Source organism: Macaca fascicularis, chromosome 20, assembly GCF_037993035.2.
Source record: "Macaca fascicularis isolate 582-1 chromosome 20, T2T-MFA8v1.1".
Taxonomy (NCBI): Eukaryota; Metazoa; Chordata; class Mammalia; order Primates; family Cercopithecidae; genus Macaca; species Macaca fascicularis.
The window spans coordinates 10,282,098-10,412,613 of NC_088394.1; the positions used below are offsets into that span (position 1 = coordinate 10,282,098).

Below are 130,516 nucleotides of genomic sequence, written 5' to 3' on the forward strand. Positions count from 1 at the left end.
AACTGGAAAAAGATCTCTAGGGTGGGGATCTTGGAAACCCCTCTCCCTTCCTCTCTCCTGTTCTTTCTCTCTCTTTCTGTGCACTTCCCAGGTGATTCCACAGTCTCTGTGAAGGTGATATTATCCCTATTGGTCCTTCTCAGACTTTCTAAGATATGGAGAGCTTTGGGCCAATGTCCTACAGTCACGGGTCATGCACAGCCAGTTGGCCACATCGTTTAGGGTGAGCGATGCCTAGAAGCTAATTATAATTCCAAAAGGTCTCCACTGAATTCTAAGAACTGCCCATCTGTACTCTCTTTCCTGGACTTTATTTCTTTGAAGACATCAACTTGCCTTAAGCCACTGTAAAATTTACATTGTAACCTTCAGTGTAATACTCTTCCCAGACTCATTTGTGGCTTCTTCAGCCATTTCGAGTCAAAAGTGTTCACCAGAGGAGCGATAATGGCAGAAGTTACATTTATAGTGAAATGAACAAATAGACTGAGCTGTACTCAAATTGAGGTTTGCCAAAGCTTGTTGGCCAAAGGAGAACCAGCTCTCTCTGGAAGGGAGTGACAGATAGTCACTCTGCCATTCTCTGGTTGAACATAGAGAGAAGAAAAAAAATCACATGTGCACACTTTCTGTTCAGGACCATAGTGGGTGTGAAAATATATTCTTTTTTTAATACTGAAATATTTCTGGCATAAGAAGTTTTGTAATCAATCAGTATTGTCTAAGATAGTTCTAAATGAGGCAAGTCAGTCCATAAAAATAAATTGCATTTTCTTAAAAATGATCTTAGCTCCCCTGTCAGTTTAGATAAAACTCTGCTCAAAAAGTTGAAGTTGAGAAAATTTTCGTATTATTTTACCAGCTTTGTGATTGTAGATACTGTAGTGGGCTTCTGGGGTTCCCCTGCTCCTCTTCCAAATATATCCATGACCTAATTCCTTGAACCTGGAACCCGTGAATAGGACTTTATTTGAAAAAAAGTGTCTTTGCAGATGTCATGCAATTCAGGATTGTGAGAGGGAGTTTATTCTGCTTCCTAGACCATTTTGTGATGCTATAGTAGAATACTTGAGACTGGGTAATTTACAAGGAATAGAGGTTTATTTCTTACAGTTCTTGGACTTCTCTAAGTCCAGGGTTGAGAGGCCCACATCTGCTGAGGTTATTTTTGCTGTGTTATCCCATGGTAAAAAGAAGGAGAGCAAGAGACTATGAGAGACAGAGAAAGAAGGAGAGAGAGAGAGAAAGAGAGAGAGAGAGAGGAAAGAGAACTGAACTCATCCTTTATTAGGAACCCACTTTCTTGATAATAACTAACTCACTCCTGTGATAATTGCATTAATTCATCCATGAGGACAGAGCCCTCATAAACTTATAGTCTCTTAAACGTCCTCTTTCTCCACACTGTGGCATTGGGGGTTGAGTTTCCAACACATGAACTTTGGGGGACATGTTCAAACCATAGTATCCTGAATTTTCTGGGTGTTTCCTAAATCTAATAATCGGTGTCCTTATAAGAGTGAGGCAGAGGGAGATTAGACAGACAGAAAGAGACCATGTGACCATGCAGGCAGAGACTGGAGTGATGCAGCCACAAGCCAAGGAACTCTGACGGCTTCCAGAAGCCAGAAAAGGTAAAGAATGGATTCTTCCCTAGAGCCCCTGGAGGAAGTGTGGTCTTGCTGGCACCTTAATTCTGGTTTCCAGAACTAGGAGGAGACAAATGTCCTGTTGTTTTAAGCCACCCAGGTTGTGGTAATGTGTTACTGTTGTCACAAAAAACAAATAGAGGAACTAAAGGTTTTCTCTCAAGTATATACCAGAAAGGGCTAATTTTAGACAAATAAAGGATGTTTGGGAAAACTTGGCAGGGAGTGGGGACCCACCTGTGGGGGTGATCATTACTTGTTGGCTAGGGTTCTGAGCCTCAATGGGTGGGGTGTGCCCCCACGTGGAGTGCAGGCTCAGTAGCTCTTCTGGGCTCCCCCTTTTTTATAGCCATCAATTTTGGAGCCTGGGGAGCATTTTTGCTGCTTTCTCAAATAGGAATGCAAGTAAGGCAATCTGATTTTGCCTTGATATTTACATCCACAGTTAGGCCTGATTTCCGCTGATGCAATGAAAAACCTCTGAAGGAACTCACATCTGTATCCATGGGAGGACAGTTTTAGCTCAGGTCCAAGTGTGTGGGCCTGTACTCAGTAAAGTTTAACACAACTTTGCTGAATGTCTATTCTATTCCAGTCCCTGTACTGAGCCCTGGGGCTACCAAGGTGAGTAAGACACTGTTTCCCAACCTCAAGAACTCACCATCCAGTGACTGAGATAATAATTCAGTGCAATACGTTTCATTTTAAGCAATTTTGTACATATATGGTATATAGGAAATTGCACTTGTGATTGTGCATGTGTGTCTGTGTGTGCAGATGTGTGTGTGTACTTCTTAATGTGGCAGTACATATCTGCTTGTAAGTGTATGAATGTGTGCCCACTTGGTGTGCAGATGTATGTTTGCTTTTGTCCACACAAGTGTGTCTATATCTATGTACAATTTGCATGTGCATTTTCAAGGATGAATGTTTTATTTATCTTTAAGGAAGGTTTTGCAGTCCACACAAAAGTGACTGCATTTCTTTTTTTTTTTTTTTTTTTCCATAGCCAAATTTGGTCCTAACAAGCAAGGGCTTAGCACAGTAAGTGCTAACCAGTCCATTTTCAGTTAATATTTCATGCATAGGATGTTTCATGAAGTAACTGAATGGGCTAATGGGCCGTTCACTGGATAAGCCTCCCAGATACTCCCTTTTGTCCCATTCCCCAGAATTCCTTCACCTCCTAGTGTTGTCTGTAAGGGTGAAGACACTCCATTTTGCCCCATGCTCTTTGCTGTGCCCCAGATAGGCTCAAACATTTTTCCCTTTTGGGGATTTTGCAGGTAGGAATTGATGAGCATCTTACCACTGAATCCAGAAGTCATGTCCTTTAAGGAACCGACTCTGAGCCTGTGAGTTTTATTGTGGCTTGGGGGTGGAGTGGACCTTGAAGCATTCAAGGTCATCCAAGGTCATTCAATTAAGGCCCCTAAGGTCACTGGGGGGAAAAGCCTGGTGAGGGAAGAGAAAGTAGTAGGGGCAGCTGCACCTTGCTGAGAAATAACACCACACAGAAGTCTGTGTTCTAATCTCAGCTCTGCTTCGCATTACTGTGTGACCTGGAGCTGATCACAGCCCTCGGAGTCTTAAAGGGGTTGGACAAGGCCAACTAAACATTAGAAACACCTGAAAGTGCTGGTTAAAAAGAAAAATGCATGAGCTCCACTCCAGATTTACTATATCAGGATTTCCAGGGTCAGGGTCCAAGAATCTGCATGTTTCATATGCTTTCAACATGATTTTTTCCCCTGCTCTGGACTTTAGAAACCAATGGGCAAGTCAGCTTATGAAGAACTTTTCAGATATTCAGACTATTATTCTGGGAGAGAAAATATTGGCAGAGAACAGATGGGATTTTCTCAAGGAAAAGAAAATCCTACATCTTGCAAGAAATAGAAAAAAATAAATAAACTGTTTGAAGAAGAAGCACACCAGGCTGGCAGGAGAGAGCCTGCGGCTGGGTGTCTGACCCGGAATGTTAAAGCCAGCCTGGCTGGACTCCAGGACGAAGGACACTCTGCCAGCCTCTCCACATCGATTCATCTCCCCAGTCCCAAGATCAGGGGAGCATTCTGTTCCTTGAAGCATTTTGTGACTATAAGTCAGAAGTGCTGCAGTTTTAATAAAGAGCTTTATTGTCCTGATCTTGTGCAATATACTGAACTATCATTTTCCAACTGTTGGCTTGCAGACTGGTTTGTGTGGGTGAGCCCGTCCATGCACATCACTAAAAGATAGTAGTAGTAACAACAATGACATTTATTGAGCATTTATCATATGCCAGATGCTAGGTCTAGCCTTTTATAGGAATTAACCCTCTTAATCCTTGCAACAACTATTTGAGATAGATGTGACTGTTATCCCCATTTCAAGGATAAGAAAGCTAAGGCCCAGAGAGGTTAAGCAACCTGATCAAGGTGACACAGCATAGGGCCCCTGCTAGCCGGTAAGAGCCTGTGTGCAAATTGAAACTGGTATTCCCTTTTGAATTAGAACAAGATGCCCTTTCTGGCAGGTACAGCTATACCAGTGTACAGCTTGGCAAGTGGTTTTCATAGTTACACAAGGAAGCAGCAGCCCCTTCCTCCAGACTGGCTTGCATAGCTTAGCAAACGCAAAGCAATCTGTATTTCAGCTCCAACTCATCTCCCTAAATCGTGGGAGGGAAATGTATGCAGTGCACAACCTGCAAAACCATACCAAGTAGCCCTACTATCACTACTAGGTGATGTGGCTGGGATTTTATCCTGAGCTGTCTGACTCCAGAACCTACACTTCTGCCCATAACACATTTCATTTCTTGGCAATATGTAAAAATCATATATGCGTTTCTTTCTTTTTATAAAAGAAAGATGTATGAGAGCCCACTAAGGGATCAGATGTGACTACTCATGGCTCAGTGCCGGGTGATGGGTCACTCAGGAGTACACTGCGGGCTGCTAGAGAATTTTGATTATTGTCATTTAAAATTATTTTTTTCTCCATCACACATTTTCAAAGTCCACAATGGACTGTTGGTTTAAAATTGGATAGAAAGGAATCCTGAAGTGGAACTACACATCACAGAGAAGCATGATAATTGTTTAAATGAGGCTCAGGATAGTCCTTGCCCATTTCCATAGGCAGTATCCTTCTGATCAGAATTCTTATTCAGCACATCTGCCATTCCAAAATGAAAGTTAAAAAGAGAAATTTTGTTAAGACCTCTTGAAACTCAACAGTAAAGAAACAAAAACTCCAATTAAAAAATAGGCAAAAGACATGCAGAGATATTTCACCTAAGAGGATATACAGATGGCATATAGGCAGATGAAAAAATGTTTAACATCATAAGAGAGTAGGAAAATGCAAATTAAAACCATAATGACATTTCACTACACACCTGTCAGAATGGCTAAAATAAAAAATAGTGATAACATCAAATGCTGCTGAGGATGCAGAGAAACTGGATCGCTCATATGTTGCTGATGGGAATGCAAAATGGATGGGAAAATAGTTTGGCAGTTTCTTGCAAATGAAACATGCTCACCGTAGAACCCTGCCAGTGTCAGATAAGCAATTCTTTCATAGAAATAAGAACTTAGGTGTGTAGAAAAGCCTGTCCACCAGTGTTCCTAGAGGCTTTATTTACGATAGTCCCAAACCAGAAACAACCCAAGTGTTCGTCAATGAATGAATAAGTGGCTAACGGACTGTGGTACATCCATAGCTGGAATATTACTCCACAATAAAAAGGAAGGAACTATGGAAATACTTGACAAATTAAATGGATCACTGGAGGATAATGTTGAGTGAAAAAAGCCAGTCTCAAAAGGTTCCATATTGTATGGCTCCATTTATATTATGTTATTGAAATAAAATTATAGAGGTGGAAAACAGATTGGGGATTGGCAGGGGGCGGGAGTCACAGGCAGCTATAAAGGGAGAACACTACGGAGCCTTGTGGTGAAGAAGCAATGCTGGGTGTTGATTGTGGTCATCATTAAGCAAATCTACACATGTGATGAAATTACACAGAAACATAGGCACACATGTAAATGAGTGCATATAAAACAGGAGAGATGTGTATAGGCTCTGTGGATTGCATCAATGTCAGTTTCCTGGCTAAGAATTGTGCTAAGGTTATGCAAAATGCCTGTGGGAGAAATTTGGTAAAGGGTATCTGGATATCTATTATCTATCTATCTATCTATCGATCAATCATCTATCTATCTGTTTTTCTATTTTTTTTTTTTTTTGAGATGGAGTCTTGCTCTGTTGCCCAGGATGGAGGGCAGTGGCATGATCTCGGCTCACTGCAACCTCTGCCTCCCAGGTTCAAGCAATTCCCTGCCTCAGCCTCCTGAATAGCTGGGATTACAGGTGCCCGCCACCATGCCTGGCTCATTTTTGTATTTTTAGTAGAGATGGGGTTTCACCATCTTGGCCAGGTTGGTCTTGAACTCCTGACCTTGTGATCCACTGGCCTCAGCCTCCCAAAGTGCTGGGATTACAGGCGTGAGCCACTGCACCTATCTATCTATCTATCTATCTATCTATCTATCTATCTATCTATCATCTATCTATCTAACTGTTTATCTGTTAACATCTATCTGTATTTAGTTATTTCCCATTAACCTAGAATTATGTCAAAATACAAAAATTTAAAAACAATTATTTTAAAATAAATGTTTATATATTATTAGGCTAGAAGGAATTTGTAATGCAATATACAAATTATGCAAATACTGTAATAATAATAAATAATGTTCGGAAGTAAGAAAAAGGGAAATTGTAATCACAATTTAATCTGATTCAGTTTTCCTTATGCTAAGAACAAATATGGTCCACATCCAAATGTGGGAAGAGGGATCCAAGTCCTTGATTTGTGTCTCGTTGTTTAGAAATGACACCTGTGCTGGAGAAATCCTCACACATATGCATAAGAAAAGATGTATGAAGATGCTAGTAGCTACACAGTTCACAATAGTGAAAAATAGGGAGCAAAACTAAATGTCCATCAACCTTTTATGGTGTTCCACTTTGTGGACTACTAGGTAGCAGTTAGAAAGGATAAAGAAGATGTTTATATATGTGTGTAAGCTTATATATGAGCTTATGTGTGAGCATGTGGAAGATCTCCTTGAGTGGAATAGAAGCGTTATATTTTTGAGTAAACAACAGTAATTTACAAAATAATACATTCTTCTTTGCCACTGTATAATGAAAGAAAAAAACCCGAATACATTCTACATGTAATAAATATGCATATATAATTGTATATTTGCATATAACATAGCATTATATATACATAGTTTTTGTATAAGAAAAAGAGGAAAAACACACAAATATGTATATGTTTTTGTAGATGAAGAGGAAAATGATGTAGAAGGATGTACTCCAAACTGACAGTAGATGTGCAATGATTTGGTTAACCGTTTGCCAAGTACTGAGCTACCCACCTTACCAACTATGTTATTCAGTCCTTAGAACAACCCAGGTGGTAAGCACTGCTACTGTAAAATTCCATTTTCTAATATGGCACCATAAGTTGGGAAGTAGCTTCTGTAAAATTCCATTTTCCAATATGGCACCATAAGTTGGGAAGCAGCTACTGTAAAATTCCATTTTCCAATATGGCATCGTAAGTTGGGAAGTAGCTTCTGTAAAATTCCATTTTCCAATATGGCGCCATAAGTTGGGAAGCAGCTTGCCCAAGGCCACAGGTCTGAGCTGGGAGTTTACTCCATCTGTCTGATTTCCAAGCTAGTGCAAGGATCTGTCCATGCTGACCTTGGATTCTTCTGTTGAATCCACCAGGAATAATCAGTCCAGGCATCTGAGAGAAAATGACTCATTGCTGGAGACCATGGCTAACAGTAAAGCAGAGCTGAAAGAATGGCCCCGAGGGAGGAGCTAAGTGGGAGTCCAGCCCTGCAAGCCTCCAAGGCCTTCCTTTCACTATGAACTTAGCTCAAGGCTATCGTACATCAGGCCACTGTCTGCTCTGTGAAAGCAAATGACAGCACAGAGCTATCACTGTCTAGTTTCCCTGCTGTGGCTGTGACACTGATGATAATCCCTTAGGGGGAGAGGGAACCCCATTCATCTCCTCTCTGAAGCATGGCTCTCCCGATGGAAGGGAAGTGTCTGGGGATGGGAAGAAGGCAGTTTGGAGGGAGGCAAAAAGGGAGAGGTCTCTGCTGAATGCTGCAGTGGAAGTGGCTCCCACTCCTGACCTGGGAATTAGGTGAGAACGTGAGCGTGGGAGAGGAAAGGAGACTAACACTGGCTGGGTACCCCTCCCATATTGGGAGCACAAACTCAGCCATTATTTTTCTCTACGGTTGAGGAGCCAGAACATCAAAGAGCTTAGGTGATTTTGATTTTTAAATTAAAAAACAAAAAACAACCTTGCACTTTTCCTTTTTATCTCATTGTCACTGTCTCCTCACATGGAAGCCTTCCCAGATATCTTTGCACCGGGACATCTTTCTCTGTGATAGGCTTTCTAAGCATTGCAGACTTTCCCTTTGTTGTACTTTCCCCACCTGGAATGATAATTGAATAATTAGCAACGCAGTTTGTGATTTGATCTCTTTTTCCCTCTCTGGAATGTGAGTTTCTCGAAGGCAGAGGCCAAGTTTGTGCTAATTAGCAAGTCTGTATTATCCAATACACTGCAGATAGCAGGTGCCCAAAAAACATGGATACATGCATCGCATATTAAAAATAAAACAAAGTTTTCACAGTATTACAACTATAATGAATATAACAGAATATTTAGTGATTCAGGATCTTGCTGCATTTATTCACTTAACTACTTTTTATCTTATTTATCTCCTAAGATATACAGGGCTCTTGGGAATACGGCATGACAAAGCACACATCATTCTTCAAAGATAAAGTCTTCAAAGATAAAGCTCTCTGTCCAGGGTGGAAAGGCCTCACAATGGAGCTTTGTGAGTCAAAACCTTATACAAATGTTGTACAAGATGTTGGTCGCAGTGACTCGTGCCTGTAATCCCAGCACTTTGGGAGGCTGAGGCGGGCAGATTGCCTGAGCTCAGGAGTTCGAGACCAGCCTGGCGAACAGGGCGAAACCCCGTCTCTACTGAAAATACAAAAAACTAGATGGGCATGCTGGTTGGTGCATAGTGCATACAGCTGTAGTCCCAGCTACTGAGGCAGGAGAATCGCTTGAACCCTGGAGGCGGAGGTTGCAGTGAGCTGAGAGATCGCACCATTGCACTCCAGCCTTGGACAACAGAGGGAGACTCCACCTCAAAAAAAAAAAAAAAAAATGTCGTACAAAGTAGGTCTATTGGTCCCTGAAGCTGGCACCGGGATCAGCATCCATTTGTAGCCATTCTAAAGGCTTCCAGGGGAGCCAAGTGTATATTCTACCACTCTCTCGATACCGAATTATTCAGGATATTTCACTAGCACCTCAAAGTCCCCTTCAAGGGATCCTATCTGGCACCATGAAAAAATCCTCAAGTTGAACTCAGAAAAGAATTGGGTTTCTGTCCAGCCTCCCCATCATAGAGCTACGTGACCTTGGGGAAGTCACTCAGAACCTCTAGGCCTTACTTTCTTCATTAGCAAGGAGTTGATTCCCACTTCACAGAGTTATTGTGATGATTAACTAAGATGATACCCATTATGCACTGTATGGTGAGCCCATGAGACCTGCTCTGTAGAACTGGGGTTGCCTTCTCTTTTCTCGTTGTGTTCTCCCATTAAGGGCCTTTGTGCACTTTCGGGCCTCAGGGAGAACTCTGGGCATTCTGTTGCCTCCAAGGCAGGTAAGTAAACTCAACTCTAACGAAGCTTCTGGGATTTCTAATAGAGTTCATTCCTTGATCAGCACTCACTTTGGAGAAACAGACAAACCCACTACATTAATCTGGCTGTTATTCTACTTTCTCCACCACAAGGAGGCCACTTTTTCCTTAAAGAATCGCTTTGCCACTTGAATACTTGAATGCCTAAAAATGGTGTTTGCCTCTCTCCCTCCCCCACCCTCCCTCCCTCCCTTCCTTCCTTCCTCTCCTCTCCTCTCTTTTATTGTCTCTCTCTGAGCTCGTTCCTTATATTCTCTTTCCATTATCTTCATCAAAATCATCATTACCATTGTCATCATCATCATTTGCCTTTCCATTAGATATATTTTTCAGGGAGTTACATGACCTGACTTAATACTCTTTACAAAAGGCTCATCCAAATGAACCTGCTGGTGCATTTTAAATTTCCTCCCTTTGTATTCCTAAGTGTTTATAAGAAGAAAACAAATTACCACTAAGAACAAAAAGAAAAGAATTGAAGAATATGCCTTTTCCAGACTCATGGACAGAAAAGCCTACTTGGCCTCTCCCCTGGGATGTCTGACAGGCATCTCAAGACCAGAGGGCCCCAAACTAGACCACTGTATACCTGCTCTCCTGTATCCTTTCCATCTTTGATGGTAAGCTGTCATTCTAGTTGCTTCATTCTCGATTTCACGGTTTCTTTCTACCCATATCCAGTCTCTCAACTGTTGGCTCTATTTGAAACATATCCAGAATCCAACCAGTTTTCACTATTTCCACCACTCCTGCTGTGTTTTCGCCCACCATTATCTGCCATCCATTCCCACAAATTCTCCCAAATGGTTTCCCTCTTTCTTTCTCAGCCTTCCCCTTCGTGGTCTATTTTCAACACAGCCACTTGAGCATAAGTCAAATCATATCTTCCTTAATATCTTTCCTTTGCATAAAACCTTTTAATGGTGCCCCAATTCACTCAGTGTAAATATCTAATTTCTTACAACATCTGGTGCCTCATTCTCACCCTGACCCCATTTCCCAGTCTCTCCCACTCATTTTCTCTGCTCCAACCATACTGGCTTCCTTGTTATTCCTTGAACATACCAGACATGCTTTCACTGTAAGACCTTGGCCAGACTGTCTGGAATGCTCTTCCTCCAAGTACCACTTGGCTCACTCCTTCCTCCCTCAAGTTGTTGTGCAAATGTCATCTTCTCAATGAAATCCACTCTCACTACCCTCTTTCATATTGCAAACTGCCTCTGTGACTGGCATTGCTTATCGCCCTCATCCTGCTGCACTTCTTGCTTCTACAGCACTCTTCCCACTACTAAGTGATTGATATTTGCCTGTGATATTTGTCAACTGTCTGTCTCCCCTGCTGGAATGTAAGCTTTCCAAGGGCAGGGATCTTTGTTTTGCTTTCCATGTACACAAAGCACTTTAGGACAACGTCTGGCACATAGTAGGTACTCAATACACATTTTTTTAAATGAATGAATGAAAAAATCATGTCTTATCAGATGCAGGAGTTGGGAGACTAGAAATGCATCATTCATTCATTCATTTATTCAGTACATATCTATGAATCTCTACTGTGTGTCAGACACTGTGACAGTTGCTGGGATTTTAATGGTTGGCAACATCAGGTGTATTTCACGTTCTCATGGAAACAGAAGTAATAAAATACTCCCTGGGGAATTTTAATTGTGACCAGTGCTATTAAGGAGAGGCCCATGTGTTGGAGGCCATCACAGGGGATTTGGACTTGTTATAAAGAGTCAGAAGTTTTCACTAAGGAAAGGATACTTGAGCTGAGTTATAAAGGGTGAAGAGAGCTTAACTAGAGGATGGGTGGGGATTGGGGGCAAGGAGACCTTCCATGCAGAGGGAATGGCAGTGACCATGCAGTGCAAAGGAACATGCAGGTTGGAAGAAGTAAGAGAAGATCAGAGTGACTGGAGTGGAATGAGGTGTCTAAAGTAAGGCTGGACATGTGGGTAGGGTCCAAATTGTGCAGTCTTCCAAGCCATAATCACAAATATGGCCTTTATTATAGAAACAATGGAAATAATGGAAGGGTTTAAAGAAACTTGGATGGAATGATGAAAATTGTGTTTTCAAAGACCCCGTGGTTGCGGTGGAGAAGGGATTGGGCATGGATACAAGTGGGTGCAGAGTCCAGTTAGGAGACTTTTGGAACCACCTAAATGAGAGATGTTGGAGGCCTGGGCTGTTTGTGATGGGGATGGGGATGAAGAGATGTAGATGGTTTTGCTTGAAAAATGGCTTAGAGAAGTCAGATAGCTCATTCTGTGCTGTACAGCTAAGCCTTCTTCAAAAAACAGGCAAAAGCCAAAAGGTAACCTCAAGACTCTTGGGGAGACTCTGATGTTGCTGCATTGGCAGGGTGCAGAGGGGTATTGGTGGAGAGCAGGGGAGGTGTGTTGCATCTGCGTCAGCTACAGAGACCTTCACCTTTACTACCTCCCTGCTCCCTGATCAGCAGTGTAATCTCTGCTCCCACTATGCTAAAATTCCTGCTCTTCCCAGGGCACAGCCTCAGGCTTTTGTGTAGGCTGTAACCCCCACCTGGCATGCCTTTCCCCCTTTCTCCACTTGACAAACTCTTAGTTATCAAAACCCTTTAAAATCAACACTGTTATCAAGCATTTCTGATATCCCTGGGAAGAATTTCTGTTTGTTCTTTGTGTTCCTGCAAGTTTTGGTAAATTTAAAATTATCATTACCCTGTAGTATAATAATTCATTTATATGTCAGACTGTTTGATGTCTAACTCAGTGTCTTGCACAAAGTAGTCATAATAATAATATCTAGTTTATCACATGCTCATTATGTGACAGATGCTAAGGTGTTTTGTTTGTTTCTTTGTTTTGTTTTTTGACAGGGTCTCACTCTGTCACCCAGACTGGAGTGCAGTGGCACAATCATAGCTCACTGCAGCCTCGACCTCCCAGGCTCAGGTGATCCTCCCACCTCAGCCTCCCAAATAGCTGGGACTACAGGTGCATCGCCACCATGCCCAGGTAGTTTTGTTTATCTGTTTGTAGAGACAGGGTTTCACCATGTTACCCAGGCTGGTCTCAAACTCCTGGGCTCAAATGATCTACCTGCACTGGCCTCCCAAAGTGCTGGGATTCCAGGTGTGAGCCACCGTGCCCAGCCTAAGGTTTTATATGTTATCACTCATGAGGTAGGTACCATCATCATCTCAATTTTACAGATGAGGAAGCTGAGTCACAGAGTGATTATGTGGCTTGCTTACAATCTCCTTCTCTGAATGATGGGCCAGGATTCACATCCACACACTCTTTTGTCACCCACTACTTGTAGCATTCATTAATGAACCTTGCCCGCAGCAATTATTGCTGTGGTATAAAAAGAATAGGTTTAAAACTTCAGCTTTTTTATTCACTCATTGTGTGACCTTGGAAATGTCACTTTACCTTTCTGCATCCTAGTTCTTCAAGCATAAAATAGGATTCATAATAGGTTTGATATTGTCATGAGGGTTAAATGAAATTAGCATGGAAAAATACTTGCCCAATCACATATTAGGTACTCCACTAATATTAGATCTCTCTTAACCTCATCTTCTCCTCCAAAGAAATGGTATGTTCATCCAAAAGGCAAGATACTGAAAACAACATTCTTTTGATACCAACTGCCAGAATACAGAGATTTCAAGAATTTCAGCAATGCCGAGCACTCCAAAGTTGCCAGTAGCTGCAGGATTCTTCTTACATCTTCGACAGAAGGACATTTGGAGTTTTCTGTACATGCACTGTAATACATATTTTCTATGGGGCATATCAATTATGCATTCACTTGCCTCCATTAATATTTTAGGCTTCATAAGCATAAATAAAACATACATTAATTAGAAGTTTGCAATCAGATTTCTTTCTAGATCTTCTCTCCCCAGCAGTCTTGTTTCTAAAGACAAGCATTAGGGTATATGTCCCACAGCCATAAATCATTTAGGACCATCCTTCTGGGACAGAGGCATGCTCCCCTGCCAGGCTGGAACGATTGGTTCAAACAGCCTTGGCATGCAGTCATGGATGCAACAAGCGATGAAGTTCTATTGTTTTTTCCTTTTTAGAAGAAATTGAAATTATTCATGAGGCGCCGCTCAGCTGAACACTTGGATCCTTTTCCCCCACTTCAGGGACAGATTTCCTGGCCAGAACTTGCTGCCGAAGAATTTAACATTGGTTAAAAGTGAACATCTTCTCCAAAGGGGGACATTAATATACTTAATGTTCAAGGAGTCTTGGCATCCCCTGTTGAGAGGCTGCCAAACAAATTGCATTAGGTAGGTACTTTTGCTCTTGACGAGATGAACAGGTGGCCCAAGTACATCACGCATCATTATTTGCTTGGTGCAAACAGGTGTGCGCCATTCATATCTCCAAAACATGGATTGACCACCACCTTCAATAGGTCCTTTGACAGTACACTTGCAAGTCACCCAGGTGCAGTAGAATTGGGACATTGTTGGCCAGGCACGGTGGCTCACACCTGTAATCCCAGCACTTTGGGAGGCCGAAGCGAGCAGATCATCTGAGGTCAGGAATTCGTGACCAGCCTGGCCAACATGGCGAAACCCCATCTCTACTAAAAATACAAAAATTAGCCAGGCTTGGTGATGAGCATCTGTAATCCCAGCTACTCAGGAGGCTGAGGCAGGAGAATGGCTCGAGCCTGGGAGTCAGAGGCTGCAGTGAGCCCGTATCGTGCCACTGCACTCCAGCCTGGGCAACAGAGTGAGACTTGGTCTCAAAAAAGAGAAAAAAGAATTGGGACATTGTTCTTGTTTATACCAACAAGCTGGGGATCTGGGGGTCTATAATAGTTTTCTCCCAACTGGTGGACTTGGCAGAGGACAGAAAGGAGCCTGATTCTCAAATTGCTCTCAGAGTACTCTGATGCAAGAGTCACTAACTCAATCTTAACAGGCACACAATGTAAACAGGCAAAGCAGGCTAATGGGAAATCTGAGAATGAGAAATCCGACTAAGGCAGAGTAGCCAGGATGCACAGATAGTACATGGTAAAGCTAGAATTAGGACACAGTTCTCTGTGACTTCAAAGTTTTTTAAAGCCCTTTTGTGAATGACCCAGATCATGAGAAAAAGCCAGAAGAACTTCACAAATCAACACATGGCTGGAGGTTTCTGCTGCGAATGATTTCATGTTTTCAACTTGCAATGGGTAGATGAAGGGTCGTCCTCTCTACTCTAGCAGGAAAAGTCAGGATTTCTGTGGCTGCAGAATTCATCCCATGTTCTTTAATTTATATTTTTCTTGTTTCTCTAAAGCGTTTTGTTCTGGGAATTCACACAAAGGCAACTTCACCACCTGCCATGTAATCTCCCTAATGACACTGTCTTGCAAATACTCGGATTCCTTGGCTTCAGTAATCCCTACACTAAGGGAATGTTGGATCAGCCTGCCAGGTCCCTTGCAACTTTAAGAGTTATGATCTATTAGTCAGGCATGGTGGTGCATGCCTGTAGTCCCAGCTACTTGGGAGGCTGAGGCTGGAAGACTGCTTGAGCTCAGGAGTTTGAGGATGCAGTGAGGATTGCACCACTGCACTTCAGCATAGGCAACAGAGTGAGACCCTGTCTCTTTTTTTTTTTTTTTTTTTTTTAAAGTTACGATCTAAGCTCAGATGCACAATAATGTGGATGCTACTTTTGCTCCAAATACACTCCTTTTGCATACCATTGAAGGCAGAGTCTTTCGACAATTGCCCTATGGTTGGCAGGGCAACTCTGGTTGAAACCGATCTATATGTGAACCCTTTACCCATTCGGAAACCACTCAAGTTCATTTGCCACACCATTCACGTTTCTGGTTACTGTTGCTTAGCATCCCTCATCAATTGGCAAAGATCTGGTTAAAATCTTTTACAAAATAGGTGCTTTTATAAATTGTCAGTGGCCGTGAAAATTGGTACAACCCTCTAGGAAAAAAAAGTGGGAATCTAAATGAAGAACGCTGAAGACTGTTCCATGCAGTTTTACTCACTCATTTGACTTCTGGGAATCTGTCCTAAGGGTGTTCTTCTTATACTACTTACCCAGCACCTTCTCTCTGCCAGACCATGTGCTAGTTTACATAAATATCTCATGTGTCCCCACAACATTGCCATGAAGCAGATATAAATATACCCATTTAAAGACAAGGAAACTATAGTTCAGAAAGGTTGAATCACTTGCCCAAGTCCTCAGCCACTGGGCAAGAAAGGATTCAGGTTTCAGACCAATGTATTTTTTCTTTAGACAAATTACCCATGCAATTGGCCACACTCCATAGCAATGCTATTTTGGAAGCTCCATTTAATAAGTTAAAATGAATTTTATGGGCAGCTGAGTAATTATCTGACTTGAACCCAATTAAAAATTGAGTCAGTTCTGCCTGAGTTTGAAGGCTTCTTTTGATTAATGCTGGACAAATGGATTTCTCCTTTTAACCAGAACCCTGAGTCCCAGATGGCCAGGCTGGCCTCTGTACAGAGTATCCCCAAAAAAGCTTGTGTGATGCACCCATACGTGCCCACTGGTCCAGATCTCTACGTGACATGTATGTGCACCAACCGGGGGAAAGATGATTGACTCAAACCAGACATTCAATTAGCATCTTCTGCAGCCACATGGTTTAATGACAGACTATTTCTTTTTAGAAGCTCAGTGAAGATGGGCGTGGCCTTTAGAATCTCTAGACCTAGGATTGTTAACTGGCTCTGCCACTTAGTAGCTGTGACCTTGGGGAAGCGACAGAATGAATGGTTGGGGACATTGGTTGTAGGCGACAAGCTAAGCCTGAGTGTTTGTAAGGAAGCTCTCCATTAGAGGGTCAAGGAGTAGGCTCAGAGCTATGCAAGCAGCGTCAGCTCCCAGAATCTCCCAGCAGAACTGGCTGCCGTCTCTCCCAGCCTTACTTGTACCGTTAGCCCAGCAGCCCTTTGTGTCCGGGGAAATCAGAAAAGTCGCCACCACCACCAGCATCTGTTTTAAAAATGGATTGCTCTTGTCCCTCATTTTTTGGTGCCCATAGCTCCAATATCACTCTGGAGCAGGCACAGCTGATTGTCAGAGCCTGGTGGTTGCTAAGGCCCGAGAAAGTGGGTATTTGGCATCTTTACCTTCTACAGTGGGAATTGAGCTCTGCCCGGAATGCCCCAGGCAAAGGAGGGAACATTTTTCAGGTGCCAGGTAGCCAAAAAGAAAAGTACTGAGATTATAGATGTGAGCCACTGTGCCCAGCTAAAGGCAGTCTTTTGACAGTTGCCCTGTGCTTGGCACTCTGGTTGAAAGTGATCTATATGCGAACCCTTTATCCATTCATGAAGCACTCAGGTTCATTTGCCACACCATCCACGTTTCTGGTTCCTGACGTGCTGTTGCAAACACACTACACACTACAATTGACAAACACTGCAAACAGGAATTATAATACTCATCTGCTTGCTTTTATTCATTCATCATTCATTCATTCCATCTACAGGTATTTATTGAACATCTATTATGTACCAGGCACTGTGCTAAGTCTAGGGATACAGCAGTAAAACAAGGGTTTATTGAAAAGGTTTACATTATTGCTTGTAACAACAATACAATTGACAGAGTCTCTCATGTTTTGAGTTGAGTTCTGTGCCAGAAACTGCACTAGGTACTTAATGCCTGTCTTTCTCACCCCGCCAGTGAATGAAACTTTCTCTCCAAAAAATCATTGCAGAGTGCTATTGTGCAATAATCCCCAATAGCAGGTGGCCAATAAAACTAAACACTCTTTCTGCTCAACAGAAACTTTGATCCCGAGAGATTCGATTTTCTTGCTTTTCTTTTAGACATCAATAAGCTTAAAAATCAAAACATAGGAGCCTGATGATTTTGGCTAAATGCATGATGTCAGCTCATCCAGCTCAATCAAGGGGTTGACGGCTGTCAAACAGGTGACAAATGGAATTAAGTGCACCCGCCGCATTGATGCACAGCTTGAAAAGCCTTGCTTGTTTGGAGACTCCGATCATCTGTCTCCAGACCCCCTCCCTGTGCTGAGCTAACTGATATAATTAAAGACATGTTTCTGTTTGTGAAGTGATAGACTGAGCTGGCTTTCGGGGCTGCAACATCCGTCATTCCAGCCTGTTGCTGTCTTGTGGCTCCTTCTGAGTTCAGGGTTCCTCGGGGTTGCTGTCACTAGCCTTGAGAGCAGAGCGGGTGCCCATGTTTCACAACTGAATTCCAACTCTCGTATAAGGTGAGACACGGGAAAGGTGTATTTATCAAAGTGGACAGGAAAATAAAAGCCATGTGTGTCCCAGTGAAATGCCTGGGTAGAAGAGAGACACGGGCAGGCCCATAGGCAGGATGGCCTAGTGACAAAGGATGTGGGTTTGGGACCTGGGTTCTGAGCATGGTCCTCCCCAACTCCTTAATATTCCAGAGAGCCAACTTGTTTACACAATCATCACACAAATGATACCCAATCCTAGGGCTGATGAAAAATTTAAATGAGAGAATGGTAACAAAGAGCCTGGCTGATAACATTGTTGGTAATAAGTAGTGTCTGCTGATGATTAGTGTTATTAAGACAATTTCCCCAGCGTGGCCAGTTGCTGTAGATTCTTAAGAAAGTTGCTTATCCCTTCTGTGCCTCGGTTTCTTCATCATTAAGCATCTCTCCCAGTCCATTTCGTGGGAACACAAAGGAGAGAAGTAGGGAAGGTAAATATGTCAACATTTAAAAAATGACTTGATGCCAGGCGTGGTGGTTCATGCCTGGAATCCCAGCACTTTGGGAGATGGGTGGATCACTTGAGGTTAGGAGTTCAAGACCAGTCTGGCCAACATGGTGAAACCCCATCTCTAGTAAAAACACACAAAATTAGCCAGGTATGGTGGCACGCACCTGTAGTCCCAGCTACTCAGGAGATTGAGGCAGGGGACTTGCTGGAACCTGGAGGTTGCAGTGAGCCGAGATTGTGCCACTGCACTCCAGTCTGGGCGACAGAGCAAGACCCCACCTCAAAAATACGTAAATAAATGAAAATATGTAACATTTAAAAATGTAAAATAAATAAAAAATTAAAAATGACCTGACAATTATGGAGCAACTCCTCTGCTTGATCAGATATGAAGGAAAATGCCTTTTTTTTTTCACTTTGTATCCACTCTAAAGCCTGCCACATGGTAACTTGGGTCACTCACTTTCTTTGCACTCCTTGCTAGTCTGTACAACAGGGCTCCGTGCTTGCCTCTTAGGGTCACATGAAGATCACTTCAGGGAATGCATGAGAAAGTTCTGTAACTGTTGAGTATTATCCCCATGAGAGGCAGGGGGAGGTCTGTAGGCTTTGTCCTAGAGCAGCAGCTCCCTGCAGCAAAAGTGAGCATCTTTGTCATCTCTGCAGGCTGCTGAGCACCGGGCTTGCTGACCTTCTCAATCTGGCCACTGGCCACTTGAAGAGCTTCATTCACTCCTTCCCACTGCTCCTGCTCAGCTGTTCTCCCAAACTTTGTGAGCCCTATTCCAGGCTATGTGCACTTGCCTGAACACATTGCGTTTATCTCCTTGTACTAGAAAGTATTTGCTCTTGGTGAATCCTAGGCCTTGGTGAGTATGGCGTTGCCATAGCACCCCCACCTGTCGTCACAGCATCTAGCTTTCTGCATCAACATTTCCTGTTTGTTTCTCTCTCTCCACCGTGAGGCTGTGCATAATTTGAGGGTCAAGGTCCTTGCCTGCTTATCTCAGTAAGGCACCTCACGCTTGCCAGTCCACACAATAGAGGGACCAACCTCTCAGTCTGCAATCAGACGGCATGAGTTCAAACCTCACCTTGTTCCTTTATTAGCCATGTTCTTAGGCAGTTCCATAACAGGCCTCGGCCTCAGAGCAGAGATGTCTGATTGGCCTAGACTTGGGGCTCCTTACACTTTAGTAAACCCTTGAAACGCCTAGGAGTCTTGTATAAGAATTAAGATTTTGGTTCAGGAGGTTGGGAATGGGACCTGAGATTCTGCATTTCTGACAAGTTCCAGGGTGTTGCCACTGCTGTGGGTCTCTGGACCATATTGTGAGTAGTCGGGTGCAGGCTACGATTGGTTCAAACACTGGATCATGGGGAAGATTTGGTTTTCAAGAACAAGTTGACAAATAGGCTGACATGAGAGTCAAAGGACATCATGCATTTAAAGCCCTGAATCCACAAATCTTGGCTAATCAAGGCATGCCTCATATCAGCTGTCATTTACTGAGCTCCTCCTATGAGAGCAAATAGCAAACGTTGAGTGAGCACTTTTTATACGTCATTCAATGTGCCAAGTACTTTGACACACAGGGTCTCGATTCTCACATCAACCCTATGAAGTGGGAATAACTATATTCTCTGTTTTGCAAGTGGGGAAACTGAGGCTCAGATAAGTTAAATGTGTTGAATTATTACCAGCCTGATAATACTTTTGATTGACTTGCCTTTCCCACCCTCTTCTCTTTTAATAAAATCACCAAGGATCTGAGAAGATCAAATCTGCCTCCAGCCCCTGCCACCTAGGAGCAGATGTAACGATACCAGCAGTATTTTCCCTACTTTTTGTTCATTCCTGCAGCCATTGTTTATTGAGCCTCTACTATGTGAAAGGCACTGTGGATATACTAATGGAGACAAGCATAGCCCTTATGGAGCTTCCAGTCCAGGGAGAGACACAGATATTAGTTGAGGAATTCCATAGATAAATATGATTCCAATCTGTTGAAAGGAGCTATAAGGAGAAAAGGATTTGAGAGCTACAGAAATGAGGAATTTGATCAACGGACTCTGCAAAGGCTTCCATGTGTGGAGATGACCTTGAAATGACAGAGAAAGGTGGGTAGGAGTTGGCTAGAGAACATCTTGTGCAAAGGCCCTGGGGTAGGTTGGTGGGGGAGAGCACAGAACACTCACGAGACAAAAGAAGACAAGTGTGGCTGGGGGTGGGGAGGTGTGAGCTGAAACTGGAGAGGCAGGCAGGGACAAATCACAGAGGGCTTTCTAGTGCACATCAAGGATTCTGGGCTTTATCCTAAGAGCAGGGGAAAGTCACTGAACAGTTTTAAGCAAGGGAGGAGTGATAATATCAGGCATTAATTTTGAGATCCCTCAAAGAGATGAATCAAACAGAGTTGGTGGGAGTTGCTTGAGTGAAAATGAAAAGAGGAATAAGAAAGGCCAAGCAAGAAATGACAGTGACCAAGGCTGGGTGTTGGGGTGGCAGTGGCAATGGGGAGAAGGGGACCTCTGTAGAACGTATGTGAGAAATTAAAAAAACCCCATATATTAGGGCTTGGTGATGAGGTCACTGTAAGGGGTGCAGCAAAGTGAGGGTGAGGGAGGCTTCCTGAGTATTCTCCAATGTTAGGACCCTAATAATTCAGTCATCCTCTTCGTCCATATCTTCTATTTATACCTGGGCAAATAGTCCCAGAGAGAAAGGAGAAAAGGATTTGGGAGCTACAAAAATGGGGAATTCGATCAATGCAGAGGCTTCCATGTGTGGATATGACCCTGAAATGACAAGCAAAAGGTGAGTAGGAGTTGGCTAGTTAAAGAAAACAGTTTGTGCAAAGGTCCTGGGGCAGGGTTGGTGGGGGAGAGCTTGAAACACTCAGGAGTGCCTTTCACATGGTAGATACTCAATAAACAATGGCTGCAGGAATGAATAAAAAGAAGGGAAAATACTGCTGGAATCGTTATGTTGGTTCCCAGGTGGCAGGGGCTGGAGGCAGATTTGATCTCAGATCCTTGGTGATTTTATTAAAGGAGGAGAGGATGGGAAAGGCAAGTCAATCAAAAGCATTATCAGGCTTATCCAAGGTCACACAGCTGGATGAGCAGAGGCTGGGCCAGTGTGGACCAGTTTTGAGACTCTAGTGGCCAGTCCTGTGTAGTCCTAAGGAAGGGACCCTCTACCTTCTGCCTCTTGTATTGCTAAACAACAAAGTAGCAAGTGAGAAGAGGATATAACAGTGAAAAGATGAATGAGCTGAAACTGTTTCTCCCTTTAATGATTCTGTTAGGCCTGTCAGATTCTCTGTCTTCAGGATTCCCGGTGATTCGTCTGCCTTCAAAAGTGGAACAAACCCAGTCCTGCTTGACCCTTCCAGGACTCTCAACTGTGATTTTTGGCTAGAATAACAAGCAGAAGCTTGACATTATAGAAAGACTTTTCAATCAGGAAGGCCTGGGTTCAAATCCCCTCGGTACTTCTAAGTATCTACTCAGGAGAAGCACTTATCTGCATGCAGTATGGGTCGTGCATGGAAATTGTCACTGCAAAACTGCCTTTTGTAATGAAAGACGATTAAAATCAACCTGAGAGTGTATCAATAGGGGAAAGAATAAATAGGATATAGTTTATTTACATGATGGAGTACAACACAGCCCTCAAAGGAATGAACTGACGTCAGTTGGAGAGGTGGATCTCAAAGACACATATTGTTGAATAAAAAATATGAGTTGTTGAGAAATCCATTTAAAAGGATACTATTTCTGTAAAAAACATCACAGCAAATGCCATGTATTTTATGGATACATTTATGTGCGTGTAAAGTAATAAAAAGAGGTCTGGAAGAACAGGAATGACATTCATAATGCTATTTGAGGTGGAAGTCAAAGGGACTTTATCTGCACTGTTCTAATTTTCTAAAAGGCGAATGAACTGATTTATTATAAGAAGAAAAACTCTGCTAGCATGACCTTTGAAAAATAATATAAACTTTTCTGGCTAGGCGCAGTGGCTCATGCCTCTAATCCTAGTACTTTGGGCGGCTGAGGTGGGTGGATCACGAGGTCAAGAGATCAAGACTATCCCGGCCAACATGGTGAAACCCCATCTCTACTAAAAATACAAAAATTAGCTGGGAGTGGTGGCAGGTGCCTGTAATCCCAGCTACTCGGGAGGCTGAGGCAGGAGAATGGCTGGAACCCGGGATGTGGAGGTTGCATTGAGTGGGGATTGGGCCACTGCACTCCAGTCTGGCAACAGAGCAAGACTCCATCTCAATAAATACATAAATAAATACGATAATATAAACTTTTCTGAGTCTCAATCTCATCACTGTATCCATTCCATAGTTATTAACTACCGTGCTTTACCCGTGCAAGTTGTTGGGGACGCAAAGTCGAGATAGGTTCCCTGACCTTAGAGAAGCTATGTGGTCTTTTGGGACAGAGAGGAAGCAACACAGTGATCAGAGAGCACAGAATAAGCCAGGGCCCCCGAAGAAAGGTCACTGCCTAGCCTGGGGTGCAGGAAAGCATCCCACGGATATTGGCACTGAGCTGAGGTTTTGAAAGACAGGAAGGTGTTAGACAGTTGCAGGACGAGGGTATAGGTGATGCAGTTAAAAAACAGCCTGTGCTCCGTGTTGGGCTGATTAATTACCATTTAATCTACAATCAAAAACAAAAACAAACGTGGCTGCTGTTCTCCGCCTCTTTTATTTTTTAAAAACATTATCACCATCCATAGGATGGAAATTATGATATTTAGCACACAAACTTGTTTTGAGGAAGGGATCTAGCACACAGCAGGTATTCGACAGACATGACTTCCCATCTCACTTGTTGCTTCATTGAACCCACCTTAGGGGGCTGAATAATGGCCCCCTAAAATATCAGATCCTAATCCCTGGATCCTGTAAATGTGACTTTATTTGGGGAAAGGGTCTTTGCAGAGGCGATTAAGGTAGGGATCTTGTGACAGGGAGATTACAGGATGTTTTGTCCTAAATATAATCACAAGTGTCCTTAAAAGAGAGAGCCAATGGGAGCTAACACAGACACACAGGAGAGAAGGAGGCAATGGAGAGAGATCTGAAGACAATGATATTGAAGATTTGATTGATGCAGCCACAAGCCAAGGAATGCCAGTGCCTCTAGAAGCTGGGAGAGGCAAGAAAGGCTCTCCCTTGGAGCCTCTGGAGGGAGTGGCCCTGCTCAGCCCCGTGAGGGTGGTTTTGCATTTCTGGCCACCTGAATTGTGAAAGATTGTATTTCTGTTGTTTTAAGCCACTCAGTTTGTAGTAATTTGTTATAGCAAATGCATAAAATGAATATACCCAAGTCCATTACCCATAGCCCTCTTCAATCTTTACTGCATTGCAGCAAAAGGTATCTGATAAACGCACTTGCAACAGGAATGAGAATTCATGGCTTCCTAGGAGCATATGCATGGGGAGAAAGGGCAACGCTTACTCCAAAGAGGGAAGACTTTCTAACTGAACCTTTCGGACATCAGAGGGCTGTGGGTTGTGGCCAGAAGGCCAGTTTGAAACAAGACTTGCATGCTAGAGGGAGCTGGCAGCCATGGGAAGTTTCCCGGGGTCTTATCCAGGAGACACAATCATCTGAGCTGGGATGCAGAGGCCAAGGCATAACCAAGAGGAAGCTAAAATAGTCTGGAATCTAGCAGCAAGTGGCAAATCTGAGCTGTAAAGCTCGGATGGAAGAGAACAAGTCACAACGGAAAAGTGACTGCCCGCCCATGTGGGCTATTCAGTTACCAGGTGCGGGCACCTTACTAAGAAGTGTTGTACACCAGATCACCTCATTCTTAAAATTCTAAGGGAAGCCTGTTCTACAGTTTTGGAGTCTTAGGCTTAGTGAATCTACCCAGGGTCACAGTGCTGGGAGGAACAGGTCTGCAATTTATACCCAAGTCTTTTGGATTTCATCCAGTTCTCTCAAAGTTGGCTGAAGACTGGGGAAGGTGTTCCAGGTGTACCTGTCTTGTGTCCTCTCACTTTATACCTTGAGGACCTGTTTGCTGCAAACAAGGCTGAGGCTAAGACTAATGTCTTCCGGAGTTTTTTCTCATGGACTCTTGCCAACCTAGAGACCTGCTTTTTTTTTTTTTTTTTTTCTGGATGCCCATTTGGGTTAATTGACTAGACTTTGAGCTGAGGAGGGTGAGCGAGTGTGTGTGTGTGTGTGTGTGTTTGTGTGTAGTGTGTGTGTGTGCACATGCACACATACATCTGGTCTTATCTGCTCACTTAGACTGTGCTAAAATAATGTGTTTTGGTAAAAAAGCAACATTGCCACTTGGTATCAAGCTGATTAATTCCTACAGAAGCTGTAATGAAAACCAAACCACATTTGTGTCTCAACCTTGCTACCATTCAGCATCTTCTGTGATTTTGTTTTTCTTAAGCTAGTTTCAGAATCTTAACAGCTTCTGTAATCTTCCAAAGATCTCACAGGACTTTCTTATATGACTTGCTCAGAGCAAATGAAAATAAAATTATATTTGTGCTTCTCACAAATTCTTGGAGGTTGTGCATATTTCCTCAAATGATGGGCCACTGCAAAGGTAATCTCATGTTATCATGATTTACTTAATTATTTTGTAATTAATTAATTTATTTATTGAGATGTAGTCTCACTCTGTCACCCAGGCTGGAGTGCAGTGGTGCAGTCTCGGCTCACTGCAACCTCTGCCTCTCGGGTTCAAGAGATTCTCTTGCCTCAGCCTCCTGAGTAGCTGGGATTACAGTTGCGTGCCACCACACCTGGCTATTTTTTTTTTTTTTAATATTTTTGGTAGAGATGGGGTTGTACCATGTTGGCCAGGCTGGTCTTGAACTCATGACCTCAAGTGGTCCGCCTGCTCCAGCCTCCCAAAGTGCTGAGATTGCAGGCATGAGCCACCAAGCCCGGCCAGAATCCTGAATCTAATTCTGGCAACTCCCAGTGCATTTCATGGAAGGGATCATTAGAGCTAACACAGAATTTTCCCTGTGTCACTTGCTAGTTACTGTTTGTATACATTTTTACACATACTAATTCTTTTAAACTATACAATAGCTCTACGAGATAGGTACTATTATTACCCTCATATTAAAGGTTTGTAGAGGTTAAAAAAAAACCTTCCCCAAACCACACAGCTATTAATGCTAGCCTTTGAATTCAGGGGGCCTGGCCCAAGAGTCCACTCTTTTAAGCACTCCACTAGTGTCCTTTATGTATCCCGAGGCTATTTCATGAAATCATAAAGCAGCTAACATTATTGAGCCCATATTGTGTGCCGAATATTTTGTAGGGTGTTTTACATGCATTTTCACATGTTCCCAAACAAGCTGATTGCCACAATTACTAGGGAACTTAAAAAATGTTTGTTTTCTCTAGGAGCCACCACCTGCAACCTCCTCAATCCATTATTAGGAGTAGAAGTGAAAACAGGGATTAGCATTTGAGTCATAGTTTGACCCATGCGCTAGAGGGGTCCCAGGAAACTTGGGAAGGGGCAGGAGATATTCCCTCCTTCTGTTCTCAGGACGCATGATCACATTTTTCTGGCTTATCAGAAATTCTTGGAGGTTGTGCATATCTCCTCAAATCATGGGCCACTGGAAAGGTAATCTCCCATTATCATGATTTACTGAATGTTGAGTCTAATTCTGGCAACTCCCAATGCATTTCACGGAAAGAATCATTACCGTAAACACAGAATGTGTCACATATTTTGCACAATATTTTCCCCAGTAGCCCTCAATTGGCTCAATTTGGAGAGGTCGTTCTCCAGTGGGGAAGAAGGAACAACAAAAGGAACATTTTTGGAGTATTTATTAACCGTATAGGCTAGGCATTTTTTCTGTGTATTTTATATGTATCCATTCATTTAATACCATTGGTAATCCACTGAAAGAGATGTCATTATTAGCATCCCATTTTACAGAAGAAGAAACTGAAACATTTCAGTTACACTGCAGGGAAGAGAAACAGGGGAAGGGAGAGACAGGATAGCAGCTGCCTGAGTTAGGCGTAAATGTCCTTCACAGAGATGCAGAAACCTTCCCAAGACCACACAGCTATGAACGCCAGGATTTGGACTTAGGCAGTCTGGCTCAAGAGTCCATCCGCTTACACACTCTGCTGGTGTTTGGTGTGTACGCCTGGGCTGTTTTGTTCAAACACAAATCGGATAACATTATTGAGCCCTTATGACATGAGAAATGTTGTGTTGGGCAGACTCGAGCCCCAAGGCCTGCAGTATTTCACTCAGTCCATTTTCCCACATTACCATAGCAAGGCTGTTTACTCATTAACCTTCCATCCCCATTGAGAATGGAGGGGGAGGACGTGCAGAGGATTCATGTTTACGGAATACACTGCACCAGGGTCTGGGACACGGTGCTAGATAGTTATATACGTCACTTTATTTCATCTTCACTGTCCCATGAAACTGTTGATGCACATAAGGAGGCCAGATACTGAAACAAAGTGGAAATGAACTGCCCAGAAAACTGAGATGTGTCTATTTTTCTTCATATTCATTTTTCTTTTTTGCTTGGATAATTGCAGTACCCTGCTACACCCTGTATCTGCAGTTCAAGCCTGCCATGAATCCGTTCTCCATGGAGTGGCCAGAGTGATTACAAATATAAATGAACTCAAGCTCTGTAGTCTAGTTAATAGTATCACGCCAATGTCAATTTTCCACTTCTATAAGTTATACCTTGTCACCATTGGGGAAAATGAGTGAAGGGCTGGTGGGACTCTATGTACTATTTTGTGACTTGCTGTGAATCTATAATTATTTCAAAATTAAAAGTAAATCAGGCCAGGTGCGGTGGCTCATGCCTGTAATCCCAGCACTTTGGGAGGCTGAGGCAGGCAGATCACTTGAGGTCAGGAGTTTGGGACCAGCCTGACCAACATGGTGAAACCCTGTCTCTACTAAAAATACAAAGAATTAGCTGGGTGTGTGGCACGTACCTATAATTCCAGTTACTTGGGAGGCTGGGGCACGAGAATCACTTCAACCTGGGAGGCAGAGGTTGCAGTGAGCCAAGATCGCACCACTGCACTCCAGCCAGCGACAGAGAAAGACTCTGAGTCAACAACAACAACAGCAAAAAGTAAATCAATTTATCTATCATCTACCTAAATATTGTGTCACTGCAGTGAGAGATATGTTTAGATAGATGGCTATAGATGGAGAGACAGACACACAGGCAGACATCTCCAGAGTTCAGAGCTCACTGCTTCCTACTGCTACTCGCCCCAGCCTGCATGCTCTGGCCCCTGGTTGCTCCCCTGGTTCCCTGCACCTTACACCAACCATCTCTTTTACTATAATGCTCCAACCACACTTGCCTCCTCCCTGCCTCAAGACTTTTGCACTTGATGACTCACTTTCTGGACCACACGGGCTATTCTCATGACTGGGTCCTGCTTGGTCAGGTTTCAGCTTGTGTTGCATCTTCAGAGAGGCTCCTCTGACCTCTCTGCCTTTACATGTCCTCTCCCTATGTCCTTTTTGATTTTTCCAAGCATCAGCAAGCTTTCTGCAAAGGGCCAGAGTAAATATTTTAGGCTTTATGAGGCACCGAAAGTCCCTATTACATATGATTCTGTTTGTTTACAACCCTTTTAAAATGTAAAAAAATAAATCATTATTAGGATTTACTGACTCTTGATTTAGACTGTCTCAGCATCTGATTTATATTCTACTCAGCACAGCCTGTCTAAGGTTAGTTTTGTAAAGCCTTACTCTACGTTTACTGCCCGGCTTCCCCTCTAGACTGTGGGATCCATGAGGACAGGTGTTTTTTCTGGATCACATCCAAGCCTTGATCTAGTGTCTGCCCTGCAGTAGATGCCTAACATGTACTAATTAATAAAGGAATGAATGAGGGAAATTCATCAGCCTTTTTCCTGGACACCACCAGGAAGTTTCAGCCTGGCATGGCTTGGAGTGACCAGAAATCTCTGTGCCCTCTCTTTTGCCCACTTGCCTCCCTGCTAAGGGGGTTAGAATACTTCTGTTCAACAAACAGACTCCCAGCATTTGGACCCCCATCAAGCTGCTGACTTCCACAAATACAGGTAGAAGTGGGAAAGATGAGCATCAACACTGCCCCGCCTGGCACATCAGTTTAGGACTTTTAGATGCCATTGACAAATGCCCAAATAACCTGCAACCTCCATTCATTAGGAAACCAAACAGCCAACTCATTGGCTTCCCAGTTGGCCTTCTTTTTTTCTTTTTGAGATGGAGTCTCGCTCTGTCGCCAGGCTGGAGTGCAGTGGCACGATCTTGGCTCACTGCAACCTCCGCCTCCAGGGGTTCAAGTGATTCTCCTGTCTCAGCCTCCTGAGTAGCTGGGACTATAGGCACACGCCATCACACCCAGCTAATTTTTGTATTTTTAGTAGAGACGGGGTTTCACCATGTTGGCCAGTATGGTCTTGATCTCTTGACCTTGTGATCCACCCGCCTCGGCCTCCCAAAGTACTGGGATTACAAGCACAAGCCATCATGCCCAGTCCCCATTTGGCCTTCTTAGAGTGGGCACCACTAGGTACCCGACCCCAGTGCTGCCACAAATGTGGGAAAATTCAAGTATGGTAACTGGCCACGGTCCAATGTTGTTTGTGATGATGATGATGATGATGATGATGATGATGATAATGATGATGATGACTTTTTTCCTTTGGAAACGAACACAGCTTTATTGTTTCTTTTGTATTACACAGATAATTTGCAGGAATTTTAGAAACCTCAAATAATACAAGGAAGATTAAAACAACAAAAAAACCCCTCAACTCATCCAAATTCCCATCAGCCCTAAATAGCCAGTTAACCACGTTCTATTTTAAAGTGCATCTTTCCAGATATCTTTCCAGTGCTTAAAGAAATACACATCAATATAATTTACATAAGTGGGATTACAAGATACTGAATGTTCCACAGTTTGCCTTTTTGCTCAGATGATGGTGATTTTAATGAACAAGTAAAACAGAATCAGCATAGGAGAAATATGTCCTCTATCACAGTGACACATGCAAACTCGGGCTCTCTGCCTAAATGTAAAAGCTAATCCCAGAGAGAAGTAAGTGATCTGTGCTAATTCTCAGGACCTTACTCATAGGACTATTGGACCAGAATTCTGCCAACCAAATACCTGTACCTCAAACAAACATGCTCCCTGCTGCCTTCTTTCTGTGACCATTCAAGCCCTAATACTACTTATAAACAGCGTACATGCTGATCATTTTCTTATCCGGGAAAATAGCTTCCAGAATTCCTGCAGACCATCAAAGTCTGGAATCAGAGATTAAAATGTGAAGGTAACTGGTGTCCGAGTATCTCAGGTGGAGCGTCCGTGTATTGCATCATTTCAAAGTTTAAATAGCAAAGGTCAAAAATGATATGAGGGAGGAATATTTATTTAGGTCAGTTCTTGGATTCTTCTATCTAGTGGAATTCCTCTCTGCACTCTGATTACCTCACATCTGAAAAAAAATAAATTTGAAAGTCCTGATTGTACTTCAGGAAAGAGGCACTTTTACTGTCCCAGGGAGGTCAGCTGGTATAAAAATTTGAATAGCTAATATTTATTGCCACTTCTCAGGCGTCAGGCACTTGGAATGCACTTTGTATCTCCTACCTAGGACATCCTTGATGGTAGGTGATCTCAGTGTCCACATTGCGTAGGTGAGGGAGCTGAGCTTAGAGCAGACAGGTAATTTTCCTAGGTCATCCAGCTAGCAAGAGGCGAAGCCAGGAATTTAGATCTAGCTCTGTCTGAGTTGGAGCTGCCCTCCTAACTGCCATGTTGACAAACAGTAGGTACACTATAAACACATTTTCCTTTCTTTTACCCTTACAATAGGGGGCCTTTGATAAGGGGAAGCCTCATGTCCTCATATCTGATTTTTTTTTCTATCCTGAGCATTCATTTATTCATGCATTCATTTAAAAAGATTTCTTGCCCTCCTTCTCTGTGCCAGGCATTGTCCTAGCTACTGTGGATACAGCAGAAGACCTAACAAAGCCACTTCACTCTCTCGCTTCATGGAGCTTACTTTGCAGTGTGGAAGGTAGGTTATTTGAAAAAGCAAACAAACAAACAAACAAAAAACAGAGATAAATATGTGCTATGTCAGGGGTTACAGGGGCAAAGTAAAGCAGAGTATGGAAGATAGAGAGACACGGGTATATCCTAAACGGTGGTCAGGGAAGAATTTTGGATGAGATGGTAGTTGAGTAGAAGCCTGAAAGAGATGTGAAGGTGAAGCCTGCAGTTATTTGAAGAAAGAGCATTCCAAGGAAGGGCATGTGCAAAGGCCCTGCAGCGAGGGCCACAGAGAGTGCAGAGGGAAAAGAGAGGATTAGAGAGAGAAGATGAGCTGGAAGAGAAAATAGGAGGTGTTGATCAGATCAGATGAGGCTTTGTGGGCCATTGTGAAGGATGTGGGATTTACCTTGAGTGAGCTGAGGTTTGAGCAGATGAGTGCTCTGACCTGATTACATTTTAACAGAACCATTCTGACACTCATGTGAGGGGGTAGATAGGTGGGGAGTGAGGATGGGGTAGATAGGTGGGGAGCAACGATGGATGCAGACAGGCTGACCAGGAGGCCATTGTGATAATCCAGGTGAGAGATCACGGGGTCTTGGGGCAAAGTATGAGCACTGAAGGTGGCTAGAAGTAATTGGATCCTCTGTGCTTTGAAAAAAGAGTCAATGGTCTTTTTTTGTTTTGTTTTGATAAATTGGATGTGCTGAGAGAAAGAAACAAGAACAATACATTCCATAGCAGTTATGCTACTCTTCAGTATCAATGTGAAAATAATAAAAGAGCAGCTTGATGTCTTCAATTATGCTGCCTATGCCCTATGCCCTGTCCTCTCCCGGACAGAACAAATAGTGCTGATTCAAATCCACCCAACTATCTGTGTTCCCTGGACAAGTAACTTTACCTCTCAGAACCATTTATTCATCTACTGAATAGGAGTATTGATATCAACAGTGCCTCCGTCAGAGCGTCTTAGGTGGATTAAATGGCATGACTCATGTACGTGGCTTGGAGACATGCATATGGAGAGTGGGGGCTAGGTGTTAGTCCTTATTTCTCTTAGGAGTCACATAGGCCTTTGTTTTAGTCATGAGATTAGGGCCCTTCTTTTGAGGTCGCTGCAACCCTGGGGAGAGTGATTATCTAGCACTGTGGCTAAGATCAGAAACTCAGGAATCAGTTGCAAGGAAACCATGGTCAAGATGGTTCCATCACTTGGTCAAGGCATTCAGGCTCTTCGTGGAGCATGGTGACTCACATCTGTAGTCCCAGCTACTCAGGAGGCTGAGGTGGGAGAATTGCTTGAGCCCAGGGGTTCCAGGCTTCAGTGAGCTAGGATGGTGCCACTGTACTCCAGCCTGGGCAATAGAGCAAGACCCTGTCTATAAATCAAAAAGGCATTCAGACCCTCTATGCCTCAGTTTGCTCACCTAGGAAATGGGGAGAGTAAACTCTCCCTTGCAGGGTGGCTGGGAGGATTAAATGAGAGGACGAAGGAACAATGACCAAAGAACAGCTCCTCAGTCACTCCTGCTTCCCTTCTTTCTTCCAAGTCTCTGTTCTCAGTCGCCAAATACCTGCATTGGGATTTGCCTTCACATTTCACGTCCGCTCTGGGTTATGGAAAATTATGCTTCTGTCCTCTAGCATACAGACCTGCTGCTATGTCTGGGGCTGGGGATTTAACGTCTTTGCAAATTGTCTGATTCTGACATTTACTGTTCTCTGCTTGTCCTGGGCTGGAATCTGCACGATGAGGCAGCTCTAGGCTTTGTTCTGAGCAGAGGCAGTACACACCATGGTCTGTTTGTGGGGCATAAATTAGAGGTGGGACTAGACTTTATTGCTATTATTAAATCAGATAAGTATCAGTAGTGATTTCCATCACTACCTCTCATCTGGGATGCTGCCCCTGCTGTCCCAGATCCATGCTCACTCCTTTCAATCTTTTCTCCATATGGCTCCCAGAGGCCAGAGGGATCATTTAAAATGCCCGATCACATCATAGTTGTCTTAAAACATTCTCCTTCTGCCTCCCACTAGTCTAGCCACACTGGCCTGCCATTTGCAACTTGACTTTGCATCCTTTCTTCTACCAAAGTTCCTTTCCACATGCTATTCTCTTTCCTAGTGGGAGGTGCATTGGTGCATCTAGGGTTATATAACAAGATAAAATCAATAAGGTACAGTTGGAGCATTTAGAGGCCCAGCACCCTGAAAATATCAATCACACTGCTGCCATATGCAATTTAGAACAAAATAACAGTAAGCAGTGGCATATAATTTTGTTTTTCAAAATACACACATTTATATAGTTGTGCCGAAATACATTTGTTCTCTTGTTTGCTTGCTCTTGCTTTCTCCTTTCAGATGTTCTTATTCATTCTCTTTTAAGCTCAGTATCTCTGGGGCTCTGCTTTACTGATACCCTAAACTGTACTTAATTTCCCAACTGGGAATTCCAGAAACTGGAGTCAAGAATGGGATTTTTTTGTTTGTTTTTTTGAGATGGAGTTTCACTCTTGTTACAGCCCAGGCTGGAGTGCAGTGGCACAATCTTGGCTCACTGCAACCTCTGCCTCCTGGGTTCAAGAGATTCTCCTGCCTCAGCCTCCCAAGTAGCTGGGATTACAGGCGCCCACCACCATGCCTGGCTAATTTTTTTTTTTTTTTTGTATTTTTGGTAGAGATGGGGTTTTACCATGTTGGCCAGGTTGGTCTCGAACTCCTGATCTCAGATAATCCACCACACCTGGCCAAGAATGGGATTTTTAGAAAATAAATAATTAAAAGAGGGCAGAGTAAGGAGTATTCAAAGAAGGCACTCTCCCGAACCACAGAATCGTCATTATCCTCATTATTGGTTTTTTTGTTTTGTTTTGTTTTTTTGAGAAGGAGTCTCGCTCTGTCGCCAGGCTGGAGTGCAGTGGCGGGATCTCAGCTCAGTGCAACATCCGTCTCCTGGGATCAAGCAATTCTCCTGCTTCATCCTCCCAAATAGCTGGAACTACAGGCACACACCACCATGCACAGTTAATTGTTTTGTATTTTTAGTAGGGACGGGGTTTCACCATGTTGGCCAGGATGGTCTCGATCTCCTGACCTTGTGATTCACCCACCTTGGCCTCTCAAAGTGCTGGGATTACAGGCATGAGCCACCATGCCTGGCCCTCATTATTGTTTTTTAAATAATAATGACAATAATGGTAAAAATTTGCCAAAAAATTGTCCTTCACAATGAAGGAGGGACTTCACTGAATCCTTCCCAGAATCCTTTAAGGAAGTATTATGAACCTCATTTTACAAGAAAAGCTAAGGCCCTGAGAAGTTGTGTTCCTGCCTGTTATGGACTGAATTCCCTGTCCCTTCCCTCCCCGATTCCTGTGTTGAAGCCCTAACCCCTCATGGGATTGTATTTGGAGACAGGACCTGCAAGGAGGTGATAAAGGTTAAACGAGGTCAGAGGGGTAAGGTTCTGATCTGATAGGACTGATGCCCTTATAAGAAAAGGAAGAGACGCCAGGGCACTTTCTCTCTCTATACCGTATGAGGACAAAGTGAGAAGGTGAACGTCTGCAAGACAGAAAAAGAGCCCTCACCAGGAACTCAATCAGCCAGTGCTTTGATTTTGGACTTCTCAGTTTCTAAAATTATGAGAAAACGGATTTCTATTGTTTAAGCTACCCAGTTTATAGTATTTCGTTATGGCAGCCCAGGTGGACTAATACACTCCCCAAGCTGCTCTAACCACTGACAGCTGAAGACAGAATTCAGTCAGATCACCTGACCCCAAAGCCTGGGCTTTCAACCCAAAGCCTGACTCATCACGAACAATTGGGGTCCTAAGTCCAGAGGGTTCCTGTAATATCACACTATACAGAAAGACCCCAAGTAGAAGCCAGTCAAATGAGACCTGATAATGCCCAGGCATGATAATTTTATTCCGTATACCCCAAAGGCAGGAGAGATTCTCTGACCTGCAGCCACAGTTTGCAAGACTAGGAGAATCCTGGCCACCATGTTTGAGTTGATGGCCTGGCATATGGCTATGAGGCATGTGGAAGAGCCCAGGACAAGGCCAGCATCCACAGAGATGTGTGTTTCCTAGGGATACCATTACTACAAACTGAGTGGCTTACAACAACAGAAATCGATTCTCTCACAGTTCTGGAGATTAGAAGTCTAAAATCTAGGTGTTGGCAGGATTGGTCCTTCTAGAGGCACTGAGAGAGAATCTGTTCCATGCCTCTCTGTTAGATTTTGGTGACCCCTAACAATTCTTCGTATTCCTTCGCTTGTAGATGCTTCACTTTAATCTTTGCCTCTGTCATCCCAGGACATTCTCCAGTGTGTCTCTGCATCCAAATGTCTTCTTCTTATAAGGATACCAGTCACTGGGTTAGGACGAGTAGGCTTTCTTCTTGATTACTTCTGCAAAGACCCTATTTCTAAATAAGGTCATATTTGCAAATATTGGGGATCAAGACTGCAATATTATCTTTTTGGGAAACACAATTCAACAGAAAACATGGGGTGGTTTTAGTGTCCACCCTAAGCCATGTGGAGAGACCATGCACCCCATGTAAAATAGCAGCCATGACTGCTATGCAAATGCAGCTTCAAAACAATGCCCCACCTCTTTGCAGTAAGATGACCAACTGAAGCCCTCCTACACAGAACTTCCAGAGACTCAGGATTTCACATAGTTTTGGTATCATAAAGGATGAGGTAAGTGAAGGTATAGGAGGAGGACTAAAATTGCAGCCACGGAGGTCCCTTGCTTATATATCCCTTTGAGGAAACCTGCTGTAATTAGGGTGATTGGCTGATCATCTCTAGCTGCTGCATGGTTAAATCCACTACAGCGTTTATTATGAGGCCATATTCTCCTGGCTGCACTGAGCCAGTAACTAAGTAGGGTGAGGGTGCCAGTGCCATCCCATCCTGCCTGATGAAGATTCTTCTAGTAGACAATGCATGCTTGGACACTCCTCAGGCAGCCTGAGCATCTCCCTACCACATCCTCCTTCCTTTTCTCTTTTCCCAGGTGTCAGACCTGCATCATGGTCTAAAGGCTCTCCCCACCTGCTCCTCTTCACTTCTCCTTTATCCTTCATAGGCATTTCCCCCAATAAATCTCTTGCATGTCAATTTCCGTCTTGGCATCCACTTCTGAGAGAACCCAGAAGAAGAAATGACAATACAGACATACAAATCCAGCCACCTTGGAAGCTCTGACATTCTGAAACTCAAGAACTCCAGCCTTCATGCTCACCATATTCACATGGATAGTCAGATTTCACCCATGTGGAAGGTTATGTCAAAGACGGCCTGGAGGTTAGCTAGCCGAGTGGACACTCCGTAACTATTCCCACCCCACGCCCTGGCTTCTTTCCACTACAGTGCCTGGAAAGCCAAATATTTATTTTCCAGCCTCTTTGCATTGAAGATTGCTTTCTTGATTGAAAAAAGGACAAGATTAAGCCGGCACCACCCTTCCCTCCCTTTGTTCTGCCTTGAACATGAACATCACGCTTAGATCCTGAGTAGCTAATTGAGAACACGAGATAACAATCATGAAGGAAAGATTCAGAGAAACACACAGGCACCCCCCTGACATCACCAAGCTTCTGAATGAGCACAGCAGCTGTTTACCTCTAGACATATTGTTACGTAAGAAAAATAGACCCTTATCTGTGTAAAGTACCATGTGCCACTTGCAGGTAAAAACACACCTAGATGATACAGAAGACTTGATTTTGAATACATGCTCTGTGGATTTTGAGCAAAGAGCTCAGGAAATACTAGCACCGTCTTTGGGTGCAGGCAGAACATCACAGGCAGAGGGTCAGAGAGTAGTACCCACATCCCCCTCCACTTGGCATCCCATGCAGAGGTGGACCTGGGCTAGGAGCTTCTGGATTAACTGTGGGGCTGAGAAATGCCCCTCCTCCCTGTTGCTCTCTGTTTTGCTTTGATGGGGTAGGCAAGAGAGATATGGGCTTTGTCTTCTCCCTAGTTTATTTGATTAACAGAAATAGGTTACAACAATGAGAGTTTGTGGAAGAGAACATCAAACTTTTTTTTTTAGTGAAATCTTTTTTTTAACTTTTAAGTTCACGGGCACATGTGAAGATTTCTTACATAGGTAAACTTGTGTCATTGGGGTTTGTTGTAAAGATTATTTCATCACCCAGGTATTAAGCCTAGTACCCATTAGTTACTTTTCCTGATCCTCTGCCTCCTCCCACTCTCTGCCCTCTAATAGGCCCCAGTGTGTGTTGTTCCCCTATCTGTGTCCATGTACTCTCTTCATTTAGCTCCCAGTTATAAGCGAGAAGATGTGGTATTTGAATTTTTGTTTCTGTATTAGTTTACTAAGGATAATGGTCTTCAGCTCCATCCTGGTCTCTGCAAAGGACATGATCTCATTCTCTTTCATGACCGCATAGTGTTCCATGGTGTGTAAGTGCCACGTTTTCTTTATCCGTTATATTGCTGATGGACATTTAGGTTGAGTCCATGTCTTTGCTATTGTGAACAGCTGCAATGAACATATATATACATGTGTCTTTATAATAGAGAGTCTTTATAAAGGATTTATACTTTTGCTTATCCAAGTGACAATGAGTAGAACACAGAGGAAAGTGGTCTTGGGAAGACTTCCACAATGGAAGACTTCAGAAAAAATTGCAACCACTCACTCATGTGTTTTTCAGGACTTAATCTTTTTTATTCTATTAAAAAAAAATCAAGTCCACTTTCCACATCCCCCCAAAGCCCAGATCTCCACCAGCTGAAAGTGAATCAACCCCGCACTCACAGCACGATCGGGTGTCACATTCTTTACTTAATATCAGCAGCAGTAACACTCAAGCACCAAAAAAGCCCAACTAATTATATGTCTGTTTTTCCGCTGTTGTTATTTGCTTGTAACAAAAGGCACCTGCCATGTTAATTATGCCCTTTTCATAAACAGCTTCTCCAACCAACCAACCAAAAATGAGTTTTGGAGTAAAGCGTTTTGAGTTAGAAAGGGAGGTCTTTAAATCAGATCTTTACATTGTTCCTTGAGTCCACCCAGTGACATTCTCATTCATATGAGGCCTCCATAACCTTCACTCTGGCCATCAGGGAAGATGATTCACTGAAATTTTTTTTTAAAAAAGATAAAAATGATAAAATAAAAAATCTTGGAGAAGGGGAATCTAGAGGGAAGTCAGTCAAACCTCCCTGCTTTGAAAGTCACAACCTCACTTTGAGGATGAGATTTCCTGGAGAAAAGTACACATCACAGCTGTATCATGTACATATTGTAAAATATTCTCCGACAGTTTTCTTTTTCTATTTGTATCCAGAGGCATAACATACAGGAGAGGGCACACATCAGAAGCATATGCCTTTGTTGCTTTTTTTTTATTTTGAACATTTTTTATTGTGGTAATAGATATACAACCTCAAATTTGCCATTTGAACCTTTGTGTGTGTGTGTGTATGTGTGTGAGTGACAGGGTCTCACTCTGTCAACCAGGCTGGAGTGCAGCAGTGCAATCTTGGCTCACTGCAACCTCTGCCTCCCAGGCTCAGGTGATCCTTCCACCTTAGCCTCCCAAGCAGCTGGGACCACAGGCATGCTTCACCATGTCTGGGTAATTTTCGTATCTTTTGTAGAGACGAGGTTTTGCCATGTTGCCTGGGCTGGTCTCAAACTCCTGAGTTCAAGCGATCTACTGGCCTCAGCCTCCCAAAGTGCTGGGATTAGAGGCATGAGCCACTGCCCCCAGCCCATTTGAACCATTTTTAAGTATAATATTCAGTGGCATGAACTGCAGTCACAGTTTTGTACAACTATTACTACTACTTCCAAATTTTTTATCATCCCACACAGAGACTCTGCAACCATTACAGCTTGATTGATTTTACACGTCTACAATGTGTAGCCAAACCCCAGATCAAGATATAGAACATTTCTAGCTTGCTCTCTTATACTTCTTTCTAGTTAATAACCTCCCAGAGGCAACCACTGTTCTGACTTCTAGCACTATATGTTAGTTTTGCCTAAACATCCACATAAATGGAACCAAACAATATGTACTCTTTTGTGTCTGGCTTCTTTTACTCAACAATGCCTGTGAGATTCACCCATATGGTTGCCTGTATCCAGTTTGTTCTTTCTTTATTGCTACATCATATACTATCATATGAACACATCACAAGTCTTTCAGTGAACAGGAGCACTTCTTTCTCTTGGCCACTGTGCTAGTTTCTAGGACTACCATAACAAAGAACCACAGATTGGGTGCCTTAAAAAACAGAAATTTGTTTTCTTACAGTTGTGGAGGCTAGAAGTCCAAGATCAAGGTGTTGGTAGGTTGGGTTTCTTCTGTGGTCTCTCTCTTTAGCTTATAAATGGCCCTGTGCCTTCACATAATTTTCCCCCTCTGTAGATGTCTGTGTCCTGATTTCCTCTACTTATAGGAACACCAGTCATATGGGATTAGGGCTCACTCCAATAACCTCATTAATCTTTGATCACCTCTTTAAATACCCTACTAATAGGACTTGAACATATAAATTTTGGGTGGGACACAATTCAGTACAAAACAGCCATGTACGTAGGAGTGACATTCCTCAGTCATAGGATGGGCAGGTGTTTAGTGTTAATGATTATATTGCTGGTTTTCCAAAGTGACTGTACTAATGGAGAGTCCCACCAGCACTGCAAGAGTTCCTGTTCCTCCACATCTTTGACAACACTTGATGTTGTCAGTTTTATTTTCATTTTAGTCATTCTGGTGAGTCACTGGCAGTATTTATTGGCATTTTCCCAGGCACTTCTTGAACAACAACTCAGTGTCTGATTTGACATTTGCCCTCTAGCCCATATGTTGTCAGAATATATTTTGTGGTCATACCTGGGAAGTTATTTAGCTCACAAAGTTTCCTGTGGTATGTTTGTCTCCACAAGTCTGGGAAGTGGTCTGTACTCCTACGTGAGTAGAGAAATTGTGGGTAATCCGCAGTTACATATTTATTTATATATGAAATTTATCAAATACTCTTCTATTAGTGTGTACTACTTTTCTAAAACAAACAAACAAACAAACATGAATTTGAGAAAGGAGGCTGGGCATGGTGGCTCACACCTGTAATCCCAGCACTTTGGGAGGCCGAGGCAGACGGATCACCTGAGGTCAGGAATTTGAGACCAGTCTAGCCAACATGGCAAAACCTCATCTCTACTAAAAATACAAAAATTAGCCAGGTGTGGTGGTGCGTGCCTGTATTCCCAGCTACTCCGGAGACTGAGGCAGGAGAATTGCTTGAAACCAGGAGGCTGAGGTTGCAGTGAGCTGAGATCACACCACTGTACTCCAGGCTGGGCAACAGAGTGAGACTTTGTCTCAAAAAAAGATGAATATTCATTGTGCGAGCGCTAGAGAGATGATTCTGGGGCACAGTTGTAAGTGTGCTTTTTGATTGGTTTCCATTTTCAAAGAGCTCACTCATCGGCAGGCACTGGGATCACCCACTTGCTGTTGGGAAGGCTTCTAGAGAAGACGGAAGGCTAGTCCTGATTACAATACAAATGTGTAAAAATATGTGCTTGCCTGTTTGTATAAATACATACATGTCATTATTTTTTTAATGACTCTGCGCCAGATACTGTGCTAAGGGTGCTTAGCAATCTTTGAAGCATCTTTATTAGATTTATAGTGACATAATAACAACACTAATAACAATAATAATAATAATGATTATTATTTTTTGATGTTCAGAGAGGTTCAATGACTCACCCAAGGCCACATAAATAGCTTGTAAATGGCAGACCTAGGACTGTGAACTCTGTTCTACCTGACTCCTTTTTTTGAGATGGAGTCTTACTCTGTTGCCCTGGCAGGAGTGCAGTGGCACCAGCTCAGCTCCTTACAACCTCTGCCTCCCAGGTTCAAGTAATTCTCCTGCCTCAGCCACTCGAGTAGCTGGGTTTACAGGCACACTCCACCATGCCCAGGTAATTTTTGTATTTTTAGTGGAGACAGGGTTTTCCAGGTTGGCCAGGCTGGTCTCAAACTCCTGACCTCAAGTGATCTGACTGCCTCGGTCTCCCAAAGTGCTTGGAGTACAGGCATAAGCCACCACACCCTGTCCACCTGACTCTTACCTTTTGACATTTTGCTGCTTTTGTTATGAGTTTGGGTCTTTCACAAACCTTACCTGCAGGATTTCCAAAGCTCATGATGCTGCAAGGTGGGAGTTATTTAGACCCACTTTATAGATGAAGAAATAAAGGCATTTGGCCATAGTCACGTGGTTAGTTGACAGAGCCAGTACTGAAACCCATTTGGTATGATTCCCAGCTCCATGATTACTATCATTATTCTTATTATTCCAAATCTGTATCAAGCTCTGGTAAGATGGAAACTGGGTTTGTACTACCCTTGAGTGACAGGTTCATCCACCGGAAAGTTCTGCCTTGCATTGAGCTGAAATTGGCCTCCTTGCAACTTCACCCAATTGCTTCCAGTTTGCAGCCCAGTATTTAGCACTTAATTACATCTTGTCTTCTATTATGCACTAATTGTGTCTTGTGGTTCCTCCCTTCTCCCTGGCTCACTTGCCAGCTCCTCGAGGGCAGAGACCAAGTCTTGTAGGCTGTACACCTTTCAGAGAGGCAGAGCAGGAGCTTATTAAATAAATACCTGTTGAGTGAAAATTCCCACCAGGGTTTCCCCCTGGGGCCTCATACCAGGTGTGTAGAACACAGTGTAGGAAGGTCACAAGGGATTTGCAATTTAAATATGCATACAGTTCGTATATAATTTGCATACCCTCTTAACAAACTGTGCAGTCAACACTCAGCAACTTTAAATTTTAAATGATATTGCTCCCTGAAGGCTGTCATTTCTTCATCTCTTCTTTCTTTCCTTCTTCAATATTGTGCATGTCCAATCAGGAACTAGGGCATTTGCACCTTAACTATAAAATGAATAGAGCCTAGCTTGTGGCAAAAGAGGGTCAGGGTAAGGCTGCCTAGTTAAAATTTTATTTGCCCTTGCAAGGGTTGCCTGTGTTTGCCAGTGTTCTCAGACACAATTACTAAGTCCTGCGTTACTTAGTTCATGCCACCAACTGTGTCCTTTACCACTGTATTTTAGCTAGAAATTACTCAGCATTCTTTCATTGCAAGTGATAGGAACCTCACTCAAAACAGTGTAAGCAAAGAGAGAGAACTTGAATTCATTGGCTTCTGTAACCGAACAGTCTGAGATCTGGACTCAAAATATAGTGACATATTAATAACAATGACACTAATTGTTGTTGGCTGGATCTAGAGATTGAAATGATGTCATCAAGAGTTAATCTGACTGTGTCTTCTTGTTTTCCTACTCTGCTTACAGCCCCAGTAGAAAGAACCTTCCTGGCCCCATAGATGCAGTAAAAATCCCAAGACTGTGTCTCATTGGTCTGATATGGGTCACATGGCAATCCCTAAAACAATCACTGTGGTTGGAAGAAAAATATGCTGATTAGCTAGTTCTTGGATGAGCCTCACCAAGTCATGTGGTACCAGAAAGAGGAGAGGGAGTTTCCTAAAGAGAAGTCAGGTTGGGGGGCGATGAAGGGAGAGAGTTTGGGGATCCTGTCATTAGAGAATGGGAAGACACAAACCACAGATGTTCATGAGATGTCCATCACCAGCCCTGTACCTGAATAGTAAGTCAGTCCATCTTCCTAGCCTGGAATTCCTTGAAGGCAAAGAGTTGGGTGACTCCTCATGGAATGGAACATCTAAAGGAGTATGAAAAAGAAACTGCCAAGGCACAAGGCAGTCCTTCATTTCCCAGCTGTTCCCTGAGTGCCAAGTGTTAAAATGACAGCAATGAGCAAATGCAGACAGAGTCTCTGCCCACCACAAGACTCACATATTTTTGGTGGGCAGACTACACACAATTGGCTGTGATAGAGAATGATGCCCATTATACAGAAGTATGAACAAAGATTTCTGCTCTCAGCCTAGAACACTCGAGGCAATAGAAGGGTGATAACAGGCCGGGCATGATGGCTCACACCTGTAATCCTAGCATTTTGGGAGGTCAAAGTGGGAGGATCACTTGAGCTCAGGAGTTCAAGACCAGCCTGGTTAACAGTGAGACCTTGTCTCTACAAAAAGTAAAAAAAAAAAAAAAAAAAAAAAAAAAAAAAAGCCAAATTTGGTGGTATGAACCTAGAGTCCCAGCTACTCGGGAAGCTGAGGCAGGAGGATCACTTGAGCCCAGGAAGTTGAGGCTGCAGTGAGCTGTGATCCTGCCACTGCACTCCAGCCTGGGCAACAGAGTAAGACCCTGTCTCAAAAAAGAAAAAGAAGGATGATAATAACAGCTTACATCCTCTTAGACACATTCATAGCAACTTCTAGGATAACAGATGTGATGGTGCCCCCATTTTGTAGATAAGGGAGTGGAGGCTTTGAAAGGGAAACACCCCACCTGCCAGTCACCCATGCGCTTTCACATAATAAACCACTTTCACTAATCTTTCCAGTAGCCCTGAGATGTATTAAGTTGGTGCAAAAGTAATTGCGGTTTTGCCATTGAAGTAATTGCAAAGACTGCAATTACTTTTGCACCAACCTAATACTTACCTTCTTTTGTAGATGAGCATCTCAGCATCTCAGAGGCAAAGAAACTGGCCTAGCCACCACGTGGTGGCACTTGCAGCCTGAGTCAGCAGATCCCCAGGTAAATGACTGAATGTCATAGAAAACCTGAGGCTGGGACAGGACTCCATGCTCAAGCTCATGGCTGCAAGCCCAGTGCCAGTTCCTCAGCCCCACTGATGCCACCCTCTGCCCTCAAGCCATGCCCCCATCCGGGCATCACTCTGATGGGTCATTAGGCGGTGACTCTTGCAACTGGGCAAACAGCTATGAGCAGCCCAGGCCCAGAAAGAAGAACAAGGTGCCCTTGCTATTCTCCTTGCCAGAGCTTTGAAGCCCTGCCCCAGAAATGTCAACCTCCTGTTCCGAGAGGTATTTCTGTCCTCTCCATCACTCATCACTAACCCCGTTCCAGACGCTGGGTGGTGATGGTGGCAGTGGTATGCAGCCAGCCCCACTGGGGCTTGGCTGGGTGTGGGTGGCAGCCGAGATCTGGCCTATTTTGCTCACAGGATGAGCAAAGACCTGCTTGCTATTCTGCAGGTAACATCCAGGCCATTCTCATAAAAGTAAAGGATTCTCTTGTGGTTCCAACTGTACAAAATGTCAGACCCAGAGAGAAGCATGGTGCCCAGTGCCTGATGGATGTACAACAACGGTTTCCTAAATTTATTAAATAACTGAAGGGCCAAATTGGATCAGCTGAGATTTCTTCAGTGCCACAGGAAGTTTTGGGGACACAGCTCTCCCTGTCGCCCTCGTGATAAAGGGTAATGAATAATTGAATCCCAGCATCCAAACCCATGGTGAATTTCTTCTCTGTCATTAATGACAGCAAAACCATAATAGTACCTACTTTTTTTTAGTGCTTTTGTTGCCCATATTACTCTGGCCTTACTCTGACACTTACATATATTGTTGATAAACTTTATGACAGTCCTCTAAGGTAGATGCCCTCATCTCCATTTCACAGTTTAAAAAACTGAGGCTCAGAAAAGAAGATACACTTGACCAAGTGCACGTGATCAAGGTCACACAGGTATTACATGCCACAGTCAGAACTGAAACTCCATCTGACTTTCATTCACTTATTCAAAAATATTTAATTAAGTGCTTACTGCATGCATTCACTGTGTTGGGCTCTGGGGATACTGCAGTGAACAAAATAGAAAAAAATCCTGTTCTCCTGAAGCTTCACATTCTAGAAGGGGTGAATCACAATATGCAAACAAATATATACATACAGAATATGTCAGATGGTGGTAGGTGCTTTAAAAAATCAAGCAGACTTGAGGCGCCTAATGGGGGCCGATTTGATTTATGGTGATTGGAGAAGACCTCTCTTACGAGGTGACATTTGAGCAGAGACCTGGAGGGAACTAGGGAGTGGACAGTCATGAAAATACCTGGAGGAACCACATTCCAGGCAGAGGGAACAGCCTAATATGAAGGCTTTGCAGTGGGAAGTCTTCACCAAGGAGGGAAAGTAACATCAGAGGGTGAAGAGGGGCCATATCACGTGTTGTTTTATAGCTACTACACAGATTTTGGATTATGTATTTGGAGGGAGATGGGGAGTTGCAGGCATGTTTTGAGGAGAGTTATGCCTTATCTGACTTAGATTTTGGATTACTTAGGTTTTTTGCAGAGAACAAACTGTAGGGGGACAAAGGTAGGACCCAGTGCCCACTTAGGAAGCCACTGCAGCGAACCAGGGAAAGAAGGTGGAGTCTTGGTCTAGAGTGGAAGACGTGGATTGATTTTGAATGCATTTTGAGGGAAGTGGTGTGGGACTTGCTGATGGCTTAGATGTGTGTGGTGAGTGGGGGCAGAACAAAAATGACTTCGACATTTTTTTTTTGTCCGTGCAACCAGAAGTTGCCATTTACTAAGATGGGGAGATACTGGTCAAAGCTGATTTGAGCAGAGTGGGGTCAAAAGTTTGGTTTTGTACCTGTTACGTCCAAGATACTTTTTGGATAGTCAAGGGGAGATATTAAGAGGCAGTTGTATATGGAAAGGATGGAGCTGGAGATGAAAATGAAGGATTTGTCGCCACAGAGGCAGTATTAAATGCTATGGGATGGTTAAAACTGCTAGGGAATGCAGCCCTGGAGCACTCCAATCTCAGAGGCCAGGAAGATAAGACCCAGCAAAGAACACTGAGAAGGCACAGTTAGTGGGACGGACGATACAAAAATTAGATTGCGGAGGCCAAGGGAAAAGGGTATCTCAAGAAGACAGAAGCAATTAATTGCATCAAATGCTGCTGCTCAGTTGAGTTAGATGAGGACTGAGGATTCATTATTTGTTGTAGGACATTAGATATCATTGTTGACTGTGACACAAATCTCTTTCTGGGGTAGAAAGCAAGAGAGAGTGGGAAGAACACAAGTGGAGACAATTATTTTTCAGCATGTGCACAATAAAGGAAAGCAAAGAAACAGAACAGTAGCCAAACAGATCGGGGATGATTTTTCTTAAGATGAGAAATATTGCAGCATGTTTGTGTTCTGATAGGAATGATACAGCAGAGAGGGAAAATTTTATGATACAAGAAAACAATGGGTGATTGCAAGAATAGTACCCCTGTACTGGCTAAAGGAGAGGGGCTTCAGTGGACAACTGGAGTATTTGGCTTTAGACCCTGCATCTATGCTCTCTCTGCTGTGCCAGGGAGCCTCTACAGCATGATGCATTCATTCTTCACTTCTTTCCTCCTGTTCGCAAGAACAAAGCCTAGGACAGACGCTTGCTATTTCTGCTACCTATAACCATGAATTAGAGAGAAAAGAGAAATAGGAGGTGACAGAAGACTTTGTCTGAGCTGCTGAATTTAGGTGTATGAACTGTGAGCTTGCAAAATCACCTTGATGGGGATGTTTTCAAGGTTGGGAGGCAGTTTCAAGTGGAAGCTGACACAAAATTAACACACACTACTAAAATACAAGTGGGGAAGTGATCTAAGATGTTTACCAAGGAGGTAGCAGTTGCCATTGTCTCTCCAATTTCCACAGTTGGTATTTAATAGCTTCCTTTTAAGGCCATTCATACAACAAATGAAGATCCTGGGAGAGGTTTTGGAGATAGAACAAAGATAGGGCTTTTGTCCTCGGGGAGCTGGAGGTCCAGGAAGGTTTTTGTGAACACTGGATGTTCACACAGTACACCATCCCATGTTATGTGTTTGGAGAGAGTTACACATGAAGCACGCACAGAGCAGGGTTGGATAAACCAGGTAAGTTTGAAGAAGACAAGGCTTGGGCTTGTCTTCAAGGAGTGGACTCTGTTCAAGGAGATGTAAAGAGACGTGGTTCTGAGACAAGGAACAAAATCTCAGTGGTATGAAATACACTCAGGAAACACCAAATATGGAGTTGGCTGGAGTTGAGACTATCCAGAGCACTACGAAGATCCAGTGAAAGATTTCAGTAGAGGGACAATTGGGATGGGCAAGTTTCAAATTCAGAGCACGAAAGAAATATAAAAGAAGTGGCCAGGTTGAAAGGCATTTCATTAATACATAAACAGGCTCATCTATTTATCTTGTAGTATAGTTGAATTACATGCACTCTCTAGGGTTTGGGGGGTCTGGAGGCAGGCATGGAAAGAAGATTAGGAGTTTCCTGCTTCGTGACTACTTACCAAGCCAGGGTCTTGTGCATAATTATTGAATGACTGTTCTCTAAGATGTAGAGTTGAGAACTAAAGTTTTCTAAGCATACAGCTCTAATTCCAGTGACACCCATTTAAGCTCCTACTAATAGCAAAGCAAATACCTACACAGGGCCGATGGGAGCATCCCCTAAACATGTGGGAGGCGTACCTCTGACGACATCTAAATTTATTTTAAGTGGGACATAGACGAGCACAAAATAATAGAATCACTGAATGAGGGAGTTATTTTATTTTATTTGTAATTATTTTCCAATCCTTTTGAACACTTCAGTGTTCAGTTTGGTGCTGAGCATTTAGTGCTAAGTTTGGTCTTTAACACTTCTTTATTTTTATAAATTCAGGGGGTGTGTGTTCAGCTTTGCTACATATATATATTGCATAGTGATGAGGTTTGGGCTTCCAGAGTACCTATCACCAGAATAGTGAACATTGTACCCCATAGTTAAGTTTTTAACCCTCACCCGCTTTGACACTTACTAATCTCTCCTTTTCACATGTTGAAAGCAAGTCAACTATGCTACAGGATAAATAGGTGAGCCTATTTTGACGGAATGCCTCTCAACCAGGCCACTTCTATTTCATTTGTGCTCTGAATTCTAAATGTGCCCAAAGTTGCCCAGATGTCAGTAACTAACTAGCTAAATAACAGTTTTATTTATTTATCTTTTTATGGAGACACAATTCATGACAGTATTTTATTTTGTTTCTATTTATTTTGCAGTTACCTTCCATTACACTGTAAGTAACATTGGTTTTCCCTTGGTAGTCCCAATGTTTTTAGCACAGCTTTTAAAAAAGTAAATGACTTTAGATAGTTATACTATTCTAAGAAAGGAATAATATATGTGGCACTTGAATATGACAAAAATTGTGAGGGCAGCCAATATAAAGGAATGAAGCAGTGATGCATGCTACAATATGGTTAAACCTTAAAAACAGCATGTTAGCGGAAGGCCACCACTTACAAAATGCCATTCTATGAGTCCATTTATATGACATGACCAGAAATGACCAATCTATGAAATAGATTAGTAATTGCCTGGGGCTGGGGGTGGGAAAGGGGAGAGAACAAATAGGGTATGAGGGATTTTTAGGGGTGATGAAAATGTTCTAAAATTAGTTTGGGCTGATGGTTGCACAACTCTGCAAATCTACTAAAAATCACTACATCGTACACTTAAAATGATAATATGGCATGTACATTATAGCTCAATAAAGCTGTTTAAAAACTATGAGGGTGGTCGGTGCTCACACTTATAATCCCAGCATTTTGGGAGGCCGAGGCGGGAGGATTGCTTGAGCTCAGGAGTTCGAGAGCAGCCTGGGCAAAAAGGTGAAACCTTGTTTCTACAAAAAACACGAGAATTAGCCAGGCATGGTGGTGCATGCCCATGGTCTCAGCTACTTGGGAGGCTGAGGTGGGAGGATCACTTGAGCCTGGGAGGTGGAGGTTGCAGTGAACTGAGATTACACCACTGCACTCCAGCCTGGGTGACAGCATGAGACCCGACCTCAAAAAAGAAAACAAAAACTGTGAGAGTAGTGTGCGAATGCCTGAAGTTTTGAAACCATCGGGCAGTAACAGTAGGATGGGTTTCGATTGTGTTTGTCAGAGCTGGCTCAGGGGCTACTTTGAAGGAAAAGATAGAAGGACACCCAATCAGCGCTAGTTCAAAACCACTCTAATCTGTCCTTAATTGTATATAGAGAGTTCAACTTAGAAACACTGCTAGAGACAAATGAAGCTACCGCCAGAGCAAAAGTAGGTCCACTCTGCCCAGCACCAGCTGATGGCATAAGCATTGTGTAGGGCCACTTAACGTCTAGATGTCATGATTTATTTATAAAGGTGACTCATGCCTTATTTATGATATAAAGAAGGTCACCATGTAAACATCTTTGAATAAAACTTCTATGAGCACGAAACAGAACAAGAGGTGTCAGCATACAGAACCTGGCTTTATTTAGATGGGTGTGCATCTGTCACATGTCCAGAGTCTTGGGATCTGGGTACAGAGAGCTTGACGAAACCTAACCCATCTGCAGGTTGAGGCGTGTCACATGCCTGGGACTTCCACAGACAATTTCAGTGGAGGACAAGATTCCTCCCATCCAAGTACTAACCACGCCCTAGGACAAGATTCCTCCCATCCAAGTACTAATCAGGCCCGACCCTGCTTAGCTTCTGAGATCAGATGAGATCGGGAGCGTTCAGGTTGTATGGCCATAGACTGGAGGACAAGATTCCTAAGCTAAAAATGCCAGTCAGTGCTGTCCAGGGAGGACAGTACCATCACAGAGTTCGGTCTGGTTTTGTATGCTTTGCACAAATTGAAGTAATTACCACTTGTGATTTCCTTTATGGGTAGGCAAATGAAGACTCTCAGATGAAGATAGCTGAGCACATGATGGGGTAGGTCAGCCTTCCTCATGGAAATTCTGTGTGCATGAGGCCCACCCTGCCAGTGCAGATGGAGGGATGGGATGGAAATGAATCCAGGGGAACGCATCCTAGCTGGGATCCAGCCACCTCTGCGTTTGAGGGCTGGGGGTTATTCCCTCCCCCTGGTTGCAATGTAAATGTAGCCTTTTAAACTAGTCTCTCTACGTCCAACCCGATGCTCGCAGAAGAAAATCTCCCCTCAAAGCCAGCACAATCCTTTTTAGAACAAATTCAGTAAAGTCATATTCCCACTCAAACTCTCCAGTGGCTTCCCATTTTACTGAGAACAAAGCCCAGGCAGGGCGCGGTGGCTCACTCCTGTAATCCCAGCACTTTGGGGGCCGAAGTGGGTGGATCATCTGAGGTCAGGAGTTCGAGACCAGCCTGGCCAACATGGCGAAACTCTGTCTCTACTAAAAATACAAAAATTAGCCAGGTGTGGTGGCGGGTGCCTGTAATCCCAGCTATTTGGAAAGCTGCAGCACGAGAATCGCTTGAACCCAGGAGGCGGAGGGTTGCAGTGAGCCGAGATCACGCCATTGCACTCCAGCCTGGGTGACAGAGCGAGACTCCATCTCAAAAAAACAAAAAAACAAAAGCCCAAAGAATAGAAACCTGACAGCCAAGTTCAGCTATCTCAGTCTGCGCTGTCCATATGTGGTTACTGAGTCCTTAAAATATGGCTACCTGGAACTCAGATACACTGTGGGTGGGAAACCCACAATTGTGGACATTCTCGTGTTTGCTCTATTTTAAGGGAATATGAAAAAGTAATGAGAACTATCTCTTTATAACTTTTAATATTATCACTATTAAAATAATATTTTGATTCTATTGGCTTACTAAAATAAGTTTCACCTGATTAAAAAAAAAAATGTGTCTAAGAAGAGAAAAAAATTACGTTACATTGAGGACCACACACTGTTGCTATTAGATAGCACTCAACTCATCCCTGCTTATTTCCTACACTGGCTTTCCCATTTGTCCTTGAACTAGGCAATCATGCCCTTGGTTTATGCACTTAGCATAGCATGTGGCTTCTTCCTTTGTCGACCCCAGACCTCTGTTCAAATGTAACTTTATCAGAGAGGCCTTCCCTGACCAGACTGTAGTCTAAAGATGCACCCTAATCGCCCCTAATCACCTTCTCTTGCTTTATTTCTGTTCATAGGACTCGCCACCACTGATGTTATACTATACATTGGTTTTGTCTGTTTATTGTCTCTTCTACCAGAATGTAAACTTCAAAGGGTGGGGGCTTTGTTTTATTCATCATCTGCTCTCCCAGTGCCTAGAACGGCGCCTGGCATTAGGTAGGAAAAGTCCCTCCTTGCATAAAGCTCTGTCTCATGAGGGAGACTGAGGAGGAAGCAGATTTCTTTACTGCATTATAATAGGTGCTCTTATGGGGAGTACGGCCTGCTAGGGATGCAGAGAAAGAAGGTGATGCTGTTCTTGGTGATCTTCCTTCCATTCATTCACCCTCTTCTTTACTAACATAATCCCAATGTTATTCAGGTATCCATACCTTCCCTTAGCTAAGTTCCTCACAGGAAGAAGACCCCATCCCCACGTGGGCCTTATTCTCTTAGCCAGTGATTGGTTTAGAAAATGGTCATGTGACCCAACTCTGGCCAATGAGGTTATGAGGGTTTACGAGGGGATTCTGGGAAAATTATGTGCTTTCCTGTAAGAAGAGATAGTCTCTCTTTTTCTTCTAGGCATTCCCATGTTTGCATGTGATGCCTTGAACTGCTGCAGCCACTTCGTGACAGCCCGAGAATGAATCCAGCGCTAAAATCATTCTAGCAAAGGGAGGAGAAACACCTGGGTCTCTACGATGTGACTGAGCAAGTGAATTGACCAGCTGTGAGGTCTGTACTATGTTTTAGGAATCTTCATGGGAGATAATGCATATCTTTATTTTTAAGTAATATAGAGTTAGGGCTTTGGTGATTTTCAACTGAAAGTTTCCTGGAACTGGTATCTGACCTAACCTTATGAAGTGTTGAGGCTAGCATCTGTCTTAAATCAGGTTCCTCAGGACATAGGCTCTGAGATGGAGAGTTTCATGCAAGGCATTCCTCAGGGAGTAGCCTTGAGATCAACACTTGTTGGGGAGTGAAGGAAATGGGATCCAGCAAGAGAGAAGCTGAATGTGATGCATTTGCAACGAAGGCCTCCACTCATGCCTCAGCAAGCTCTGAAGCTGGGATGGCCCTAAGCCTTGTACTTCTTTGAGACAGCCACATGGGACAGTCACGGGATGTGACTTGGCCCCAAGTAGGTAGAGTGACTTTCGGAGGGGCAGTTCTTTTTGAATGAAGGCATTTTTTGGAGAGAGATCGTTAGGTGGGAGCTGTTAGCCACTGACTTCCCAGTAGTTGGAGGTGAATATTGGTGGCTCACCTCAGCAGTGACTACAGCCTTATGAAGCAGGTGATAGCTAAGCTATGATTTGAAAAGATAAGGGGAGGATTGGGAAAATGGAGACCATTTCAAGGATAGGAAATAGTACTTGAAAAGCCTAAAATTAACAAAGAGCATGAACTCAGAACTGAGAGGTGACAGAAAAATGGTGATCCTTTTTCTCCCCACCCTAAGTCACTTTCAGTTGGGTTTTCTGTCGCTTGCACCCAACAAGTCCTGATTGGTACATATAGGTTCTAGATGTCAGAGCCAAGATTTGAAGTCTATTCTCTGTAACTCAAGAGTCCATGACCTTAATTGACATACATATTGTCTCTTGAGCTAAACAATATAACCCTGTATCTGAGTCACTTAAAGTGTTCTAGGCAAGATCTTCAGATGACTACACATTTGAAAATGAGGTTGTGTGAGTCAAAAGAGTTGAATCCCATATATTTTTGTGCCCATATGTTTGCAAATAAACTTTCCTTTTACCTCTTCTAAATTCAATTTGTTTATGAACCCTCCTTTGTCTCTCCCCTGTGTGATGGGAGTCACAGGAAGGAGGAAAGGCGGGGCCATGGAAACAGAAATAACAGGCACTCAGTCATAGCAGGAGTCCCATAAACTAAGTCCTAAAGATGGAAAGAGATTATTTCATTCACTGTAAATCAGTCACTGGCAGGCAGGGCTTTTGTCACCGTGGAAGGCCAAATGTGCTTCTGAAGTGAGTTCATCACATAAAAGTAGCATCTGGAGGGCCATTGACATAATGTTGAGGGAAGCAAACAGCCTGGCTCCTGGGGCCCTGTCTCTGCAGCGAGTGTGTCACCAAGAGCTGCAGCATTTCCTGTAGGCTTATGAGCTAAGCGCCTCTCAAAGCAGCCATGCTCCCAGGTCAAAACAAATCAAGTTTTAACTGGGGAAAGAAAAAGCTGCTATCTTCAAGGTATACCATGCTCTAATATTTCCCCACCCCTGGGATTTTGCACAGGCTATGTTATCCACTTAGGCTGCTTTTCCCTCTCTTATGCCTGGAAAACTCCCGGTCATCCTTTAAGACCCAGCTCAAATATCACGTGCTTGTGAAGCATTCCCCAAGGATAATGCAGCTGCCCCCTCCTCAGGGCCTTCTCAGCAATTTGCACCGACCCTTCCTACATCATGTTTCTGCCGTAGGTAAGACAATGTATTGTAGTTTTTAGTCTTAGCATCAGATTCCCCTTTAGACTAAAGTTCTCCTTTAGGGGAGGAACGTGGGCCATTTCTGCCTACAGTCTCCTGGTGTCAGACATGTGATATGTACCCAGTAAGGGTTTGAAGGGTGAATACATGATTGCATGAGTGTGTGACAGAGAGAATGAGTGTGTGTTGCCTGAATGGTGAGTGAATGAGACAGTGAGTAAATGATGTGTGTGTAAATGAGAGTGTGGGTCATTGGAGAGAGAAGTGATGACTGAGTAAATGAAAGGATGTCTAGAAGTCACATCAGACTTTGGAAGTCTGTCTTTTGAACTTTGAAGGGTTTAATTCGTTTGCAGCCAAACTTGGGCATCTCCCGTACCCACCATTCACTGTGCTGCTTAGCATAAGAAAGACAAAACTGATTGCTTTCTCCAAGGGCAGGATGAGTTTGTTTCCAGGGGTAAAGCAGTAGGCAGGAGGTGCTGTAGTTGAAGAAAACCAAGAGGCTTGCAGATGTTGAGATACTAAAAATCCTGAAAATGGTCCCGAAGTCCTCAAAGTGATGGAAGATACACCATTACTCCTGGACTTATCAATTCTTAAGCCTTTTTTTGTGTTTTTTTTTTTTTTTTTTTTCTTTTTCTTTTTTGGTGGTGGCGGGGGGGCGACAAAAGGGGTGGAATCTTTTACAGTAGGATAAACTCTGTGGGTCTTCTCTCCAGAAAATATGTACAATCCCACACAAAGATGCACACATACATGCACAGTTGTGTGTATAATTTTAGGGATTAATGGAACCTCTTGAATCCAACTACAAGATATGCAGACTCCAGGTTTCGAACCCTTTGAGATTTCATGTGTCTATTTTAGCTTACCACTGTATTCACTGGATGCATCAGAGAGCTTAACATACAATATTAGGGCTTCACACATTTCTATTGGATTGAGTTGCATTTCTGTTGAATTGGTTTCAACTGAAATTGCCCAACTTGAGAAACAGGGGCATGTACCTGCTGACTTTCTCAAAATCTCATATATCTTGAGAATGTTCAACTATACACAAGGTGGCTCCAGAAATTGATTCTATGCTGATAAAATGATTTTTCCAGCACTTTCCATCTTTAGCCCTCACCAGGACATGTGCGTCTTTCCTTCCAAAAAGAATCATGGTGGAAAATATGAGAGTGTGAAGTATGATTCACATCTGGATGAGCAAACAGAGCTCTGTGTTGAAACAACTTAATTAATGGTGATGCCAAGCCCTTGGCCTTGTTTCCTCAGTGCCATATGCTGTGCAAATGACACCCAAGTCTCCACTCTGAGTGGAACACGTGAAACTCCAGTCTGGAAAGGGCAGCCTAGATCGGTGAAAAAAATTAACAGTCGAGGTGGAACAGAATTAAAATTTAATTTATCTTGAACCTAGCATTTAAGGAAGGGTGTTTAATTTCATTAATAGAGCTTAGAGAATCTCTCCTGTTGAGAAGGACTTATATAAGGGTAAAATGAATAACTGTCCAACCACTAGGGAGGCAGAATGGTAAAAATGGAAAATGTCAGTAATAGGAGGTTTGGCCAGGGTGTGAGAAAATCAGTATTTTTATATACTGCTGGAAGGAGGGTGAAATGTGTAAATATTTTGGAGAGCTATTTGGTAATAATGATCAAAACAAGCATAAAAAGCATGTAGTCTTTGACCCAAGTGTTCCAGTATTGAGATGTTTTCCTACAAATGTTCTCATTCCTATGCACAATGAAGATGTTCATTGTTTATAATAGCGTGGACTGGAAACAACCTAAGTGTCCAAGAATAGGGAATTGACTAATTAATTAATCCATTCACACAAAGGCACCCATTGTGACATTTGGGAAGGAGAAAATAGCTTAATATGCCCTGATAAGGAGTCATAGCCATGATATATTTTTTCAGTGGAAAAAAAGCATGGGGCTTAAAGAATATTTCTAATGATAAGAACAAGGATGTGGAAAAGCTTGGAATATCTGTGGAAGGCTGGGCATACACACATACACACTTTATAATAATAGATACTTGTAAAGAGAAGTTGGGGATGGTATCAGGGATGGGATTAATACTTAATTTTCATTGTATATACTTTGGAGTTTTTCTATATGCATATATTAATTTTTTAAATTAAAAAAATTTTAAATACAAGAAATCCATTTTAAAAACAAGTAATCATTTCTTAGGTTCATTTGTTCATTTATTCACTTAAATACTCACTGAGCACATGTAAAGAGCTGACATTTGATGACCCAGTCTTCAAAAATGTGACAAATAAAAAGAAACAGCTGAGAAATGGGGCTGTCAGTTTCTGCTTTAGCTATCAGGATGCAGCCAAAAATGAAGATATGGACAGACTAAGCCCTCATCCCAAAGGGAAGAGCAGCAATGTCCATGTGGGTATCCCAGGATGCCCCACGCACAATCTCATTTAATCCTTCCCCTTAACATTTCTGGCAGGTACTTCTATGATTCCTCCACCTCACAGGTGAGAAAACTGTAGTTTGAAATGGCTAAGTCATTTGGACGAAGTTACATGGCCTATTAGATGTGCGACCAAGGTTTGGCTCTTGTTCTTGGCTTAGCTCTGGCTCTGCCTGGATTTTTGGCCCTGGATAAGGTATTCTCCTAGTCAGGGCCTCAGTTTTCCCATCTGCAAATGTAAAGTGTGGATGGAATGACTCAGAATCTTCTGCTCCTTAAGTTTAGTGGTTTTCACATTGTGGGAAGTGTAGCTGACTGTTATAGACTGAATTCTGTCCCCCCAAAATTCATGTTGAACATAATCCCTTATGAACTATATTTGGAGATAGGGCCTTTAAGGAGATAATTAAGGTTAAAGGAGATTATAAGGGTGGGAAGTACAGTTGACTGTTACAGACTGAATTCTGTTCCCTCCAAATTCATGTTGAACGTAATCCCTTATGGACTGTATTTGGAAATAGGGCCTTTAAGAAGATAATCAAGGTTAAAGGAGGTTATAATGGTGGGGTCCTAATCCATAGGACTGGTGTCCTTATAATGAAAGGAAGAGACACCGAGTTCTGTCTCTCAGCCTTTTGAGGACACGCTGAGAAGATGATTGCAAGCTGGGAAGAGAGCCTTCACCAGGAGCTGAATTTGTTGGTACTTTGATCTTGAACTTCCAGCCTCCAGAATTGTGACAAAATACATTTCTGCTGTTGAAGCCACTCAGTCTGGTATGTTGTTATGGCAGCCCAAGCTGAGCAATATACTGACCATCACTTGACTTTATGGATTCATGTATTGGAAGCAGAGTCTAAAGGTGGATTGCAGAGGACTATTTGGATCAGATTCTGGATATGGGCCAGGGCAAGGTATTCTGGGTGGCCAAAGGATGGGGGTCATGATAGGCCAAATGAGGGGACACAAGGCACAACAGCCATAAATAGCAATGCCCTTGACATTTTTATCCAAGGGCTTTCCATGCCAGAGGGAGTCCCAGCACAAAAGGTTAAAATCTCCAAGGACTGGGATGGTGTCTGTTGTGTTTCTCATTGCCTAGCTCAGAGCCTGCCACGGAGCAGAATTTCAACAAAATTTATTGACTGACTGGCTGGGCAAGCACTTACTGAACTGGTTTGAACTCTGGTTCTGCCTCTTAGGCAAGAGACTTTTTGGTGCAAATGACACATCTATAAAATAGGTACCATGATGGCAAGACTGTTTAAGCCTCACACGTCAATTTCGGTGGTTGAGAGTTTCGGTTCTGAGGTTGGATGGTATGAGTGTAAATCTCACCTCAGACTTCTGAGCCATTAGATTTCAAGCAACATCCCTGAACTCTCTGTGCCTCAGTTTCCTTATCTCTAAAAAGGAGATAATAATACCACCCCATGAGGTGCAGGGAGGGTAAAGTGAGATGCAAGTGTAATGTGCTTGGTGGGGGGTCTGGCACAGAGTAAATTCTCAGTCATCAGTAAATGCCTTCTACTCCTTAATATTCCTTCAAAGCTGCAGAGTGTGGGAGTGAGGGGCTTCCCTGCCAGTCCTACGTTTAACTGAATCAGACGGAATATTGCCCTCTTTCAGTCCCCAGATCCCTGCAGACTCAGGATTCCCCACTGCAGCCTGTAACCAACCTGCTGGATTGGGGCTGCTGGGTAACACCTTTTTTTTTTTTTCCTTAAAAACAGAAAAGAAAGGTTTTTCTTAGATGGGCTCACTTGCTGAAGAACTCTCAGAAATCCATTAACTCTAGTATTACTAAACATCTGAATGCAATTTGCGGGCTATAATAACATCTCTCTAGTTAGCAAATGTTTATGCCTCTCTATAATTTTCTTTTCCATATGAAAATAGACCTGTCATACTAACGCGGTAGGCCAGCTGCCTCTGTAATATCGTTAAAAGGCGGGAAGGGCTGTAGGTCCTACAGTCTGATGGGCTTGAGATGCATTTCTGTTCCAGAGTGGGCTCAAGGACGGGTGGGGTTTCAGCTCTGGGGTCTACTTCACATGTGGTGCTTAACAGGTAGAAAATATATGACGCTAGAATAAAGGAATTAGGAGACACCAGGCCTGCTCTCATCTGTCAGGGAAATGAGTGAGTAGAACAAACATTTTTAGAGTCCCTGCTTTGTGCCAAGCAATAGGCTGGGCTTTATATATATTTCAGTGGTATTCTAACTTGTCAAGGTCCCCCATGGAGATTATCATAAAAACAGATTCCTGGGCCTCACCCCATACTTGGTGAATTAGAATCCCAGTGGGTAGTGCCTGAACATCGAATTTTTAATGTGTTTCTTTGACCACCTAGTGGTTTCCATGCATTTCAGGACTTGGAGGGCGGGGGGCTAAATCCTTACAGCACAGAGGAAAATAAAACTATATTTCAGGGAAAATATTCCTTTTACATGGCAGATATGGATCATTTAAGCTTCCCCTAAAGGTTTATTTCCTTTTCAAATAATTGGATAATTTAGATCCTCCACCCAAACCAGCCTCCTAATTGAGTTATCTGGTACGTCAATTCAGCAAACATTTTCCGAGTGCCTACTATGTGCACAGGTGTTTGTGAATGAAACATTAGAAAAACAGAGACACCACACTGTTCCTATAGAGGTTAGTCTCTAGCGGAAGAGCTGGGCGTGAGCACAGATGACTATAAGAGTATAAATATCACAGCAAATGGAGAAATGGGAACCCTGAGAAGAGCTACTGACTTAATATTGAGGGTCCAGGAAAGACCGTCAAGAGGTAATGATAGCTCAGCTGAGATGAGAGGAACAGCAGAAGCCAGCCATGGGAAGCAAGCAGAGTGTGTGCTGCACAGAGGGAACACCACACGGCTTGAGTCCTGGGGCTAGAAGGGACTTGGAGAGGCAGAAGGACTCCAGAAGTTTCTGCCTGGCTGCAATGTAGAATGAGAGGTAGAAAATTTGGAAAAATGAGATGAGGCTGGAGACGGCAGTTGCATGCCAGGCTGTAGAGTAGAGACTTTATCCTGAGGGCAGTGGGGAGCCGTCGGAGGGCGCAATGCAAGGGCATAACACAGTCATATTCACGTTATAAAGATCACTCTGGCTGCTACGTGAGATGCAAAGTAGAGGCGGGGAGTGGACCTCAGGGCTGGAAGACCAGTTGGGAGAATGTTGCTGTTGTTCGGGTGAATGGGGATGGTCATTTAGACCAAGAGATTGGCAGTAGAGATGGGGTCCAGTTGACAGGCTCAAGACTCTGTCCAGTGAGTGAATGGATACCAGACAATCTAGAGAGTTATTAAGGTGCAGAATAAACAATTCGTCCTGAAGTCCAGCCCCAAGGAAATTATTATTATTACTACTGATTTGAATTATTTATAGTTTACTTTATGTTCTGGGATACATGTGCAGAATGTGCAGGTTTGTTACATATGTATACGTGTGCCATGGTGGTTTGCTGCACCTATCAACCCATCATCTAGGTTTTAAGGCCCGCATGCATTAGGTATTTGTCCTAATGCTCTCCCTCTCCTTGACCCCCACCTCCTGACAGGCCCCGGTATGTGATGTTCCCCTCTCTGCATCCGTGTGTTCTCATTGTTCACCTGCCAGTTATGAGTGAGAACATACGGTGTTCGGTTTTCTGTTCTTGTGTTAGTTTGCTGAGAATGACGGCTTCCAGCTTCATCCATGTCTCTGCAAAGGACATTAACTCATTCTTTTTTTATGGCTGCATAGTATTCCAGTAGTTCTTCTTACTATTACTTTTTTTTTCAGATAGAGTCTTGCTCTGTCACACAGGCTGGAGTGCAGTGGTGCGATCTTGGCTCACTGCAACCTCCACCTTCCAGGTTCAAACGATTCACCTGCCTCAGCCTCCTGAGTAGCTGGGATTACAGGCATGCACCACCATGCCTGGCTAATTTTTGTATTTTTAGTAGAGAGAGGGTTTTACCATTTGGCCATGATGGTCTCTAACTCTTGCCCTCAAGCAGTCCACCTACTTGGCCTCCCAAAGTGAGCCACTGCTCCCGACCCCTGATTTTTTTTTTTTTCATTTAACATTGTATCACACACATTTCCTATACCATGACTAACTTTTCATAAACCTTATTGAGTGAGACTGGCTACACAATATGCTACTGTCTGGATGCACCATAATTTATTGAAACAATCCTTATTGCTGGACACTGAAGTTGTTCACATAAGTTTTTACCATTATTAAAAATGCTAGTTATAATACTTTGACTTAAAGCTTTTCCGATATTTTAGACTTTTTTGAGAATAATTATTAGAGTATACTAGAGGATTTTCTAAAGAGAGGTAGCCCCAAAGGAAGACTCAGCACTGATTTCACTGGACAGGTGCCTTCTCCTTTCTGGTCAGTTTCCTTATCTGTGAAATGGGCTCTAGGTGTGATGATCTCTATCACTATCATCCTCTGAGTCTGCTCTGACTTTGAGCAGAGGGTAACTGCCCACCCTGACCCTGAGTTGAGCCTCTTGGGTGGTCATCCCAGCTAATCCTGTACTGCTTTGGAGGGAGCACCAACGGAGGAGAGCCTTTCTAGGATTCAAAATAGCAGAATGGTTGCTAGCATGAGCTCTGAACTCAGACAGGCATGGATCTGAACCCACTTACTAGCTGTAAACCTGGGTCAGGCTATTTATCCTCTGTATGCCTCTGTTTTCTCGTCTGTAAATGGTGATAATGATAGGGTGTAGCTTATTGGGTTATAATAAGGACTGATGAGGTAGAACATGTAAGGCATTTGGCTGAACTTAAGCAGCAAGAGAATATTCAGCCTTCTTACTACTTTTCTATTCTTAGAGAACCTATGATTTTAAGTAGGAGAGTTAGTATGGTGTTGTATTGAAGAGTGTATGCCCTGGGGCCTGATTGTCTGGGTCCCATCTACCATCGTTCTACAACTGCTAGCTCTGTGACCTTGGACAACTTCTCTGAGCCTCAGTTTCCTCATTTGTAAAATGAAGATAATACTATGCCCATATCAAAGGGTTGCCGTGAGTATGCACATGAATTAATCTACGTGAAGGAATGAGAACAGTGCCTGGCACATGGTGAATGCTGGAGGAGTGTCAAAAAAGAACGTGCATTTTCTCCAGCTAATACGGAAGTCACCTTGGTACCGGCTAGTCTTTGTTGAGTGCCCACCACGTGTCAGGCGTATCTCAGGACACCTCACATGTGCGGTACTCACACCTCCCACAGCAATGAGTCAAGGCAGAAATGATGATTCATCCTACTTTACAGACTGGGAAGGTGAAGGTTCAGGGTGGCTCCCTGACATGCCTGAGATGCTGGTTTCCGCAGGAAGAGTTCTGTCTCCTTGCACACTCCGTGCCCTGCCCATGACATCGTGCGGTATGCTCTTGATGATTTTGGACCATTGACTATGAAGGCGATTGGAAAGCTGCAAGAAAAATGGTGTCCTTGAAGCTGTGATGAAAAATGATCACTTTTCACAGTCCAAAGAGCTTCTAATTAAATTACCAGCTCCCTTTGCCCAAGGCTGGCCCAAAGAATATTGACTTGATAGGGTACCCTCTCTAAAGGAGGGTCAATTTTAGGCTTGGAATCTGTTATATTTTTTTGAATCAGATCCAATGGTCTGATTTGCTGTCATGACCCTCCTAATAAATGAACTGGTTTGCTCAATTTCCCTTGAGGTTGCCAGGATTGGGATAAGGGAGGAAAGAAAAATCATGGGAGGCCGAGGCAGTGGGTCACTTGAGGTCAGGAGTTTGAGACCAACCTGGTCAACATGGTGAAACCCTGTCTCTACTAAAAATACGAAAATTAGCCAGGCCTGGTGATGGGTGCCTGTAGTCACGAGAATCACTTGAATGGGAGGTGGAGTTTGCAGTGAGCCGAGATCAAGCCACTGCGTGGCAGAGCAAGATTCTGTCTCAAAAAGAAAGAGAGGAAGAGAGGAAGAGAGGAAGGAAGGAAGGAAGAAAGGAAGGAAGGAAGGAAGGAAGGAAGGAAGGAAGGAAGGAAGGAAGGAAGAAGTGATGAGTTGAAAAAGTGCCAGGTGACCAGTCACACTCCTTCTCTACTGATTCTGATTCATTTGCTCTGAAAAGGTGCCTAAATGTTGGTTATTTTTAAAAGCCCCTTAGAGGGGTTATAGTGGACTGGCAAGGTTGAGAACTATAGGCTTAAAGAAATGTGTTGTGATGGACAGGGAGTGGCTTCAAAGTCCAGCTGACCTGGGTCTGGGTCCTGTCTCGACTTCCAGATTGCTAATTCCCTGAACCTGTTTCGTCTGCAAAGATGCAAGTTATAGTATCTACCACATCAGGGCTATTGTTAAAAAATCACATTAGGTCACATTAGTGATGCACGTGGGCTTGAGATTTATTAGGTGCTAAATAAACTACTATTATTATTATAAAGAGTAGATGCCAAAATTAACTGTAAATGATTAAAAGAGCCATTAAATTATAAGGTAATGAGATTTTTCTGCCATTATTCTCAGACACTGGACTTTGTGGGGGTAGGAAGGGGAAAGAGGAAGGATGCAATGTTACCTAGATAATTATTTTCTCTACTTATCAATGTGTTTATATCATCAAGTCTAAAATAAAATTGATTGAGATCACAGTAGGTGGTAATTCCTCTCAATTACAAACCAAAAAAAAAAAAAAACTGCTTCTCTCATAAAGGCCCTCAAAGTGTCTTTGGGAAACAAACAAACAAACAACAACAAACAAGCAAAGTGGTCTAGGACGCCTTGGCACGTGCAGTTGGGTTGTATTTTATGGCATTGAGATCTGGCTGCTGTTGTTGTTGCTTTGGTCCACTCTGGCCTCTAAGGAGCTGAATTTAATTCATGGCCTTTCTCAAATCATTATATCCCATAGTCAGTGGCAATAAATCTGACAAATTAAGTTTACCCAATGGCTTTCAATTATTTTTTGTCTTTATTTTTCCTCCACCTCCATTTTCTCATCAATCCATGCATTCATTTGCATGTATTCATGTGTGCATTCTCTTCTTTCATTGCATGATTTCCTGTAAGCTGCTTCGAGGTAAAGTTGCTGCTATTACCTGGGGCTCTGGGGTCAGACCCTGTGGATTTGTCCCCAGTTCTGTCTTTTTCTGGATGTGTAGCATCAATTTTTTTTTTTTTTTTAAATCTCTCTGTGCCTTGATTTCTTAATCTCTACAATGAGGATTTTAACAGTGTCTGCCTTGTGGGCTAGTTGGAGGATTCAATGAGATAGTACATTTATGAAGACTTTAGCATAGTCATGAAGTTAATCCTGAGAAATGATAGCACCTCATCCTCAGATCGGATAGAATCCTTTGGGCTCTGAGACTCTGTGATCACCTTTCCTGGGCATGCTTCTTCTTCTTAGCCATTTGGGGACAACACCTCTTTGGACAGTTGCCCTACAAAGCATCATTTCTTCCTCTGAGAAACTGGGTTTGGTGTCCTGAATTATTTGGCTGCTTTCAATCTCTCTCACCCAGTGGAGCACAGCAGTGTCTACACCAGAGACCCTGTCCATGCCGCCTGGGTGGGTAGTGCTGCAACTGGGAACCTCTCGCCCTGACCTTTTGAATGTCACTCTCCCAATTTTAATTTTTTAAAGATCTCCTTTTCCTTTTGTTTGAGTGGCAAATGCATTTCTCATACCACTTACTGCAAGTGCTCAGAATTTTCTCCAAGTGGTGGCCAAGGCAGTCTCATTTGAGATTCATCTTCATGTAAAGTCAGTACACAGACACACACCCAGCACCTGCATTGTCAGGAATGTCAGTGCTTTACACTTAGCATCTCACTTAAATCTTAAAACAACCCGCATGAAATGGGCATTTTATTAATCCTGTTTTTAAAGGTAAGAAAACAGGCATAAGAAGTCAATAAACTTTTCCAAAAGCCACAGAGCTAATATGTTTTAGATCAGATTTGAACTAGGCATCTCACCCCAGAACTGAGGTTCTTAACTATTGTGTTGAACTGCCTCTTTATAACAATTATCTTTTTTTCAAACCTCCTAGTTTAACAAAGGAGGCAATAACTTTTCAGAGAGGGGCTGTGTCCTGCCCAAGTCCCAGAGAGAGAGAGGTGGATACAGAACCAAGACTACAATCCAGGTCTCACAGTCTTGCATTTTCGCCCCCCGTGACACAATTTTGTAGTTAAGTTCCAAAGCGATGCACCTTCTGCTTGCAGTCAACATCTTCCGGAAGTTTCCTAGATTACTCCAGACCACAGTAGGCCCCCTTCCTCCTGTGATCTATTCTCTGTATGCCATAATAGGGCCAACCTCAGATCCATAACCTTATCTTTGGGATTCTAGCTCATCTTTCTAGAACTCTTTCTACATTGGAGTCAACCTCCACATGTATTGAGCACCTGTGGGATACAGGGCTCTAACCAGATGTCATTTGAGAGTTCTCTCTTCTGTGAGGCTTTCTCTTGGTTCCTCAGGTACAGAGTAGTATTCAGGGCAATGCTAGCTGTGATAACAAATAGATCTGAAGTATATGTTAGTTGCAACTCAATAGAAGTTTGTTCTTCTCATTTAATAGTCCAAAGAGACTCCAGGTCAGTGAGGGAGGCTCTATTTCATGCTGTCACTCAGAGACTCAGGTCAATGGAAGTTCTGCTATCTTCGACATGGTATTCCGAAGTCATTATTGATAATAAAATTCAGCTGGTGGAAGGAAAAAGACTACAGGGAATTATGCATGACCACTTTTGAAATAGGTAGGAAAAAAGGGCATACATTCATCACTCCTGCTCACATTCCATAGATCAAAACTCGGCCCCACAGCCACATGCATCTTCCAGAGAGGCTGGGAGACATAATCTGTATACCTAGAAAGAAGACAACATAGGTTTTGATGGACAGGACTCTGTCTCTGCTGTAGAGAACTAACATATTTCTTCTCTTCTGAATCCTAACTCCCTTCCTGATCTCTGAACATTCCCCTGTTTTAATATCCCCTGTTCCCAACCCCAGGATCCTAGGTGGGTTTTCAGAATCAGGATCTTCTGCCTCATCTTTGCTGATTTTCTTCTTCTCATGAGTATTTCATTCTCTAGAAATTGACAGAGGCAAGATTCTGGCTTCAGGTTTTCAGAATCAGGATCTTCTGCCTCATCTTTGCTGATTTTCTTCTTCTCATGAGTATTTCATTCTCTAGAAATTGCCAGAGGCAAGATTCTGGCTTCAGGGTGGTGGTGGCCGGGAGAGCCTCAAAAGCTTTTGGGCTAAGTCATGTGCTCTGGCTGTAATCACCAGAGGGAAACTACTGAGTACCTAAGAGAATCACCAGGGGCTCAGTGTTTTGGAGCAGGATTTGGGTATTCCATTGGGTATTCCATGTTCCCACCACTCACCACATCCTAGATAGTAATTACTAGAGTGATTAGCAGCCTATACTCATGGATTCACATGCCACCCCCATTGTTTGAGAGATGTGAGAACTTGGGTAAGACACTCACCTGTGTTACACCTTGGTTTCCCTGTGTACACATGGAGATAATAACAGTACCAACCTTTTAGGCCTATGTTGAGGATTCAGTAAGAATATGCTTAGTAGGGAGATTGGACTGTAGTAAGTAATAAAAGCTGGCTATTTATTTTTAGCAATAACATGAACAGTTTGCAGGCTTTGAAGGATATAGACAGAAAAGCTCCTTGGAGGGCTGGGCTTGTGTCTTCCCTTGTATCATTCCAGCACCCAGGCCTTGACAGCATGCTGTCACGGAAAAATATGATCATTCTTTCCTGTACTTAAAAAATAAATTTGTCTGAAGAGCAACTTTATGAGAAGTATGTGCATCTTTGCATTTTATGACTTGGATTTTCTTCTCCTGTCTGTTGCCTGAGTTTCATAAAAGCACAACTATAATAGGACAGCATCTGGACAAGCTGAGGAGGGGTTTAACTTTTAAGAATAAACCTAGCATCTTTGAGCATCAGCCTTGGAGTACAAATGGGCAGCAATCTGCCACAGCCGCTGTAACTGTGCCTCTGCTTCCTACCAGACCCGCTCTTCTCCCTGGCTTTGAGGGGAGGAACACTCAGATGTAGCACAACTTTCTAGGTACTCAAAGCTCCAGGGGAGAGAAACAGTAATACAAATTCAAAGGATAGCTAAACACACAGAGACCTGTCATTAAAGCAGAATTAGACATGAACTCAGATTAAAACCTCAACTCCCCCAGCGTCCCCCAGTCTCTGGCAAGCCTGATAGACTGAATGTCTGTGCCTTCCTGTAGTAGATTTCTTTTGTTCTTCCTACTGCCCAAATTAATTGTTTTAGAGACCCCTGCTATGACAGGTATTCTGAGAAGACCCAATCCACTGATTTGTAAATTTTAGCTAAGGTACCTCTTCAAAGACTATTCCAATCTTAAAAAATTTCATAGGATGAGAAAAAGCCATTGGGCAAGACGTTATCAGAAATTTGTCCTCTGTGTTCTATGGTGACAGAAGGGGATGGAGTGAAGAAGTTACATAATTTTTGTGCTTATTCAACTTTGTTAAAGCTTTTCTATCTCAGTTTAGAACATCTCATCCCTGCAGCATGGGAGATACGCTATAGCCTCCTAAACCTGGCAAGTGTGCTTTGTATAATTTGAAGCTACCCTAGGGCAGCAATAGGAGGGGGGTGTTCTGGCCACTGTAACATCCAGAAGCAAAGGCCACAGCATCGAAGGTCATGGACTACAATCTCTGTCATTCACAAAAATTATTTCCACAGGATTTTCGCATTTAAGGATGTCAGGTGCAAACCCCAGCCTCAACTTCCAATAGATAAGGCATTCAGGGTTTCATTAAACCCAAAGTACATTGTATCCAGAGCCTTAAACACTGTCTTATGTGCAGGAAATTGTATTGCTAGGAACAGGAGTGTCCATCTCCTCTTCTTCTAACTGGAACATTCCCGATTCTTCACGATTGAGCTCAGGCCAAGAACATTATCTGAAATCCACAAATCATCCTCTAGTCTTATTAGATCATTCCATTTACATCTTCCCATTGCCCAGAGACTGATTATTACACAGAATTACATAAATCATAATAAAATGAAATTCTACATAGTCATGCCTAGAAAAGTTTCCTTTGAAGTTATTTTATGTTTACTCATTTTTATTTATTGAAACACTTTGTGAAGAAGTAAAAATAGAGACAGCTTAAGTTTCAGGGCTTCATAAAGGATCTCCTGATTCCCACTCTGGGGCATTTCACACAGGCTTCTCCTTATAGCATATATCATGTTATGTTTGTATTTTTCCACTTTCATCTCCTCTACTGTTTGTGAACTTTAGTGCAGACCCTGAACTAATTGCTTTTCAAAGAGCAATTTGTCTTAGCTACTCTCATGAATAATTAGAGTACTCACATAAGAATCTTACTGATATCTGAGCTTCAACAGAGGAGGAAACTGGGAGTGGTATAGCTTAGTATCCTTCCAACAAAAGCTACAGTTGGACTGCCTGATTCAAATCCTAGGGCCATCACTTACCAGCTGTATGATCTTGGGCAAGCTACCTTGCCTCTCTGAGCCTCAGTTCTTTCACTTGTAAAATAGGGATAATAATAGATACACAATTTTGGTCTAGGAAATGTATGAGAAGATACAAGAAGTATGTTAGCTAAAATGTACATCTTTCTCATGGTAAGTATTTATCTGCAAAATGTTAGCTGTTATTGAAACACTTTGTTAAGAAGTAAAAATAGAGACAGCTTAGGTTTCAGGGCTTCATAAAGTATCCCCCGATTCCCACTCTGGGGCATTTCACGCAATTGTCCCCATCAACCTTGGTGCATGTTAATACTGAATGACACTCAACAGACATGAAAGAAAATCATGGAACCATCTTTACATGGGACTCTAAAGGTCACTTGTTCCCGGTTCCTAACCTCTTTCCACATAACCTTGTTGTCTGCCCTCATTTTAACGATAGAAGCATCAAATGACTACATTTTACTGGATGAGAACTAAAATTTCCTGAGTATCTGCTCTGTGATAGGCACCCTACTGGGCAATTTTAAATTCACTATCTCATTAAATATCCCCCAATGCCATGAATGGTAGGTGTTATTATTATATTTGCCAACAAGGAGACTGAGGCACACAGCTTTCCAAAGGTCACACAGCTTGTAAGCAGCACATCTGAGACCAAATCCCAGGCCTCTCTGCCTTCAAAGCCCTTGTGTCTTTCATTATATCCCATTGCGTTCAGAAAAATAAAATGAGTTTTCCAAGCTGAATAATAGCCTTTCTTCCTTCTAGAAAGGCAGGTACAGTAGTCAGAGCTTGGATTTCAGTAGAATGTTGTTTTTAATGCCCTCTTCTGACCCCATTTAAAACCTCTCTCCTACACTCTCTACTTCCCCAAAGGCCAAAGGAGTAGTTCATAAAGCAGCATTATCGTGTGTGACACCTTCCTCAATATAAGGATCAAAATCCTTCGTCCCTAGAAAATAACCTTATAAAGCAAGTCTCCCTCTGAAACCCAGTGGATAATAAATGACCTTTCATCCATTCTTTTCAGCTCCTGCCTCAGTTTCAGTCAAATGGCAACTGCTCCTGGCCAAGGTCTTCTGGAACCTGCTCTGAGTCTACCCATTTCTTTCGGTAGGAGATAAGGATGCCCGGAGAAGAGAATGTAGACATTTGAGTCAAGAGGACTTCAGTTCCGGCTTTATTGCTTTTGGTCTATGCAACCTTGGAAAAGTCACTTGTGTTCTGTGAGCTTTATCTGCAGCTTTAGGGATCACTTTATTTCCAGCATAGGCTTATTAAAACCTACCAGGTGTCAGTGCTCTGCTTGGAGGTGAGTGAATACTGTCCTTGTCCTATTTGAAAGATCCCCTTTGCTCATTATAGTAGAGTTAGGAAGAAGAGGAGGAAGAATCACATTATTGAGCAACTAAAATTACAACTGAGTTAAGTCCCTCAGATAGAAGTCACATCATGCCTTGCGAATGCATAATAGGAAGAGCTGATTAGGTCTGGAGGATTAGTTAAGATCCTAAGGATGATTGAGAGTTAGCCAGAACAAGGTAGAAAGCATTCCAGGTCAAGGAAATGGCATGTGGAAAGGCCCTTTCTTGAAGGGTCATCTGTGAAAGAGATGAAATGACACATAGAGCACCTAGTACAGATTTTGAGAATAACAGGCTTTTATTTGTCTTATTTCCCTTGGTCCACGGCCTTCCCTTCCTCCATATCAGAACAGACATAAGTCCTCCTGATGCTCTGCCATTGGGATGAAGTCATTCCAGCATGGGATGCCATATACCTTTAAGGAAATTAAGGTTTTGTTTTGCTTCTCTTTACTGTTATCCTCTTATCACACAAACGTGGAGACATACTTTTTTAAAATGTGATTTTGGAGGGTATATTTGGAACGGATTTTACTTACAGTAGGTGATGTGGCATATAGGGAATTTTCTGTGGAGGATATGATATGGGGGGACATCTCAAAGGGTTAGTCAACCATCAGATAAACGGAGACTGACACATAACCAGAGGACATGTCTGTTGATTAGGGGAGATACATCATATGTACTAAAATGCCAGGGACCAAGGTCGCAACTGTGGTTTCCAATATGAACATCCAATTGTAAGTATCTCAGAAGGGCAGGCGTCTACAATTGCAGGGGCTCATTTGTGATTTAGCTGCTTCTCACTAGGGCAACTCTACACAGCAAATTTCAAGACATGGAGCAGTAGGTGTTTATTTTTTTCATAATCATTTGCCGTAGGCATTGTAGCTAATTATGAATGTGTCATAGCCAAAAATATATTAACTCATTTATTCAACAAATATTTGACTATCTAATATGGGCCAATTCCTGTGTTGAATGTGAAGGATGCAGAGATAAAAAGATACTGTCCCTATCTCCCAGGAGAAAACAGTCTAGTAGATAATGAAGGCATTTATCACCTATAAAAAGTGGATGCCAGGCTGGAAAAAAATGCCTTTTCCACAATGGAAAAAAGGGATTTCACAGACAAGTGTGGTTCCCTGTGTCTGTGAATTGGTGCCAGGTTAGGTCCAGTAGAGTCAACCTGAGACTTTGCTAAACACACACAGTAGAGATTCCTTGACATTACCTCCTAGAAATTCTCATTCAGTAGTACTGAGATGGGTTCCAGCCATCCATATATTTGACAACTTTTTTACACGTAGCTAGGTTTGGGAATCATAGTTGAGCCTTGCTCTTGTAGACTATTATGTTGAAAGACCAATGGATTTATGGTCAGATTGACTGGAATTCAAATCTCACTCTATTCACATGTGCAGTTAGAAAACAGTCCACAAGACTGCCCTCACTGTGATGCCAACTACAGTGTTTAGGAGTCCCTGAGACCAACCTTCCTTCTGATACCAATTGCAGTTTCCGAGATCTGCAAGACTACTGTCAGGATAATTTGCCAGGAAGACTCAAAGGACTCTGAACGTTGTTATGCTCACAATTTTGAGTTGTCATCGTGAAAGGATACAGATCAAAACTAGACAAAGGAGGAAATGCAGAGCCCATAGCACAGGCAAGTTCCAAATATGGAGTTTCCAGTTGTCCTCTCTCTGTAAGATCATGGACAGAATGACTTTTCCCGGCAACAATGCTTGACCATACACATGGAGTATTACCAGCCAGGGAAACTCTCTCAAGCTGCCATGTCCAGAGTTTTTACTGAAGCTCAATAGCATAGGCCTGGTTGACTGCCCATGTGACTGATCTCAGTCCCTAGCCACATCTGGAGGTTGAACTGATACTGTGTGACTCAAAGCCTCCACACTAAATTACATTATTAGAATAGTGGCTAGTTTCCACCCTAAAGCACATTGTGTGACTGAGGTCCCCAGGCAAAGAAAGATACTCCTGTCATGCATGACATTCCAAGGGCCTAGAGGTCCTCTCCCAGAAGAAAAGGGAAAAGGCCATATCTCTTTTCAGGCAACGGTAAATTCTATTTATTTTTAATTAATTAATCAATTTTTTTTGAGACAGGTTACACAGCTTTCCAAAGGCCACATAGCTTATAAACAGCACATCTGAGACCAAATCCCAGGCCTCTCTGCCTTCAAAGCCCTTGTGTCTTTCATTATATCCCATTGCCTTCAGGCTGGGGTGCAGTGGCACTATCTTGGCTCACTGTAACCTCTTCCTCCTGGGCTCAAGCAATCCTCCCACCTCAGCCTTCTGAGTAGTTGGGACTACAGACCTGTGTCACCATGACCTGCTAATTTTTGTATTTTTTTTTGTAGAGATGGGGTGTCTCCAGGCTGCCCAGGCTGGTCTTGAACTCCTAGACTCAAGTAATCCACCCACCTTGGCCTCCAAAATTTTAATTAAAAAAAAAAAAAAAAGAGACGGCTAGGCATGGTGGCTCATGCCTATAATCCCAGCACTTTGGGAGGCCAAGGCAGGCGGATCACCTGAGGTCAGGAGTTTGAGACAAGCCTGACCAATACGGTGAAACCCCGACTCTGCCAAAAATACAAAAATTATCTGGTCATGGTGACGGGTGCCTGTAATCCCAGCTACTCAGGAGGCTGAGGCAGGAGAATCAATTGAACCTGAGAGGAAGAGGCAGTGAGCCAAAATCATACCACGGCACTCCAGCACATGTGACAGAGTGAGACCTCATCTCAAAAAAAAAAAAAAAAAAAAAAAAAAAATAGAGACAAGGTCTTGCTATATTGCCCCTGGGTGGTCTCAAACTCCTGGGCTCAAGCAATCCACCCTCCTCGGCCTCCCAAAGTGCTGGGATTACAGGTGAGAGCCACCACGACCAGCCCAGGTAAGATGAAATTCTTTATAACATACCATATGACTAATGATAATTTCCTTAGCTCCTTGGAGCTTCAGTTTACCTACCTATAAAATAAACATAGCACCTCACCTGACTCAGAGTAATAACATGAGATAGTGGATGCTTAGTCCCAGCACATGATAATTGCTTCAAATGGTATCCATGACCATGAGGCTGATGACAATGATGAGGAGGAAGAAATGATGGAGGTGCTAATGATGTTGCTTAGAAAGTTTTAGAGTGAGGAAGGATACTGGGTAGAAGGCACATTTTCACCACTCCATCTCTATCCTTCTTTGTACAACATTCTAAAAATCCTTCTCGTAGCCACTGCCAGGAGGCTGTTCAGAAAGCTTCCCTCTTTATCTTCACTTTACATAACTCTGTCCCCAGAAACCATTTGCTTATCATGTTTCCCCTCCTCATATTTCAATGACGGCTCATGCAACAAAGGCTGTCTCAGAGAAACATCATCTTGCACTTCTCATAGAAATTTTGTTCCCTTTCACCAGCCTAGGCTATCAAACCCCATTATTCAGGCCTACACAAAGGAAGCCTTAATGGGACGCACTTGGCAGAGGGATTTTTTGTCTGAATAGTGTCTTTCTGTTGTTTTAAATGGGCCTCAGGAACAGTTTCAAAGCTTCTCATTCACTGACATGAACAGGCTCGAAGACAGTCTCTGTCTCAGCTGTTTCAGTCTTCTCTCCAATGAGAGTAAAACCCTATCAACTTCTAACACACCTTCCTTGTGGCCCACAGCAGGCCCAGAACTCTGACCAGAGAGTAGAGCCCCAGCTGAGACAAATGAACCCCACACACACAATGCCCTTACACTGCAGAGAACAGCTCCACAAACAAGAAGAAGCCCTCCAGAGAAAGGAGAAGGGCATAGAGGAGACACGACCAGCTTTGGAGTTCAGGCAGGGCTGGCTTCCTAACCAAGTTCTCCAAATAACTCACTGTGTGTTATGGCCAGATCCCTTCAGCTTTCTGAGACTCAGTTTCTGCATCTGTCATATAGCATAGTTCATAGCATTGTGCTAAATGCTTTCCATGGATGATCTCATTTGATCCTCACACCAGATCTATGATGAGGCAGGTAATATCACCACCTTCGTTTTATAGATGAAGACTTTGGGGCTGAGAAGTTAAATGATTTTCCCAAAGTCACAACTCGTTACTGGTGGAATCAAAATTTGAACCCAGGACTGTGAGATTCAATACTCTTTAGTTCCCACCTTCACCCATTTTTTTTTCATAATCTATGACTTTTGTCAGTTCTTAGAGATTATATAGTAATATTGGGCCTGGTCATCAACTGGAATATACTACCCAAACCCCATTTTAGGCTCTGAACCTACAGGGCTTTTGATCAAGGCCAATAGGAACACCAAAAAGAAGTCAAAGAAAAATTTTGATGTTAACCAGCATGTCCAAACAGAAGATTCTCAAACTGACTTTATGTTTCTATATTAATCAGCATAATTAAAGTTAGCTGTTACATCAGATCAAACCTGAGATCTCAGTGGCTTAACACAATAAAATTTTATTTCTTATTGACAAAACAAGATGTTCCATGATCCACAGCCTCCGTGGTTGCTGTGGCAGAGCAAGGAAGTGTTATGAAGGTCACCTTGCTCTTAAATGCTGTAACCCAGAAGTGATGGACGTCAGAACTGCAACCTAGCAATATTCTCACATTTCACTGGCCAACACAAGTCACACGGCCCACCCTGGCCACATGGGAGGATAGGAAATGCAGAAGGAGGCACAGATATTCGTGGTCACTAACAGATTTGGTCCTGAGCTCCAAGGAAGTCCTTTGATTCTGTCATAACCTGGCTTGTCTTGAGCCTTCAACTCAGCTAGCATTTTTATTCTCTGTATTATTTGGAACCTGGTGGAGGGAGCCCTTGGTGCTGAGATGTCCTTCAAAAGAGTTAAACTGCACATAAGAATGTCACAGTAGGTTATACAAGGCCTCTAGCTCAGGAGGGATGTTCAGTCCAGAGCAGCCTAACTCAGCCGCTGGGATTTCTGGAAGACTGGTTCCTCTTGGAGCAAGTCCCAGCAGCGTGTGCTCCCATCCATATCCTTAGATATGTGCCTGCCTGTCATCTGGCCCCTATATGCTCTCTAGGTGGTGGTAGCAGAATGGGAATCAGAATTGGGAAACAGGAAGAGAGGTGGACACTTTTATTAGAAATGAATTGCATGGCTCCACCTCCCTACCACCCCGAACACCTGAACACACCCAATCTCGTCTGATCTCAGAAGCTAAGCAGGGTCGGGCCTGGTTAGTACTTGGATTGGAGATATGAGTTGCACGCATCTTTACTCACTGTTAGAGTTGGAAGAGTCTTGTTTTTTTCAGAGGCCCCCAGGAAGAGGAGATTCTCATGCCCACAAAACCCTGGCCCTCTGTGGTTGATTGCGTGGCTTGCCCTAGTACTCACATATCATTCTGAAAGAAGCAGCCCAAAGCTGACAGCATTTCTTAAGGAAACAACAAGACCAAGGTGACAGCTGGATAACTGCACCCCAAGTCCACCTTCAGAGTTCTTCCCTTCTACAAGCAAAGACAGACAGAAGGTCAAGCGAGGGCTGAAAAAAGCACTTGGAGACCCCGTTTGGGAACCTTGGTCTTGTTCTTTTGGATATAAAAATCCAAGGAAAGAGGGGCATAAAAGCATGCCAGCTGGGCTTCTGTTGTCAGGAGACTGACAATTGGGAAGTCTTTTTGATTTCCCAAATTTTTAGGATTCTTTCTTTTAGCCAAGGGCAAACGATTTGCATTAAAAGAAGAAAAAATAAGAAAATACAATTTATAGCAACTATCAGACTCTCCATAGGGACATACATTTTTATAAACTTTCTGGAAAGCCGTTTGAAATACATATCCAGAGCTCTAGAAATGTTCTCACCTGTTGATGTAGTAGTTTTACTTCCAAATATTTATCATAAGGCAATCATCACAAATGAAAACAAATTAGGCCTATATAAGCATGTTCAAGAAATAATTGTTTGTATTAATAAGACTTTGGAAATAATCTACATGTCCAATAGGAGAATAAAATGCTAATTATGGCATATCCATATGACAGTATTATGTAGCTGTTGGAAATAATGTTTTGGATCCTTTTTATGATGTCGGCAATGCTCACCCGAGCCTTGCAACTTATGAGCTGTGTAAAAAGCACATGAGAATGAAACAGGATGGCAATAACAGCATTCAAATGGTAACAATAGTACATGGAAAGATTGTGGTTTATGTTTTATTTCATTCCTTCTGTTTGTCCTTATCTTCCAAGTTTTTTTCCAATAAAGATACATTGCTTTTATAATATTAAGAAAGAACCAATAAAACCCACACTTTTTTGGATTGGATGAACCTCCTTAACTGGAAAAGACAAATTCTTATTTTGGATCTTTAAGTTTCAAAAGTAATGGATGCTTCTGCAACCAAGGGACTGATTGCACAAAAGAAGCTTCCCTTTGAAAGTGACGCTGAGATGTTTTGGCAAGAATGGCTGGGAGCAGAGAATGGGCATAGGATTTTTCTCTTCTCTTCTAAGTAACAGACTAACCTAGCTGGGCTGAAGGACTGACATTGTGGCTCAGGTTTTCTTATATCCACTTACAAACTCAACAATGTGTATTTAGCATCTGCTATGTGCCAGATTTTGCCTAAGCCCCTGAATTTCAAGTAAGCCATAGACAGGTTGCCTTTGTCCCTAATAATAAAGTGACTTGTGCATTCCCCATGAGGTTACTTAATCAATTATACGGCCCAGTACAATTATTTTTGTGCACTTCACTTAGTCAATTAATGTTCATTTTGGGGGTCACTGTAGCACAGTGTTCTCAAACATTAGAGTACATAGTGCTCACTTAGTAAATGCTAAAAATCTGTATTGCTGGGCTAGGTTTTTTGAGATCTGGATTTAGGGGCTGTGGGTAGCTTGGAAAGCCCCTTTTAGACGAGCACCCCAGGTGAGTGATGTGAGTTGTCCTGAACCATAGCTGAGAAACTCTACACTGAATAGGCTGAAAAAACAGAAACAAATAGAACCTTCCCTATAGAAGCTTGTAGTCTAGAGGAGCATATGAGCTACTGCTGATGTGTTAGAAAAATTTTAATAATATGGAAATAACCACAGCACAAAAACAATAAAATGACAGCTATCTTGAAGACTTACTATGAACCAGGGATTACATGAAACTCTTTAATTATTCCATTTAATCCTGGTAACTGCTCTGTAAGTTAGGTGTTATGACTCCCATTTTAAAAATGAAGAATAAATTAACTTACCCAGGGTACACTGTCGATATATGGTGTATCCAAGATACAACCTCAAGGTTTTAATGCAAAAGCTTGTGTTCCTGCCTGCACTGCAGATGCACTATGGTGATGAATGATTCTTATTAGCCATTCCAAGAGCATGGGAGAATCTGAGGGCCCTGGGGGAGACTTTAGGAGAATGTGTCAAATACCTGGGCTGAGACTTGAAGATGTATTAAGGCCTAGAAGGGAGAGCCCGGGTGTGAAACAGTCACAGAGCCTGGCCTATGTTTGGGAGGCTGCCAGAACTTGGAGCTGGCTGTACAGCAATGAATGCAGTGTGGATGCAGAAAACGGAACCTGGAAGACGTGGCAGGATCACAAAGGGTTTTCTATTCCTCCTTAGAAGGTTTCGATTTTGTACTACAGACAATGGGAGCAGGAGAGTGGAAATCAGTAGTTTTGCGTTTTTGAAGGATCACTTTATTTGGAAAGAAGGCACAGAATCATCATTGTTTATAGGCAATATGATTATCTAGCCCATGAAAGGCACCTGAAGAAATCTTAGAACTAATGAAAAAGGGCACCAAAATAGCTACACAAAAAATAAATAGAAAAAATCAATGTATTTCTTATATGCCAGCAATAAGCAGTTACAAAATATAGTGGAAAAATAATCCTCTTCTCCCATAGTAGCAAAATAGTTTTTTAAACCCTTAGGGAATAAACTTAACTGCCTGAAGAAAAAAAAAAAAAATCTACAAAATTTTACTGCAGAACATTAAAAAATACCTTGGTTTAATGTAGAAACATATCATGTCCTTAAAAGGCAAGACGCAATATTATAAATAGGTTCTCTCTCAATTAATTTACTGGTTTAATGCAATTGCAATATCAATCCTAGTAGGACATTTTTGGGAAACTTGACAAAGCGATTCTAAAACGCATTTGGACAAATAAATAGGTGAAAAAAAAAAAGCCAAGAAAAGAAAATTTAAGAACGTTAACAAAGTGAGATTATAATATGTTTAATATCTGAGAGTGCTAGGGGAGCAATTCATTTAAAAGTGTGGCACTATTTCAAAAAGAGACAGATTAATGGAATAGAAGAGAGACTAGCAACAGATGCAATATCACACCCACACACACACAAAGGTAGCAAATGCATGATAAAGGTGCCTTTTTAACTGGTGTGGAGCATAAGCGTTCTTTAATCTATACTGCTTGGACAACTAGTTAAGTATTGGGAGAAAAAACCAGATAGCTCCCTACTTTCAGCAAAACACCAAGCAAAATCACTAGGGACTGAACTTGCTGTCCTCTCTTATAACTCACTTCCTCCAGCCATCTGTGTTTAGTGCAACTGTCAACAGCATTCATTAAGTGATGTAATTTCCTATTTATCTGTCTTCACAATCAGACCATGAACTCTTCCGAGACCAGCAACTTTGCTTATTCTATATGCATCCCCTAAGATATAGTAAGTGCTCAAGAAATGTTGTCGTTTGAAAGGGCAAATGGACCTTTGTACATTTGCCTCTTTCTGCTTCAGAAAGTCTATGAGGCCAGGATGGCTTATGATCACCATTCTCAAATCCTGGGAATCATGCTTCAAATGTAACCCTCAACAAATATTAGCGGAGTGCAATAATTACTATCACAGTAACAGTTGTTTCCATTTTCCCCAACTTAAGCTTTTCTGTGTTTTTAAAAAAATCTCAGCTCTTGCTCTTTTGTTTCTTGGGTGCACTTTAATTACATCCAGGAGGCACTGGAGGAGAAACCATTTCAGCATCTCAGAAACATTCATTTATTCTTTTATTCAGCAAATATACATGGAGCACCTGTATGTGCTAAGCAGTGTTGCAAAGCCCAATGTGTGGCCTACGTTTGGGCAGCTTTCCGTGTATTATTTCAGGTCTTTCTCTGTTTTCTGACTTCAGACAGTTGCTAGTATTCTTGAGTCATCTCTATGTCGTTGTTGTTGTTTCTTCTTCTTGGAGCCATGAGAAAGAAGGCGATCACTAGAGAACTTCTCCACGCAACAGTAATCTCCACTCGAAATGGCCTTGTCTAGAAATTGCCTTGGTGAGTCTGAAGAGATTTTTCTCCTTCAGCTGGACAAATGCTATTGATCAAAGCCGAAGACTCAGGTGGGAAATGACAGTCCAGACAAAGTGAGATTGGTTCCTACTCTCTCCTTTTTCTCACTCTGTCACCCAGGCTGGCGTGCAGTGGCGCAACCTCAGCTCACTGTAACCTCCGCTCTTGGGTTCAAGCTATTCTTTTGCCTCAGTCTCCCGAGTAGCTGGGATTACAGCTGCTCGACACTATGCCTGGCTAATTTTTGTGTTTTTAGTAGAGACAGGCTTTTACCATGTTAGCCAGGCTGTCTCAAACTCCTGACCTCAGGTGATCCACCCACCTCAGCCTCCCAAAGTGTTGGGATTATAAGTGTGAGCCACCACACTCAGCGATGCTACCTTTTAATCTGGTGAATATTTAACCTTCTTCTCCCCATTCCCACCTGTAAATATTTAAAAATTTTTTGCTTTCTGTGATACTTGACTCTGCATTTTAAATATAGACCTTTAATTATAATTATTCACCCATGATATATTTATATTGATATAGTATTTCTGATATGAATTCTATCAAATCAATTTATGTCATCAATTTCCTATATATTGCAGTTCTTTTTCTCTCCTTTATTGATTGATTGATTGATTGGCACAAGTTGTTGCTCTGTCATGCAGACTGGAGTGCAGTGGCGAAATCACAGCTCACTGCAGCCTCGACCTTCTGGGCTCAAGTGATCCTCCAGCCTCAGCCTCTCAAGTAGCTGGGACAACAGACATACACTACCAAATTTGGCTGATTTTTTATTTTTTATTTTTTTGTAGAGATAGGGTCTTGCTGTGTTCCCCAGACTGGTCTCAAACTCCTGGCCTGAAGCAATCTTCCTTCCTCAGCCTCCCAAAGCTCTGAGATTACAGGCAGAAGCCATTGCTCTGGCCTTTTTTTCTCTTAAAATTAGTTTGCCTCCCTTTCCTTCCCTACTTTTTCTTTCTCCTTCTTCTCCCTTTCTCCCTCTCTCCCTCCTTTCCTTCCTTCCTTTCCCCTTCCTTCCTTCTCTCTTTCCCTTACTCTATCTCTGCCTCTTTTCCTCCTCCCCTGCCTCTCATACTCCCTCTCTTCCTCAAGACATTAGTTTGGACAAGCTGAGCAGGCAAGTGGTGAGGGGACAGCAGCCCTTGTGTCGGTAGAGCCCAGAGAGCGTGGGAGACAGTAATGGCAGGAGATTGGTGATGGGACATGGTTAGGACAACTGGCAATATTTGAATGGGATCCATGGATTAGACAGCAGAAATGCATCAGTGTTAATTTCCTGATTTTGATAGTTGTACTACAGTTATTTAGGAGAATATATTTGTTGTGGAAAATACCAAAATATTTGGGAATAATGGGGCATCGTGTCTTCAGTTCATTCACAAATGATTCAAAAAGTTTTATCAAACTATTTCTTCATTTTTCCTGTGTTAAAAATTATTTTGGCCAGGTGCAGTGGTTCATGCCGACAATCCCAGAACTTTGGGAAGCTGAGGCGAGAGGATCACTTGAGGCCAGGAGTTTGAGACTGGTTGGGCAATATAGGGAGATTCCATCTGTACAAAAAATTTAAAGAGAAAATTATTTCGAAATATAAGGTACAAAAATATTTTATTTTTCTAGAGACTGAGGCAGGAATCGCTTGAACCTGGGAGGTGGAGGTTGCGGTGAGCTGAGATCGTGCCACTGCACTCCAGCCTGGGCAACAGAGTGAGACTCTGTCTCAAAAATATATATATTTTATTTTAATTGTTAAATTAAGGTGCATGGTAAAAATAAACATTGAAAAGCACAAACACTGTAACCAAATTTCCTGGGTTCAGTTTAACCATCTTTTTTTTTTTTTTTTTTTTTTGAAACAGAGTCTCACACTGTTGCCAGGGCTGGAGTGCAATGGCACAATCTGGGCTCATAGCAACCTCTGTCTCCTGAGTTCAAGCAATTCTCTTGCCTCAGCCTCCCAAATATCTGGGATTACAGGTGCCCACCACCAGGCCCAGGTAATTTTTTGTGTTTTTTTAGTAGAGACAGGGTTTCACTATGTTGGCCAGGCTGGTCTCAAACTCCTGACCTCGTGATCCACCCACCTTGGCCTCCCAAAGTGCTGGGATTACAGTCATGAGCTAATGCACCGGGCTTTAACCATCATTTTTATTTGCTGTCTGATCCATGTGGGCAACTTCCATACCTTTCTTTACTTCAGTTTTTTTCAACTATAAAGTGAGAGTAACATTAATGTCAATCTCCAAATCTTTCTTAAGTATTAATAAAATAAACCATAGGAAGCATTTATCATACTGGCTGATGCAGAGAAAGCTCTGATTAGTGGTAGCCAGTTAAAAGCTGTCATTACTAATGTTTTCTACCAAATCAAATTTTTCCAGGTAGAATTTTGCATGTCTAAACTTTGTCAAGAATATTTTATTCTTCCCACAATTTTTAGTCATCAATAGGCTTTACCATGTACCGTTTTAGCAGCTGTCAGTTTTATTTTCTGTTAAGCATTATACCAAGTCTAATTTTTTCTTTGGATGATTTTTTTCTTTTTGTAGATTTCAGTATTGTCAAAATGCTGTGACTTTTTTCAGTCAGTTTTCCTGCTATAACAAATTTTACTCTGTGCACATTTAACAGTTGTCAGTCTCAGTTTGTGGCTGTGTATTTCTATGAGTAATAAGTATTATGAATTAGGACAAAGACTAATGGTGTCTTAGCCATCGCTCTTGCATTGGAAAACACTCAGCTGAAAGCCAGATGTGTAGACAAGGGTTTACATAAGACTCACAGTGGGCCAGGTGCGGTGGCTCACGCCTGTAATCCCAGCACTTTGGGAGGCCGAGGTGGGTGGATCACCTGAGGTCAGGAGTTCGAGACCAGCCTGGCCAACATAGTGAAACCCCCATCTCTACTAAAAGTACAAAAATTAGCCAAGCATAGTGGTGTGCACCTGTAATCCCAGCTACTCGGGAGACTGAGGCAGGAGAACCACTTGAACCCCGGAGGCGGAGGTTGCAGTGAGCCAGGATTGTGCCACTGCACCTCAGCCTGTTCTACAGAGCAAAACTGTGTCTTAAAAAAAATAAAAATAAAAAAAGAAAGACAGAAAGAGAGAAAAAAAGAAGGAAAAAAAAAAAAAGAATCACATTGATAAGGCATGAAACTTGCCCTGAATCCAACTATTCACCTGTGATGTAGAGTAGAGAGCTTCAGTACTGGGTGAGTTACTTACCTTCAAGGCTCCTTCAATCCAAATACTTTAGATGCCTATAGTAAAGTCCATGCAAATGTAGCAACACTTCAGTGAGAGGAAATTGATTACTATGGAAAGAGCCCTGGCTTAGAATCCAATAGCCTTGGTCTTAGATCCCAGCTCTGTCTACCAAGCCCAAGCAAAATGGCAATGGGTAAGTTACTTGATCCTTCAAAGATCTAATACCCTCAGTTGCAAAATGGGAGCATTGACGAAGATAATACGTGAAATGTGTCCTTTCTGGTACTGGGCAATAAGTGTTCAACAACTGAAAAGTCCTTGAATAAGAAAACATCCTGAACAGTCACAGTGATGGGGCTGAGTGACGTAATACTGATGACTAAAAGCCCTGGACCCACTGTCTTCAATAGCACTTTCTGTGATGATAGAAATGCTCTGTCTTGCCATTGTCTAATACTGTTTCCACCAGTCACGTAAGGCTATTAAGCACTTGAAATGTGGCTAGTGTGAATGAGGAATTAACATTTTAATTTAAATTAAATTAATTGAAATTTAAGTAGCACAATAGGTTTTGGCTTCAGCATTAAACCACACAGTCAAAGCTATTTATTTCCAAATCTCCCTCCAATACACTTATATCAATACCCCCATATTTACTCATGCTGAACCACATGGACCCTGCTGGTTTGAATCAAAAGTGCTGGCCAGACGCCAAAACTCAGGACTCAAATGCTTTCATGAAATACCTACAATCTTACTTTTCTGTTTTCCATAAATGACAATATTTTGTGTTCTAGGCTTGCCAGGCCTGGCACAACAGCCAGAGGATGGTAAAAATCAACTCCTAAATGGATGCTCTCCAGGGTATTACAGTAGATATCCCAGTTCCCAAGTCTTTGCAATCCCTAACAACTGTCTTTCTCTGATTTCAGACAACACCCTTTTGCATTCCTAGTCTCAAGTATTATGCACTGATTGACTGACTGATTGATTTAGTCATTTATTGGTCAAACATTTATCGAGAGTCTACTATGTCTCAGGCAGAGCAAGTGAGCATTGGAAATAAATCAGAAAAATCACTAAAAGACAGCCCCTCCATCATTAAACTTACAGTCTACTGGGGAACTTGGCTTTTACCAAGTGCCACTGATGCCTCAATTCCATGTGTAGTCATGGTTTAATTACTATGGCTGACAAGCAAATCACCCCAAAACTTAGCGGCTTAAGGTTCTAATCTATGAGCTTTCTTGGTTACTCTAGATCAGGAATTAGAGAGAAGCTTGGTTGGGCCATCTGGCTTGGGCTCCCTCATGAAGTTACAGTCAGGTGGTGACTGGGGTGGGGCTCATTCTGAAGAGTCCTTCACTATCTATCTCTCTCTAGAGATTATTCCATATGATGAGTCGGGGGAGAGAAAGAGAGAGAGAGAAAGAGACCCAGTTGGAATCCATTTTGCTTTTTATGATCTTGCTTTGGAAATTTTGGCCAGGCGTGGTGGCTCATACCTGTAATCCCAGCACTTTGGGAGGCCGAGGCGGGCGGATCACAAGGTCAGGAGATCGAGACCACGGTGAAACCCCGTCTCTGCTAAAAAAACAAAAAATTAGCTGGGCGCAGTGATGGGCACTACTCGGGAGGCTGAGGCAGGAGAATGGCGTGAACCCAGGAGGCGGAGCTTGCAGTGAGCCGAGATCATGCCACTGCACTCTAGCCTGGGCGACAGAGCGACACTCGGTCTCAAAAAAAGAAAAAAAAAAGGAAAAAAAGAAAAAAAGAAAAGGAAATTTCAAGGAAGGGAATATAGACCCCATTGCTTGAGGCAGGAATATCAACGTCACATCATAAGAAGAACATGTAGGATTGGACCTATATTGGTGTGGCCATCTTTAGAAAATACAGTCTGCCATGGCTCCTTATTTCAGCTACAGCTATGATGGACAGCTCTCTGTGACCCTGGACTCTCCTTGTGTTGAAGGCATCCCACCTCAAGAGTTCACCATGTGTTTTTCTGATTTCTGATTTCCAGATCCTTCTCTGATGCTGTACGAAACTGCCTGGCCCATGTACAAGGAGAGTCTGGAAGTACAGGGAGTTAACACTTCTAGGTGAAACCCTCAACCATTGCAGTGTTGAATGAAGGGAGGTGGATAAATGTCCCAATCTTTCTTTCTGAGAAGCATTCTCTAGAGTCCTCAGAAAGTCTTGGTGGAACCATGACCCTCTGCTCTCAGTGGTGACTCAATGACACAATTCACTTTTTTTAAACCACCTTATTAAGCTATGGTTGACAAACAAAAAGCTGAAGATGTTTACTGTATACAGTTGATGTTTTTGAAAATAAGTAAATATCCATGAAACCATCATCACAATCAATGCCATAAACATCTCCATCAACTCCAAAAGTTTCCTCCTGCTCCCCTTCTTTGTGTAGTGTTTTCTTTTTGTGGTGACATCACTTGACAGAAGATCTGCCCTCTTAGCAAATAATTCAGTATACAATTCAGCATTGTTAACCATATGCCCCATGTTATACAGTAAATATCTAGAACTTATTTACGTTGTATAACATTCTTATATTTTACTCTTTTGCCATCCCAAATAAGCCAGCTGTATTCAGGCTCCGATTTTAAGGGAACCCATACAAAGACACAGCCATTGAACGAATAATTGCTGAAATAATAATTAACTAAAACTGTGGGATGAACTCACGAGAAAATGTGCATGGCCCTCTGAAAATGTATGACATGAGTCTGAGAAGTGGGGAAAACTGAAACCTGAAGGATGAGGAGGCAGGGAAGCATGTTCCAGGATGAGGACACAGCATGGGCAAAGGCCCTGGGGTCAGGTCAGGAAGAACTTGCTGTTTTCTAGAGCTAGGGAATGTGATGGAGCCCTTTATGATGGAAGAGAGTGGCCAAGGTAAGAATGGAAAGGATGGTAGGGCCAAGGTTTGTCCTTCACTGAATGGGCCATGGGAAGCCATGGATACGCAGAAAAATGACATGAATGTATTTTTATATTAAAACATGATCTCAAAGACAGATCTAGACTTGACCCTGGGATATCATGCAGAATTGTTCCCCAAATGGGCCAATTTTTAACTAATGAAGCTATGACAAGTTTCGCATACACACACAAAAAAAGTTTGTTGAATGAATGGATGGATGACTTATGGTCAAAGCCACCCTATCGCAGTGAGCAGACAGTGTCATGGGAGCCAAGTAAACCTCCAAAGTTCTTCCTGTTGAATCCAGAATGGATCCCATTCAAATGGTGTCCAGTGGGCAAAGATGTGGGTGAAGAACAAGGCACACATGACAAAAGTCACTTTCTCCATAATGCTTGCAACAGCAGGCAGACCATGCCAGGGGTCGGGGGGATTCCTGTCACTTCCAGGGCCCTGAAGTGGAGGTCAGACATGAAAGGGAAGCATAGCCACTGACCCACTCCGTCTGGGTGTTGGGAAGCCCATGGACATCATCAGGCTGCCCAGAAGTGTTTAGGAGCTATTCAGCTCACTGTCATTCCAGAAGGCCAGCAGCAGGAGCCTCAATAGAGCACTTGAAAAGAAATCCCACTCATCTTATCAAAACATTACATCAGCAGACCCCTTACGGTGGCAGGATGCAGTCTCTGTAGTTTATAATAATAATAGTTCGTACTTATTGAGCACTTATTATACACTCAACACTGTGCTGAGCACGATACGTAGACTAATTTAATCATCAAAACAAACCTGTAAGTGAGCTAATTTTCTTGCCCTCATTTTACAAATAAGACAGGCTCAGAGCCTTGAAGCAGCTTGCCCAAGGCCACACAGCTGGTCAGAGTAGAGCTGGAATTAAAAGTAGGGTCTTGGGAGTTTGGCAGACATGGGTTCGGACTCCAGTTTTGTCATTTTCTAGCTGGGTAACCATCACCAAGCCATGTTACCTCTTTAAGCCTTAGCCTCCTCATCGGTTAAATGGAGATGGTAAGATTATCTACTTCATTGGGTTGCTGGCAGATCAAATGGGATGCTGCTTGAAAAGTCCTTTGCACAATTCTTGGCCCGTAATAGTTTTACAAATGACTGCTGCTGTGATATGCAGCATCCCTGCCATTGTCTCTTGCAGTAAGTCAAGGTCAGCATCCATGACCACTAGAAAAAAGCAAACTCTCCTTTCTGACTCCCAGAGCTCAGAGAAGCAGGAAGGGGGTGGCTAGCTCACAGGAATGACCTCTAAATCAAATTGGAAACTTGAGGTGGCAACATCAGCCCTCCCACCCTAGTGCCCTTCTGCTTGCTGAGAAGGAAAAACATTTCTGTAAAGATAAGAGAAAGAGAATTTAGTATCCACTCTGATATGCTCACTCTCATGGTTTTATAAATACATTCTTTTATGGTAAGCAGTAGTTTATCACAGTGCCTGGATTTGACAAACTCTAAGTAGCTGATTTATCAGATGATGCCTTCTGCATGAGCAACATTTAATATTCTGCTATAAGAATGGCGAGTCTTCCTTTCAAGCATTCATATAACTTGAGCAGATTTTAAAACCCCATATTTTAAAAGGCCTTGCTATCGGCCAAACTGAAGTGGGTTGGGGGCTGGTGGCCAGTGTTGCATCCAAATCCCAGACGTTCTCTGTGAGATCGGTGACCTCGGGTAAATCACATGGCAACTAAGTCACATGATTTAGTGAAATGACCAATATACGCTTTGGAAACAGGAAGGGCCAGTTCAAATCTTGAATTTACCACATTCCAACTGTATGACCCTGGGCAAATTATACAGCTCTTTGAACCTCACATTTGTCATTGGTAAGTGGAGAATTAAGAAAACCAGCCTAGTAATTAATAATTTAGTTAAAAGTGCTATAGCTTCAATTACCTTTCCCTTTCTCCTTGTCTCTCAGTTTCTTCATCTTAAAAGTGTGGTCATTGAATTTAATGGTTTCCAAGTTTCCTTTCAGCCCAAAATCATTCTGGTTAATGCCTGGGGCTAAGCACTAGGGCTTGAGTCCTGTAGATGGAAAGCCACTAGAAACCTGTTCACCTGAACAGGCATCAGGTGTGAAGGTGAAAGATGGCAGCGAAATCAGAAGAATGGCTTATAAGTGAATAGGATTTAAGATATGCTAGAGTAGTGACCATTCTTTTATGGGATAAAATGAGTTCCTTAGCTGAGGAATTTCAGAGCTAGAGAAATCAGGTAAAATAGTGAGTCCAGTGGATTCATAACTAATGTGCTAAACACAGGCAGAGTTGGGCAACATCTACATCCTTCCTCTGTAGAGTGTTGCAAAGGGAGACTTGTTCACACAAGGACTACAAGGGTAGGGAGGCATAAGAACAGATGGCTTTCTTGTGTGCTTGTGTGAGGCCATGTTCTAAGCACATTATATGTGTTAACTCATTCCTGAAAGTCACCTTATGATGCAAGCACCAGTATTATCTCGGGTATAGGAAACTAATTGGCCCAATGTCACCGAGCTAATAAAACGGTGGGGACTCAGATGGTTTGCCTCCAAGGACCTAGCTCTTAGTCCATGCTTCTGCAAGGCATGGGAAGGACTTGTGTGACTCGTGTAGGTACCCAGCGATATTCAGTAAATGGCTCAGGAAAGATGTTGCTGACTGCACAAAGATCTGAGCAGTGACCCTCTTGCTTAAGTTGGCCTGGGAGGCCAACGAACTGGAAATCTGTAAATGTATCTTGCCTCTGACTACATTCTATGGAGGGGGAAGCTATTCATGGTACCCAGTTCATAGTAGTTAGTTCTAGGTAGGGGGTAATCTCGAACAGAATCAGAGATAGCAATCTGCTCCCCATGTGAGTCCAGTTTCCAAAGAAACAGTCATTACTGTGACAGCATAAATTATACCAATATCTATTATACCAATAGATGTGAATCCTACTCTCAATAAAACTCAAAATTCCCACCAGTGACTAAAGAGGATGATCTTCCTATAAATTTTACATCCTTTCTGAGAAAGATTTTATGGGATTAGAGGCAAAACGAAAAATGCAATTTCAAAAAGCTAAAATAATTTGAGTCCTAAGCAGTGGGTTTGAGTTCTGGTTTCATTTTTTTCTTTTAGCCCCATGACCTTGCTTACACAACAGGAGCAGTTCGTGACTCAACTGATCACACACACAAGTTGTTATAGAACTCAGCAGGTACTGCAGGGGCTGAGGTCAGCAGCAAGAAGCCACGCCAGCCACCCTAAGCCTCTCCCATCAACCCCCTGACTCTAGCAGAGCTAAATCACTTCCCTCAGTTTAGATTTCCTTTGAAAACAAAGTCTTAAGCTAAACCCTTAAAACAGATTGGAAAAGTGATAGATTTCAACACAGATTGTAAATGCTCCCGCAGTGCTTCCTAAAGTTTAGTATGCATTTGGATCACCTGGGGATTTGTTAAAATGCAGATTCTGATTCAGCAAGTGTATTAATTTCCTAGGGCTGCCATAACAAATTGCCACAAATGAGGTGGCTTAAAAAAACAAAAATGTATTCTCTTGCAGTTCTGGAGGTCAGGAGTCTAAAATCGAAGTGTCTACCAATTGGTTCCTTCTGCAGGTTCCACCGGAGAATCTATTCTATGCCTTTCTCCTGGCTTCTGGTAGATGTCAGCCTCTGCTTGTAGACACCTTACTCCCACCCCTGCCTCTATCTTCACTTGTGTCTCTTCCCCCTGTGTGTCTCTGCGTCCTCTTCTCTGCTATAAGGACGGCAGCATGCATGAATTCACCCCTAGATCCTTACATTATTTACATCTGCAAAGGTTCTTTTTCCAAATAAAGTCACCTTCTAAAGTACTAAGTGGATGTATCTTTTGGGAGACACAGTTCTACCCAGTAGAGCAAGCCTAGGGTAGGGCCTGAGACTGCATTTCTAATAAACCCTCAGGTGCTGCTGGGCCACAGACCACACTTTAAGAATCAAGGCTCTAAAAGGCCCACAGGATTAATTATTTGCAGCATTTCAGGTAGATTATATACGATACTGATGCATGCCAAGACTTACTATAGATGGCACGTATTATTAGCCAGAAATCTGAAACTTTATTTTATTTTTTAAACAGGGTCTTTCTCTGTCACCCACGCTGGAGTGCAGTAGTGTGAACACGGCTCACTGCAATCGCTTGAGACTGCATGAGTCCCAGTCTCAAGCGATTCTCCCACCTCAGCCTCTTGAGTAGCTGGGACTACAGGCTTGTACCACCACACATGGCTAATTTTTTATTTTTATTTTTTGAAAAACAGGGTCTCAATATGTTGCCCAGGCTGGTCTCAAACTCCTGAGCTCAAGTGGTTCTCCCACCTTGGTCTTCCACATTGCTGGAATTACAGGTGTGAGCCACTGTGCCCGGCCTGAAACTTTTCAAGAGTGCAACGTGACCACATAAGCAGGAACAGTCATAATATGGCCCAGACAGAAATTTACTGGGTCCCTGATCCCCTAACATGACATTTGTCTATTAATGACAATGTCTGGACGGGTAGGTCACTGCCAGAATATGAAAACAGCACGGTCATTTCTGTGCTATTGTCTTGTTATTTTTGGGTCTTACAGAACTACCCCCGCTTCCCAGAATAACTTGCACTAATAATGCATGTGCTTCTATTTTAGGGAACGTTTATAAACATCTGAGTCTCCTTGTTCCTTAAACTCTTCTCAGCAAGGCTGGGTTTTCGACCGAGAGAGAGGTCAGAATCAGTGCGCCACTGTCTCTACACTAGCGTTCACTGCCTGGCTCTGAATCCTAGCTCTGCTACTTATTAGCTGTGTGACCTTGGGCACGTTTTTTGCCTTCTCTATTTTGGTTTCCTCATCTGGAAAAACATCTAGAAAATAATAGTACTTATTTCACAGAATTGTTTTGAAGATTTAAGAGCTCATATAGAGAAAGCACTTGGAGTCATATCTAGTGCAGAGTAAACCTTCAAAAACCATAGCCATTGTTAATATTATATTTACTAATATTATGATGTCCCTGTAGTCCACTCATGATTCTGATTTAATACCACCTTCTTATCTGGCTGTTTTTTAATAGAGAGTTTGGTCAAGGGAGCATGATAATAGAATCCATTTCCTCATACGCTTTAAGATTTCATTTTACTTTTCATCCGTTGATTTAATTTTATCCCTCAATTTAGCCTCAGAAGGATAGGAGACAAACAAGACTGACTATTTAGGGCCTTCTCTTGATTGTTTTCTGACCTTATCTCTTTGCATGTGTGAAATGCCCATAGACGTTTCATCTTGGAAAGTGCTACACAGACAAGATTATAATGTCTCCGAGTCCTCGGGCTGACAGTGAGAAATGGAAGAAAAATGACCGCTGATCTCCCGAGAGCTGGTAGAGATGAGGATGCAATGACAGGCCTTGCCTGGAAATCTGTCTTCAGAGGAGTATGTTGTTAAGTGACAATGAGGAGGAAATCTTTCTGCAACCAGAAGTATCTAGAAGACATCCCCAGGTCTCACCAAAATCTCTCCTTCCCTCTTTGGTAAAGGCTATCTTAAAAGTGTAAAGTTTTCTGTTTACTTCAAATTCTTGCTTCCAGATACAACTCTTCGTGGGGGATAAAGCAATGACCCATTTATTAAACATTAACAACTTATAAACAGAAACATTTTTATCATAATAAAATCCCACTTTAGGAGGCTGAGGTGGGTGGATCACATGAGGCCAGGAGTTCAAGAACAGCCTGGCCAACCTGAAACCTGTATGTACTAAAAACACAAAAATTAGCTGGGCGTGCTGGCTGGCGCCTGTAGTCCCAGCTACTCAGGAGGCTGAGACAAGAGAGTTGCTTGAACCCAGGAGGCGGAGGTTGCAGCGAGCCGAGATTGTGCCACTGCACTCCAGCCTGGGCAACAGAGTGAGACTCTGTCTAAAATAATAATAATAATAATAGTATCCTATATTTATGGAGCACACATTGTTTACTAGGCACAACACCAGGCATCTTATATGTAGTTTCACATTTAATCCTCACAATAACCCTGTGAATTTGGCATCATTGTCCTCATTTTACAAGATAAATACATTTGAGAGAGGATACATAAATTTTCCAAAGTCACAGAATTAGCATACAGCCAAACTTGTTTTAACCTATGCTGTCTGACTCAAAAAACTTTATATGGCAATACATAATAAAATATATAATTTTCAATATTTACTGTATAATATATACAATGCAGCATTTATATAGTGTTTTTGAGGATAGAGGAACTACAGGTAATTTTATACACTTTATATGATTGTGAATATTTCACATTTACAATAATGTATATTTTCTGATTAAACTGTATATTACTACATATTCATAGGTATGATTACTTTTTAAAATACTTTAAAGCAACTAACACAAGGCCAACTTGACAGGAGATGATGATAAAAGATCTAGTTTTTCATAAAATTCAGAGCAAATGAATCTGAACTCATTTATGGATTCTAGAAATAATCTGAACAGACCATTGAGTTTCATGGTCTGCTTAAAGTCAGCCTCACGATGTATGATGGATGCTTTTAGATATTTCTTGCATATGAGAAATCTGTACCTAACTGGTAAGAAAATTACCTGTCAGTTTCCTGAAAGAACAGACATCGATAAGCAAATCATACTGTTAAACAAATTGTACCAACTAGAACTTACTGGACATATTTTGGGCAGTTACCTTCCCTTGGAGCTAGAAGTTTTTATTTAAGCAATTTTTGATTCGCTTAATTAGGTGAACAAGAAAGAAGGAAAGAAACATAGTAACTACTTTTTACTGAGTTTTTATGCTGGACACTGCATTTACTTCCCACAAAAGACCCATTAGTGAGGGTATCATTCTAATCTGTGTTTTAGATATGAGAACACTGAGGCATAGTGAGTATACTGAATATTCCCTTTTTGTCCCTCCAGATTTATTTCCACACTTCTCCACTCTGCTCTGTGACCTGGAGACTGGACTCTATGGCTGTTTCAATCAGGTTTCCTGGCCACCTGGTTTCTGGATGGGTTCAGCCAATGAGAGGACCAGCAAGAAACTGGGTTATGGGAGGGAAGAACGATTTAGGTACTTCTTCTGCCTCCATCACTGGTGGGTTGTGAGTTGCAGGGACTGGGTTCCGCTACTTAAACCCATTTATGCCTACTGTTCCATTAGTGGAACACTAAGCATGTGGGTGTTATTTATGCCCTACTGCTCAAGGTCATTGCCAAGGTCTGATTGCAAAAATTCAATGCTGGAAGTTGCAAAAATTGCAACTTCCAGCATAAATGAGTTAAGGCTATACTGTCTATTAGGTGGTTCGCTCTCATAGCTCTTGCTGAAGTCTGGTAAATTCTCCCTCTTCCTGCACTTGGGAGTTATGTTAACTCTGTAGTTCCTAGCCCAGGGTGCTTCAACCTTCTCATCAGTTTTCCTAAGCCTGCCCATACGTTTGCACAGAATTCCATCAAAAAACTCTTTGCAAAGGCTATCTTTTTCTGGCCGTGACCCTGACAGGTAATGTTGGCTTCAGAAACCTTCTGAACCTGACAGGTAATGTTGGCTTCAGAGCCTTGGAAAGGATATTAAAATGATGGGCTCCAACAGGGTCCTGAAAGCCTTGAGAAGAGAAGATGTAAAAGAAGGAGTGAGTGATTGAGTATAATTGCCCTAAGAAGTTAAGTACAATAGAGATTGAAAAGTTGTATTAGATTTTCTTTTTATTGTGGTAAAATCACATAGCATGACACTAATCATTTTGGCCATTTTAAAGAGTACAATTCAGTGGCATTTAAGTATATTCATGATGTTGTGCAGCCCTCACTACTATCATGTTTCAGAACATTTTTATCACCCTAAGCAGAATTCTGTACCCATTAGGCAGTTACTCCCAATTCTCCTCTCTCACTCATCTGGCCTTCCAACCACTCATCTGCTTTCTGTCTCTACAAATTCACCTGTTCTGGAAAATTCGTATGAGTGAAATTATGCAATATGTGGTTTTCCATTATATTTCATAACAAGGAAAATTAAATCTAATTCTAAATAACTTGACTCGTTACTATATTTGTGAAGTCAAGAACTTCCATTGGGGAAAACAATGTGATGTCTTGGGCTAGTCTCAGAGGAACTATTTTGACCCAAGCTTATATTGATCATGGAAATAACAAGGAGTCTGTCAGTGGGGAATGTTAACAAATCTTAAGTTTAGTTACAGATAGCAAAAAAAAAAAAAAAAAAAAATTAATCCTAGGGGATTAGCAGTTGACTTAAGGCAGAAGCATTTAAATGCCCAAATATCTCAATACACCTTCTTTTGGTTCCTTCCATTCATGAAGCTAGTTGCTTCAGGACATCTTCATATGGGTCCTTCTTGTCTCCAACCTCTTAATTCGCTGCAGGAATCTAGAATACCCTCAGGTCTGAAAGAGCTAGAAAATTTAAGATCTTTAAAGTCAGAGATGCGGGTGTTGGACCAGGAAAGAAGAAAAATTGAGTGACCCATGGAGATTCTGAGCTCCAAACAAATGTGTCCCAAAACAGTGTTTCCTAAGCTATCTTTGGAAAAGGAGTATTTTCCTCTAATACTTCACAGGCCAATGCTTGCAAAAAAAATTACAATAACAGTGAATTACTAGAAAAATGGAATCAAAACAAGTCCTTTTATTAGATTTATTAGACTCAAAATTATTTTGCAAATTGCCATAAAAGCTTTTAAGCACTGACTCTCAATACCTGCAGTCACCTCATTGTGGTGCAATGTTTTATGTTTAATGCCTTAATGACTTCAACATTCTAGGACTGTATGAAATACAGTTATCTAAGCCTACCTTCTTGATATAACCTGGATTTCCATGATCAATACAAACTTGGGTCAAAATAGTTCTTCTGAGACTAGCCCAAGACATCACATTGCTTTCCCTGATGGAAGTTCTTGACTTCACAAATATAGTTACAAGTCAAGTTATTTAGAAGTAGATTTAATTTTCTCCGTTTAAGGTCGCAACAGGACCAGAAAAGTTTTTCTTGGGAAGGATCCCTGAACTATAGAAAATGACAGAATTTAACGGAAGTAATGGAGCAGAAGCCAGATTACCAGGAGTAGGTGGGTGAACAGGTGTGGGGAATCAGAGACCCTGAGATTGTTACAGGCTACCATTGGGCAATAAGAGAAGAGACAAATGTGACATTCAGGGAATTTGACATTTTATTTTGTTTGCTTACTTGTTTTGTTTATTTTGTTACTCCTGTTTTAAGATGGGAGAGACTTGAACTTGCTTTTAAAATGATACAATGGACCAGAAAAGAGAGAGAGAGAGAGGCTTAAGGGAAAGAAGGAAGGGTTACTAGTGGATGTAGGTGGGAGATAATGAGATTCTGAGCACAGGGATGTGTGTTAGTCCGTTTTCACACTGCTGTAAAGAACTACCCGAGACTGGGTAATTTATGAAGAAAAGAGGTTTAATTGCCTCACAGTTCTGCAGGCTTAACAGAAAACATGACTGGGAGGCCTCAGGAAACTTTCAACCACGGTGGAACGCAAAGCGGAAGCAAGGACCTTCTTCACATGGTGGCAGGGAGAGAGAGACAGGGGAAGTGCCACACACTTTTAAACCATTAAATCTCGTGAGGACTCACTCACTATCACGAGAATAGCAAGGGGAAAATATGCCCCCATGATCCCATCACCTCCCTGCAAGCCCCTCCTCCAATTTGACATGAGATTTGGGTAGGGACACAAATCCAAACCATATCATATATTGGAAGATAGATAAGATAGGAGGAGGAAGGGATGCAGAAGTGCACCAGTCGGGAGCTGTGCACTTTATGTTGGAACCTGAATTTCATAGAAGAAGTAGGGAAGGGAAGATGAATGTAAAATAGAGGAAATAAAAAACAAGCTGGAACCCAAAGGCATGAGTGGAGCCCCACAAGGACAGACTGGAGACTTGCATCAGGGTTTTTGTTTTTTGTTTGTTTGTTTGTTTTTGTCTCTGATATTAATGATATGAGTGTCCTGCAAAAGCCAGGGGCCCTTAGGCAAACATAGGTACTGACCCATGAGCCAAAGGCAATGAAAGAGGATTCAGGGAAAGGAACTGTTGCAATTCCAGCTGCTGCCACTTGCCAGGATGAGTCAACAGATCAACAGCAACATGTGTGAGCCACACAATGACCCGTGCTCCAGCTCTTCCTTCAGATCTCTCCTGAGGCCCAACTGGGAGCAGCTAGGGAAGGGGATTCTACACTTAGCTTAATTACAAAGCCACCATAGTGTGAATACCAGTCAGTTTTAGAAAAAAAAAAATCTTGAGGTTTTTCTCACCTGCGTCTAATTTCTTTTTAGGGGATGAAGTAATGTGCTGGGAGTGAGGAGGCTACGGGTGGTGATGGTGATGTCATTACTGGTTGAAATAGCAATAGTGAATAATGGACCTAGCTCTATTCACTCCTATTCAACCTTGTGCTGGAATTTCTGGCCAGTGCAATAAGACAAATAAAATAAATGAAATGCATAAGTTCAGAAGGGAAGAAGTAAAACTGTATCTATTTTCAGATGGTATGATTAGTTAAGAGAAAAATCCGATGGCATCAATAAAACAACTAGTGGAACTAATAAATGAATTTAGCATGATCATATGATCAATGTCAGTACACAAAATAATTATAATTTTACATTCTTGCAGCAATTAGAAATTGAAATAAGAATCTTCCACTTACAGTGACACCTAAAATGTAAAATATCTCAGGCTAAATTTAATGAAAACAATGTATAAGACCTCTACTGAAAACCATAAGCTATTGCTGATTAAAATTAAAAATCACCTAAATAAATGTGGAAATATATCATGTTCATAGATTTACATTTTTAAAATGTCGGTGATTCCTAATTTGATCTATAGATTCAATTCACTTCCAATCATAATTCCAGTAGCCTTTATTAAACAAATAAATTGATAAAATCTGCTTTTAATATGTAAATGGGTGCCAGGTGTGGTGGCTCACATCTGTAATCTCAGCAATATGGTAGGCTGAGGCAGGTAGATTGCTTGAGCCCAGGAGTTGGAGACCAGCTTGGGCAACGTGTTGAAACTTCATCTCTACAAAAAATATCTTAAATTTTAGCCAGGTATGGTGGCGTAAACCTGTAGTCCTAGCTACTCAGGAGACTGAAGTGGGAGGATCACCTGGGCCTGGGAAGTTGAAGCTGAAGTGAGCCAAGATCACCCTACTGCACTCCAAACTGGGCAACAGAGAGAGACCCTGAAAAAAAATAAAGAAAGAGAGATAGAGAGAGAGAGGAGAGAGAGAGAGAGAGAGAGAGGAGAGAGAGAGGAGAGAGAGAGGAGAGAGACAGAGTGACAGAGGAGAGGAGAGAGGAAGAAAGAAAGAAAGAAAGAAAGAAAGAAAGAAAGAAAGAAAGAAAGAAAGAAAGAAAGAAAGAAAGAAAGAAAGAAAGAAAGAAAGAAGGAAAGAAAGAAAGAAAGAAAGAAAGAAAGAGAGAGAAAGAAAGAAAGAAAGAAAGAGAAAAAGAAAGAAAAAGAAAGAAAGAAGAAAGAAAGAAAGAAAGAAAGAAAGAAAGAAAAGAAAAGAAAAGAAAAGAAAGAAAAGAAAGGAAGGAAGGAAGGAAGAGAAGGAAGGAAGGGTGGAAGGAAGGAAGGAGGGAAGGAAGGAAGGGAGGAAAAGAAAGAAAGAAAGAAAAGAAAGAAAGGAAAGAAAGAAAGAGAGAAGGAAGGAAGGAAGGAAATTAAAAGTGGCAGTGCAAAGAAGATAGAATATGTAAGCAATTTTGATGAAGTGAACAGCTTTGGAGAACTAATGCTACCTTACTGATCTGACTTCTCATAAAGCTACTTTATCAAGAAAGTGTGACGTGTGCACAGTGAAGGACAACTGAATCAGTGGAAAAGCCTAGGGCAGTGGTCCCCAAACTTTCTGACACCAGGGGCCAGTTTCATGAAAGACAATTCTTCCACAGATCACAACGGGGTGGGGAATGGTTTCAGGATGATTCAAATGCATTACATTTATTGTGCACTTGATTTCAATTATTATTACATTGTAATATCCAGTGAAATAATTATACAACTCACCATAATGTAGAATCAGTGGGAGCCCTGAGCTTGTTTCCGTGCACCTAGATGGTCCCATCCAGGGGTGATGGGAGGCAGTGTCAGATCACCAGGCATTAGATTCTCATAAGGAGCACACAACCTAGATCCCTTGCATAGGGTTCATGCTCCTATGAGAATCTAATGCCACTGGTGATCTGACAGGAGGCAGAGTCCAGCGGGAATGTAAACGATGAGGTGTGGCTGTAAATACAGATGAAGCTTCACTTACTCACCTGCCACTCACCTCCTGCTGTGTGGCCCAGTTCCTAACAGGCCACAGATAGGTACCCATCTGTGGCCCCCGAGTTGGGCACCCCTCGGCATAGAGAGTCCAGCAGTAGACTCAAGCTTACATAGCCAAATGATTTTAGACAAAGATACCGAAAGCAGTTCACTGGGGAAAGAAAAATGAACTCGGTATCTTTCTTACGGCATACACAAAAATCATTTTGAGGTGGAGCATAAACCTAAGCATAAAAGTCAAAAATATAAAGTTTCAGAAGAAAATATCAGTGAATATCCACACAACCTGAGAGTAGTTAAACATTTCTTAGGTAAGACACAAAAACAGAAAGAAAAAAAATAATAAATTAGATTTTGTCACAATTAAGCATTTTTCCTCATCAAAAGTCATCAGTAAGAAAATATACCAAGAAGCCACAGATTATTTTAAAAAATGAGAAAGATGTAGCTGACAAATGACTTCATGACAATACATAGAGCGAGAACTCCTATAAATCAATATTAAAAAGATGAGAAATCCAATTAAAAATAAAGCTTTGACTATCCTCTTGCAAACAAAGACACAGAAATTTTGAATAAGCACATAAATATGTGCTCAACACCATTAGTCATCACAAAAATGCAAAATCAAAGCCACAATGGCATGTCACCACACCTTCATTTGGATTGCTAAAACTAACAGACTGACAATACCAAATGTTGGCAAGGATACAGAGCAACCAAGACTCTCCCACAATGCTGGTGGGTGTATATAAATGGCATGACAACATTTAAAAAAGGATTGGCAGCTTCTATCCAACAACCTAGCAATTTTACTCCTAGAAATATATCAAAGAGAAATGAACAGATATGCCCACCAAAGACCTGTACAAGCTGATAGCAGCTTCTTTATAATAGCCCCAACTGGAAACAACCAAAATAGTCATTAACAGAAAGGTGTGTAAGCAACTTGTAGCATATTTATACCCTAGAATAACAACTCAGAAATAAATAGGAATAGACTACTTATACATGTAATATCATGAATAAATCACTTGGATATCGGCCGGGCGCCGTGGCGTATGCCTGTAATCCCAGCACTTTGGGAGGCCGAGGCAGGCGCATCACAAGGTCAGGAGATCCAGACCATTCTGGCTAACAGGGTGAAACCCCGTCTCTACTAAAAATGCAAAAAATTACCCGGGCGTGGCGGCATGCGCCTGTAGTCCCAGCTGCTCAGGAGGCTGAGGCAGGAGAATCGCTTGAACCCAGGAGGCCGAGCTTGCAGTGAGCCAAGATCGCACCACTGCACTCCAGTCTGGGCGACAGAGTGAGGCTCCGTCTCAAAAGACAACAACAACAACAACAAAAATCACTAGGATATCATGCTGGGTGGAAGAAGTCAGGCACGAAGGAGAACTTAATGTGTGAATCTACTTACATAAAATTTTAAAAATAGGTAAAACTTGTCTATGGTGGAAAACATCAGACAAATAGTTGTCTCTTTTTGGGAATTGACTGGGACCTGAGTTTAAGGGGACTTTTTGGTGTGGTGGAAATGTGGCTACATCCACTGACAGGATTGTGGGTTACATGGACATACACATTTTGCAAAACTCGTGAACTATATATTTAAGATGCATGCATTTTATTTTATACATATTTTGCCTTCAGAAACATTTTTAAAATTTTTGAACTCCAGTAAATTGGTTTGCTTTTCACAGTGGAATGAATCGGCAATTCTGAAACTATTTTTTGTGTATCCTGGGCTTTAGCATAAGTGTAAATATTTTGAAGATAATGAGATCTAGCTTTTTCATTGTTAAAAAATGTAGTTACAAATATGGAAAGAGAAAAAAACTAGAATGTTCCCTATGATGTTGGATTGAAAATAAATGTATCAGTATAAACTCATGGTTTTTAATATAGGGGTGTATGTGTGTGTGTGTGTGTGTAGACATGTATGTGTAACTTAGTCTATCTATCTGCTGAGAGGGTCTAGAAGCAATGATATAGTAACAGCAATGAGTACATCGAGACCCAGATATTGATTTCTAAATATCAGTTTCCTCTGAAAGGAATTGTAATTCCTTGGAGAAAAGGCCAAACCTAGAGCTGGGGAAGAAAGAGTATTCATTGAGCCTGAGACTCCTTTTTGTGCCAGAAAGTAAGGAAGTGATGAAGAGCAATGTGGATATATCAAATGCACACAGGACCAAGATGAAGGAGCTCCCACTGGTTTCGGCTGATACAGTTTGAGTATTAAAACAAATAATGATAGTAGATTATAACTCATTGACTAAAATAAGAATCTGTGAGTTTGTAATGACAAATGAGTGAGTAAATGGAGAAGACAAGCTCTTCCTTACAGAATATCAACTATTAATAATAAATATAGAAGGATTAATGGAGTTGGAAAAGCATCAAGTAATACTAAACCATGCTATGAAAGTTTCATTAAGGAACAGGATACATACAGCTTCAATGTATCTATGCACAAGTTATTTATTATTATGAAGGAAAAGCAGTGACTTCACAGTGGAGAAACCTGGCAGACACCACATTAACCAAGTGATTTTGAGGCACATTCAATGAAATAACTGATATAGTTTGGATATTTGTCTCCGCCCCAATCTCATTTTGGGAATTGTAATCCCCAGTGCTGAGGTGGGACCTGGTGGGAAGTGTCTGGGTCATGGGGGCGGATCCCTCATGGCTTGGTGCTATCTTCGTGATAGTGAGTTCTCACAAGATCTGGTCATTTAAAAGTATGTGACACTCCCTGCCAACTCTCTCTCTCTCACACACACACACACTCTCACATACACTTTCTCCTGCCTTCACCATGGGAACCGCCTTCTCCTACTTCGCCTTCTGCCATGATTGTAAGCTTCCTGAGAACTCTCCAGAAGCTGATGCCAGACCTATGCTTGCTGTACAGCCTGCAGAACCATGAGCCAATTAAACCTCTTTTTTTTTTTTTTTTTTTTTTATAAATTATCTAGTCTCAGGTATTTCTTTATAGCAATGCAAGAATGGCCTTATACAATAACCAATTGGGGCTCTTTAAAAATATCAAGGTAAAAACAACAACAACAACAACAAAAAACAAAACAAGAAAAGGTTGGGGAACATTCTAGGTGAAAGAAGACTACAGGCATAGCAACTAAATGCAGAGGTATGAGGGTTGCTTAAGATGAGAAATTAGAGGATGCAGTAAGCTATGATCATGCCACTGCATTCTAGCCTGGGCAACAGAGTGAGATACTGTTTCAAAAAGAAAAGTATACACCAAAGTTAATAATCCAGGGGTATGGCATCTCCAATTTCTCAAATGTTTCATAAAAATACTTATGTAGAATGATGAATCAAATGAGGAAAAAATATTAATAATTTGTGAATGTTAATAAAAGATATTGACATTCTCTTGCAGTCATCTTGCAGCTTTTCCGTAAGTTGGAATTTTATAAAAATCAAAAATTGAGAGACAGAGAAAGAGGAGAGCCCAGGATGTGATTCCTGATGAACAGGGCTGCTGGCCAGGCTGTTAAGGTTCGTAAGTTCCTGGCTAAACAAGCCGAGGCTGTGCCTGGGTTCGCAGGCACTGACGGGCAGAAACTGATTATTACAAGTCTGTAAATCAGAGAGCTGGTTTAGACCATAAAATTGGAAGTTAAAAAAACGCATGTTGCGCTGTAGGCAATTTAATTCCTTTGCATATGTTATTCGGAAAGTTACCTTATAATTACAAGCAGAACTAATACAAAGTTACATACTTTGTAATTAAAGATCTTGTGGGGTAAGGAAAACACATTAGGAACTGGAACTCATTTTTTTTTTGTTTGAGACAGGGTCTCGCTGTCACCTAGGTTGGAGTGAAGTGGCACGAACACAGCTCACTGGAGCCTTTACTTCCTGGGCTCAAGGGATCCTCCTGCTTCACCCGCTCAAGTAGCTGGCACACAGTTGCATGCCACCATGCCTGGTTATTATTTTTTGTTGTTGTTGACATGGCGTCTCACTATATTGCCCAGGCTGGTCTTGAATTCCTGGCCTCAAACAATCCTCCTGCCTCAGCCTCCCAAAACCCTGGGATTACTGCACCTGGCTTTGAAACTGGCATTTCCATGCATGTGTGTGTGCCAGGCACTGGTCCCAGGGTACCTCCCTGGATCTTCCCAATAACCCCCACTACCACACTGAGGTAGATGTGATCATCTACATTTTACAGAAGAGGCAACTGAGGTATTACACATTTGTCTTGGCTAGGCGCAGTGGCTCACACCTGTAATCCCAACTCTCTGGAGACTGTGCTGGGAAGATCACTTGAGCCCACGTGTTTGAGACCAGCCTAGGCAACATAGTGAGAGCCCATCTCCACAAAAAATAATTAAAAATTAGCTGGGCATGGTGGCATGTGCCTATAATTCCAGTGACTCTGAAGGCTGAGGTGAGAGGATCTCTTGAGCCCAGGAGTTTGAGGCTGCAGTGATCTGTGATCGTGCCACTGCACTCCAGCCAGCCAGGGTAACAGATGGAGACTCTTCCTCTAAAAAAAAAAGGAAAATTTGTCTTATCCAAGGTCACATGACTAGAAAGTGTTTCAGGAAGGAGGGGTCCTGCAGAGAGAATGAAACAAAAAAAAGATGACTTTCAACCTCATTACCCTCTGAAAGATAACCCCCAGGAAGGGAGGGATCTTCGTCTATTTTGTTCAGACTTTTATGCCCGAACCTGAAATAAACACTGATAAAAAAAAATGCTCACTTTATAGCTGTTGAATGAATAAATAAATTTCTTACCGTCTTTGACGAGATCTAGGTTATTGGGAATAGTCATTACTGTGGTGGACTGGAGACAAAAGGCAGGTAGGAGCAAGCAAAGTGCTGGGATTACAGGCATGAGCCACCACACCTGGCAGATTATGTGCTTTACAGATAAATTATATCTGAATTAAAATATATGCCTTCTCTGAGAACATGATTTTGTGGAGCAGGATGAACACTCGGAAAAAGTAGAGGAGGAAGGAGTCTCCTGCAAGGAAGACACTGGATGGAGGGAGGTGGGTGTGGGAAGAGCCGATAGGGTCTGCAATAGAGAGGGATAAGAAAGGCTCTCTGCTGATTACTGGGCACTCACAGGAGCCTGGGTTCCTGCTTGCAGGGGTAGCTGACTCAGCTTGATCACTGACGAGGCTATTGTCAGACTGAGCGCCTGGCTGGGAGAGCTCTCCTTGGCTCTGTGTTCCTCTAAGTTGCTGGAGCTGGAGTGGGCTAGGCACATGGAGCCCTACCGAAAGCCTGTCCAGGTTAAGATGTATGTTTGCATTTGATTGCCCTCGCTCCTAGGAACCTTACTCAGAATCGGTTGCATCAAATGTTTGCCCCCGATATCCATCCTCTCTCTCATCCTCTCCCCATCCTTCATCACTTGGTAATCCAAGGCTGTTGTGGATAGAGCTTTAGTTGAGCTCTCTCTTCTTCTACTGATTAGAGCTATTATTTGTGATTTAATTAAGGAATATTTTTCACGGGACATTTCAAACAAAATCATGGGCTGTACTCGCAACCTATGCAAGGGAGGGAAGTGAGAGAAGGAGAAGGGAGGAGGAAGGGGGAAAAAAGAAAATAAAACAAGGAGATGACAGTGAGAGGAAATGAGACACAGTGAGAGAATGAAATGGCAAGATAGGAAGGAGGGAAGTGGGGGGAATAGATATAAATGCAAGATATGCTTTCTTCTTTGTCCAGATTCTCTCCCCATTTCTCACTCTGACCTCAGCATCCTCACCTCTATTAGAGAAGGTTGCCAGGAAACAGGGAAGAAAGAGGGCCAAAGAAAAGGGACCACTAGACTAATCCCAGGGAAATGCGTCATCATCCAGGGACTGGTCTGTGATTGCTGGAGGAAAGAGGTTTGGAATCAATGAAAAATATGAACCATATAATGTATTTTAGAAGAGATAAATTATAACTTTCAGGTAGACAGAGACATTCAATGGAGGATCAATTCTTCTTAGTCAGAGGTCATGGGAACCTCCAGAAATGAATGAACTAAAGGCACATTCAAGTCTGTCTGTGAAACTTACTTGGTGTCTTTCTTCCAGGTAAGTTAAGTCTGGAAGGAAGACGACAGTGACATCCCTAAGCACTGTTTCTGCTTCTAGTTCTCCCTCCTCCAGGATGAATAACAATATGCAGTATATTGGGCACTTACTATATGCAGTTGTGTTATTCCTAGTATTAACCTATTAATATTTACCATGAATACTAAAATCGCAGAGCATTATCTATCAAGGTAATATTAATTACCTATCAAGGTAATATTAATATTAGTACAAGGATGCCATTGTGATAATACTCACTTTTTATTTTTGCACTTGCTGTCTGTCAGATGCTGGCTGAGGCACTGCACATATATTAATGTTCTCAGTAGCCCAAGGACATTTTTCTACCCATTTACTAGATGAGCTAACTGATGGTGGTCAGAGAGGTGAATAATTTATCAGTAACAAATTTATCAATTTGTTATTGATAAAACAGAGATTCTAAGCTAATTCTGATTGCCAGATCTGTGCTCTTAACTACCAGGAGAATTCACCACTTTTTAAAATATATTTCCTTATTTGATTCTGATGGTAGTTAGGTCTCCTTATGCCTATTTCAGAGATGAGGAAACTGAGGCACAGAGACATACAATAACTTGTTCTAGTTTACGGGAGTGTCTCCTAAGACCCCTCATTTCTATTCATAACCTATCAGATATTTAGCATCCACTGATTTATCTAATTACAGATGCTTCTAAAGTGCTTGTAACCTGCTCTAAGTGGGAACAGCATGCATGTGCAACCTCATTTACACTGTTAATTTGGTAAACTTCCTTCAGCCTCCATCCAACATGTCACAGATTCCAGTCTTAATGAAACTTAATGAGATTAGGTTATAAATGTATGGAGGTAACGGCTTGTATAACATTGTAATGTTCCTTGAATTTTTGACCATATTTGCTAGGGTTTCTGGACAGGAAACTTTTCCATCTCTTTAGAGGAGAGAAAAAGAAAAAGATGAAAACCTCAGGCTATTTCACTGTCACAGTTCCTAGAAACTAAGGAATAAATGGCCCAATTTTACCTTAAAATTCTGTCTTTTAATTGATGCTGAGCACTTCCCTGTGTTTACAAAAGTTAGTTGATTACCGACTGTATACAGAGTTCTGATGTTTCACTATGAAGAGGTACAAAAAAAGAATAAATACACATAACTACATATGTACCTATTATGAAAATAAATATAAATAAGAGATATATTTATTATAAAGCAAAAACCCCTTATAAAAATTGTCTTTAAAATCTAAGTTATGCTGCTTGTAAATGTCTTAAATGGCAAAGGTGGCAGATTTTGAAAAGCAAATAAACATCAGGAAAAAATGTAAAAAGGAAAGAGAGCATAGTTGGCCATATTACAGTTGAAGTCAAAGCAGTGTGACATAGTGAAAAGAATTTGGGCTTTGGACTTAGACCTGAGTTTATATCTTAACCTTGATTGATCATCAACTACCCTATTGAAAAATTTGGGATTAAATAATACCTATATTACAGGGTGATTATGATAGTTAAAATAAATGATCCAGCATGTGTTCATAACTCATTAAATATCCTGGCTCATGGCAGGTAACTCAATATAGAGTAATAATTCTTGTTATTTTTATTATCACTATATTACAATAGATATCTGCTCTATATAGGAAATATAAAATTGATGATTTGAAAATATAAGTCCTGAAATGCTTATGGATCCCTAAATTCACATATAGCAACAACGAGGTGACTGTTTCTCATCGATTATAGATCTTCCCGACTGCTCACAAATGGAGCAAACCTCATACTGATAAGACTTTGCGTGATATGGGGCTAATTGAAATTGACCATCTAGACTAGGGTCTCAAAAATCAAATCCATACAAAGATCAAGCTGGCAATGAAAATCAGTGAAGCACGCTGGGTATCCTAAGATGTATGCTTCGGACACGGACGAGAAAGGAGCACCAGACAATACTTACATTTGTATTAAAACAGATCGGATATTTTTCAATTCTATAATTCTGAATTTTCTGGAAATATGTGGTCCTCTCAGTCTATATTTGATTTTCTTACATTTGATTCAGGTGGGTATAATAAATATTTTACTGCTTTTATAATTATCCTAAAAGAAGAATAACCCAAATTTAATTACAAATGTCAAGGATTATTTGGATTCAGACTCAAAGAGGTAATGCGGAGTGGTAGGGAGTGCTGCAAATCAGAGAATACAGATATTGTCAGCTCCAATGTATGGTTGCCAAGTGGACCTGGCATTGCAAGATTTCCCAGTCTTTCCAAAGTCACAAAAAATATCTGGATTTTATGGGGGTATATTCTAATATTTAAATGTTGACAACTTAAAAAAAAAAACAAAAAACATGATATGGGCTGATGTTCTATGGGCCAAACAAAACACATTTGTGGACATGTGATTGGCAAGGGACTCTAAGCAAAATCACCTGACCATGGAATCAATTGATAAAAGTCACACAGTGATTAATTTATTCCACCCATGTCCACTGCCTACTGTGTCCAAAGCATTCATGGCATACATTGGAAGAAATCCAAGAAGAGTATGATGTTTGCAACTATGGGATTTGAAATCAGATATCCTTGGTTTAAATCCCAGCTCTGCAACCTTCTAGCTGTGTAAAATCATCAGTAAAATGGGGATGATTTCTAACTCTCAGGGTTGTCATGAGAATGAAATGACATAATGCATTGGTTGTTCATAGTGAACATGTATTTGCTGATCGTTCACCGGCTGGCACAAATAAAGATTAACTCTTATGATCACTGACAGCCCACTGCTATGGTCCTGGCATTCTGTTCTCCAAGTTCATAACCTTCGTCCCCAGCCAGCTTCCTGTAAGTTCTGTCTGGTGCTCCTTTGTTGATAATGTCCTCCCATACAGCTACCACCCAAATGAACACAACAGATGTGGATATAGATGCTCTTCTCCCCACATTTCAGCTGTCATGTTGAATTATGTGGCTTCAACCTTACTGAGACACAGTACCTTGTAAGACACCATTACATCTGATACCATGAATCACCCAGTCCTGTTAGACCCAATTTATGTCCAGCTGCACAGCTGTATTTTCTTATGCCATGTCTTGTCATACATGTCCTTACTGACTGGCTGAGGCAGTGGCTGCAAAGTCTCCTAATTTCAGAGTCCTGGACTGTGCTGCCATATCAAAGAGCCTCGTGGTGCTACCTGAGATTTCCTTCCTACCCCTTTGTGTCTATTCTCATCCTCTCTGAAGACTCCACACTGTTCCTACCATAAAGTTTACTTCCTAATATCTCCTCATTCAGGCTACTTGGCTTTTCTGCCTTAAGACTTCTCCAAATGCTCATCAAATCTGCTTATTCATCTTTGATAAAGAATTGACGCCGGCTGAACTCCAGACAGTATATACCATTATATCCTCTCAAATCGTCTCTTCTGCCCTTGTGCATTTTTCCTCTCATTTAATTCTGAGGACTTCCAAAACTCTGCTTTGATGACATCTGCCACCATGGGGTTAATTATCACTTACATACAGAATGATTGCTATGGACTAAATTTTTGTGTTGGCTCCAAATTCGTATGTTGAAAACTAATCTCCAATGTGATGATATTTGGAAGTGAGGCCTTTGGGAGGTGATCAGGTCGTGGGAGTGGAGCCCTCAAGAATGAGATCAGTACTCTTATAAGGGGCTGAGACTGAAGTTCCCCCTTCCACATGACACAATGAGAAGGTACCTTCTATGAGCCAGGAAATTGGCCCTCACTAGACATGGAATCTGCTGGTACAATGATATTGGACTTCCAGCCTCTAGAACCTTGAGAAATAAATGTCTGTTGTTTATAAGCTACTCAGTCTATGGCATTTTGTTATAGCAGCCCAAAAGGACTAAGATAATGGTGTCAAGAAAAGACTAGTCTTTAGGGTCAGGTGGTGTGCATTTGAGCACCGCTTACCTGTCAGATATGTAACTGTTGGCTATTCTCTTTCCCCTGTGAGCTAAGTTTCCTTACATATTAAATGAGGTTATTAATGATACCTGATTTACATGAAGATAGAGAATGAGCAGATAATGACAGTGGCTATCACCATTTCTGGCACACAGTCAGCACTCGACAAATGTTTGTTCCTTCATCATATCAGGAAAAAAAATGTTCATCAAATTCCTCAGGGTAAGGACTGTGTCTTTATCATTTCTGAACCTTCAGGAGAGTCATGGTGACTAAGGTTTGAAGGACAGAGGTGAACATTTGGGGGCGAAGCACTGCTAGAAGAGATGTGTCCATAATACATGTTTCTTACTTCCTGAAGTGAATAGAGTTCTGAAACCCACTATACTAGTCCATTTTCATGCTGCTGATAAAGACATACCTGAGACTGGGCAATTTACAAAAGCAAAAGGTTTAATGGACTCACAGTTCCATGTTGCTGGGGAGACATCACAATCATGATGGAAGGTAAAAGGCACATCTCACATGGCGGCAGACAAGAGAAGAGAATGAGCCAAGTAAAAGGGGTTTCCCCTTGTAAAACCATCCGATCTCAGGAGACTTATTCACTGCCATGAGAACAGTATGGTGGAAATGGTCCCCATGATTCAGTTATCTCCCACTGGGTTCTTCCCACAACACGTTGGAATTATGGGAGCTACAATTCAAGATGAGGTTTGTGTGTGGAGACAGCCAAACCATATCACCCACTCACCGCACCCAGGAACTTTCCCTCCATGCCTGGGTTGATTCCTTGCAGCACTTAGACTACAGAGAGCCTAATCACCTGGAGGTCATCAGAATTACCCAGAAGGCTTGTTTAAACACAGATCAAGGGGCCTTGCTTCCAGTTTTGGATGAGGCCTAGTAATTTGCATTTCTAACATGTTCCCAGATGATGCTGATGCTGCCTGTCTAGGGACCACACTGTTGACTTTGTGTATAACTGAAGTAGAAGGTGGGACTTGACTCCAGAGGTGGGGCTCAGACACTGGACCAAATTGAAGACTAGCTAAAACAGGGACAGGGCATAAGCAGCTTTCCATAAGACACACCCACCAGTATGCCATGTCAGTTTACCATTGCCATGGCAACACCCAGGGGTTACTATCCCTTTCCATGGCAATGCCCTGACAGCCCAGAAGTTACTACCCTTTTCCTAGATATTTCTGTATAAACCACCCCTTAATATGACTGCAGAACTGCTGTGAGCTGCTACTCTCAGCACACTGCCTATGGGGTCACCCTGCTCTGCAGGAGCAGTCATGGAGCTGTAACAGTGTAGCTGGAGCTGTAACAGTGTAGCTGGAGCTGTAACACAGCTGCGTCAATAAAGCTGTTTTCTTCTACTCTACCATCAGCTTACCCTGGAATTCTTTCCTGGGTAAAGCCAAGAACTCTCATGGGCTAAGCCCCAATTTGGGGCTGTCCTGCCCTGCATCATAACCACTCTACTCTATCTCAGCAGTTCTCAACTAGAGGGCCAATTTTGTGCCTCTCAGGGGACGTCTGGCCATGTTTAGATACTTTTGGTTGTCCCAGCCAGGTTGGGGAGGATGCAACTGGCATCTAGTGGGTAGGGAGCAGGGATGCTGTTAAGCATCCTACATTGCACAGGACAGCTCTTAACAAAATGATTATGCAGCCCCAAATTCAATAGTGCTCAGGATGAGAGGCCCTGCTCTTCCTCCCCCCAATCCCAGCAAGTATTCAGAATGATGATGTCTATCTGCCCATCAGGAAGTCAGCAGGACGTCACTGCTGTGTTTCCCCTCCCTTCCTGCTTCACTGAAACAGATGAACGGGTCTCAGGCCACCCCAGGGCTCCTCTACTCTGAAGGCAGAGCTGCCTGACTACATCACTGCCTGCTTGAACCCTCCTTGGCTCCTCATTGCCCCTTTAACAAAGACCAAGGTCCTTCCCATGCCTCCAGGACTTGCCTGTCCGTCTCTCTAGCTTCCTGTCCTGCATCCACCCTACTGCCCACCCTCCAGCTGCTCACATCTGCTGTCAGTTTCCTGACATTGCCAAACTCTCTCTCACTGTGGACCTAGGCTCATGTTTTTCCACTGGTCTAGGGCTGCTATACAAAACACTGCAGACCGGGAGGCTTAAACAATAGAAGTTACCTCCTCACAGTTCTGGAGGGTAGAAGTCCAAGGTTGTGTGGCCCTACATGGTCTTCATGTGTGTGCATGCGCCTGTGTTCAAATTTCCTGCTTTTATAAGGACACCAGTTATACTGGTTGAGGGTCCACCCTGAAAATCTCATTTTTAATTTCCTCTTTAAAGGCCTCGTCTCCAAATATAGTCTCATACTGAGATATTGGGAGATATAAATTCAGCCTATGAATTTGGGTAGGAGACACAATTCAGCTGATGACATCTGGGAAATCCCCACTCAACCTTTAGGTATGAGGCTGAATGTTGTCACCTCTGGGAAACCGTCTCTGGTTCCTTCCTCCATCCTCATTTACCACTATGGACTATCCTTATTACACAAAGCACCTCTCATGATGCATTGTGTCAATTCACCTATCAGCAGCCCCTGGAGATCAAAGCTCTAAGGGGTAGGCACCGTGGTTGTCTTGTTGAATCCTATATCCCCAGAGCTAGCACCACTCTTGACAAAAAGAAGATTTTCAGTATATATTGGGTAAGTAGCTTAAAGAGCCGCAAGCGCATCTGTCCTAGATTTTAGATACAAGATTTAATGTCATGTGATATCTTGTTCAATAATGAAAATTCATTGAATCACTAAATTTATTTTATCCTGAGTTTGGTCCTGGCAATAAATTCACAGCACAGATTTTATTTTTGTGGCCAGATTACACTCCTTCATGAAAATGAACAGAACATGGTTAAACATGACCTCTAAGTGAGGGAGTGTTACACATAGGATTGCAAACTCTGATATGTCTCTACCACTTTTCAAAGATGCTCTTGAATTCCATTTGTCATTTCCTTTTCCAGGGAAAACTCACTTGAACAAAAGTGACACTCAAGTCAGAATGCATAGCAAGATGAGGTCAGTCAAGGTGATGTTTGTGCTAACTTGCATCAGCTCTTTCCCCCAGGGTTGAGCTCTTCCTACATAATCCTGGCTTGGCATTTGTGGATTTGAAGTTTTCAACATTCCATATAACTAGGGCCACTGTGGGTGGTTGTTTAGGTTGCATTCGGCACAATTGTAGGCTCCAACCCCTACTTGCCACTCCAGACTTCAAGAACTCATCTTTTCAGGGGGGTTATCTAAAAGACCCTGGGAGGTTTGGATGGTTCAGGAGACTCTCTTTAATGTCTTACCTCTAATGGGAGGATTTTAGTGGCTAAATAAATTCTTTGTGCTCACTATGTGACCCACGTCTCTACAAAGAGGTTTGAGCAGGCCTAGAAAGGTTTGATTCACTCTGGAAAAAAAAATGAGTTTGACTGCCTGCCTACATGCTCAGAGTTCTCAGATCAAGTCAACACATTTACTGTCTATTACATTCATGGCACCATGCCCAGTGTTGAACTATAACCTAGGACCAGCCACGGCTGCTCATGCTGTAATCCCAGCACTTTGGGAGGCTGAGGTGGGTGGATGACCTGAGGTCAGGAGTTTGAGACTAGCCTGACCAACAGGGTGAAACTCCGTAGAGACTAAAAATGCAAAAATTAGCCGGACATGGTGATGCATGCGTGTAATCCCAGCTACTCAGGAGGCTCAGGCAGCAGAATCGCTTGAACCCAGGAGGCAGAGGTTGCAGTGAGCTGAGATTGTGCCACTGTACTCCAGCCTGGGCGACAGAGTAAGACTTCATCTCAAAAGAAAAAAAAAAAAAAGAAAAGAAAAAGAAAAAAGAAAGAAATATAACCTAGACTGGGCGCAGTGGCTCACACCTGTAATCCCAGCACTTTGGGAGGCCAAGGCGGTGGATCACTTGAGGTCAGGAGTTCAAGACCAGCCTGACCAACATGAGGAAACCCTATCTCTACTAAAAACACAAAAATTAGCTGGGTGTGGTGGTGCTTGCATGTAATCCCAGCTACTTGGGAGACTGAGGCAGAAGAATCACTTGAACCCAGGAGGTAGAGGTTGCAGTGAGCCAAGTTTGCACCACTGCACCCCAGCCTGGGCAACAAGAGCAAAACTCCATCTAAAAAAAAAAAAAAAAAAAAAAAGGAAAAGAAATGTAACCCAAAGGTTGTCATTTCTTATAGCTGGAACATAGCAGGTGAGTGAGTGTATTAATTTGCTAAGGCTTCCATAACAAAGTACTACAGACTGGGTGGCTTAACCAACAGAAATTTACTTCCTCACAGCTCTGAGGCTAGAAGTCTGAGATCAAGGTGTTGGCAGGGTTAGTTTTGTTGTTGCTGTTGTTGTTGTTTTCCAAGTCTCTCTCACTTGGGCTTGTAGATGACCATCTTTTTCCTTGTATCTTCCGCATGGTCTTCCCTTTGTGCATGTCATTGTCCTAATCTCCTCTTCTTATAAAAACACCAGTCATATTGAATGAGGGTACACCCTAATGATCTCACTTTAATTTAATCTCCTCTTTTTTTTTATTATTATTATACTTTAAGTTTTAGGGTACATGTGCATAACGTGCAGATTTGTTACATATGTATACTTGTGCCATGTTGGTGTGCTGCACCCATCACCTCGTCAGCACCCATCAACTCGTCATTTACATCAGGTATAACTCCCAAAGCAATCCCTCCCCCCTCCTCCCTCCCCGTGATACGCCCCGGTGTTTAATCTCCTCTTTAAAGACTTTATTTCCAAGTACAGTTACATCTGAAGTGCTGGGGGTTAGGACTTCAGGATATGAATCTGGGGAGGAGGACAAATGAGTACCCAAAATTCTGACTTGCAAGTATTAGGCCACTCTCGCACTGCTATCAAGAAATACCTAAGACTGGGTAACTTATAAAGAAAAGAGGTTTAATTGGCTCATGGTTATGCAGCCTATACAAGAAGCATAGTGGCTTTGCTTCTGGGGAGGCCTCACCAGGAAGCTTCCAATCATGGTGGAAGGCAAAGGGGGCACAAGCTTCTTACATAGCAGGAGGAGGAGCAAGGGAGAGAGAAAGGGGAGGGGTGCAACACACTCTTAAATAACCAGATCTCATGAGAACTCACTATCTCCAGGACAGTACCAAGGAGATGGTGCTAAACCATTCATGTGAAATCCACACTCCCACAATCCAATCACCTCCTACCGGGCCCCACATTCAACACTGGGGATTACAATTCGACATGAGATTTGGTGGCGACACAGATTTAAACCATATTCGTCCTCATCTCTCAAATAGGGAAGATGATACCTACCTCAGTGCAGGGAAAGCCCTTAGTACAGAGTAAGGGTTTGATTAATAAAAATATTCTTTCTAGTACCAGCTCAATGGCCTGCCATTAATCCAGTTTCTGTTCTGGAGGCTGGTGAGGGGAGGAGAGATGACACCCTCAGCCACCGGTCTGGTCTGGAATCTCTCAGCTCAGAGCATGGTCCCCAACCCACCAGCATCACTTGTGAGCTTTTGGGATATGCCGAATCTCGGACCCCACGCCAGATCTACACTGAGTCAGAAGCTCAGGTCCTTAGGTGATTCACACACAGGTTAAAACTGAGAATCAGGCCAGGCGCAGTGGCTCACACCTGTAATCCCAGCACTTTGGGAAGCCAAAGTGGGTGGATCATGAGGTCACCCACTGGCCAACATGGCAAAACCCCATCTCTACTAAAAATACTAAAATTAGCCAGGTGTGGTGGCGCGTGCCTGTAATCCCAGCTACTTGGGAGGCTGAGGCAGGAGAATCGCTTGAATCCGGGAGGCACAGGTTGCAGTAAGCTGAGATCACACCACTGCAATCCAGCCTGGGTGACAGAGCAAGACGCTGCCTCAAAAAAAAATAAAAATGAAAATGAAAATAAAATTGACAAGCACCAGTATAAACATGGAGTGACTCAGTTGTCCCCTTCTGCCACCTGCCTCTCCAGCGCAGACAGCATCTCTAGAACTAAATAATCTGCCCTGCCCCTTTTATCATGCTTCTCAAGTCTGTATAGTCCTTCCCAATGTCATTTTCACCAGCAGACAAGAGGGGGAAACATTTTCTCAGAAAGCTAAGTTTCAGTCTTGACATTTAACCTCTGTAGTTTGTAACCTGTCAGTCAAGAGAATAGCGAAGGTCATTTACCTGATCTTCAAGCAGTTCAGGCTTCCCTGACTGCTCTTAAGAAGCTCATCAGGTCCAGCTCTGAATCTATGCAGCAGAGAAGCAAAACCATTGTGATGGGTCATTAACAAGCGTCATGCAGACAGTGTGGGTGGGAAATCATAGTCCAGAATGTCAAATGGCTCTTAGACCTACCAGGAGAGATGCTCGATTAATTCTGTCCTTTAACACCTCCCTGAAAAGTTCTGCACATAAGAGCAACTCCCTTTATCGGCTCTTGGAGCTCACCTCTTTGTTACTGGCTTTAACCTCAGCCCCCTAAAATCCGATGCCACTCCATCCAAACAAACCAAGAACATCCCACTGTGGGTCCCATGTTTTCAGCTGTGTTCATGCATTTGGAAGCGGAAGAGCTTCTAGCCCGAGTAAAAAGAGTGCATCATTTTACACCATGGCTTCCATCCCACTATTCAACAGGGCTGCTCAGCTTTCTCAAGCATAGCTAATACCACAAAGCCCATTAGTATCTCAGCCTGCTACCTTCTTCTTCCCAGACTGCGGTCTGCAATCCTGACCCAGCCTCGGGGACAGCAGCCACACATGGAGCCCTTAGGGGACAGTAACACCATTTCGTGTTCCTGTCCAGGGGATTCTTATCAGTCTGGATGAATGGCTGAACAATTTTCTAGGCTCTTTGGTCTACTGCTCAGACACCTGGGAGTCCCATCCCCATGTCCTTTGCAATGCCTGATTTCTGGTAATTTATAACACATTCACTGTTAAATATCCATCACAGAATGTCAGCTAGGCCTGTGCCCAGGATCTATGTAACAGTGTTTCATTCTGTCCACCTCTTTAGGCACAGAAATAACCCCACTGACCCAGAAGAAGCAGTCCTATGGTTTGCATCTGGTTCTTGGGAGATGCTGGTATCAGAGAATGATGCTCCAAATAGCCATCATGGACTAGTTATATATCACAATTTATTTTATTTTACTTTTTCCGAGACGGAGTCCTGCTCTGTCACCCAGGCTGGAGTGCAGTGGTGCGATCTCGGCTCACTGCAACCTCCACCTCCCAGATTCAAGTGATTCTCCTGCATCAGCCTCCTGCGCAGTAGGGATTACAGGCACATGCCACCATGCCCAGCAAATTTTTGCATGTTTAGTAGAGATGGCATTTCACCATGTTGGCCAGGCTGGTCTTGAACTCTTAGCCTCAAGTGATCTGTCTGCCTTAGCCTCCCAAAGTGCTGAGATTACAGGCGTGAGCCACTATACTCAGCCTCATGTATCACAAATTTTGATATGATGCATTTTCATTTTATTCAGTGTAATGTTTTAAAATGCTCCTTGACACTTTCTATTTGAACTTTGAATTACTTAGAAAGGGGTTGCTTACTTTTCAATTGTTTGGAGATTTTCCTGTTAATGATTTCTAGTTTAACTTCATTGTGATTGAAAAACGCAACTGTAACAATTAATTCTTGCTCAGTTACTGGAGGGGTTATTTTAAAGCCCAAGACATGGTCTTCTTAGAATATGTTCCATAGCACTGGGGAAAAATGTGTATTCTGTTGCTGGTGGTGGAACGTTCTATTAATGGTGATTAGATCTGATTGGTTGCTGGTGTTGTATTCCTCTGTATCTTTGCACAGCTTCTTTCTACTTGCTCTGTCAATTGTTGAGAGGGGGTGTTGAAGTCTCCAAGTGTAGTTGTGCATTTGTCTACTTCTTTCATTTCCAACAGTTTCTGCTTTATATATTTTGCAGGTTTATTTTTTGGTGCATTTACATTTAGGATTACTATGTCTTCTTATTTTGTTGACACTTTCATTTTTGTATAATGTTTATCTCTGTTTCTATTTTTTCCTATAAAGTCTGATTTATTGCATATGAATATTGCCATTCCTCCTTTTTACTTTTACTAATGTTTATATCGTATATATTTTCCAAACTTTTTTTTTAGACAGGGTCTCACTCTGCTGCCCAAGCAATGGTGTGATCATAGCTCACTATAACCTTGAACCCCTAGGTTCAAACAATCCTCCCACCTGGTAGTTGGGACTGCAGGTGTATACCACTGTGCTTTGTTAATTTTTTAATTTTTATTTGTGTAGAGGTGGGTGTCTCTCCATGTTGCCCAGGCTGGTCTTGAACTCCTGGCCTCAAGCGATCCTCCTGCCTTGGCCTCCCAAGGCACTAGAATTACAGGCATGAACCACCACTCCCAGACAAAACTTTTACTTTCAATCCATCTATATTGATATATTCAAAATGTGTTTCTTGTAGATAGGATATATTTGGGTTATGTTTATAATCCACTCTGGAAATATGTTTTTAAATCGATATATTTACACCATTTACACTTAGTGTAACTATTGATATGTTAGGGCTTAGGCTTGTGTGGTTTTTTTTTAAACTTGTTCTCTCTGCTTTGTCATTTCTATGTTTTATTTTTATTGCCCTTCTCTGGGTTAGTTCAACATTTATAATTCCATTTTAATTTATCCATAGAAATTTTGAGTGCCAAAATGCTCCTTTACTTATGATGGAGTTAAGTCATGATAAACATAAGTTGAAAATATTGTAAACCGACAATGCATTTAATACACTCAACCTACCAAACATCGTAGCTTAGCCTAGCTTACCTTATATGTGCTCAGAATACTTACGTTAGTCTCAAATTGGGCAAAATCACCTAACACAAACCCTTTTGTATGCTAAAGCTTTGAATACCTCATGTAATTTATTGAATACAGTACTGAAAGTAAAAAACAGAATGGTTGTATTTACAGCATTGTATTCCATTGTATGGGTATACTACATTCAGTTTATCAATTCATCCATCAATGTATGTTCAGCTTACTTCCACTCTTGTCAATTATGAACAATGCTACTGTGAACATTCATGTACAAGCTTTTTTTGTGTGGATATATATTTTCATTGTTCTTTGGTAAATACTTAGCAGTAGAATTGCTGGGTCATGTGGCATCTCTAGGTTTCACATTTTGAGGAATCACCAAACTATTTTCCAAAGCAGTTGCACCATTTTATAATACTATCAGTGACATCTGAGGGTTTTATCGTTTTTTTAACATCTCCAAAATTGAGTTGTCTTTGATGTACTTTGCAATTACAAATGGCTATGTTTCTTTTACTTTTTTGTGACACATAAAAATGGTGGATTTTACAGTCCATAGCATCTTGAATTTAATTATATGTGGTTATTGTTTACCATCATATAAATACTCTCAGTCTTGACAGTAACTTAAAAGCACAGATGACAGAAATTAAGAAGTAGAAGAGGAAGGGGTGGGGTCAAAGGATTGAGTTCAGATCTTGTGTCTAGCTGAAAGGACAGGAAAAGAAGATATTTAAGAAACATTTACAGCAGAGGAATTTACAAATGTGATGCATCTGAGAGAAGGAGAGAGGCTAGGTAGTTTAAGTGAAGTAATTATTCATCTACCATAGAAAGAAATCAATAGGTAATGTACAAAACTCATCTGCTCTTACAAAGAGCAGAATACCTACATTATTTAGAAATATGGAATTAACTATTAGAAGAAACAATGAAAGAAGATAAGGTCATTTTTGAGGTTGTGTGTTCTAGGAAATGAAAAAGATGTCGAGGTGGTGACGTGCAGGGCACTAGCCATTTATGAGCCCTTTTGTTCTGTGTGGTATTTAACCATGTATAGGGCTTTGATAAAAATTTGTAAAAGACATACAAAAGTAACATTTAAAGTACACGCTTTATGAAACTAAACTCTTGTGGTGAATGCTTTGAGTGAGATAAGAATATAGGATACAGACTCTGAATAAGATTAAAAAAAAAAAGGAGATAATGCCGGACAATGAGTTGATAAAAATTTTCTGCTTCTCAGATGCTATTTATTCAACATGAGGTTCGTTTTATGCATTACTTATGCCATTTCTCTAAAATTCAAAGATAGCAGAAGCTCAAGAGGAAAAAAGGAGAGAAAAAGCTTATTTTTAGTTTTATGACATATAAGTGGCTGTAAGTTTTAAGATGAAGGGAAGTTAATATTGGGATTCTGATTCCATTTCCAATACTTTGCAGGGTATGACAGAACTAAGCTATTTAATCTCCTGGTGACTCAGTTTTCTCAACCCTAAAATGGGAATAATACTTTTTTATCCCACAAGACTGTCATAAAAATTAGATAAAATCAGAATATAAAGATTCTTTGAAACATATAAAATGTAGGTAAATGTTTTCTACTAAGGCTTTTTGCACATTAGCAAAACAGGAGTTTGAAATTATAACATAGGACTCCTCACATTATCCCACCAATAATGAATATTTGACAACAACATTTAAGATATGAAATTTTCAGTTTTATGTTCTACTCATCTTTCAAAATATTAAATATTAAGATTCAAAACATTCATAAATCTTCCTTGTAGGAATCATGATGTCAAATGTCTATCTGTTACCTATCAGATATAAAATGTGAATCTAAGGTCTTGTGCAATCTTTCACGGACCAGAAAACATCATTTCTGCATGTGTGATATATTTTAAGGTGGTAAATGACCTAAGGGCTTCTATTGATGTATGGATTTTAGAATTCCCATCGGGTTCTTTCATTTCAATCCAAATAGACATGAAACATCACAAGCAATTCACAATTATCCACAGTAAGACTGAAAGTACATACTAGATTATGATTATTTATTTGCCTTTTAGAAACATTTTTCATATATTAGAACAGAGTAAGTCCTCTCTCCATCCCTTTCAGGAAGATTAAGAATAAATGTTTGTTGATATGTGGAGTGTTTACAATGAGACTTGGCATTCGGCTAAATGCTGGGCATACATTCTATGATCTACCTCTTGTACAAATTTAAGGGATGGTGCTATCGTCATCCCCATCTTACAGATGAGGAAGCAGGCTTACAGAGATTGGCCAATATTATCCTAAGCGAATTAATGCAGGAACAGAAAGCCAAATTTATTGCACTTTCACTTAGAAGTGGGAGCCAAACACTGGGTACTCATGGACATAAAGATGGCAACACAGACACTGGCGACTACTAGAACAGGGAGGGAGGGAGGGGAGCGAGGTTGGATACAATGCTCAGTACCTGGGTGACATGATCATTTATACCCCAAACCTCAGCATTACGCAATACATCCAGGTAACAAACCTGCACATGTACCCCCTGAATCTAAGTTTTATTTATTTATGTATGTTTGAGACGGAGTTTCGCTCTTGTCGCCCAGGCTGGAGTGCAATGGCACGATCTCGGCTCACTGCAACCTCCGCCTCCCAGGTTCAAGTGATGACTTTTCCGCCTCAGCCTCCTGAGTAGCTGGGATTACAGGTGCCCCTACCATGGCCAGCTAATTTTTATATTTGTAGTAGAGACGGGATTTTGCCATGTTGCCCAGGCTGGTCTTGAACTCCTGACCTCAGGCAATCCACCTGCCTCGGCCTCCCAAAGTGCTGGGATTACAGGCGTGAGTCACCGTACCTGCCTGTATTATTTATTTTTAAATTTGTTTTGAGACAGGGTCTCACTCTGTCATCCAGGCTGAGTACAATGGTGCCATCACAGGTCACTGCAGCCTTGACCTCCAAGGCTCGAGCAATCCTCCCACCTCAGCCTCCCAAGCAGTTGGGACTACAGGAGCATACAACCACGCCTGGCTAATTTTTTTTTTTAAGTTGGTTTTTGTTGTTGTTGTTCTTGATTTTTTAGTAGAGACAGGGTATTGCTATGTTTCCCCAGCTGGTCTTGAACCTCTGGCTCAAGCAATCCTCCTGCTCGGCCTCCCAAAGTGCTGGGATTGCAAGCATGGGCTACTGCACCTGGCTCTGAATGTAAAAAAAATTGAAAAAAAAAAAACAAAAAGAGAGAGATTGGCCAAATTACTCAGAGGCACTGAGCTACAAAGGGGAAAAAAAATGAACTCAAATCGTGCATTGAAAGTCTCAGCTCTTAATCACGATGTTATACACTTTTGTTGTACCTATGAGGAACTAACACAGAAGATACAAAGGAAGGAGGCCTATAATCACCAGAACTTATCTGTCAGGCGTCTCCATGGGCATTCTATTTAATCTTTGCAGCAATCCTATGGGACTGATTTTATTTTCAATATTATTCTTTCCTTCTTACCAATGAGAAAATAAAGAAGCACAGAGGTCAGGAGCAGAGGAGGGTGGTAAAACAGAGGTAGTGTCAGAACTGATGGCCACACAGCATGTAGGAGTGCAGAGGAAAGATGGGGAACAGTCTGTTGGTGGGAAGAAGCTGAAGGGGTGTGGAGAATCCCGGGTCAATGATCCACTTTCTTATGATGTGCTGTGGCTTGAATGTATCATGAGCCAACTTAATTGTAGTGAAACCTAGAGCTGCCCCTGGGCTACTAAGCTACAAGAAAGTAAACCTAATGCCAGTTACCTCTTTATCATCATCTGGGAAGCTGGTAGTGAAACCAGAGTCCAGGATACCAGAGCCAAGAGGCGGAAAGTGAATAATTCCTACTGATACCATTTCAGCACCTGGATCTAGCTATACCTGAGGCCATCATTGGACTTTGTTATATTGGCCAGTATCATTCTCTGTTGTGCATAAAGCTGTTAGAGATACATTTCCATAAGTCTTAGTACCAAGATTCCTGAAAACAGATACCAATAGCTTTTTATAGCACAAATATTCAACTTTTCTATCCACAGGACCACAATATATCTGGAAAGCAAGGTTGACATGAGAGATTTTCCCCAGATGACACAGCTAGTGAACACTGAGGCTGAGATTAAAGACTTCAAATTAAAATCCTGACCTCCCCATTCCTGGTTAGGACAAAACAAGTTGACATTTTATGTAATTGTTCAGCACACTGAGTTTTATAAAATTCTATTTTAGATAATACTTCAGACCATGTTTCATAACCACAGCTTCACAAGAAACTGAAGGATAGTTTCTATTTGTGGTACCTGTTGAAATACTTTTGGGGAATAAAAGGATGAGAAAAAGAATTAAAAAGGAAACAAGCATTTATTGAATACTCCTTATTGTCTAGCACTGTGAAGGCATTTTGGCATGGATTATCTCATTTATTCCTCAAAATAAGTCTTAGAAGTGATTATCCTCATTTCCACTGTGTGGATAAAAAAAAAACTGAGTCCAAACTCAGCCATCTGCCTTCATCTCCCATACTTTTAACAGTGGCAGTATTGGGTCTTTCTATACACAGTCAACGAGGAGAGAGGGTCTCTGTCCTCAAGGGGCTTACGCTTCTTCTGTGGGATTGTAGCAGGAAGAGCATCTATCCTTGAGATGAAGCCCAGCACCTTCACCTCTGAGCTGTGACCTTGGACAAGTTGCTTTATTTCTCTGAACCCCATTTCCTATCTGTAAATTCAGGATAATACAACGTGACCTGCTGGAATGTCGTGAGAATTGTTAACGAAATATGCATGTGAAACAGAAGATACTAGAGGCTGGAAAGGGTGGGTGGAAACGAGGGAAGGATGAGAAGAGATTTGCAAAAGGATACAAAATTGCAGCTAGATAGGAAGAATAAGTTCTAGTGTTCTGTAGCACTGTAGGATAACTATAGTTGACAATAATATATTGTTTCAAATAGCTAGAAGGAGGGTACTGAATGTTCCCAACACAAAGAAATGATAAATGTTGGGAGCTGATGGAAATGCTAATTACATTGACCTGGTCACTATACATTATATGTATCAAAACATCATCATGTACCCCTTGAATATGTACAATTATTTGTCAGTTAAAAAACTAAATTAAAATAAAATTTTAAAACACATGTATGACATACAGAAGGATTTCAGCACCAAATTTAATGGATGACTTTTTATGTTTTTTTTAATCACCCTCAGAGAGGTATCATCTCTGATTAATCCCTCCCTACTTCTCAGCACACTTCTCTCAGTTCTGAGATGCTGAATTTTTTGACTGTTCTCCTCCAACTCTCTGGCTTCCTCTTTGCCACTTCTGCCCTCTCTCCTCGGCCCCTCTGAGGTAGAGGTACCCAGGGCACAGTCCTGGGCTTTCTTATCTCTGAACATTGTTCCAAGGTGGTCTTATTTATATGTGTGGTTTCAAATATCATCTACTCACTGAAGGCACCCAAATCTATGTTCCTTGCACTCACCAGTCCCCTGACTGCCAGAATCATAACTCTGCCTGCCTACCCAACATCGCCAATACGGAGTCTAGACGGCATCTCAAATCTACCGTGCTCCGAAACAACCCCAACTCAGTTTTGTCCTCTCCAGGTCAAAATGGCACCTCCATCCACTCCGTTGCTTTTATTAAAATCTCCCAAATCCATTCTTAATATCTTTATATCCTTCAAGCCTGTATGCCCTTCATCCAGTTTCTAAAGGAACCATCTTGGTTCCTTTCCCTAAACCATTACAATTGTGCACTTTTCTCCATAAAAGTTGGTGTCATCCTAGGCCAACCCGCCATCATCCATTATCACCTGGATGACCTTAAGAGCCTCCCGACTGGTCTCCTTGCTTCTCGTCTTGTTGCTCAATAATCCATTCTTGACACAGCAGAGAGAATAACTTCTAAAAACACAACTCAGATCATGCTGCCCCATGCTTAGCATCTTTTAACAGTGCACATTACACACAATGTAAGCCCAAATTTCTTAGCATGACCTACAAAGCCATACATTCCTCTCTACCCATGCTGTAACCACACTGGCTTTCCTTCTATTCCATAACTCACTGAGCACACTCCCTTCTTATGGCTTCTAATGATTAATCTTATTAATCCTTTCTTCTTTTTAGGATATTCCTCATGGCTAGTCCCTTCTTTTTATTCTGATCTTGGCTCAAATTTTACCTCCCCAGGTAAAATTTTACCTACTCTGGTAACTAAAGAAAACTTCCATTCAATATCCTTGCTTTATTATCATCATATCCTTATAGCCTTCTAAAAGCACCTTCGTTATTCATACATTTTCCTCATATTATCTGTGTTCTACTAAAATGTAAGCTCCATGAAGACAGATAACTTGGGGCCGGGCGCGGTGGCTCAAGCCTGTAATCCCAGCACTTTGGGAGGCCGAGACGGGTGGATCACGAGGTCAGGAGATCGAGACCACCCTGGCTAACACGGTGAAACCCCATCTCTACTAAAAAATACAAAAAACTAGCCGGGCGAGGTGGCGGGCGCCTGTAGTCCCAGCTACCAGGGAGGCTGAGGCAGGAGAATGGTGTGAACCTGGGAGGTGGAGCTTGCAATGAGCTGAGATCTGGCCACTGCACTCCAGCCTGGGTGACAGAGCGAGACTCCGTCTCAAAAAAAAAAAAAAAAGACAGAGAACTTAGCTGTCTTGTTATCACTATATCTATAGCACTGAAATATTACCCAGTGCATGTTAATTATTCAATAAATATTTATAAGATTAATTAATTAGGTGCTTAACTAATACATAGAATATACAATTAACTTATATGGCATAGAAGCACATATAATCACTAACAATACCAACAATAATTCATGCTACTTTTTGGGGCTAATCAACAATCCATGAAAAATCCCTCTATTTCAGTGACATCAGAGCAAACAACTTTCTCAGAGTTCATAGAATTGCCCACCTTTCAGTGAACTCAGGAACACTATTTTATTTGAGAGTTACCCAAGGCAATTCTTGACTTGAGCTGATGTCAAATGCTGTAAAAACTCACAGTTGATTCTTAATTGAATTAAATTCATTGCATATTTACTGAACACCTATCGTGTATCGGTTGCAGTGCTAGACCTTGCAGAGAGAGGTTAATAATAAGGGGTATTTGGCGGTGCATTTATATTTTCTTTTACATATGTTTGCAGCAATAATCAAGGCTGAGATTAAGGTGGAATTCAGTCCTGCCTCTTCATGTCTGCTGGAGTGATATGGTAAGGTCCACAGATGCCTTAAATGTAGGTAGAAAGGAGGTCTCTGAGTAGAAAGAAATGTTATGCTCAAATAAGCTGACAAGCTGTACTGCCTTGATACCCTTCCCACATCTTGCTTCTAAAAGTGGGGTCTGCAGACAAGCAGCATTGGCCTCACCTGGTGGTACAGAACCTCAGGTGCTACCCCAGGCCTGATGAATCAGAATACCCATTTAAGGAAAACCCCCAGGTAATCTGTGTTCATATTAAAGTTTGAGTAGTACTTCATTAACAATGTCACATAAATGGGCTCAAGGCATTCTCTTTTCTGGTGCCCCAATCGGGTCTCACTTCCCTACAGACCACTGGGCAAGCAAAGACTGTGGTGGTGTTCTGGGAGCACCACCCAGGTGGGGATCCCTGGTTGGGAGTACACTTGTTCATGGAACATCAGCCCTGAGGATTCCCAGACGTATCTGAACAGCCCTGGGCAGGAGGTGTGAGATGGGACAACAGGCAGTGGTGTCCAACTTATTATGGTAGCTAAGGAGATGCCTAAGGGAACTCTAGTGACCTATGTGAAGTGTCAAGGATAGATTTTGACAGTTCCATTTATTTATTCAATAACAGCTTATGGAACATCTCCTATACACCAATAGAGGGAGGCAGAGAGCATGGTGAATGCAACATTGCGTAAGCAACATTAGTGTTGGGAAAATGATCCCGATTTCAAGGAAGCTGACAGCCAAGCTCTGTAATTTCCTAGCTGGGTAACTTTGGGTAAATTACTCAACATCTTTAGATTTTATTTTCCTTCAGTGCAAAATCAGGGTAACAATAGTTGCTGTCTTTTAGAATGGCTGCATAACTGAATGAAACAATGCATACAAATGGCAAAGCACAGTACCTGAGCCACATTATAAAGGATCAATAAATATTAGCTGCTGCTGTCACCAGCACTACAAACCCTCGATGCTAGATGCTAGGGCAGTGGTTCTCAACCTTGGCTGAGTGAATGTCAAAGTTACCTGGGGAACGCAGTACACTGTTGGTAGGAATGTAAATTAGTGCAGCTGCTATGGAAAATAGTGTGGGGGATCCTCAGAAAACTAGAAACAGATCTATCACTTGATCCAGGAATCCCATTGCTGGGTAAATATCCAAAAGGAAGGAAATCAGCATGTCAAAGAGATATCCACACTCCCATGTTTGTTACAGCACTATTCACAGTAACCAGGACATGGAATCAACCTAAGTGTCCATCAATGGATGAATGGATGAAGAAAATATAACATATGTATTGAATCGAATATGATTCAGCCATTGAAAGAATGAAACCCTGTCATTTTCAACAATATGGATGAAATCAGAGGTCATTACATTAACAGAAATAAGCCAGGCCCAGAGAGACGAATAGTATATGTTCTCACTTATACATGGGAGCTAAAATGGTGGTCTCATGGAGGTAGAGGGTAGAATTATGGTTACCAAAGATAGGAAATAAACAAGAAAGGAGGGATGAAGAGAAATTGGTTAATGGGTACAAAGATACAGTTAGATAGAGGACATAAGTTCTGATGTTTGATAGCACAGCAGGATGACTATAGTACATAATTTACTGTATATTTCAAAATATCTAGAAGATTTGGAATGTTCCCAGCACAAGGAAGTGATAAATGTTTGAGGCGATGGAGTTCCTAATTACCCTGTTTTGATCATAACACATCGCATGCAGGTATCAAAATATCACAAGTACTCCATAAATATATACAACTATTATATATCAATTAAAAGTAGAAAGAAAAGCAATCGAAGTTATTTGGGAGCTTTTAACATTTGCTGATTCTTAGCCACATCCCAGGCCAACTAAATCATAATCTTTGGGGATAGAAGCCAGGCATCAGTATTTTTTAAAGCTCCTCAGTTGATTCTGTAATCAAGTTCAAGTCCAGCTGCTCACTGCTCAAATGCCAAAATGTAAGAAGTGAGGTGCAGTGAAAGGAAAGAAGCTTTATTCAAGCACCAGCACTTGGGAGATGCTTGGACTCAAGCGCCAAATAAACCATCTCAATATTTTAGGCAAGGGAGCAGATTTAAGAAGGGAAACTTGACATGGAAAGCACGCAGGTGTGGTGCAGAGTCCGTGTGCCTTGTTCCAAAGGCCATCTTGCATTACTGTCCACCTGGAGTGAGGCCTGGTTCCATATTGACAATGGTTGGGTTGTAATAATAGCTTAATCACTTTGAGGTAATCTCTAGATGGGGAGAATTCCACAGCTGGGTCTTCCCGTCTGGTTTAAGATTAGCCCCTGGAATTTCTAAGCAAGCACATCATTAGATAAGCATGCACTGTGAAAGAGAGTGCCTGGTGGGAAAAGACAGAAAGAGTTTCAAAATATTTCAAGGCTCAGGCAAGAAGAGAGAGAAAAAATGTTCTTTACAATGCATTCTAAAGCCATGCCCCTCAGATACAATTCCAAGGTGTAGCCAAGGTATGTCTTGTACCATGGAATCTAAGATGATTTTAGGGAAGTTCGCCTTCTCTCTGGGGCGCTCACAGTCTTCCAGAGATCAATATGCAAAGAGATAATGATAATTCTATGTTCCAAATATGTGCAAGGAGATATGAAAAAAGGACAGCAGGACTGCTCAGTCTAAAAGCCATGTGAAGTAGCAGGAAAAAAGTACCTCATACTATTTTTCTTGTTTTTTATATAAAAGAAAGTGACTGCCCATGCATGACACATAGTCTGGGGGGGAAAAATGGTGATTACAGCAAAATGTAAGTAGGTCATTGCAACCCAGACTGACCCCAGACACTAGCAGTTCTAAAGAGGTCGTGGATGTTCATTAACCTCTGGGTATCTCAGCTTACTCCTTTGTGAGATAAGTGGGTGATGGTGATGCTCTCTAAGGACCCACCAGAGGGTGAAAAGAAGAGTCACCATTACCCGCCCCAAAGAGGTGTTAAAAGATTCAGTTAGATGCAGAAACCTGGAGATGCTCTGCAGTCCAGGAAAGGTATGTGAGATAGGTATGACCCCTTGCCCGTCAGCAGTGCAGCACACCAGCAATCCATGATTCCTCTAAGTGCTTTTGGTCAAAGAGTCTTCATAAGTCAATCCCCCAATTCAGAGTTCACACCAAGAACAAAGAAACCTGAAAAAACTGGTTTGACAGCCGGGTGTAGTGGCTCACACCTGTAATCCCAGCACTTTGGGAGGCTGAAGCAGGTGGGTCACAAGGTCTGGAGATCGAGAACATCCCGGCCAACATGGTGAAACCCCGTCTCTACTAAAAACAGAGGTGCATGCCTGTAGTCCCAGCTACTCAGGAGACTGAGGCAGGAGAATCTCTTGAACCTGGGAGGCACAGGTTGCAGTGAGCTGAGATTCTGCCACTGTACTCCAGCCTGGCGACAGAGCGAGACTCCGTCTCAAACAAACAGACAAACAAACAAAAAACTGGTTTGACTGGTTGAACTGTGTCCATTCCAAAAGATACGTCCCAGTTCTAAACCTCCGTACCTGTGAATGAGACCTTCTTTGGAAATATGGTCTTTGTGGATGTAATTAAGTTAAAATGAGATCATACTGGATTAGAATGGGCTCTAAATCCAACGACCTGTGCCCTTATAAGGAGAGAGAGATACAGAGAAAGGGAAGAAGGCATGTGATGACTGATGCAGGAATTGGGGCCATGGAGTTACAAACCCAGGGGCACCCAGTATTGCTGAACCAGACGCCAGAAAGAGGCAAGAAATGATCTTCTCCTAGAGCCTCTAGGGAGAGCGTGGTTCTGCTAATACCTTGATTTCTGGACTTCCGGCCTCTAAAACCGTGAGATAACATGTTTCCATTTTAAATCATTTTGTTTGTGGTAATTTGTTACTGCAGCTCTGGGATACTAATACGACTGGTGATCTGTCCTTTCTCAAATAATAATGGGAGATCACTTAGGGCCATGAACTCTGATTTGAAAGCAGCCAAACAGACAAATCACTATCCACCAGGGATTGAATCTGGATGCCCTGACTCTCACTAGCCAAAGTCCCAGAGGTCCAAAGCTTCATGAGTGCTTTGTAAAGCATTCATGGCTTTATTTTGCTCAAGGCAAAGACAAAATCTGACTTAGGTAAACTTTGTTGAAATCCATTGGATTTTAAAATATTTAAGTGAAGATTTCCAATTGTGTTGGATTTATCTGGTCGCATGGGCACCAGTACCAGGACCGTGCCCCACAGACATAATTCTTATTCAAATATACAAGGGGAATGGTCCAGGTCAAAGAACTTTAGATTCTTTTAGCTTCCTGAGAGCTGACCATATTTGGTTTCAAGCCAGAGTCATCCAACATTGCAATATTGTCTTTATGGTTTCTTCCCAATCTTGCCTCCTTCCATAATTATAATGCATTAGGCCATTCTTGCAATGCTATAGATAAATACCTGAGACTGGGTAATTTATAAGAAAAGAGGTTTAATTAGCTCATTGTTCAGGAAGCTTCCAATCACGGTGGAAGGCAAAGGGAGAGCAGATGCTTCACACGGCAAGAGCTTCACATAGCAGGAGCAGGAGCAAGAGAAGAGAGCAAATCGGGGGATGGGGGAATGTGTTACACACTTTTAAATGACCAGAATCTCGTGTGAACTCAGAGTGAGGACTCACTTATCACCAAGGGGATGGCCCAAGCCACTCATGAGGGATCCGCCCTCACTATCCAAACACTTCCCAGCGGGTCCCACCTCCAACCCTGGGGATTACATTTCAACATGAGATTTGGGTGGGGACAAATATTCAAACTATATCATATAATATATACCTCCAGGGGTTCCTCACAAAATAGATCCCAGTTTTCACCTTTCCAGGACCTCCAGACTTCGGGGCATGTAGATTTCCCCACTCACCCCCGTAATTTTCTAAGAGCTGTTGGTCTACCTATGGCTAAAGCACTCATATTGATCTGTTTAGTGATCTTTATGCTGTCTCTTCTCTGTGCCTGGAGTTGCTCTAGATGCTGGGGAGGGAACAGGAAACAGAAAAGACAAGGTCCCTGCCCTCTGGGAACTCAGGTGCAGCATTATTAAAAAAAAAAAAAAATCCTACATTATGGAAACTTGAAAGAGCAAAGAGGTGAAATTGAGGCCCCTGTCAAGAGAGCTTTAGCATAGTAGATAAGAGAAGAAGCATACAAGGTAAAATGTATTTTAAAGCACTTAGCCAGGAAAGCAAAGAGAAAAGATGAATCAATTATGGAAATAAAAGGATTAGTTCAGGAGAAACATAGCGATGCTTGTTGCAACACAAAGATAGAGAGAAAACTGATTTTTTTTTTGTCCTTTAGCTTAAGTCACTTCATTATGCTTGAATATTAAGCCCCTGACTGGGTAATGGTATCAGCACAACTATAAATGGCTGATTTTCATCCTGAGGAATAGTTCGGAGTGGGCAATAAAGGCCACCCTGCCAGCCATACGATTTTGACATTTTCCCTAACCTCTGCATACCTTGGTTTTCTCATCTTATACGTATTTTTCAAAAGGATAATGACATCTATCACCTATGGCAGCTGGGAAGAATTAAATGAGATAATGCAAACAAAATGCATCTCAAGTAGTTGGCAAACAGTGTTAGATATTATTTTCATAAACTATATGTGAAATGTTTACTAACTAGAGTACTCCTATTTGACAGCTTTGTTTACCATGCTTGGATTCACAAGCCACTAATTTGTTTTCCTTGCAGAAGCCAAACGCTGCCTTTCATTTCTTTTCTCACCCTAAATTTAGAATTTGAGATGGTCAGCTCCTTCTGCAGGGCTAACTGTGGCTCTTCCGTGCTTTGTTTATCCAATGAATATTGATTTAGTGCTTCCTCCTAGTGCAGGGGACATAGCAGTGAACTAAAGAAAGTCTCTGTCCTCTTGCAGCTTACATTCCAGTGACAAAGAAAATGAAATAAGGACAGGTAGTGTCAAATGTCTGAAGGATATACAAAGTCAAATTAATAATAATTGTTGAACATCTATTAGGCATCAGGGCTGTGGAGGGTGGGGTCGCAGCTGCACACACAGAAGTGGCATTGCCAGCTGGACTAATGCTGTAATGTCAAGTAATGAGCAATCTCTGGAAGAGCAAAGCTATCACAGAACTAAGCATGCTGATTAATGCTAGCAAGGATATGCTGATCGATGCTAGTATGAGTGTGCTGATCAATGCTAGTGTAGGTATGCTGATCAATGCTAGTATGGGCGTGCTGATCAAAGCTAATATAAGTATGCTGATCAATGCTATCATGGGCGTGCTGATCAATGTTTGTATGGGTGTTCTTATCAATGCCAGTATAAGCCTGCTGATCAATGCTAGTATGGGCATGATGACCAATACTAGTATGGGCGTGCTGATCAATGCTAGCATGACTGTGCTGATGAATGCTAGTATAAACCTGCTGATGAATGCTAGTATGAGCGTGCTGAACAATGCTAATATGGGCATGCTGGTCAATGCTAGCATAGGCGTGCTGATCAATAAGCAAAGTGAACACATGCTGAAGTTGAGGGCTTTAACAATAACTTTTGTAAATACTACCCCCTAATCCCCAGTTAAGTTTACTACCTTCATCCTAAACCCGAGATGTAAGTTTGCAAGGAGAAGGAGAAGGAGAGGAAGGAAGGAGAAGAGGAGGAAGAGGAGAAGGAGGCCATTGGAATAAATATACAGGAACAAAACTTACTTTGATCTTTCTAAAAGGTTAACGTTGGATTTTAATTTCTTCTTTAAGCAGGAAAAAGAAGTAGAGTTTGCCTAAAATAATTTGAGAATATTTCATCTTCATTTAATTAGGAAATTCCTCCAGAACTGTTTTCACCTAAAAGTTTGGTTAAGTATAAATAAAAACAAAAGCATGCAGATTCCAACAGGGAAGAGGAAATCCAAAGCTCGGGCCTGGAGGGAGCTTCTCAATTTTCTTGGAAGACTCCCCAGTGATCACCTCTACCTCCTCCCTTTAGGAAGCTCTGCCCTTACAATAACTGTCCTCTCTTAGCCAGGTGGAGGGACAAAGAGGTTTTAGCAAAACATCACCTCCGAGGGTGGTCAGTCCTGTTGGACATTTTAATCAGCACTTGGGAAAGCACTGCCCTGGTACTGACAGCTGAAGCATCCTTCCTCCCTACCCTCTTTGTACCCCATGGCAACTACAAATTGCTCCTGCCCCAGGGGACAGTGAGCAGTGAAAAGCTTCAAAGTCAGAAAAATGTGGGCGTGGTCACCTCCTCTGTCAATTGCCAGTAGTGTGTCTTCGGGCAGTAAGCTGAACTTCTCTGATGGTGTTTCTCCTTCTACAGTCTGCATATAGGGATTAAACACCAGCATGGATGTCAATCATCTGGCCGATACTAAGTGTTCAACGGATGGTCTCCATGGCCTTTTTTTACTGACCTCAGATAATGAAAGTCCTCTTAGAGCCTGTGGGTCCTGAAAGCGGAGAGGGATTCACAGCTTGGCCAGCGATGGAAAGATAAGCAGAATGGAAAGATGAGAGATGTATAATCGGGAAATTTCAGTCCTTCTCTGTTTCTCTGGCTTCCTGTGTCCATTCACAAAAGCGATTTTAGCCCCTATTCACTTATTCTCATATGTAAAATGAGGACTTGAACAAGTCTCTTCTTCCCTGAGCCAACCATCTGAAGCTCACTGGTACCATAGGGCTAACCTTGAAGTTCGATTAAAACAGTGACCTTCAAAGCCGTACTTTTCAGGTTGCAGGGAAATTTTTCACAGGTATCATTTCATTTGATGATCACATTTTGTTTTCTGAATTTTTATTTTCCAGATGATCCAGAACTGAGATCCAGAGCCACAAAGGGCTTGTGCCAGACCTAAGGGAGATGCAGAGTTGGCCTTAAACCCAATTTTCATGACCAGTGATGATTGTGATGATGATGATGGTGATTCTGATGATGATGATGATGATGATAATGGATTTTTCTTCACAATGTCTAGCAGTATTCCTGGCACATAATATGCATGGACCTTTGCTGGAACTAAATGAGTGAATATCCGTAAAGGGTCCTATGAGGCAAGCTCCAGAGACACAGAAGGCGGCCATACAGCAATAACATGAAACACAGCTTTGAGGTCCTGGGGCCAGGGAAGGGCACAAGGTGTGGCTGAGGGGATGCTCATGTCTGCTTACCTGCTCTTTTCTCGAGGAGGTTTCCGTTTGGAGCAGCCGCCGCATTCCATGGCTTCTTTCACGGCCTTTTGCTTTGATTAATTGCACCTTTCATGATTCATATCGCCTAATTGCCTTCCAAATGGGTTATTCCTGGGTGGTAACCTTATGAGGGTAGGTTTGTGGGTCTCTGGAGCATCTTAAGTATGATGTTGCAGTCATAACTAAATGAGGTATGATCTCTTGATGGCACAAGACATGCAGGGAGGGTATACCTTGTTCTCTAAAG

At 42.1% G+C, this 130,516-nt stretch overlaps 1 long non-coding RNA gene across 3 annotated transcripts; it reads left to right on the forward strand.

Annotated features, from left to right (window-relative positions):
- Positions 1–29,794: 29,794 nt before the first annotated feature.
- Positions 29,795–91,608, forward strand: LOC135968733 (uncharacterized). 3 transcript variants are annotated; one of them, XR_012429220.1, is made up of 4 exons: positions 29,795–30,089; positions 30,255–30,344; positions 50,826–50,978; positions 67,711–67,977. It is a non-coding gene; the product is annotated as an uncharacterized lncRNA (long non-coding RNA). The 3 variants fall into 3 exon arrangements; XR_012429219.1 differs by lacking the exons at positions 50,826–50,978; positions 67,711–67,977 and adding an exon at positions 88,829–91,608; XR_010583689.2 differs by lacking the exon at positions 50,826–50,978.
- Positions 91,609–130,516: the final 38,908 nt, after the last annotated feature.